Source organism: Nyctereutes procyonoides, unplaced genomic scaffold, assembly GCF_905146905.1.
Source record: "Nyctereutes procyonoides isolate TBG_1078 unplaced genomic scaffold, NYPRO_anot_genome, whole genome shotgun sequence".
Classification (NCBI taxonomy): domain Eukaryota; kingdom Metazoa; phylum Chordata; class Mammalia; order Carnivora; family Canidae; genus Nyctereutes; species Nyctereutes procyonoides.
This window is the reverse complement of record NW_026575131.1, coordinates 55,972,191-56,108,916: the sequence shown is the minus strand read 5'-3', so window position 1 is coordinate 56,108,916 and position 136,726 is coordinate 55,972,191. Positions and strand designations below refer to the sequence as shown.

At 62.1% G+C, this 136,726-nt stretch overlaps 5 protein-coding genes across 10 annotated transcripts in view; 3 read left to right on the top strand and 2 right to left on the bottom strand.

Moving 5' to 3' along the window:
• The window catches only part of CELF5 (CUGBP Elav-like family member 5), a 48,971-nt gene extending 48,915 nt beyond the window's left edge, over nucleotides 1-56 (top strand). For all 3 annotated transcript variants that reach the window (XM_055344790.1, XM_055344792.1, XM_055344791.1), the window contains exon 13: nucleotides 1-56. This exon is cut by the window's left edge and continues 1,808 nt beyond it. The gene's annotated coding sequence lies outside the window, so the exon portion shown is untranslated.
• Nucleotides 57-40,253: 40,197 nt separating this feature from the next.
• On the top strand, nucleotides 40,254-104,888 carry NFIC (nuclear factor I C). Of its 4 annotated transcripts, none has more exons than XM_055342652.1 (11): nucleotides 40,254-40,411; nucleotides 56,140-56,671; nucleotides 80,011-80,082; nucleotides 83,455-83,529; nucleotides 84,201-84,324; nucleotides 84,889-85,013; nucleotides 89,920-90,045; nucleotides 91,746-91,930; nucleotides 92,524-92,671; nucleotides 94,536-94,621; nucleotides 98,587-104,888. In XM_055342652.1, the coding sequence occupies exons 1-11, from the start codon at nucleotides 40,409-40,411 to the stop codon at nucleotides 98,602-98,604; spliced, it is 1,494 nt and encodes a 497-aa protein (XP_055198627.1). In that variant the 5' UTR covers nucleotides 40,254-40,408; the 3' UTR covers nucleotides 98,605-104,888. The 4 variants fall into 4 exon arrangements, with proteins under 4 accessions (XP_055198627.1, XP_055198626.1, XP_055198628.1 ...); XM_055342651.1 differs by lacking the exon at nucleotides 40,254-40,411 and adding an exon at nucleotides 46,486-46,639; XM_055342653.1 differs by lacking the exons at nucleotides 40,254-40,411; nucleotides 92,524-92,671 and adding an exon at nucleotides 46,486-46,639.
• Nucleotides 104,889-111,352: 6,464 nt separating this feature from the next.
• On the bottom strand, nucleotides 111,353-115,084 carry SMIM24 (small integral membrane protein 24). Its single transcript, XM_055344231.1, has 4 exons — nucleotides 114,932-115,084; nucleotides 114,415-114,526; nucleotides 114,078-114,143; nucleotides 111,353-111,948 (listed from the first exon to the last, which is right to left on the bottom strand). Exons 1-4 carry the CDS (start codon nucleotides 114,996-114,998, stop codon nucleotides 111,801-111,803), a joined length of 393 nt encoding a protein of 130 aa, XP_055200206.1. The 5' UTR covers nucleotides 114,999-115,084; the 3' UTR covers nucleotides 111,353-111,800.
• Nucleotides 115,085-116,423: 1,339 nt separating this feature from the next.
• Nucleotides 116,424-117,300, bottom strand: SMIM44 (small integral membrane protein 44). Its single transcript, XM_055344734.1, has 2 exons — nucleotides 117,099-117,300; nucleotides 116,424-116,942 (listed from the first exon to the last, which is right to left on the bottom strand). Exons 1-2 carry the CDS (start codon nucleotides 117,298-117,300, stop codon nucleotides 116,704-116,706), a joined length of 441 nt encoding a protein of 146 aa, XP_055200709.1. The 3' UTR covers nucleotides 116,424-116,703.
• Nucleotides 117,301-119,362: 2,062 nt separating this feature from the next.
• Nucleotides 119,363-128,492, top strand: DOHH (deoxyhypusine hydroxylase). The gene is made up of 5 exons (XM_055344640.1): nucleotides 119,363-119,499; nucleotides 123,305-123,656; nucleotides 125,387-125,463; nucleotides 126,623-126,866; nucleotides 127,717-128,492. The coding sequence occupies exons 2-5, from the start codon at nucleotides 123,383-123,385 to the stop codon at nucleotides 128,031-128,033; spliced, it is 912 nt and encodes a 303-aa protein (XP_055200615.1). The 5' UTR covers nucleotides 119,363-119,499; nucleotides 123,305-123,382; the 3' UTR covers nucleotides 128,034-128,492.
• The last annotated feature ends 8,234 nt before the right edge of the window (nucleotides 128,493-136,726 follow it).

Genomic DNA, 136,726 nt, shown 5'->3' with positions numbered 1-136,726 from the left:
TCATCTTAATGTCCAAACGCCTCTCTTTGGTCTGGAGAAACTGAAAGTTTATTTAATAAAAGTTTTACTTGCTAAAGGACCGGGTCCTCTCTTATTTGCCCTCTCTCGTCGATGAAAGACCCAGCGTCGCAGAACATCCCCGCGACCGGGCTTCTGGCTGACGCGTGCGGAAGTTGCCCAGATGGGACCGTTTCTTCTGCAGAAGAGCAGGTGGCTGTGCCGGTGGAGCCACACGCGTCCACAATGCAGACGCCGGCCGTGCGCCCGCCCCCGTGCTGGCCGCCGTGACCGGGGGGCTCCAACGTGCGTCTCCTCTAAATCGAGGTCAAATTCACGTAACGTAAAATTCTCCATTTTTTGCCATTTTAAAGTGTACGATCCAGTGGCATTAGGTAGGTTCACAAGGTTGTGCCTAATTCCAGGACATTCTTACCCGCGAAAGCAGCCCCGTCCCCATGAACACTCACCCCTTCTTCCCCCACCCCGCCCAGTCCCCTCCCTGTCCGTGGACCAGCCTGTCCTGCATGTGTCACACACGTGGACTCACCCCACGGGGCCTCCTGTGTCTGCTTCCCTCCCTGAGCGTCGGGAGCTCGGGGTCCGACCCCGGGGTGGCGTGTGGGCACCTCACTCCTGTCCGCAGCTGAGGGACGTGCCCTTGGGAGCACGGACCACGTTTTGTGCATTCGTTCATCTATCTGCGGACACTTTGGGTGTCACCTCCTTTCGGCCGTTGCACGTGGTGCCACTCTAGATATTCGGGTGTGTGTGTGTGAACACCTGCCTGGGTTCCTGGGTGCAGGGAGTGGGGCCGCGGGGCCGCCGGGTGGGGTGCCGTGAGCTCTTGGAGGGGCACCCACCTGGTGACCGGAGACAGAGATGCGCCGTCAGACCTGAAACAGCTGAGGACTCAGCAGTGTCTCAAAGAGGTGAGGCCCAGAGGAGGTGACCCTGGGGAGGTGACAGAGCTGTGGCTGAAGGAGAACCAAAACGAAACTGCATGCCGCTCCTGGCCGTGCTCCTGGGAGGCCTAGAAGTCCCTAAAAAAAATAAATAATTGAGACCTGGGGTTAGAGACACCGGCTCGGGGCAGGGTCTGGCTGGGCAGGGGTGCGAATAGTGGGGACGGCCACAGCCACACTCATACTGACCACTCATCAGTGAGCCACTTAACACCCCGCCAGCCACTTGCCACTAGCCACGTCTTTCCATCTTATCAATGACTCATCCCATTTTCTGGTTCAGGAAACTGAGGCCCAGAAATGGCAAGCGCCTTGCTCCAGCACAGGAGGGGCCAGTTAGGGAGGGGCCAGTCAGACAGGGCGGGGCCAGTTAGGGAGGAGGCTGGGAAGCTGAGTCCGCCTGGCAGGGTTTGTGGGTGGAAGGAACAGCCTGGGCAAAGGCTCAGAGGCTGAGATGTTGTGGAGGTTGCACGGTCGGCTCAGACGCAGCACTGGTGGCAGAAGCAGCTGCGGAGGCGGCGGGGCCTCAGCTACACGGGCCCCTCGTGATTCAGCAGCTGCCAGGTGCCGGGCCTTGTCCCCACGCTCCCACGGCGCCGGTCAAGGGGGAAGATGGCAAACAAAAACCCAAAAAACCCAGAAGTGCCCATCCCGGCAAGAAAGAGTAACTGCAGAGTGTGCTAAGAGTTGTAACCACAGCGACACGAACAAATCTGGGCTATTATCTCGAGGGCAGTGAGGCGCCCCAGCAGGGCTTTTTTTTTTTTTTTTTAAAGATTTTTATTTATTTATTCATGAGAGACACAGAGAGAGAGAGGCAGAGGCAGAGACACAGGCAGAGGGAGAAGCAGGCTCCACGCAGGGAGCCCGACACGGGACTCGATCTCAGGTCTCCAGGATCAGGCCCTGGACTGAAGGTGACGCTAAACCACTGAGCCACCCGGGCTGCCCTCCCAGGGCTTTGAGCGGGGATCCGACTGGTGAATGAGAAGGACACGGGGGGGGGGGGGGACATCCTGCTGCTGGGAAGTAACTCAACGCTCTGGATGATAACGTGGCGGGATGGCGGCACGGTAGTTCCACCAAGCATTTATTAAGCACTTACTATTTGCCAAGCATTGTTTCAAGCCTGAGTCACACACGATAGTAGCCGCTCATCACGCACGGCTATTTAAAAGTTAAATCGATTTACCAAAATTATAAATTCACTTCCTTGGCCAAACCAAGCTGCGTTTCAAGGACTCAGCAGCTCTATGTCCATCGCCGCACAGCGTTCCCGCGGACAGCCCTGGGCCGAGCGTCTGTACGATGTCACTCACGTAACCTGCCACCACCCTGTGAGGTATGTCCTGATGACAGCCCCATTCTAGGAGTGAGTAAACTGAGGCCCAGAGACAGCAAGTGCCTGCCTGAGGCAGCCCAGCAGGAAGGGGATCCCGGCCCTCTGGCTGGCCTCTTAACCACCGTGCCAGTGCCATAGTGGCTAAAATGCAAATGTATTAGATTGTCATTCGAGTTATTTATAAGACTCCAACAGAAGCTTTTAACTGTAACTCAAAGTTGCCAAACGTTTGAAACGTGCATCCTCACAATACAGCAGTTCGGGCGTGTGCTTGAGACACCGAGGCCTGCTGTGATGTCGGGGTCCACCCAGTGGGAGGGGCTCAGTGAGGTCCAGGGTGTATCAGTTAGCGATCACCGCCTGACAACCACACCCCCTCCCGGCAGTGTAGGAGCTCAAAACAACACGAATTTATTTTCTGATGGTTCCTGTGGTCAGGAATCTCGGAGCTGACTTAGCTGGGTGGTCCTGGCGCAGGGGTCTCTCCCGTCAGCACAGAGGCCAGCACATAGGAAGGCTGGACGGGGGCGAGAGGAGCCGGTCATGCTGGTGCCCTTGCAGGGCTGCTGGCGGGAGGGAGGCCTCAGCTCCTTACTGCGTCGGCCTCTCTGTGGGGCTGCTCATGACCTGGCAGCCGGCTTCCCTGTGACCCAAAAGAGGAGCGGGGGAGGGACGGAGAGAGTGGATGCTGCCTTTTATGGTCTGTGTCCAGGTCACACATCACCACCCGCACCTCGTCCATGTGGCTGTCAGAGGACACAACCCTCTCCAGGCCACGTCATCTGATGAAAACGAGAGAGTTGCAGGGAATCCCGTGCGTGTACGTAAAGCATGCATTCTGTCCAGGGACGTGTGTGTGATCGCAAGGGTGTTATGATCACACACGCTGGAGGTGTGTTCACCAGGATGGGGAAGCAGGTGGCTTTGGGGAGTGGGGAACGGAGGGTCTAGAGGAAGCACAGTGGAGCCTCCCCTGCAATCTTTACAAGGTGGGTATATTCATTGCTTAGGAAATTAAGAATTCATCTTAAATACATTTTGTGAAGATGCAAGAATGGAAAAGGCAGGGATGGGAGGCACTTTGGGAAGAGCGCCGGCATCTCCCACGACTGCCCCACCGCCCTGTGGAGAGGCCCGTGTGGCAAAGGCCAGCTGTCAGAGAGGGACGGAGTCCTGCCAGCAGCCACACAAGTTTGGAAGTGGGTCTTTCCCCCATCGAGCCTTCAGATGAGAACCCTCCCTGGCCATGCCCTTGAGCACAGCCCATCGCAGGCCGGGAAGCAGACGAGAGAACCCAGCTGAGCACCCTCAGGCTCCCGAGCCTCGGAAACTCAGACAATGAACGGTTTAGGCCACTAAGGTCAAGACTCCCAATCTTGAAGAGAACTTCGGCACAGTTCAGATCGCCAGGATAGAACTGGACCAACCGATCCTCACAGTCATGCAGGTAACTGAATTGCAAGGGAAGCCGGGCCGGAATGCGCCAAAACGAATGTCTGGTTACTGTGCGCATACGACGTGCCTGACACGCTGGGCTCGGTTCCCTAAATCAGCCTGCGGGTTTTATCTACTTCCCTATTGCCGGGGCCTGGCTCGGAGCAGCTGTTTGCTGAGCGTCCTAAAAGCATAGTCCTGAAGTCTGGAGGCCTTGCGCCCAGGGTTGGAATCGCAGTCATGACACTGTCAGAACGGTGGCCTATCCCTCGGCTCAGACCTCTCAGTGTCCCCTCTCTGCAGAGTAGGCTCACCGGGCACCCCGTTTTGAGGGTTCTTGTAGGAACCAACGCGTTAAAATATTTAGAAAGCGCGAAGGAGTGAGCGGGCTACACAAGCGCCAAAATAAATCAATCCCCTTTCCAACTTTCCAAAGACTTCCTCCCAGGACACCAGCAGGGGGCAGCAGAGACCAGTATTGGCGTCACCATTTTGAAAGGCCACGAGCATTTATTGAGCACCCACTGTGTGCCACGCACTGCTCTGGAGCCTGCGGGAGGTGGCAAGGGGACCCGGGGGTTCTCTGCGGGGACACTAAAGGAATACCTTGTCCAAATGTCTCAGCCCGTGCCTTAAGGCGGGTGGGGTCAGCCCCATCCCCTGCACGGCTGCCAGGCCTTGGCTCTCCTTCCCACTCCGGATGCTGAGATGCTCGGCTGGGACGCAGGCACACGTAACTCCTGAGCAGAGGGGACAGCACTGACCACGGTGGAGGGGAAGGGGTCAACCGGGCCCCAGTGGCGGAGCAGGGGACGCCAGCGGGGTGCGTGGTGGTCAAACCGAGGGTAAGGTGGGGCGCCCCCCCCCCCCGCCCCGCCCCAGGATGCGGACTGCATGCTCACGTCTGAGTTCTCAGGACCTGCTGGGTAGAGTCGCGGTCGGCCCGCCCTGGGGCAGCCTCTTTCTCTGTCCAAACCTCAGTTTCCTCATCTGTAAAATGGGACTCGCGACAGCATGCCCCGTCCAGGACTGCGGAGCTCTCATCAGGGAGATTAATTAATGCACCTAAGTTGCGACAGCCGGCGTCATTTTAATGCAGTCCGATGAGGCAAAACAGAACCTGCTCCCAAGTGGGAGCAGTGAACCCTCAGACATCACTCCTAGTGGGTCCGGGCGTCGGCAGCATCTATCGAGCACCTGCTGTGTGCACCCCGGCAGGTCCCACCAGACGGGAAAGCCCAAAGCTCCCAGAGGGCGCGTGCAGTACGGCGCCCCGCCCCCGGCCCCGCCTTCTCCCCGCCCCCTCTCTGTCCCGAGCCTACCAGAGTGCGGCGGGGGTGGGGACTATCTACATATTCATGAGCCCATCAGCCAATCCCCGGCCGGGACTCGGGCGGGTCTTTAGAGCCCGGTGAGTGACGGCTTAGGTGACCCTTAAAGGTACAGCACCGGCCTGCAGCGAAGGGAGCCTTGCACCTCCCGGCCCGCCTTTGGAGGTGCGTCCAGCCTTGGAGGTCTGTCCAGACCCCGCAGGTTGGGGGGCGCCCAGCAGAGAAGCCGGCTCAGGCCAACGGCGCCGGAGCAGGGGGTAGGTAGGCCTCGAGCGCTCGCTCCCCAGCGAGCCCGGGTTCGCCGCAGGCAGCTTAGCTTCAGCACCGGGGGGGGGGGGGGGGGGGGGGGGCGCGGACAGGGGCAGGGTCCGCGCCGGCGGGGGGCCGCGTGGACGGGGCCGGGGCAGGATCCGGAAAGGAGCCCAGGCCGCCAGCCAGCCCAGCAGGGGCCGGGGCCTGCCCTTGTCCGTCTGTCCACCCCACCAAAGCCTCCAATGAGCCAAGAATCCACCTGACACCCTCCCCCAGCGGCTGTCCCTCCGGACCCCCACGGCCTGGTCCCGAATCCCGTGTTGTCCCCAGCTCAGCACAGGCAGCGCCGTCCTCCCCGGGGCTGCGGCCAAATATCTGCGCCTTACCTCTGACTTCTTGCTGGCTTGCTCACTCCACATCCGGCCTAGTAAGCGACTCCGGGCACCTAGTCTGTCCACTTCTCTCCCTTTCTCTGCCTCCACTTGGTCCAGCCTCCATCATCTCCCGCCTGGACCCCCAGCCCCAGCTTCTGCCCCCGCCTGGACCCCCCCAACCCAGTCCATCCTCCCCACGGCGGCCACCAACGCGCACCCGTGAGCACCTGAGTCGGTACGGCCCTCCTCTGCCCACAGCCCTCCAGGGCTCCCACCTCCCTGGGAGGAAGAGCCCCAGACCTCCCCGAGGCCCCCCCAAGACCCTGCAGGACCTGCTCCCATCCCCTCCCATCCTCACTCAGTCTGTTCCAGCCACACGGCCTCTTCGTTGTTCCTCCAATGCTCCAGGCAGGTCTTGCCCCAGGACCTTTGAATAGGCCCTGTCCTCTACCTGGAACCCTCTTCCTCCAGCTTCTCACCCACAAATTATTCTCACTTTCTTTCCACACACAGGGGTAGCCTTGGGGGATTGGAGGTGGGAGATGTTAGCAGAGGGCTGACTAAAGCGGTCACAGTCTCTGGAGACCTGGTGACAATGCTGGTCTTTATTCAAAAAAATATATTTTTCATATATATATAAATATTTTTATATATATAAAATAATCTAATGTTCACCCCCCACCCCGGCATACTGTGAGCTGCCTGACGGCAGGATTGGGGTCTGCCTTGGTCTTGTTATGTTCCCCAGGGCTTGGTACAGGACGTAGCATACAGCAGGTGCTTAATAAAAGTCTGATGAATCAACAAATAAAAGTCTCATGCCCGGAGCCCTAGCTAGGAGGCATCTGACATTGCACTGGCTCTCGCAACAAAGCTGCAAGGAAAAACGTCACTGGACCCATTTCACAGATGGGGAAATTAAGACCCAAGGAAGGAAAGTGGTTGGCCCGAGCAAACCCAGGCAGACACGAAAGAGGCTTCTGGTGGTCGTGAAAGGTCTCATTCCTCAGAAGGCAGCATGGGGGGGGGTGCCAAGTGCCGGAATAAGGGTCCTGGCTGCAGGAAGGCATGGGCAACAGTGGAGCCACGTGGTTGCAGAGGATGGAATCACCTGGCAACTCAATGGCAAGATAGCGTGCGGCCCAGTCAGGGAACGGGTCCGGAGCCAGAAAGTCCGACCCGTGCAGACAAGAGCACTGTGGTCAAGGGATCACGCCACCCCCAAGTGATGGCAGCACCTGCCACTTGCTCTAACCAAGGGCGATGGTGTCAACTCCCATGGTTGGGTTACTTTTCTCCCTCTTGTGTTTTTTTCTTCAATTTATGCGTGTAACGTAAAATATGTGTAAAACTGTGCACGTAACGTAAACTTTATCATTTGAACCATTTTCAGGCACACAGCGTAATGGCACCAAGCGCATTCATACAATCTATAACATAAGCCTTCAACGCTGTAATTTTTTCACCTAAGTGCCGTTTAACTGCAGCTCATACATTCTGATGTGTCGAATTTTCAGTTTCATTGAATTAGAAGTATTTTCTCACATTTCACGTGTTCCTCTCTGATCTGGATTCTTTTTTTTTTAAGATTTTATTTATTCATGAGAGACACACAGAGAGAGGCAGAGACATGGCAGAGGGAGAAGCAGGCTCCATGCTGGGAGCCTGATGTGGGATTCGATCCCAGGATTCCAGGATCGTGCCCTGGGCCAAAGGCAGGCGCCAAACCGCTGAGCCACCCAGGGATTCCCCTGTTTCTTATATTTTAATTGTCTGTTGTTAGACAGTTTGCTGATAGGATGTGCTTAGATGCACACACATTCCGGATTCAGGGACTGAGCCCACCATCAGTATACACACCTTGCTAAGTGTCTGCTTTGTCTGTGTTTAATATATTCACCCCAGTGTATTTTAACTGTTCCCTCATACATTTCCTCCTTTATCTTTATATTTTTCCTTTATCTTTATATTTAAAGTGAGTGTCGGGGATCCCTGGGTGGCTCAGCGGTTTGGCGCCTGCCTTTGGTCCAGGGCATGATCCTGGAGTCCCGGGATTGAGTCCCGCATCAGGCTTCCGGCATGGAACCTGCTTCTCCCTCTGCCTGTGTCTCTGCGTCTCTCTCTCTCTCTCTCTCTCTCTCTCTCTGTCTATGTCTATCAGAATAAATAAATAAAATCTTTAAAAAATAAAAAATAAAGTGAGTGTCTTGGTCATCATAAATCCCCCCCCAGTAGTATTCGTTTGCTAAAAAATCCTTCCTTTCTCCTTCATTTTATTTATTTATTTATTTATTTATTTATTTATTTATTTATTTATTTATGATAGGCACACAGTGAGAGAGAGAGAGAGGCAGAGACACAGGCGGAGGGAGAAGCAGGCTCCATGCACCGGGAGCCCGATGTGGGATTCGATCCCGGGTCTCCAGGATCGTGCCCTGGGCCAAAGGCAGGCGCCAAACCGCTGCGCCACCCAGGGATCCCTCTCCTTCATTTTCAAGTGATACTTTCATTGGGTATAAAATTCTGGGTTGACAGTCTTTTCCTGTCCGCAGATATCACTCCACTGCCATCTGGCCTGTACATGTTCAGATGAGACTTCTGTGGTGACTCTTACTGTGGATCTCCTGTATGTGATGCATCTCTTTGTCTCGTCAGCCCCCTTCAAAAATGTTCTCTGTAGCTTTAATTTTATGTACTTTTAAAAAGATTTTATTTATGGGGACCCCTGGGTGGCTCACTGGTTGAGCATCTGCCTTCAGCTCAGGGAGTGATCCCAGGGTCCTGGGATCGAGTCCCACATCAGGCTCCCTGCATGGAGTCTGCTTCTCCCTCTGCCTGTGTCTCTGCTTCTCTCTGTGTGTCTCTCATGGATAAATAAATAAATAATGTTTTTTAAAAGATTTTATTTATTTATTTGAGAGAGAGCAAGAAGAAGAGGGAGAAGCAGACTCCCTGCTGACCAAGGAGCCTGACATGGGGCTCGATCCCAGGACCCCGAGATCGTGGTCTGAGCCAAAGGCAGGTGCTTTGCTGACTGAGTCATCCAGGTGCCCCTAATTGTATTCTTTTTGCATATGACTTACCTAAGTAGGTGTTGAGTGGGGCGGGGGGGATATTTATTCTGTTTGCTAGTTTCTCAGCTTTTGGGATCTGTGATTTAATGTCTTTAATTTTTGAAACTTATTGGCCAGTCCCTCTTAAAATATTCAGCCTCTTTTTTTCTTCTGGGGATTCCGATGACACGTGTGTTAGATCATCTGATCCCGTCCCACAGCCCTTGGATGCTCCTAAGCTGTCAATCTGTCCGTTACGCCTCTGTAACATTTGGTTACCTTTTCAACAGAGAGAGAGCAGACTTTAGGCTTCATCTCTGGCCAGAGGTGGATAAGACTGAGGCGTTTCCTGCATGCATCTTTACCGCTGGCCTTGACTCATGGCAGCCTGAGGGGCGAGTTATATTTTTCTCTTTAAATACACCTCGGTCTTTTTATATGGATAGTTTGATTGAAAGAAAAACATTGGGCAATGACTGTGGACAGAATGGAGAGGGCGAGTAGCAGAAGGCTGAACAGGCCTCATCTAGCCTGCTTGTTCGGGCGCTGGGGAAACCAAGGCACAGTGTGGGCAAAGATCTGTGCACCTGGGCCCTCTGCCCTTGGTATTGGAGGATAGGAAGGGGGGGGCATCACAGAGACCCAGGCCCTGGCCCAGCTCAGCCGCTGCTGAGGCTTTGGGCTGTTTTCTCAGGGGGTCTCGGTTTCCCCAAGTGGAAACGGTAGCTCGTCAGCCAGGCCCGCGGGGCTGGGAGTGCAGGGTGTGTGACCCAGCGGCCTGTCGCAGGGGGGTGGCCGGTCCCCTGGCCCTCCTCCTGGCCCTCCCCGCTCTGCCTCTGTGTTGTGTTTCTCTGTTCCAGTTTGTTTCTGTGCCTCTGCTCGCTGGTCTCAATCTGTCTCCGTCCCCCACCTCTCCCTCTGTCTCCCCGTGTGTGTGTGTGTGTGTGTGTGTGTGTGTGTGTGTGTGTCTCCCTCCCTCTCTCCCTTCTTGTTTGAAGACTGCCTCCCACATCTGCCTTCCGCCGGGCCCGGGCTCTGACCCGCCGTCTGAATGCCTTACTCCGACCGCACATCTGTGGGGTAATTGTCTCCTACGACCACAAGGTACTGAGGCAAATTATAGTTACGGGCGGGGGCCTCCATGTGGGCGAACCGCGTCCGCCGGGCCTGGGCTGTACCGGCCTCGCGGGGTGAGGCGGCTGAGGCGGGGCCTCCCTGGGCCTGGGCCTGAGAGCCAGTGCTGGCTCCTGGCCCCTCCCTGCCCCTCTTGCCAGACCTGCATCTTTTGTGGCAAGATGAAAATGCCTTTTGTGAAAGTCAGCAGGAAATGCCATTGTTTTGCAAAACCCTGGCCCATTATTTATTCACTCACTGGTCCATTCAACAAATATATTACTGAGCGTCCACTCTGTGCCAGGCGCTGTTCCAGGCACTGAGGCCAACGCCATGAACACGACCCAGGGAAGTCCTTGCCCTCCTGGAGCTCACGGTCCACTAGGGGATGCAGATGAGAAATAATCGTGATAAAGAATGACAAAGCTGGGAAGGGAGCCACGTTAAACTGAGGGGGGGGTCGGGGGGGTCAGAGGGAGGTGAGGGCAGTGAGGGGGTGGATTCGCAGCCCTCCCACATCGCAGGAGGAGACCTCCTTGCCGTGTGTCCCTGGGCTTCCGACCCACTTCTCTGAGCCTCAGTTTTCCCGTCTGTAAAAGAGGAACACTCAAAGTACCGACCCCCCATGGCTCTGGAGGGCTTGCGTGTGGTCGTGCACCTGGCCCGTGTAAGTGGTCCCTAAATGGCTGCCGTGAATAATGAGGTGCAAGTAATTGGGTCTAGTCCACGTGCTTGCCCTCCGCCAGCAATCGCCGAGCCTGCTGCGTGCACAGCTCTGAGCCGGGTGAGGAGGGAGTCCCAGGGACGTGGGGAATGTCGGGCTGGGTTTTGAGGGATGCGCAAGAGTCCTCGGGTGATACAAGAATGAAGGGTGTACCAGGCAGAGGGGATGCCGGGAAGTCAGGCACAGTGCTTGGGCCTTCACGAGGGGACCTGGGAGCATGGAGGGTTGCAGGCAGCAGAGAGGAGCACTCAGAGCCCCCCTGAGGAAGAACTGTCCAGGTGGTTCGGGGACAGAGCAGGGAGGGAGAGCCCGCGCAGCCAGGACCCCCTGTGCCGCCCTGCTTCACTCAGCCTTGGTCTCCATCCACGAGCAGCACGTGCTGCTCCACAACTCCTGCCTCCCCTGCCCGCTCCCGGCCGGCAGCCTGCAAGGCCACCTGGAAACCCGGAGCAAGTGCTTTCCAGCCAGACGAGCACGTGGGCAGCCCTCACGCGGCAGTCCTTCCTGCTGTCTATCTTCTGCCCCTCCTGCTACCAATGCCGGGCCCGGACAGCCAACCCACACAGAGCAGGCACCCGCGTACTGAGATGAGGCATACACCCGGCGCTCCATAAAGGCACAGCAATTATTAGATTACAAAATGCAAAGAGCCTCCCCGGCTTGCCCCTTCTCAGAGGTGGGGAGAAGGAAGGGAGGACGGGAAGTCACAGGGCGGTAAGAGCCCCTGCTCTGGGCTTTGGTGTTTTGTCTCCGACCCCCAACTACCCGGGTGCCCACCTGGGCCCCACCTGGTCCTCATCCTCAGCGATTCTGCACCCTTTTCCAGACAGGGCGCGGGGGCCCGCGGAGGGCCAGCCACTTGGAGGTGGCACCAGCCCCAGCTCAGCACCCACCTCCTCCCAGACGCGGGCCCCTGCGGCGCAGCCTCTTCCCGCACGCCGCACCCAACCTCTCCAAAGGCCCTCCACCGCCCCGGCCTCAGGCCGTTCCCAGGGCGCCCGGGGCGCGGGAGGTGGGAGGTGGGCCGGCCTCGGGCGCGACCCCGACCCGCTGCGCCCCAGCGCCCCTCCCCGACGGAGCCGACGGGAGGCAGGGAGGCGGGGGGCCGCCCGGCTGAGCCACACTCCTTCCGGGGGTGGGCGGGGGGATATTCCCGAGCAGAGGCTCATTCACAAACCCACGGGCCGGGCGCCGCCGCACGCGCACTCGGGGCGGTGGGTGGCCCTCGCGGGATGGCCCGGCGGGTCTCAGACTAGCGCGTCCCGCCCGCCCCGCCGCTCCCCGCAGCCGGCCGCTGAGCCGGGCAGGGGACCCCTCCTCCGCGCCCCGGAGCCCCGGGCCATGGGCGCCCGCTCCCCCGACCCGCACCCCCGGCCCGCCCGGCCCGCCCGGCCAGCGCTGCGCTCCCAGTAGGCGCCGGCCGCCCGCGCCCCCGCGAGCATGGAGGTGCCCGGGCCCCCCGTGGCCAGCAAGCCCGGAGAGACCTCGGTCAAATGGCAGCTGTGCTACGACGTGACGGCCAAGATGTGGTGGATGGTGAGTGGGGCGCCCCGCGGGACCTCGGGGGACCCCTGGGCGCCGGGGCCAGGTGGGGCTGCGCACGCGCCGCCCTTCCCCGGGTGTTTGCAAAATGGGGAGAGGTGGGCACAAGGGGGGAAACCGAGGCCAGAGATGGACGATCAGTGCCCCAGAGTCTTCCACCTGGAAGTGGGTCCGAGGCTGCCCCCGGGGGCACATGTCCTGGTCCCGGAGGGCAGTGGCGGTGGCATCCCCCTGGCAGGTCTGCAGGGAAGTAGCCAGGCTGGAGACCTTGCAGGGCCCTGTCCGGGACTCCCATCAACCCCCAGGCATCTTGGGGGACTGGGGGCAGGGGACCCCCCAGGCGAGCTGGCCGGGACTCTGCACCACCCGGGCTGCGCCTCTGCCTGTTTCTGTGCCCCCTGACCCGGGGAGGGAGTGGACGCCCTGCAGCATCCACCCTTAAGACTGAGCACCCTTCTAGACGCTTCCAGGGAGAGTGACCAAGGCCCCCGAGCCAGGGTTCAGCGACGGGGCAGGGTGGGCCGTGGAGGCTGAGGCTCTCAGAGCCAGCACGAGGCCACTAGGCCAACACTCCATTGTCTGCCCGACTGTCCCCCGTCCCTGCGTCCCTCCGGGAGCTGGCCTGTCAGCCACAGCCAGGCTCTGGAAGCTTCTCTCAACAGTTCTAGACCATACAGACTGGGTTTGGAGCTGGGTATGCCATGTGACTGGGGTCAGCGGCGAGGGGCGTGGGGGTGCGGGGAGGCATCTCATGACCTGCCACGACCGCCGGTCCCTGCCGCCTCTCAGGTTCCTCTGACTTGGGGGGACTGGGGGCAGTGGGAGCTGCTTCCTCAAGTGTCGCCGTCTTGGGATCCACGGGGACAGGTCTCCCCTCGTTTCTGGGGAGGCTCACGCGCTGCTTTCATGTGTCATCGTTCCTCATCCAGCCAACATTTACTGAACACCTACCGTGTCTCCAGCCCTGTTCGCAGGCCCGGGACACAGCAGTGACTCAGACAGAGATCCCTGTCCTCTTGGGGCTGATGTGTCGGTGGGGGAGACAGAAAATAAAAATACCAGTGCCCAGAGTCAGACAACCATGAACGTGGAAAGGATTATATGGACCTGGGGGGAGAGGGGGCTTTGAATAAGGCTGGGCGATCTAGGAGGGCTTCCCTGAGGAGGTGACATGTGCTCTGAGGCCTGAATGAGACAGAATTCATTAGAAGGGAAAGAGCAACAGCGTTCCAGGCAGCAGGAACAGGCCATGCAAAGGTCCTGGGGCAGCAGCGGGCCTGGCCCACTGGAGGGACAGCGAGGAGGCCTGTGTGGCTGGAGCAGCGTGAATGAAGGGGAGAGAAGGAGGACGGGAGGGCAGTGAGGGGAGAGGGCAGGCCGTGGGGGGGGCCCTGGGGGCCGCAGGGAGGACTTGGCCCCCCCCAGGGAGCTGGGTGCCCTGAGGGCTGTGGGCAGAGGAGGGCTGTTTTACATTTTTTAAGCTCCCTTGGGCTGCTGTGGGGAGAAGGGCTGGTCCGGGGCTGACGTGGCAGCCGGAGGCCAGGGGGAGCCTGGGGCGGTGTCCGGGCGAGCGCTGATGGGGGCCTGGGGGTGGGAGGAAGAACGGCGGGAACTTGACAATTAACGTGAAAACTCGAATCGTGGAGCGACTTGCTCAGAGGCCCGCAGCCAAGTGGGGGGTGCCGAGCTGATGGGGGCAGAAGGGGCGCGGGGCAGGAGGTCAGCAGCGAGGGCATGAGGCCCCGGGGCCCACCTCCACGGTCCTGGGGCAGCCGCAGGACCTGGCAGCAGGAGGCGCGTTTCCATGCAAACTTGAGGTCTTATCAATGGAGGTAGTAGCCCCGACACTGGGGGAGGTTTGGAGCCAGTACTCAGCCAAGGCAGGTGGCCCCTGAAGAGGAAGAGGCTGGCGCGCGTGGGCACGGGGGCTGCGAGGGGCTGGCAGGAGGGACAGGGTCTGCACAGGCCCTGGAGGGCGGAGCTTGGCGTCCGCGGCCTCAGCTGCACTTGGCTAACCACTTTCTCCTAAGTGGGTGTCAGGTGATGAGGCCTCTGGTGCAGGAGGCAACCAAGCCCCAAGTGGTGGGAATTCGACCCTCTGAGGCAGGGTGGACTCCACGATTCTGAACATCAAAGACCCCAACATGGCTGGGAGTGGGGGGCAGGCGGTGTTGAGAATGTGGGAGGGGAGCGGGGAGGGACCCCAGCCTCGGCCCGGAGTCCCTGTGCCTGCACATGGCTGTGCAGGAAATCCAGTCAGCGGGGGCAGGGGGCCGAGACAGGGGGGCGGGGGGGGGCAGGGGCGGTCTTACAAACTGTGAAGCGCTGCGCCCAGGTGGGGAACTGGCTAATACTCACGCAGCTACCGCAGGAGGGATTGTGGTCAGACCCCAAGAAGACTTCCGTGGCCACGCCGCCTGTTCAGGGAGTGCCCGCTCCAGCCACGCTGCCCTGGGATCCCGCGACCCCCCCATGCCCCCCACCCCCGGGCCCCTCCTTCCTGGGCTCTCAGTCCAGCACAGGAAACAGAGAGAAAAGGAATCAATGCATGAGATTATTTCAAACTGGGAGGAGGCCGTAGGGCTTTGGAAGCGGGTCATAGAAGCCAGGTGGGCCGGGTGGGCCGGGTGGGCCTCCCCGAGGAGGCGGCAGTGCAGTCTGAGGGATCTCAATGGACCAGAGCTCTATGGGCAGAGAGCACAGCATGTGCAAAGGCCCTGGGGCACGACCCGGTCTGGCGTGCTGGGGGGGATGGAGAGGAGGCCCGTGTGTGGCTGGAGCAGAGTGGAGAGGGGAGGGCAAGGAGGGGTCAGGGGAGGTCGCGCAGGCCTTGTGGGCCCGGCAGGGGGTGGTGTGCAGAGGGCACCAGGGAGCCCCGGGAGGGCTCTAAGCAGGGGAGGGCCTCCGCCACCCGGCTGTAAGTGCAGCCCGCCACCTCCCCCGCCGTGTGCCGGGCGCTGGGGTGGGGGTCGGGGTGCGCAGTCTCCCCAGTCCCCAGCCCGCGCCCGCCCGGCCGCCGCCCACTCTGCCCACATCTGAGGCGCCGAGGAGCCGGACAGTCTGCTGCAAACCACGGAATGTTTCCCGGAGCGCCCGGGCCGGGAATGTCGGCGGCGGGGAGGAGAGGGCGGGGAGCCCCGGAGAAGAGAGTCGGGGAGACACAGGAGGCAGGACCGGGGTGGGGGGCGGACCCAGCACCGCTGGGCGCCGGTGCTGGGGCTGCTGTCAACCAACGATGGGCCACCACGAGGCCCCCTGTCTTCAAGGACGGGGAAACTGAGGCAGGCCCACAGAGGCGCAGGCCCACAGAGCTGCGGAGAGGCGGACTCGAACCCAGCCCACCTGGCTGCAGAGCTGGGGCTCGACGGGCAGCCTCTAGGGATGGAGCCAGGGCAGCCTTTCCTGGTGAATGAATGAAGGCGAATGAATGAATGAGGGCCGCAGGCACCACCCAGCCGGCCCGGCGCCCGTCAGCCCCCGTCCCCACGTCCCAGCGCTGCCCTACCCTCCACACGTCCCTCCGCGGACGCTCCCTGGACCCTACTCGCCCCTTTCTCCTCCAGGGCAGACAAACACAGTGTCCACACCCTCCCCTGGGGGCACCTGCCCCCCCAGGAGGGATACGGAGGGGCCACCGCTCGTTCTAGAGGAGTCATCAGAGAAGGGACCGCCTCGGCCCAGAGAGGGTCGGCACCTGCCCCGCGGCCACAGACCAAAGGGCCCTGAACCAACAACACCTCAAGAGAGCGGCCGGGCGGCCCCCACGTGCCACGTCCTTCCAGCCACGCCGCAAGCCCACGGGGAAGGAGCCACCACGATGATCACCCGATCACCGTCTCACGGGCGGGGAAACCGAGTTGCGGACGGGGCAGGCAGTGCGCGGGGTTGGGGCGGGTGAGCAGGGTGCCGTGGCGGCCCCGGGGGAGCGAGCGGAGAAGGCTCGTCCACGTTCGCGGGTGGGTGATGTTCTGGGAGGCCGCGCTGCCAGGTGGGGGTGCTTTACGCTTCCAGGCGCCTTTGCGCTTGGTGGCCCTGCAAGTCTCCACGGGCCTGGGAGCCTGGGGGGGGGGGCATCTGGTCCTTGGATGGAAACGCAGGGAGCCAGGAGTGGCCCCCAGAGAAGGCAGCATCGGAGCCCGGCCTGGAGGGGTCACACCGAGATGGCAGGCCGGGCTCCCACACAGGTGTGGTGGCGGGACTGTGCTGGGTGACCGGGTGACCAGGTGACCGTGGGCGGGGTGAGAACCTGTGCACCTCGAATGCTGGGGAGCGCAGGAGGGAGCTGGTGGGGGGCATCAGAGCAGGGAGCACCATGGCCACACCTAAGGCAGGTGCGGGGTGTGCAGTGGGGACTAGGAGAGGGTGGAAGAGCCCTGATCCAGGTGGGAGAAAAGAAGACCCGAGCCCAGGCCAGGACCGCGGGCGGACGGGGGAGACCCCAGGATGCAGGGACCCCAGCCGGGGGGACGCACAGCACATGGCAGGGAAGGGGCCAGGCCAGTGTGCCGGTTCTCGCCTCAGGTACGGGAGCGACGGGGAAACTGTCCTTGAGGTGGGGACACTCAGAGGCAGCAGGTTCAGGAGGTCTAGGGACTCTGGGGGATGCTCAGGTGCGGGGGGGGGGGGGGGATGCTGAGTGAGGTGTGCGGAAGTCTCCTGGGGCCTCAGAGCACCTGGTCCATCTTTTGTGACCCAGAATCACTTGTCAATGGCAGGGAGGGAGGGAGGGATGAATCCAGGGAGGGATGATGGATGGATGGATGGATAAGTGGGTGGATGGGTGGGTGGATGGATAGAGAGAGGGATGGGTGGGTGGGTGGACAGGGAGAGGCCGGGTGGGTGGGTGGGTGGAAGCTAGAGACAAGTGCTTGTCCTGAGTGTGTGGCCAAGGCCTCCGCGCGGCCCCGGGAAGCCCCTCCAGTTCAGGCAGGGGAGGGGAGACGGGGTCCCCGTAACCATCGTCTCTCGGCGAGGCCCTCCCACCCACGCCCTCTCCTCTGCCCTCACCCCCCCCACACACATGGCTCGGCTCTGGGGGGCCCACCGCAGGCAAATCAGTGGAAAATTAAAATAGTGCCTGTGCGCCCGAGATCGGGGCCTCGGCTGGGCCACTTAATGAGACCTTTCTGGGGATTGTTACCAGCTGGAGGTGCCGGGGGAGGGGGTCAGGGCCCAGCCGCCCCACGTGCCGGGACAGGAGGGTGGTCCCTGGAGGGGGAGGTCGTAGTTGGGGGAAGATGCCCCCAGGCTCCAGGCGGACTCACCTACCCCCTGCCCCCCTGCAGCACCGTGGGTCCCTCTCACGGTCTGTCCCTGCAGCACCTCCTGCCAGCCCACTCTTCCTCCGCTCTGCCTGGGTAGCTCCAGCTCATCTTTTAGGTCCCTGGTCCATGTCACCACCTCCGGGGAGCCCTCCCAGACCAGGCCAGCTCCTCCCGTGGTTTCCTCTATGTCTTACCCTCCAGCCATGCAGGGGTGAGGAGCAGGGCCTGCGCTTTGCCCCTCCCCTGCGGTGTGTCCTCGGGCAGGCTACTTCCCTCTCTGGGCCTCACGTTCCTCGTTCCTCGTCTGGAAACCGGGATGCGACGTGCTGGTCCCTCCTCAGGGCGGGCAGGCCACTCAGAGCCCACAGTACGTGTTGAGCGAGTACTCTGTGCCGCGTGGGGCCTGGGTCTGGTCCCCAGGCCCTGACAGTCCCATCTTACGGGGTGGGGACACTGAGGCCGGGAGCATCATCGGGGCTGTGACCAGCCCAAAGTCCTCTGCTGTGGACGACCCCCCCCAGCCCCCCACCTGGGGCTGCGGTCTTGTCCCCACCATCCGCCTCCCAGCAGCGACTACTGGAGGGCGCCCGTGAGCACCCCCACCCCTACCCCCTGAATCGGCTCCCACCTCACTCTGGGTAAAAACTCGAATCCTCCCTGAGGCCTCCCCCAGGTCCTGCATGACGCAACCGGCCCCCTCCCCTCCCCTCTTCCCTGTCACCTCACCCACCCTGCTCCAGCTGCACAGTCCTCCTTGCTGCACCTGCAACGGTCGGGTCAGGTCCTGCCCCAGGACCTTTGCACAGGCCGTGCCCCTCTGTTCCATATCCCGTTGGCCAAGTTGATTTTGTCACATTCCTCTGTCCTGAGCTCAGATGGCACCTAGGAAATCCCCCCACCTGCTCAGCTGAAGCAGGTCCTCCTGCCAGTCTGTCTCTGGCCCCTCCTGCATTATGCTCTCTCTCTCATTTAAAAAAATTATTTATTTATTCATGAGAGAGAGAGAGAGAGAGAGAGAGAGAGAGAGAGACAGGAGGAGGGAGAAGCAGGCTGCATGCCAGGAGCCCGACGCGAGACTTGATCCTGGGACTCCAGGATCGCACCCTGGGCCAAAGGCAGGCGCCAAACTGCTGAGCCACCCAGGGATCCCCTCTCTCATTTTGAAAAGATTTTATTTATTGATATGACAGAGAGAGCTCGGTTACTGGAGCTCCCACCTCCCCAAGCTCAGGACCCTTTCCCCTGCCCCGGGCCGACTTCATGATGATTTTTTTAAGAGTACATCATGGATTCCATTCTGCTTATTTTAATTTTCTGGCTTAAGAATCAGTTATATATGGAAAAAGGCAGATCCAAAGGGCGGAAATAGGCCCCCGACACATTGGGGGGGTGCTTATTCCAATTAGCAGAGAAGTGACAGGTTCTTCAGTGAATTTTGATAAGACAGCATTAAGGGCAGGGGAGGGGGGAGGCCCGTATGTTTTATTTTAGAATAATTTTGGATTTAGAGAAAAGTGGCAAAGACAGCTCGGAGAGTTCCCTCCAGCCTGGTTTCCCTGATGAGAATACCTTTCTTAATGCTCTGCTTTAGTGTACTATCTGCTACCGAATTATGATTTTTTTTTGCTTTGACTTCTCTGGTTCTGCCACTGGGGCGGTTCCACAAGGCTCCCGTGAGGAGGACAACTCTTTAGCCACTGGAGAAAATATGAACTTGTTTCCCTTATATGGTAGACATCAGTCCCCAATATGCATCACATGTGGGTTAAAGATTTAGCTATTAGAAAACTAAAATGTAAAATACTAGAAGAAAATTCCAGGAGAAACTGTTTATAGGGTCAACGTGTGAAGGCCTTTCTAAGTGAGAACAAAGCCCCAGAGACCATGAAAGAAAGACTTAAAGGTTTCCTTGCATAGGATTTAAAATTCTACGCGTGGCAGAAAGTCCAGGAAACCAAACATGCTTGCAGAAGATTTTTACCGGATCACGAATATGTCAAGAGTGTCTACAAATCAATAAGAAAAGATTAACAACAACAACGACAGAAATACAAAGGATGTGAACAGGTCATGACAGAAAAGACTTACAATGGATAAAAACGGACAAAATCTATGAAAAGATGTATAATGTTGTTCCTACGAGGAGACATTCCCGTTAAAGCTACGACAGGACAGCTACTGTTCAAATTTCGAAGAGTGAAAGTCTTCTCGCACGTGACCTTGTTATAGGCTTGGGGCACTGACTGTCAACCGGGACTGATTTCGACCCCAGGGGATGCTCGGTGACGTCTGGAGACATTATTTTAGTGGTTATAACTCAGGGGAGGAGACGGCTGGCGTCTAGTGGGAGGAGGTTAGGGATGCTCCTCAACACGCTACGATGCACAGAAGGCCGCCCCCGTAGCAGGGAATGATCCAGCCCAAAGCATCAACGAGAAAGCAAGCTCTTCCGTGGACCACTTGTGAGACCATACGTCTTTCAGGGGTGGCTTGGTGACATCTGCCAAAATGCTCAGTGAGAACACCTCATACCGCCCTACCAGTTCTCGTAATACGTCTTAAATGTCTGCAGCGATATGCACGTAAGGGGGTTCACCCCATCGCGACCAGAGTCCCCGAAGACCGGAAATCGCCAAAATGAGCCGCAAGCAGAGACTAGCTTGAACCATGCTCTGTGGGAAGCAGTGTGGCTGGTCCTCAAATCCTTAAAAAAGGAATTACTGTCCGACCCGGCTATTTCACTGTTGGGTCTTTATTCCCCCCAAAATCGGAAGCGAGGATTGGAAGAGACACTTACACACCCACGTTCACAGCAGCGTTACGTACAACCTCCAAAGCTGGAGGCTACGCAAGTGTCCACTGGTGGGTAAATGGATAAAGAAAGTGCGACCCCTCCATACCATGGAATCCGGCCTCGGGGAGGAAGGGGACCTGACACCTGCCCCCACGTGGACGGACCCGAGGACACCGGGCTCAGGAAGGGGACCCAGACCCAGAAGGACACCTCCTGCAGGACCCCACTCCCAGGACGTCCCAGAGGAGGCCCGTGCACAGAGACAGAGGAGGTGGTGGGAGCCGGGGGTGGGGAGGGGGCGGGGGTCAGTGCTTCCTGGGGACAGGGCCTCCATGTGGGGAGATGGAAGGTTCTGGAGGTGGTGGTCGGGGAGGGTGTGCTTCATGCTCTGAGCTGCGCACTTAGAAATGGTCAATACGGTAAATTACAGATTATGTGTATTTAACCACAATTTCTGTGACTGCCGGGCATCCACGCCAAGGCCCGCTGCACCTGCCAGCAATCCCGAGTCTTGGCTGTTTCCCTTTGCGGAGCAACCAGGGCCGAGGAGAGCTAAGTAATAAGGCTGCGGTGCTCACCGTCCCCGCGAGAGGGCAGCGCAGGACCGGGACACCCGCCTTCGTGCCGCCTCTGCCCTTTGCAATTTTGGTGGTTTTCTCCTCTTCCTCCTTTTTTGTTGGTTCCTCTACCTAAGTCTCTCTGTCGGCTTTTCCCTTCGCCTCCTTTTGATCCCTTAGCCCGTTCCCTGCCCACCTCCAGTGTTCAACGTCTTTTTTTAAAATTATTATTTCTATGTGTCCTTGAAAAATGCGTTTTGTTGCCATAGGTTGCACACACAGGTGATTTGCTTCCGAAGGGGATACCTAAGCGAATGGGTGTGGCCACGTGCCAATAAAATTTTATTTATAAAAACCAGCAGCGGAGTGGGGGGAGCCTGGGGGGCTCAGCAGTTGAGCATCTCCCTTTGGCTCAGAGCATGATCCCGGGGTCCTGGGATCGAGTCCCCTGTCGGACTCCCTGCATGGAGCCTGCTTCTCCCTCTGCCTGTGTCTCTGCCTCTCTATCTGTGTCTAATGAATAAATAAATAAAATCTTTTAAAAAACGACCAAAAAAAAAAAAAAAAGCAGTGGTGGGCTGTGTTCTCTGGAACCCTGAACCCTGTGGCCAGGGTTCTCCAGAGAAACGGGACCCGCAGGGTGGGTGGGTGTGTGTGCACAGGTACCACGTGGATGGTTAGGCATAGACAGACAGACATGGAGATAGGGATATGCATAGATAAGGATGTTTATTTTTTTAATTTCATTTATTTATTCATGAAGAAACAGAGAGAGAGAGAGAGAGAGAGAGAGAGAGAGAGAGGCAGAGACCCAGGCAGAGGGAGAAGCAGGCTCCATGCAGGGAGCCCGACACGGGACTCGATCCCAGGACCCCGGGTCATGCCCTGAGCCAAAGGCAGACGCTCAACCGCTGAGCCCCCAGGGCTCCCCCTAAAGACGTTTATTTTAAGAAACTGTCCCATGTGCTGTAGGAGCTGGCAAGGCCAACATGTGTAGGACAGGCCAGCACGCTGGAAATTGGGGTAAGAGCAGATGTCGTGGTCTCGAGCCTGAAACGTGGGAGCTGGAAAGTCAGGCAAGCTTTCTGTCATGGCCCATGAAGCAGAACTCCTTCCTCCCCCGGACGCCTCAGTGTTGGCTCTTAAGTCCTGCAACTGATTAGATGAGGCCCACCCTCCTCGCAGCCGTCTGCCTCCTTCACTTAAAGTCAGCGGGTTGTACATGCGTGTAAACGCGATCGCATCTGCAAAACAGGTGCGCGGGGCCGTCTGGACCGGAGTCTGAGCGAGCGGCGGGGCGCCACGGCCGAGCCGGGTGGACACATAAACTTTAAACTTTAACCATCACAGGCTGGCTCGGGTCCAGGGGCCACACCTGGCCAAGTCCCGTGTGTGCTTCTTTCCTGGCGCTGCCGTGACTGAAGTACCAAGAACTGGGCGGCTAAAGGAGCAGGAACGGCCGGTGACCCCGAGGCCACAGGTCTGCCGTCGAGGCGGCGGCGGGGTGGGTGCTGTGAGGGCGGCGAGAAAGGCTCCGCTCCTGCCTGTCTGCTTGGCTCGCCCCGTCCCAGACCCCGGGTGTCCCCGTGTTGCGCAGCCCTGTCCTCGTTCGGGTTACCAGGAGCCCCGGCCTGTGGGACTGGGCCGCCCTAACCCATGTCCCTTATGGTCCCAAAAGAGGAGTCGGGGGGGGGGACACGGCTGATGCATCACAACACTGGGGTATAAATGGAGAGGGCTGGCTCTCCGCGGCGCAGCCCTCCCCACTGCCCTCTGCCGCCCTTCGCCCTTCTCGTCTGTTCTGGGGGCGGTGCTCGGAGGCTGTTTGCAGACCCGCTGCCCGGGGTGTCCCTGCGGGTGCGCGCCTGTGGGTGTGACCGGGTGGCGGCAGACGGCCTCCCCGGGCCGCTGCTGCCCAAACTCACACACATGTGTGCACATGTACACACTCACATGTGTGCGCTCATACACGTGTGCCTGCACACATGCTCGCATGCACACCCTCCGGCACACATGCACACACTTGTGCTCACGTTTGTGCAGTGCTCAGATGCACACACTCACATGCGTGTGCGTGCTCAAACTCGTGCGTGCACAGGTGCGTGCTCACATGTACACCCTCATGCACATGCCTGCGCTCATACTAGTGCGCCTGCACACGTGCTCACACGCGCACGCGCGGGCTCTGCGAGCCTGGGCAGCTCCTGCCCTTCTCATCTCTGCCCCCTCCTGGGCGCGGGTGGCGGGGTTCCGGAAGCGGCCCTGCCACCCCACGCCCTGCTCCGTTCCGAGTGCCCTTCGTGGGGCAGAAATCCTTCCAGTTATTGTCAAATCCACGTGCAGGTTGCACACCAGCGCGTGCGCTGGAAGTTCTGCTTAAGAAACCCCTTCCCGCCGCCCAGTCGTGAAGCTCTCCCCTCCCCGGTTTCCCATGTGCGGACTGAATCCAGGTGGCTCCCCACCTCGGGGGCTCATCAGGCGGGGAGCCAGCCTCCCACACTCCGCAGGCGACAGGCGGGGAAACTGAGGCTCAGGAAGGCAAGTGCTCCCAGAGTCGTGCTGGCTGCTGGGGACGTAGAGGCAGCGTTGGAAGCCGGCACAGGGTCGGGTGACTCCATCGGTGTGATTTCTCGCCGTTAATCTAAAGCAGGAGGCGCGAAGCTTCTCCGTAAAGGGCTGGACGCTCAGTCGGTGGGGGTCTGTGCGCTGGGCGGTCTCGGCTGGGACTAGTCAGCTCTGTCCAGCGACGCAAGAGCGGCCACAGATGCCACGTGAACACGTGCGTGTGGCCCAGGACCGATAAAACTTTATTTGTGAAATCAAGGGGTTGGCCCACCTTGGCGTCTGGCCTATGGTTTGCTGACCACTCGCCTAAATGTTTATCAAGCTCCTACAGGGTACTGAGCCCTGTTCCCCAGGCCTGGAGGTCCAGCAGTGATCAGGACAGGTGTGCAGACAACTGAACAGATAGGGTGACATCAGATGAGTGTGAGGCTGTGGGATAAAACAGGATGGGAGGACGGGGGAGCGGGAGAGGAGACAGGAGGGCAGGAGAGAATGTTCCCGAAAGATGAGAAGAAGGCAGCATTGGGCACAGCCTGTGCAAAGGTCCTGGGGCAGCACCGGGCCTGGTGCATTGGAGGAACAGCCAGGAGGCCCGAGCGGCTGCAGCAGAGTGGGCTACAGGGAGAGAGTGAGGAGGGGATGGCAGGGAGGGGTGGGGCAGGTGGTGTGGGCCCTGGGGGCCACGGGAAGAGAAGGCTCGATTTTACCTAAAGGGGAATGAGGAGCCAGAGAGAATTCAAAAGGAATGTTTTAGGGACAGGACGGGGTGGGGGCAGGAGTGAAACCCAGGAGGCCAGGGAGGGGCCGGAGCAGCCTGCACTGAGCAAGCGGCTTCACGTCCCGGCTCCTCTGTGAAGCGGGATCCACGGCACCCACTTACTCACACAGCAGAGCAAGGGCCCGTGGCGGGGTGTCCACGGGTGCAGGTCCCGGAGTCGGACGCGGACTGAGCTGGGGGTCAAGCGGTCGTGGCCTGGGCTGTGGCCGGACTCGGGCGGCGGCCCCTCGGAGCAGAGCACGACCTGGGGACGGAAGGGGCCAGGGCAGGAACCTCTCCCGCCTCCTGCCACGCCTGCTGTGTGGGTTGTGCAGGCCCCGGTGGGGTGGGGTGGGCAAAGACGCTGCCCCCAGACTCCGCTACTATCGGGGTGGGGGGCTTCTCAAGTCTTGAAGAAGGTGGCCAAGCTGGGGCCAAAGGGATGCTGGGATCAGGGAGCCCCTGGGTCCCCCCTGCCTCCAGGGACGCCGGACACCTCCCCGGGCCGGTCCGGCTCCCGTGGCGCGCACAGGGGAGGCCGCGACCTTCCTCCCAGATTCCAGAGCTGAGTAACGGTGACTGGAAAAATAACCCCACCAGCCGGGTGGCTGCCCTGTGCCCTCGGGAAGGGGGGCCAGGTCCCCGGCCGGGCCGCAGGAGGCGGGGGGCCATGTGACCGGGCTGAGGGTCCCCCTCCTCGCACACCCTCCACTCCCCGCGCTGCACCCGGGGAGGCCTGAAGGGAGGTGCGGGAAGAGCCCCCGGGCCCTGGCTGTCCCCGTGTCTCCCCAGGCCTTGCTCCCACAGAGCCTGTGTCGGGGAGGAGGGATTATGCGACGTGGCCGGGAGCCCGGACATCGGGGCCCTTCAACCTGAGCACCGTTGCTTTCTGGCGGGGTGACCTTGCGCAGGTGACTCCCCTTCCTGAGGCTTGGTTTTCTCCTCTGGACAATGGGAGCTAAGAGACCCCCCCACCCCGGCTCCGAGAGGCTGGGGTGCAGTAGGGTGGCCCGGGGCACCGCGTGGTCCTGAGCCGCTCCTGTTCAGCAGCGAGCAGAAGGCACCTGCCCCCGTGCAGGCGACATTCTGGGGGGAGGGGGAGGACACCAGCGTGTGACGTCCAGGAGCCGAGAGATCACGGTGCTCATGGGACCTACCTCGCAGTTGTTACCGTGGCCACTGTGGCTGGTGATGCTCCATGAATGCACCCCACTGTCCGCAGCCTTCCAAGGCATGTGATTATTTAGCGCTGACTGTGTACGGCGCTCCGGATGCATGACCCCACACGCCCATTCCCCGAGGACAAAGTGAGGCCCGCGGCCTGTGCGAGGGCCCACGCTGGTTGTGCAGACAAGGGCCTGGGAGCAGAGCTGCCCTGGGGTGGGAGGGGGCATGCTTCGGGGACCCCGCTGCCTCCCCGGGCAGAGCTGGCACCCTGTGCCCTGAGCCTCCCCAAGCCGGGGTTGATGTGGGCAGTGGCCGGGGCGGCGCAGGAGTGGGGTGCCCGCTGCCCACCCCCCACCCCCAGGGCTGCCTGGGGAACGCCAACGCCTAATCCTGGCTCAAGAGGACACGTTGTACTAGAGATTATATAAACCGCCTCTCCCTTTGTTTGTTTAACGCTTTCAGGCTCCCCCCAACCCCATCTGTCACGCTCCCATCGTCCTGTCAGCGGGGCCGGGGTGGGTGGGATACTTTGGGCCTGGCCTCTTGGAGGAGGAGGGTCTGCAGCCCGTTGCGCGCTCCCCCTGCGCCCCGGCCACCCCATTCCCTCTTCCTGGCCAGAGATCCAAGTGGGGTCTCTGCCCCCCCCCAAGACCAGGTCCACCCAGCATGCAGGGTGGGGCGCTGGGCGTGCTGATGGAGCGTGACTGAGAAACGGGAGCCTAAGGGCCCAGAGCAAGGGCTCCGAGGTCAGGCTCTCACCCACTCTGACTCTGGCTGTGTCTCTGCACCTCGGTTTTTCCCTCCTCCAGAAAATGGGGGTCCGAAAGGCCCCGACCTCTGGGTGGTTGAAAAGGCCGTGCAAGGAGCTTGCGTAGTATACAGTAGGTGCTCACTTAGCGCTGGCTGTTCACTCTCATCGTGCACCCTGAGAAGCGTTGATGCCACCCCTGCCCAGCCTGGGGGCACCCGACCCTGGGCGCCCTCGCTAAGATGTGGGGTTCCCATCCGTGGAACGGGGAAGCCAACATGGAGCTCCCCTAGTCCGAGCTGCAGGGCAGACCTCCACAGGGAGGTCTGGGTTCAAATCTCAGTGGGGATCCACTGAGTGAGAGCACCCCCTCCTGCCCCGGGGTCCCCGAGAGGGTTAAAAGCACTCGTCCACAGAAGGTGCTTAGCTCGGGCGCTGTACGCGTGTGTGTACGCGTGTGTGCTAAGAAGGGGAAAGTTAGAACCGAAGCGTAAGGTCGTGAAAATGCCAGGCCCACGGGACAGATGGGCCAACAGGGGCTGGGGTTTGCGCGGCAGGTCCAGGGTAGGCCTGGGACTTGGGAAACCAAGTTGGCTGCCCTCACCCCCCGCGCCCACGGTGCCCGCGCCCGGATGGAGGGCGTCCAGCCCCGGCGGCAGGATTCAAACCCCAGGCGGCCTCCAGGCAGTAGCCGGCCCCGCGCGAACCTGCATTTCCCGCCTCCTTCGGATGGGACCTGGGTGGGTGGCAACATCAGGGTGCCCGCCTCCCCGCCTGCTGCCCCGCCCCTTGGCAGCCCGGCCGCCGGCCGGAAATCACAGTGCCAACGACTCTCTCCCTCTGTAACCCACTTCCTGCCGTTACCAACCCACCTCGGGTGCCCGCGGGGTCCCCCCCTCCCCGGCCCGCCGTGGCAGAGAGGTGTAGCCCTTCGCCCTGAGGCTCCCACCCCGGGGGCACCCCCCCACTCCTCGACGGCCCGTGGGCTGGCCAGGCTCCCTTCTGCCACTCGGCTGGGAGGTGGCTTGCTGGCCACCCTGTTCCTGCAGTGGCAGGATAAGGGGCAACGAACGGGCCAGGAGCCCCCTTTGCGGACGGAGAGGAGCAGGAGGGAAGCAGGCCTCGGGGTGGCAGGGCTTCCCAGGGCAGCTGGCAGGGGCGGGTGGGGGCTGCCCTTGCAGTACAAAGAGGACACCCGGCCCTGCCCTCGAGGGACCGTGGGGGCCACGAGGCCAGTCCTGCCGAGAGGGACAGCTGCATGCTTCATGCGCTGGGCCCATTTACAGGGTGAGCGGGCTACCTGCCCACCGGCCCACCTGCCCACCTGCCCACCTGCCCACCTGCCCCAGCCGCGAGGTCTGTAAGCAGCAGAGCTGGTCTCTGAGCGCCCAGAGGCCTGATTGCGTGGGCGCGGGGCGGCCTTGATGGGCTCTGGGGGCCCAGGAACCACAGCCGCAACCCCCACCCCACATTTCTGCCCGGAGGCGGATCCTCGTCTCTTCCCTGCGGCGACCCTGCCTGGCTTGTTAGCAGACAAGATGGGGACACTGAGGCCGGGAATACAGAAGCGACGCGTGCCAGTTCCCACACGACAGTGGGGATGCCTCATCGGGTCCCTGGGCCCCTCCCACCCGTGAGGTCCTGGCACACTTGGGACTCAGTTTCTCCACCCAAAGGGGGAGAGGCCAGAGAGGTGTGAGCGGGACTCGGGAGACGGGCCCGGGGCGGGCGTGTGCGGGCAGGCTCCGCGCTGCCAGGCGGTGCCCGAGCCCACACCCAGGTGCCCACGCCCGGGTGCGAAGGGGCTGGGCGGAGTCCGTTCCCCGTGTCCTCCGCGGAGGCCTGGCCTTGACTCCGGCTGCACGCTCCACGGCCTCGTGGCTGTCCCCAAGCCTGCCAAGCTCCGTCCCACCTTGGGACCTTTGTTCAAAGTCACGCAGCAAACAAGCGCAAACCCAGCTCAGCCGAACTCAAAAAGCTACAACATGTGGGGAATTTCAGAGGATTCCGGGCGCCAGCTCCCGGGCCAGCCGGAGTCCCACCACCCAGGGGCAAGCGGCCACACCTGCCTGAGCCGTGACATCCCTATTTCTTACAAAAGTGGCACCATTCACCCGCTCTTTGCTCCTCTCCCGAGGGTGTGAAGTGTGTCCAAAGGGGGAGAAACCATGGGTAGATTCCCTGCTCCACCGACCTCCAGACCCGGGAAGTGCTGCCAGGTGTCTAGCTGTAGTGTGTCTGGCTGCTTGACTCCCCCTTCCAGCTGTTTGGACACCCCCCCCGGGGGGTGCAGGCAGTGGGGGCTGCGACCCAGGGCAGCCGAGGAGGTGGGTACAGTGGTCACCAGGCAGGAGAGGAGACCTGGAGGTGGACGGAGCCTCAGTTGGCTTCAGGCTCAGCGTGGGACCCCCCGGGGCAGGCGGCACAGTTTGCACAACCCTGAAATGGGTGAGAAGTGGCTGCAGCCGAGGGTGTAGAGGAGGCGGGGAGGGGGGCGCCCAGCACACAGTAGGTGCGGAGAAAAGCGTGGCCACCCCCCACTGCAGCCGCCCGTAAAGGCTCCCCGGGGAGACTGAGGCAGCCCCTTTCCTGCAGGCGATGCTTTCCAGTTTCCAAAATGGCTAGGCCTCGGGGGCGCGGGTCCACCCGGCGGGGCAGGGGCGCTGCGGGCAGTTGTGGGGGCGCAGCAGCACCCCGGCCCCCTCCCGCTGCCGCCCGGGGCACCCTGTTGTGACAACCACGGTGGCCCGTGGAGGGGCGGCGCCAGCGCCTGCGGGCACCTGGGGGGGTCGGGGGCTGGGCGGCCTGCACCCCGGGTTCCAGGAACTGGCACGAGGAGCCCAGGGCGTGCACGGCTGCAACATCTGAGGGCGGCAGGCCGGCGTGCCCGGGCAGGGCCCCCCCTCGGCAGCTCGGAACCGGGCACCAGCACCCCCCGCGGGAGCGCGGGCTCGGGCGGCGGCGCGGGGGCGGGAGGGGGCGGCCCAGGTGGGGCCTGCGCCCTGCGCCCTGCGCCTCGCCCTGCGCCCCGGCCTATCCGGGGAAGCTGGGTGCGTGCTGGCCAATGGGGAGGCCCCAGCGAGGACGGCCACACCCCCGCGGAGGCCCATTGGCGCAGGGCAGCGCGAGGGGTGGTCCCCCCGCCCCCCGGGCCAGCGCCGCGGCGAGCTGCGGGTGCTTCCTGATACGGGGGCGCTGGGGGGGGCCTCCGCACCCTGAGCGCCGCTCGCAGGCGGGACCCTGGCTGTGCTCGCCGTCCCTGAGCCAGCATGAGGCCTGACGGTTCAGGAAGGCGTTCGTACGCCGCGTGTAGGGGGAGCGCGGGACCGCGCGGCGGGCGCAGCCCGTGCAAAGATCCTGGGGCAGCACGGGGCCCGGCGCGTTGCAGGGACGGCCAGGAGGCCGGTGCGGCTGGGCGGCCGGAGCGGAGTGAACGGAGGGGGAGAGGGAGGAGGGAGGGCAGGGAGGGGACGGGGCGGGCCCTGCAGGGCCTCTTGGCTGCGGGGAGGACTTTGTCATCCTGACGACCACGGGAAGCCGTGGAGGGCTTCAGGCGGCGGAGCGATGCGATGTGCCCCCCAGAGACAGTGGGGTTTGGGGCAAAGGGCTTTGCGTGCGCGGGCCAGCAGCCCCTCGTCCATCAGCCGGGGGATCATAGCACCTCCTGGGGGGCCGCCGTGGAGAGAGGCTCGAGTGGGGGGGCTGGCGCATAGCAGGTGCACAGCCGTCACCGCTCCGGCCCAGCGTCACCCACTCGGAGCACTGCAGGACCTCCCCCACGCCCCGCGGGTCCCGGGGCTCCCGCCCTCGCCCCCCACAATCCGTCCTCCCGGAAGCGGCCACCAGAGGGCGCCCGTGAGCACCCGAGCTGCGTCCCGCCCTTCCTTGCCCCCAGAGCCCTCCGGGGCTCCCACCCTCTCCGCGGGTCCCCAGGTCCTGCACCACCTGCCCCCCGCCCTACCCCGTCCCCCTCACTCACTCCACTCCGGTCACACCGGCTTCCTGGCTGTTCCTCTAACACGCCGGGCCCAGTTGTGCCCCAGGACCTTTGCATGGACTGTTCCCTGTGGAACCCCCTCCCCCGAGACACCCACATGCCTCCTCCTCCACCCCCCTCCTGTCTCAGCTCCTTAAAATCCCACCCCCAGGCCCGACACCCCCAACTCTCCCTCCCCCGCCCCCCAGCATGGCTTTTCTCAGAGATACCACCACGCAGTGCGCAGTACACTCCACGTCTGCCTCTTGCTCACCATCTGTCTCCCCCACTGGATCGTCAGCTCCATGAGGGCAGAAATTTTGACTTTTTGTTCTCTGCTGCATCCTCCGTGCCCAGAACAGCCCTTGGCACATAGCAAGTGCTCAGCAAATGTTGATGAATGAATTCATGAACGATGACTATTATTATCCTCCTCCCCACACCTCAAGTTCCAGTCAGTGCTCCCCTTCCTGGCCTGCCCCGCAGCTCCCCCAGCCCTACGGGAACCCCAGGGGTTCATGGGGCCGCAAGAGGGAGGAGTGGGCATGGCCAGGAGGACCAGGGGGGGGGCATGTGCCAGCAAAACAGCCACCTGCAGCTGCCTTTGGCCCCCTGGTCACGCCGATGCCCCGGGCAGGTCCCCGCGATTTCTGTTTGGAGGAGAGGCGGGGGAGCAACCGAGGCGGCTCCGGGCTCGTGTGTGGGAAGGTTCTGCGGCCTGGCAGGGCCTCGTTCTGGCCGGTGTCAGAAGTCATCCGGCCCGGTTCCCGGGAACAGAGGAGACGGGGCCACGTGGGTGTGAGCCGACGAGTGGAGGGGGTCCCGAGACCCACCCGCCCAGAAGCCCGCGCCGACCAGGGGGGTTGGGTGGCCGCGGCCTGGCCGGCCCTCTCCTCTGCTCTGGGCCCCGAGCGCCTGCCCCTCGGCTCCAGGATCTCTCCGCCAGTGGAACCCCGGTGCCGAGGTTCTCAACGATGAACAGATGGTTTAGGTCGGGGGGTGGGGTGCAGGGGCAGGGAGCTGAGCCCTGGAGGGGACCGGGGGTCCCTGGAGCAGCCCTGCAGCCCTCCTGGAGGGAAACTGAGCCAGGGAGCTCCTCCGAGCTTCTGTAACCCAGGGTGGGGGGTACCATCCGCAGAGGGTCCCCTGGTTTGGCCACGTTGCACTTGGCAGAGGACAGCTTGGGGAGGGCGGAGACCCGGGCCCTCTGCCAGGTCAGATTCCTCCCGGCAGCGGTTGGGGGGGAGGGAGAGGGTGTTTTTTTTTTTTCCACCAGAATCAAAAGGAGGAGAGAGAGCTGTTGGCAGGAAGAAGGGATTGGAACGGAGCCTAGGCTGGGCTCACCCTGAAAATCACACTCCTGGCCTCGCGCTTGGCGGCTGGGAGTGGGGGTGGCGGGAAGGGGAGTTTGGAGGCTCTCAGCATCCACCGCACCCCTGCATTTTGCAGAAAAGGAGGCAGCCTCCTCGAAGGGCACTGGATGTGGCCTTCAAGGCCCCCCCGACTGCCTCAGCCCCTCTCCCACTGGTTACTCAACCGACTTTGCTGCCTCCACACCTTTGCTCCGGCTGTTCCCTCTGCCTGGGATGTCCTTCCCATCCGGGCCCCCGTGGATCTGGGCTTCCATCCCCCTGGACCTCCAGGGCTGGAGTGGGGGTGCCAGGTGCTAGCCCGAGGCTGAAACACCCCAAATCTGTAATGCTGACCTTGCCTTTTCCGAAACATGGTTACTCTGTTAGCTGTGGGTTGTCTGCGTTCAGTTTGATTCTTCACAAGATTGTGATAAGAGGTGAGCTGCCTCGGGGACCGAGAGCAGCCCTGGCGCAGCACCCCAATAAGTGCCTCACCCTCCTTTCGGCTCTGGGGGTCTAGCTTGTCCTGTAACAAGGCCAGAAATGCGCAGATCCCAAGCCCAGCCCTCGCCCCTGGAGACAGACATGGGGAGGTGAGACCCTGATAAAGGGACCCAGGCAGCACTGGGGGTGGGGGTCCCCGTGGGCACATGGGACCCGCGCTCTGCCCTCTGGTCCTGGAGCCTGTCCCGGCGAGCAGGCGCCCGGCAGACCTGGTCACACCAGTGTCCCCACGTGTGACCCTGGGCAAGTCATTTCCTTCTTCTGGCCTCAGTAATGCCTCTTCCACCAAACTTGTTCATCGGGGCTCCCCTGCCTGCCTCCAGGGCTGTTTGTGCACCCGATGGGATAATAGCTGGAAATGGCTGCCTACACAATGAGAGCTGTTATTAGGGCTTCCTGACCACCTGCGGGCCTCAATTTCCTCATCTATAAAATGGGCGTAATGATACCCGCTACAGCTAACCTCTAGGGTTCCAGAGGTTTCTAGGTGGGGGGCGGGGGAGATGAGACTTGGCAGAGGGAACATCTGAGGGCCGAGAATGTTCTGTGCAGGTAGGGACCGTGGCCAAGTCTGAACACATACCCCCGCCCCCCGCATTAGAGTAACACCTCCTACAGCAACACTGTCAAGGAGAAAAAGGTTAGCAAAAAAAAAAAAAAAATTCAGCTAACACCATTGTTGCAAATGTGACCTCTTTCCTTCTGGTCCATTCCCCGCTCCACCTTTCTGTTTTCCTCCCCTTTTCACAGCTCAGAGCTAGAAGGTAAGTGGAGGGGGCGGTTAGGCAGTGGCCCTTGTGAGCCAGACAGCCCGCCAAGTTTTATTTATTTTAAAGCTTTTATTTATTTATTCATGAGAGACACAGAGAGAGAGGCAGAGACACAGGCAGAGGGAGAAGCAGGCTCCCTATGGGGAGCCTGACACGGGGCTCGATCCCAGGACTCCAGGATCGCGCCCTGGGCCAAAGGCAGGTGCTAAACCGCTGCGCCACCCAGGGATTCCCCCGGCCCAGCTTTAAATCCCAGGCTTACCACGTATTGGCTGTGTGGCCTGGGGCAACCCTCTCCACCTCTCTGGGTCTCGGTTTCCTCATCTGTACAATGAGAATGACGCTAGTATCTGTCGCGTGGAGCTGCAGTGATCAGTTAATGCGAGGATCTGCAAACCACATGCCAGGGGCCAGATTTTTTTTGTGCTCGGCCCATGAGCTAAGAAATGTTTTATGTGACATCGTAAGTGGGTGGAAAACTCAAAAGAATCATGAAAATCACGTGAAATTTACACCTTGGCGTTCGTGAATAAAGTTTTATTGGTACACGGCCCATCGGTTGACACACCGTCATCCCTAATGGCTTTTGGCTTTTTGGCTTTTGGCTCAGTAGGTGCTGAGTAGGTGCATCAGAGACCATCTGGTTGGCAAAGCTGAAAATATTTACCCTCTGGCTCATCCCAGAAGTTTCTCACCCCTGAGTAACTTTCAACAGTGCTGGGCACATAATGAGCTTGGTATCCTCGTACTGGCCATTGTTATGAAATATGTGGTTTGTATAAAAATCACATGCTATTTCTTCCCCTTAAAATGTCATATTTTTCCCACACCACTGAGGATTCTGGGAAGCTGACCTCACTCCCCCCATCCTGTGAAAGTTCCTCCCTGATCCCCTCCTGTTGGGTGCTCAGGTTATTCCCTCTTGCTAAGGTAGAGCTGCGGAGGCCAACGCCCCCACACCTCCAGCTGGGTTTGTGTTCACGTATCGGACACCTCGCTGTCGTTTGCTGCGTGCCGGGTCCTGTCCTAGGCCGTTTGCAAATGTGAACCTGTTTAGTCCTTGCGACAGCTCCCGTGATGCCCCCGTTTTCCAGATGGGCACGCAGAGGCTCAGATGGCTGGCATGACTGGCCCAGGGGACACGGCCAGCATTGAAACCCAGGCTGGGTGGCCCCTGTCTGTGTCTCGGCTGCGGTCCTCGTTTCCGAGGAAGAGAGACCCAGAAGCCAAATCCTGGTATCAAAGCGGGACAGGAGTAAAAGATTCTGGCAAACTGCCCCTGCTGTATACATATGGAGGTCACTTAGGGCTAATGCGAGGTTTGATGCTCAAAACCTGACTACGGCCTCCCAGGGGCAGGTCCTAGAATCTGAGTGTTGCCAGGAGAACTGGCCGTCCCTGCCAGGTAGGGAAGCAGCAGTCCCTTGGTTACAATCCAGGTGCAGTGGCTGGGCCCCAAACCTGCAGCTGCTTCGCTCACCTGGGCCTGGGGGCGTGGCCAGCCAGGTTCTGCACAAATCTAGGCCTTCATCTTGCCCACGACCTAACCCCCCCCCCAGCTACCTCTTTCCCCTTCACCCACCCTGTCTGAAAGGATGCCTAGGCTCTTCCCTTCGTTCAGGCTCAGCCACCAGAGGTGGGGCAGCTCGGACTCCCCATCCCTCCTGGCAGGTATGTCAAATGGTGCAACCGCCTCGGAGGACAGTTTGGCAAGTTCCGGAAAAGTTAGATACACACCCACTGCCACAGGACCCAGCGTTTTACCCCCTGGGTGTCTTCACCCAAGAGCAACGAAGGCTGATGGCGGTGCACGCACTTCTACGTAGACGCCCCCCGCCTGTCACCCATTCCAGTCCCAGACATTCACCAGGAGGAATGAAAGGGCACGTCCATAAGGCGTCGTGCCACCCGCAAGTCCCAGCCACTTTCTTTGTGACAGTCTGAGGAAACACCGCAGGTGCCCATCGGCAGGCGAGCCAGAGAAGCATGCTGCGACCTATCTGGCCCATAGCACGCTAGCCGCCAATAAGGAGGCGTGAGCCCTGGGTGTACATGGCAGATGGATGAACCCCAAAATAATTAAGCTGAGCGTGAGGATCCAGACACGTGGCCATGCCTGTGGGTTGACTTATTGTCCAGGGTGGCTTCCGTGCTACTGGGGCAGAGTTGAGTAGAGAGGAGCTCTGGGTAATCAGTAACTGTCTGGGTCTCAGGTCCCGCAGCTACGGAAGGGGCCTAGGCATGGCCCCTGACCCCACAGCCGTGGGTGCCCCCTGCTGCGGTGCCGTGTGGCTCCGGCTGTGCTCTGGCCTAGATGCCGGAAGGAAGTCTCCTTCATCCAGCGATTTGGGTTTTCTCTTTGCTTTGCCTCCGTGACAAAGCATCGTGGACATCGGTTCACGCCAGTGATTGAGTAACCCTGGGAGGGGGGGTGGGGTATGTGCGTGATTCTTTTAAATATGTGTATTTACGTGTCTCGTCATCTAATAAACATATTTAATATATTTATACACGTGGTAACATACAATTATGCATTATACAGTGTGTAACAATACCTGGAGCCTTCGAGTGCATGTACATTGGATGTGACACGTTACACACGTGTGTATATATACTATATGTTATGTGATGTCCGTAGCATATTTAAAGCATAGACGTTTTATATAAATACACTAGATAAATAATAAATACATATACTACATATACGCTGTGTGTTACACGTTTCATATGCACATATATTCTACATATCAATACAATATATACATAAACATATGAGATGTGGGTTTTTTTCTTCCTTTTTTTTTTTTTAGAGCGGGAGGCGGGAGGGGCAGAGGGAGAGGGAGAGAGAGAACCTTAAGCAGGTTCCATGCCCAGTGTGGAGCCCAACATGGGACTTGATCTCAGCACCCTGAGATCGTGACCCTGAGATCATGACCCTGAGCTGAAATCAAGAGTCAGACGCTTGGGGCTCCTGGGTGGCTCAGTCTGTTGAAGCATCTGCCTTCGACTCAGGTCATGATCTCAAGGTCCTGGGATTGAGTCCCACAGTTGGGCCCCCTGCTCAGCCTCTGCTGCTCCCCCTGCTTGTGCTCTCTCACTCTCACTGTCAAACAAATATATATGTATGAAGAGTCAGATGCTTAACCGACTGAGCCACCCAGGCACCCCTGTGATTTGTTCTTAAAATAGGATTTTTACAAGGCCTTTGGTCCCTCAGACTTGCATTCATTCAATCAATATTTATTGAGCACCTACTTCGTACCAGGAGCTGTTCTCGGTGTCAGGATGCAGCTGTGAACTCACCAGATGGGTACCCCCTACCCTCGCGGCGTGGAGCTGACAGTTTACTCTCACACGTTATTCTGAGCTGGTGGTTTCGGCAGTTTGTTTGGGCTTTAGATGCTGAAATGAGTTCAGTCCCAGGCTGACTCATGACTTACTCTCATCACTGTTCCATTTATCAGTAAGTTTTAAATTTTGCTAATAGGATAAATACCCACCAACTCAACACCACCTGGATAAAGAGAATTTTAGCAATGACCCCATCCTGCTGCCTGGGTTCTCCCTTAGAAAGCAACCACACTCCCTGATCTGGGTAAAGGATCATTTATCCTTTCCCTCCCTCCCCACCCCCCTCAAAAATAAGCATATCTCAAATTGTTATTCCCCCGTAAAATGTCGTTTCAAGTACTCTAACTTCATAAGGAGGCTATCACGCCATGTGTAACTTCTGGGGGCTCTCTGCCCCCTCGATGTTGCGTTGCTCCGTCCCTCCATACTGTTGGCCTGTGGCTGGGGACACCCCCTGGCCGGGCTGCTGATTGATACTCCAGTAGGTGAATTCTCCACAATGCATCTCTCCATTCTCTCAGCAATGGGCATTCGGGTCGTTTCTGGGTTTTTGGCTTCTTTACGTTGCAGTGATGACTGTTGGGGGGCGCATCTCCCAGAAGCAACGAGCAAAGCCTTCTGGTGGGTGTGTATCCGGGAGCGGAAAGGCCATGTTATGCGGCCCATGGATGTTCAGGGTTGCGATTCAGGCCAGTCTGTTTCCCGGAGTGTTTGCAGTGTGCAAGAGCCCTGTGCACGCACAACGTCTGTGACATTTCATATTGCTGGACATTTTAAATGTAGGGCTATGAGGAAAATGGGGCCTTGCCACGGCCTTCCCGTGCATTCCCTTGATCTTTTAAAAAAATTATTTATTTATTCATGAGAGACACAGAGAGGGAGAGACAGAGACACAGGCAGAGGGAGAAACAGGCTCCCTGCGGGGAACCTGATGTGGGACTCGATCCTGGGACCCCAGGATCACGCCCTGGGCCGAAGGCCAATGCTCAACCGCTGAGCACCCAGGCATCCCTCCCTTGGCCCTTAAAGAGGCTGGACATCTCGTCATGAACTTGTTGGCCACTCCTGTCTCATCATTCATCGTACACCTGTTCATGCTTTCTACCTATTTTCCTTTTGAGTGGTTGTCTTGTTCTTACTAGAACCTCACTCCTTTTCACATTTCATCAGAAGTCTGCGCCATTATTTGTAGCATGCATTCTCGACAAGGGCAAAGATTGGTCCGGTGGCGGGAGGGTTGTAAATAAAATCTTACTCTTCTGATGTACAAAACACAGACATACATTAAATATAAACACAAGCACGCAGTATACCCGTGGTATTAAAATTTCACGAGAGGTGATCAGGAAAGAAAAAGTCTCAAGCAGGGGCGTCTGGGTGGCTCAGCGGTTAAGCATCTGCCTTCAGCTCAGATGGTGATCCTGGGGCCCAGGGATCGAGTCCTGCAGGGAGCCTGCTTCTCCCTCTGCCTGTGTGTCTGCCTCCCTATGTGTCTCTCATGAATAAATAAATAAAATCTTAAAAAATATATCTCAAACAGTTCAAGAGGGACTCTAGTGGGAAAAAAAAAAGGCTGAGAAACATTGTTTTGTAGCAATTCTCACAAGCATAGGGCAAGGAACATCTTCAGGGGCATTCATAGGTTATGGGAGTTCGAGACAGACTCCCAGAAGTTGGGCCGCGAGGCCTGAACGTGCCTTCACCCCCTGCCATGCCTGCCAACTGCTTTCCCAACTCATACACATTCACCTCCGAGCACTTTGTGAAAATGCCTGTTTCACCACATCCTCACCAGCACTAGCTTTTTATCAATTTAACAATCTTTACCTACTTTGATGAGTGCCAGAGCATGGTATTTTTCTTACTGTTTGTTCTCCTTTCTTTGGCCTCTGTAACGCTGGACACTTTTCATGTGTTTACTAATCAGTCTGCCTCCCAGGAATGTAACAGAGCAGAAGCACTGCAGGCCAACGCATCTGGAGGAAAAGGGGGGCTCCTCGGTCTGTGGTGGCAGAGACTCAGCTGAGCTGTGTCCTACAGTTATACAGGAAACAGGAGTTGATGATGTGAGAGATTCTCAGCCTATTCAGATCACAAAAGAAGCTAAAATGAGAGGAGGTTAAGTCAGGAAGGCGTCCTCCAGGCCAGCTGGGTGACCTTGGGCACATGTCTAAACCTGTCTGAGCCTCAGTTTCTCCACTCATGCAATGGGGATGGAATTAATAGCACCCACCTCATAGGGTTGCTGGGAAAGGTAACAGAGCAGGCTCACATGAGCTCCGTTCCTGCAGCCCAGGGGTGGCCTCTGGGGAAAATGATGGGTGGGGGCTGCTTCTGTGCCCTCCTGACTGTCCGCCGGACCCCAATCCCTGGGGTCTGGCAGCTATCAACTCAGGCCCCGCCCCTCCTCTCAGGTACCTAAGAGGGAGGGGCAGAGGATTCATGCTGGGGATTAACAGGGGAAGATTAGAGATGGGGGGGGGGAGGGGGGAGAGAGGCAGAGGGTGGGGGAAGGGGTCTCTATCCACTTAACCCTTCCCCTGCCAGCGCCAGAGTAGCCACCCCTACTTCCTTTGGCCTCAGGTTTGTGAGAGGGCAGGCCACCTGCAGAACCTTCCCCTCCCACCACCGCAGAACCCTGGAGGAGGCATTAGGGTTGGGGTCCTCAGGCTTCCCACATGCTGGTTGACCTGGGGAAGATGGGGTTCCTCTCTGGGCCTCAGTTTTCTCTCCTGAAAAACTGGGGGAGCGTGCAGAGGCGATGAGACCTCGGCTGGCAGGGCGGGAGCTCCGGGCCTGGTGGAGATCTGCTGGGGCGGCCCAGACTTACTGAGCACCTACTATGCAGGCAGGGCTGCTGTCACATCTCATTTGTCCGAGATTTCCCAGCCTCTGGGATGCCCAGCAGCGCGCACAGAGCCGCAGAATCAACTTCCAGAAGCCCCCAGAGTCCGCCACGGCAGCGGAAGGGCGGTCCGGGGCCTGATTCCCGTCCTGAGCCCCCGCCTGCCCCCTCCCTAAACCCCGGCGTCCTCCCTGGGAGAGCTGGGAACCACTTCTCCAAAGGGGCCCTTGAATCCCGGCGCCCCAGGGCGGGGACCTGGGGGCGCAGGCTGAGGGGAGCCCAGGCAGCAGGACGCTCGCAGGCTCTCCTCCGCCCACCGGGCCGGGCAAGACCCCTCCCGTCGTCCCCCAGCTGCGCCAGACGCAGAGCCCGGGAGGGGGGAAGGGGGCGGCGCCTGCTCTGCGGCTGCCGGAGGAGGGGGACTGCGGGAGAGCGCTGGGGGTGGGGGGGCGCTGCGGCACCGCGGCCCGGCTCTCGGCGGCCGGCGCGGCAGGGGCGGGGGGCTGACCCTCCTCGCCCGCCCCTCCCCCCGCTGCGGACGCTCCACCATTAACCGTGACCCGGGGAGGGGGCGCCCGCTCACCCCCACCTGCGAGGCCGCCGCGCGCGCTCCCCGCCCCCCGCCCCGCTGGAGCCCCTGCGGGACCCCCAGGGGACCCCCGCCCCCCAGGTCTGTCGCCCTCGGTGTCCGAGTCTGTCTGTGTCCCCATCCGTCCCGTCTCCCCGCTTTGCGTGCTTGTTGTGACTGCGTGTATCCGGGACACCTGCACTCACGGGCCCGGGGTGGGGGGGGCGGGCGCGATCGCCTGGGGGCGGCCTCCCGGGGTCGCTGTGCGGGTCAGCCCGAGGTCTGCAGTGTCTTTCCACGGCCGTCAATCTGTGTGAGTGTCCAGGGGACACCCCGCGGGCTGTGAGTGTGTATGTGACAGCGTGGAGGCTGTGGCTGTCCGCGTGACACCCCGCAGGCTGCGAGTAGGTGCGAGTCCCCGGGGTGTCTGTCTGGGCGACAGCCGCAGGCCGTGCGCGTGTGCGTCCGAGGCAGCCCCCTCGGCTGCGAGCGTGGGCCCCGCGCCCCGGGTGACGCCGCAGGCTGCGTGTGGTCCACGCTGCGGGCGAGCCTGTGCGGGTCTGCGCGCGTCGCTGCGCGTTGTGTGTCCGCGTCGGGGTCGGAGGCCCGGGCCGCGAGTGTCCCCGAGCCCTGTGCGCGCGTGTGAGTGTGCGAGTGTGTGTGCGAGTGTGTGTGCGAGCGCGCGCGCGCCGCGGCGAAGGTGGATCCGCTTCCTCCGCAGCCAGCCCGACCTGGGCCCCGCGACCCGCCGCGGCCGCCGCTCGCTCGGCCTCCCCTCGCGCGGGCCGCGCCGGGGATGGAGCCGCGGCCGGGGCCGCCGCAGCCGGGGCCGGGGCGCGGAGCGGCCTGAGGCGCGGGCGGCGCGCGGGGCCGGGGGGAGGGCGGGCCGAGGGGAGGGTCCTGCGGGCCGGGGGGGCGGGCGCGGCGCGCCCCCTCCCTCGCGCGCTCGCTCCCTCCCCCGCGCGCCCTCCCTCGCCGCCTCCTCCCGCCGCCTCCGGCCCCCCCTCGCCGGGGACCGAGCGCGCTCGCTCCGGCGCCGGCCTCGCCTCCTCGCAGCAGCGCCATGGTACGTCGCCGCCCCCACTTTCGTTTTCGCCCGGGGAGTTTTTGGGGTGGTGCGTGGGCTCCCGGCGAAAGTTGCGAGGTCTGGGGGGGCGGGGGGCGGGGGCCGCCCAGGGGAGGGGCTCGAGGCGGGGACCCCCCCGCGCCGCCCGCGGCCTCGGGACCCCCGCCCGCCGATCCCCCCACCCCCCCCCGCGCGCGGCTGGAGGCGGAGCCGGCGCGCGGGGCTCAGCGGGGGACCCCGAGTGGGGGGCCGCGGAGTTGGCGGGGAGGGCGGGGCTCCCCGGAGAGGGCCCCCCCGGACCCGGCTCCCGCCTCCCCGCCCCCCCGCCCCCCCGCCCCCCCCCCCCGGCCCGGCCGGACGCGGGAGGGCGCGGCCCGGAGCGCACGACCCCCGAGCGCGCAGCCCGCGGGGGCGCGGGGCCGAGGAGGGGGCGCCCGGCGGGCCGGGGAGGGGGGGCGGGCCCCGCGGGGTGCCCCGGGCCGGGCGAGCGCCGCGCCAGCTAGCGGAAAATGGCCGCTGCGGAGAGGGGCGGAGAGCGCGCCGCGGCCGCCGCCGGGCGCCTTGAACTTGGAGCGGGGCGGGCGGCTGCGCTCGGGGGCCGCACCCCGCCCGCGCCAGGCCGCAGCCCCGCCCCCGGGCCGCCCCCGGGCCGCCCCCGGGCCGACCCCGGCCCTCCGCCGCGCGCGCCGGCCGCCGCCGGGGGGGGGGGGGGTCCCCGGGTCTCGGCCCCGCGCGCCCCGGGCCCGCTCGGCGTCGGCGGCTGCGCCCGAGGGTTCCGGCCCGGCCCGCGGGCGTCGGCGGCATCCGGCGCTCGGGGGGCGCGTGGGGGGCGCGTGGGGGGCGCCTGTGCCCCGGCGGGTCCGCGCGGGAGGCCCGGGCGCGGCGGCGGCGGCGGCGGCGGCTCTGCACGGCCGGGGGCCCCGTCTGGGGCCGCGGGCCGCGGGTCTCGAGGCGTCGAGCCCCCTCCTTTATGGGTCTGCGTGTGTCCGCGCACCCACGTGGCCGAGTGTGTTGCGTTGCGCGTGTGTCCGAGCATTGTGCGGCTCGGGGACGGCGGGAGTGCCGGTGGCCGCGCGCCCCGCTGGGGAGATGTTGTGAAGCTGCGAGGAGGGCCGCGGTGTCCCGGGGTGACCCGCGGGGTCCGCACGGGGACGTGTGGCCGCCGGGGGCTGTGTCAGCGGCCGCGTCCCAGGGGACGGCTGGGTGTCGCCGTGTGCGTGTCTTTCGCGCCCAGGGACTCTTCCTGGGGATGGGTCTGCAGCTCCCCGGGCCCCCCCCCCAGTTCCTTTTTCCTGCACCCGGGGTTCCTGAGTGAGGGACGGGTGCTTCCAAACTCTGACCCCTCATCTCACCCCACACCACCCCCTCCACTCGGGGTGCCCCATCCGCGGGGGCCCAGGTGGTCCCGGCTTGAGGCTCGGGCGCGAGGTGGCGCCGGGACACGACCGCTCGGCGGCGGCGCCTGCTCCCGCCCGGGGCTGCGCGTGCGCGGGGACCTGCCCCAGAGGGAGGCGGGGCGGCGGGTGTCCCCCCACTCCGCGGCGGAGGAGGTCCCGAGGGACGGCTGGCTACAGAAGCGCGGGGGCCAGGTCGGGGCCCGGGAGGGTGGCCGAGGAAACCCCCTCACCCCCGAAGCGGGGAGCCACCCCCAGGCCTGCCTCCGAGCGCTGCCCCCTCCTAGGCCAGAGGGGCGGGCACAGAGTGTTGTTTGCTCCCCTGCGGGGGAATCCCCGCCGCACCCCCACCCCCACACCGGGGCGCTTGATATAATTTTCTAAATATAAAAGCGCCAAGGCCAGGCCGGAGGAGCAGCTTTTTTTCCTTTAAACCTGCAACCCATTTTAGGGGGCTGTTGGGGAAAGGGAAAGAGGGGTCCTACACTGACACCGGGATGTGTAGGCGCCCCACCCTCAAGGTCGGGAGGTCTGGTAAACTGCCCCCCTCTCTCTGCCAGTGTGCCCCCTCCCCTGCGCTCCCCGCCACTGCGGAGACACAACAGTCCGGCCACCCTCCCGCCCAGTGGGACACCTGGTCCGCCTGCCCTTCCCAGCTCGAGCCTCTCCCGCCGGGCGCCTGGTGCAGTGGGACACATCTGTGCAGGAACATTGACAAGCACACACCCAGGACACAGGTGTACAGCACTGCACACCCGCACCACCGCACACAGACCCACACTGACACTCCCAGCCGCAAACAGGCACCTGCATTTGGGGTGGGGAGACAGGCCCTGCCGCCACCACCAACCACCCCTGCAGCCGACTGGGGAGAGCACTGAGCCTGGGCCTGGCTCTGGGGGGCACGGGTGGGGGAGGAGCAGGGATGTGGTGCGCACGTGCACGCACCTGTGTAGGGATCCTGGGAGGGCTGCTGCTTGTGGGCGTGTGCATGGTTGTGTTTGGGTGTGAGGGTGTGATGGTGAAGGAGCATATATGTGTTATGTTCCCGGTTGTGTGTGCACTGGAGTGGATCTGTGTGTCTCCCCAAGTCTGCTGAAGGTGTGTGTGTGTGAGCGTGTGCCGTGTGTGAGTCTGTGGGAGTCCGGGTGTCCCTGGGTGCCCCTCTGAGGAGATGTTTGAGGCCAGGTGTGGGGAAGTCTGAGTTCATGGGAGTCTCTGTGTTTGTGTCACGTGTGTGTGACTGTATGTGTCATATGAGGACTGTGTGTCTGCATTTTTGTGACGTGAGTGTCTGTGGGGCATGGTGTGTGTGTCTGTGCGTGTATCTGTACCAGCCTTGTGCCCCATCCTACCTTTACTTGTGGAGACCAAAGACCTTAACATCGCCTTCTAGAACCTCAGTTTCTCCTCTGTAAAATGGGAACACAAGGGCAGAGGAGGGGGTAACACTGTCACATTCCCAGGGCCTGGACGGTGCTGTGTCCTCTGTTCTCTGGGTGTGGTGGCTGTGGACTTACTGTGTGGACACCTGTGGTCCCTGCCTCAGCTGCCCTGTGAATGGCACTCACTTTTTTTAAAAAGTTGGTTGTTAATGACACAAACCGTCCAGGAGCATCTAAGGAAGATATAAAAGTCCCCAAAGTGAAAAGCCGCCTTCCTCACCACCCCTCCCCGGGCGGGACCCCACTCCGGGGCAGCTCTCTTTCCATCAGCTTTGTCTGAACCATTGCACACATAACAGGTACATATTCTTACAAATATGCTTGCTTTTTTTTTTTCTAACAAAAGAATCCCAGATGAGGGCTTGAGTCTCCTTGCAGCATTTCCAGTGGGCGGGGTACGGTGGGGTGGGGGGTGTCACCCAGGGACTGTTCTGCCCCAGGAGACACTGGGTAATGTCTGGGGACATCTGTCTGGACTGGGGGGTGCTCCTGGCATCCAGTGGGAAGGAGCCAGGGATGCTGCTCAGCACCCCTCCCCCACGGTGTCCAGGATCCCCCCCCCCCCCCCCCCGCAGAGAATGATCCAGAGCACCCTGCAGGGAGAAGCCCTGCCTACAGCTTGCTTGTGCTTTTATGGAGCTGCATCGTAGTCTCCCCGAACTGCCCTCCCCCCATGGACGCAGTGGCTCGTTCCCAAATTGTTGCCGTTGGTGTTAGAGAGTGGTAGTCAACACACTTGTGCGTCTGTCCCAGGGACAGTTAGAGAGGAGAAGACAGGATGAGCTATAAAGGAGCGAGCGTGTTTTATTTAATTTTTTTAAACCAACGAGCTATATGGTGCTCCATCCAGGGTGCCAGAGGCTAAATCGTGCCCCCACCCTCGCCTCCTGGGCCCTGGCACAAACAGGTCCTGATCCACCAATTGCTTTGGTAAGACACTGCCAGGTGCAAGGCAGTGTCCTAACGTCAGTCCAGTCACTGGTTCACCCACGACATCCCAAGGGGTTGGAACTACCTTTGCCCTTTCTCACAGGGGGGGGGGGGAGGTGAGGGGAAGCTGAGGCACCTGGAGTTTAGCTGCTGCTGGAGGAGGCACAGACCTGGCCGCAGCCCTGCGCTAGCGCTGGCCCGCTGTGTGCTCGCAGGGCCCCTCCTGCCCAGACTAGAGCACATACGTCCGCACTGTCCCACTCGTGGTGTCCAGGGTGTCCACACAGGTAACCCCAGGACTCCCAACTCACCAGCCCTCCTCCAGGCGGGTCCTAGCACCTTTGCCATTTTACAGATGTGGAGACTGACGCTCCCAGGGGGTTAGTCTGTACTCTCCAAACCTCACTTTGCCAACAGAAGCCAGGGGGTTGGGGGGCAGGCTGGCCTCAGAGGGCCAAAGCCGGGACAACCCTCTGAAGCCAAGGGTAACTTTTAAATGTCTGTGAATTCGGGATCTTGTACTCTCTGTGCTCCTTGCACTTTTAAAATAATAAAATACTGCCTGACGTTATGTTGGCATTTGGATTCCTAGACACCTGCCTGCCCCGTTCATCCTGGGGTTTTGAAATGCACCCCTCCCCACACTCCCCGCCCGACAGGGGTTTTCAGACATTCCTGAGAAGTGCTCCCGACGTGCTAAGCACCATTTGTTTGAATAACAGACACCCACATGCAGTGGGGGGTCACCGTGGCCCTGAACGTGTGTTCTGTGGGAACCCTGCTCCCGCCTGGTCCATCCCCGGGGCCCTGGGCGAGCGGCTCCCTTTCTCTGGGCCTGTTTCCTCCCTGTAATGCGGGAGAATAGCAGGGTTCCTGGCACCTTCCTTTACCCTGGGCATGGGGCAGCTGCCCCAAGTTGGCAAGAGGGTATCATTTGGCGTCAGGATACTGGGAGAGAACAAATCAAAATCACCAGGCTTTCTAAGAACGCCTCGGTGCACATCTGACAGAAGGTCAAGGCTCTGCTAAGTGTCATTATCCTCATGCCCATGGATCCCATGGGTGGGCACCGTCAGTGCACTTGACAGGGGACGACACCAAGGGGCAGAGGGACACATCGCCCTGGTCTGTGGGGTGGGAGTGGGAGCTTCCGTGATGGAGGCTGGGAATGGGAGGATTCCGGGAGTGAATGGGGAAGGGTTGAGGTCATGGTCCTCAGGCACCCTGGGGGCTCAGATGAGGGGGGGTGTCAGGTCTATGCCCCGTTTCTCTAGAGGGAGAACAGTGGAGCTTTAGGAATGTGGGTTCTGGGGCCAGGTGGCCCGGCTCCAAGCCACTCGCTGTGCCTCAGTTTCCAGATCCGTGAAATGGGCACACTGCTGGGGCCAGTAGGAATTACTGGCCGCCCAGGGAAGAGGCTGCAAGGGTTCACCTGGCCAGCCTGAGGTTCTGGACACATCCTCCTGGCATGTTGGGGAGACTCGTGGGGGATGCACAGCAACCCCTCTCCCTGCACACCCAGGTCCCCTCGGGTGCTAACGGAAGAGGCGAGAGCAGAGTGCTGGCGGCTCTGGGGTCAGCTGGGACCTTTGGGGCTGGTGGGCTGGTGGAGGAGTGCACTTGGAGCCAACCCCTGCGCCCAGGGAACCGCAGCCCATGTGTGGCTCTGGGGGAGCAGAGGGAGACGATGCCCCCGGAGCCCCCTCTCCTGCCCTGCACCCCGGGTTGTACATCTTTAAGGGGAAAGACGCGCGCTGGCGCCGGGCCTCTGCACACGTCACTTCTTCATTCTTTCCCTCCCCCCCCCCCAACTTGGCTCTTTTCTCCAACTTCCCGGCCAGCGCGGGGAGGGTAAGGGGGGGGGTCTTAAAAATCCACCTCCGGCCCCAAAGCGTCCAGCACCAGCCCAGCACCCCCTCCCCACTTGACTCGGGTGGGCGGGCGGTCCTGGGGGACCCGCGGTGACCCGGGTCGCGCGGCCAGTCGGTCCCCGTCCGGTGCCCGGGACCAGGCGGCTCCTAATTCGTAATAATAGCGATGATAGGGGTTCGCGGGGCATGGGGGGGAGCGGCTTTGCTTCCCCGCTCGCGCTCTTTTTTCCCTCGTTTCTTTGAAAGTTGGATGTTGAGAAGTGGGAGGTTCGGGTGGGAGGGGAGGGGAATTGGGGGGAGGGAGGGAGGGGGAGGCTGCCGGAGGGAGGAGAGACAGAGACACGGAGAGACAGAGACGGAGGAGGAGGAGAGAGGGAGGGGGGACAGGAAAGGAAGAGAGAGGGAGAGCGAGCGAGCGCGGGAGGGAGGGAGGAGGGAGATCCAGGGAGGAGGCGGCGAGGAGCGCGCCGGCCGCGGCCGCGGGGGGGGTTTGGAAAAATGACTCAGTAAGTTCAGCGCGCCCGCTCCGGCCGCCCTGCGCCTCCCGCCGCGCCCGGGATGTATTCGTCCCCGCTCTGCCTGACCCAGGTACGCCCCGCGCCCCCCGCGCCCCCGCGCCCCCGCGCCCCCGCGCCCCCGCGCCCCCGCGCCAGGGCCCCGCGCCGGGAAGCCCGAGGAGGCGGGACGGGAAGGGCGCGCGTCCCTCCCGCCGCCCCGCAGGGTGCCCCCGCCGAGGCCCGGGGGGCGGTGGGGGATGGGCCAGCCCGGGGACCCCCCCCCGCGAGAGCCGTCCCCGGGACCCCCGCCCCGCCCCCGGCGCCCCGGCCGCTCCCCTGCGCGGGCGCGGGGCTCGGGGTGCGGGCCGGGCGCTCGCCCCCACCCGGGAAGGTCCGGGGAGCGCCCCCCCAGCGGCGAGGGCGGGCCTCTGCGGGGACCCCCCCACCCCGGGCGCAATCGAGGGGTCCTGGCCGCCCCCCCACCCCGGGCACTGCCGAGGACAGGATCCCTCGGACGAGCTCCCCAGACAGCGCCCCCCCACCCGGCCCCGGGACGCCGTCCCCCCGCGCTGGCCCACGTGTGCGGGGAGGGGGAGGGGGAGGGGGCGCGCGGAGTTGGAGGCGCCAGGGGCGGGGGGAGGGGGGAGGGGGCGCTGACACCGCGGCTCGGCCTCCGCCCCCCGACACCGACACCGAGCTGATATTTTCACCGCATCGATCCTGGATTGTTGCGCCGCCGCCGCCGGGAGGAGCCGGGAGGCCGGGCGTTCCGGGGTCTGGCCGGGCACTGCGGCGCTGCGGACGCCTCGCCAGCCCGGCACCTGCCCTGCCCCTGCCCCCTCCCGTAGCCTCTCACCCCTGGCCGCGCTCCCAGACCGCTCCGGGCTGAGCCCTTGTGCAACGGGCCCGGGGGTGCGTGGGGAGGGGGCGGCCGGCCCGGCCCGGCCTCCCCTAGTTCTCCCTGGGACACCCCCAGGTCTACTTCCAGCTCCCCCCACACCCTCGTGTCTCTTTAGGCCACGGGGGTTCCGGCCTCAGTTTCTCCTGAGGACTAAGGCAGGTTCTGGAGACAGGGCCGGGTGGCCTCCAGCTTGCAAAGTGCAGGACTCTGGGAGTCCTCTGAGTGGGGGGGGGCTGCGTGTCCGGTGTCCCTCCTCCCTCCCTTGTGGGGAGCACGTGGATGCCTGGCTAGGCCTCAGGGACCACCAGCCTTTGTGGGGAGGGTCCCCAATCCAGGATCTTGGGGTCCCCATCATTGGTGGTGGACTCTTTCCTGCTGGGGTAGGGAGTAGGGAGTTCCTGGTTCCCCCTAGCAAATGGGTGGACGGGTGCCCCCCCCCCCGGGGGGTCTCAGAGCTTGTCTTACCCATAATCCCCCGAGTGACCTTGGGCCAGTCCCTGCCCCAGTGCAGGCCTCAGTTTCCCCTTCTGAACAACTTTGGAGGGGGGGGGTCTCCCCCGGAAGCTGTCAGTGCTGCCCCTCCTCTGCCTCCCCACTGTCCTGCAGCTCCCGGGAGCAACTGGGAGCTACTGGGGTTTTCGTCTAGGTTGCCGTATGACCTTGGGCCTCCCAGCCTCTGGGCTCTCGGGGTGGCCTGGGTGGCTGTGGGTGCCCCCGCCCCCTCCGCCCTCCTTGCGCTTGCCAGCTCCCGCCAGCCACACAGGGGGGCTGAGCCAGGGAGGCTATTCCAGGGGAGGAGGTTGGAAGGCCGCCTTTTGTCACCGAGCCCTGGAATTCCCCCATCAGGACTCCTCGGGAGACAGGCCTTCATCCACGTTGCCGCGAGAGGCGGTGACGGTGAGGAGCCGAGCCCTGGGGTGAGCGTGTGTGCTCACGGGGCCTGGCGGGGCTGTGCTCCTGCTGGACGCGGCCCTGACGCCTCCCTGAGCCTGCCCCGGGCTGGGGACAGGGAGACAGAGACAGGGAGCCCCCCTCGCCGCCAGGCCAGAGTGCAGAGAGAGTGGCCCACGTGCAGGGGGGTCCCCTCCCTCCCCTATCTCCTGTGTCCCCACCCCCCAGGATGGGAGTCCTGGGACCCCCTGTCAGGCAGCCTGAAGGCAACCCCAGAGCTCCTGGGAGAGCCAGCCTGGCCTGGGGCCTCTGGCGGGGTTCCCCGGAGCACCCCGACTGACCCCCCCATGCAGGACCTCTGCTCCTGGCTGCCGGCTCAGGTCCCTAAGCACGCCACCACCCCCTTCTCTGTGACTGCCCCCAGCTCCATCTCCCTGTCTCTCCGTCTCTCCCCGTCTCTGCCTGCGTCTGCGTCTGTGTCTCCATCCGGCTCCGTGTGTCTCTCCCCCGGCCCCCCAGTCCGTCGTCTCTCCAGTGTGTCTCCCTGTCTCTGGGCCTCCGTCTCCCCCCTTTTCCCAACTCATTTTACAACCTGAGCCCATCCTAAAATAGCTCGCTTTTAGCTGATCCGACCCGGATCCTTGTCGGAGCCGGAGCCGAGGGGGGAGGCAGCGCCCCGGTGCCCGCGCCCGGTGCCCCCCGGGCCTGCCCGCCAAGGGGGGGGGCGGCGGCGGCCGCGGCCCTGGAGGATTCTGGGAGCCCCGTCCCTGTTTCAGTGGTGACTCAAGCGCTTTTTCACTTTTACTCTTAAGAGGAACTGTGTGGAGCAGCCGTTACTTCCATAAATCCTGGCGGCGGGAAGGCGGCCTCCCCGCGCTGGCCCTGCTCCGGGCCTCCCTCCCTGCCTCCCTCCGCCCGGCACCGCCACGTTAGTTATTCCGGGTTTGGGGCCAAATCCCTCTTGGCTGCAGTGCCCAGGATTCCCCGGGGCCGAGGCCGCGGCCGCGGCGGCCGCCAGGGCCCCTCCCTCATTCATTCATTCCTCCCTTCATTTCTGCCCCGGCTCCCCCTGGGCCTGGCGCCCCGGCACTGCCGATTCTCCAGGGGGGAGGCCGAGGCCAGAGGGCGCCCCGCCGCTGAGGTGCCTGGGGGGGCGGGGGAGGCAGTGAGCTCTAGGCCTGGCCTGGGCTGTGGGGCGGTCGGGGTACCCCAGCACCTGAGGACTGGGAGCCCCCGAGCCCAGAGAGGGCCAGGGCCTGCCCGGGCGGCACAGCACGGCCTGCGGGGCGGGTTGGGGACACTCCCGCTTGGCTGTCTAGCCGGGCCTGGGCAGGTGGGCGCTCCCCGGGTGATCCCCCGCAACCACCCCACCACCCCGCAGGGTCTGCTGGCCTCTGCTCGGCTCCTGCAAAAAGCACAACCTCCCTGTCGCTGTCTCTGCGTCTGTCTCTCCCTCCTCCCTTCTCTGCGGCGCGGAGGTGCCTCAGCGAGCGCCAGGGCCAGGCGCCTTGTAAATCACGAAGCTGGGATTCTGGCCGCGTCAGCGTTCCCTCTCTCTCTCTCTCCCTCTCTCTCTCTCTCCCTCTCTCTCTCCCTCTCTCTCTCTCTCTCCTCCCTCTCTCCCTTCTCTCTCTCTCTCCCTCTCTCTCTCCCTTTCTCTCTCTCTCCCTCTCTCTCCCCCTCTCTCTCTCCCTCTCTCTCTCCCTCTCCTCTCTCTCTCCCTCTCTCTCTCTCCCTCTCTCTCTCCCTTTCTCTCTCTCTCCCTCTCTCCCTTCTCTCTCTCTCTCCCTCTCTCTCTCCCTTCTCTCTCTCTCTCCCTCTCTCTCTCTCCCTCTGCCTCCCTCTCTCTCTCTCCCTCTCTCTCTCTCTCTCTCTCCCTCCCTCTCTCTCCCTCCCTCTCTCTCTCTACCTCTCTCCCTCCCTCTCTCCCTCTCTCTCTCTCCCTCTCTCTCTCCCTCTCTCTCTCTCCCTCTCTCTCCCTCCCTCTCTCTCTGTCTCTCTCTCCCTCTCTCTCTCTCTCTCTCCTCCCTCTCTCTCTCTCTCCCTCTCTCCCTCCTCCTCCCCCCTCCTTCTCTCATCCTCTCTTCCTCTATCTCAGTCTCTCTCCCCCCAACTCTCTCTCCTCTCCCCATCTCTCTCTCCCCCCACCTCTCTGTCTCTCTCTTTCGCCACCTCTCTCCCCCTCCCCTACCTCTGTCTCTCTCCCCCTCCCCATCTCTCCCTCCCTGCACCTCTGTTCCTGTCTCTCTCCCCCCACCTTTGTCTCTCTCTCCCCCCACTTCTCTCTCCCCCTCCCCCATCTCTCTCCCCCACCTCTGTCTCTCCCCCTCCCCCATCTCTGTCTCCCCATCTCTCTCCCCCTACTCTGTCTCTCCTCCTCCCCCATCTCTGTGTCTCCCCCATCTCTCTCCCCGCACCTCTGTCTCTGTCTCTCTCTCCCCCCATCTCTGCCTCTCCCCCCACCTCTGTCTCTGTCTCTTTCTCTCAGCCTGAACCCTCCTCCCTCCGTCCTCACATCACAGGGATGGGAACTGCTCAGGACGTCCGGGTCCTCCTGTCACCCTCACGCGTGGATGCACTGTTCACACCCCCCTGCACACACGTGTGCTGCCCACTCGCCCAGGGGCGTGCACGCAGACGGGCTGCTCGCTGACGGCACCGGCGAAGACGCAGCCCGGCCCGGCCGGCCCCACAGGTGCTCCAACGAGGGTCACCGAGGCGCAGGCCTGGGGCCCCCAGAGCCCATGCAGACCGTGCTCAGGAGGGAGTTCTCGGCTTCGGGGCCACGTGGCCCGTCCGTGTCCCCTTGTCCCCACTGTGATGGTCAGCGGTCATCTCCAGCTGCAGATTCGGGAGGTGGGACCCCTGTGAGGTGCTCAGCGCAGGGCCTGGCATGCAGTAGGCGCTCACGGGTACCTGCCGCGCGAAGGGATGGACGGTCCGGCCGAGAGCGGCCGCTCTGTGAGCCTCAGTTCCCGCCCGCATGAGACCCTGGGGGAGACAGTCCTGCTGTCCTCAGAGGCTACCCCCAACATAGTGCCTGGTATACAGTGGGTGCCAAATCAAGGTGGCTGTGATTCGGGCTGTCGCTATACTTCTCGGGGCGCTTTGGACACGGCCTCCCTCCACCCTGTCACAGTTGGCTCAGCGGGAGCCAGGCCCTGGGCTGGGTGACAGGGTCAGCTGGGACCCCGGAGGGTTCTGTCCAGGGTCATTCCTCCCCGCGCAGCCTTCTCCGGGGTCCTGCTGAGTCTGGCCAACCCCACGGGGGTGCCGGCATCTGCTGACGCGTAGGGGGTTTGGACAGGGTGACATAGGGATTGCTCCTGGGGGATCCGGGTGCTGGGGGCCCAGCCGGGGACGGGGATGATACATCCGTGTCCTGGAGGGGCCGCGGTCCGGGCACTGGGCAGGGGAAGGAGGCCCTGGGGAGCAGACAGAGCCTACGGGGTGCAGGGTGGTCCTCTCTGGGGAGTCCCAGCAGTGGGGCTGAGGTGTCAGGAGGCCCGCGGTCACGGGGACTCGGGGTCGATCCCAGCGGGGCTCCTTCTGGCTGGGTGGCTTCCGTGCCCAGTGCCTCGGTCTCTCCCTGCGAAAAGCGGGTACGAGGTCGGCCCTGTGTTGTGGGGTTGATTGCTTGAGACGCGTGCAGCCTGTAGCCGGGTGGCCCCGCTCCCGGGCTCTCTCCGCACCTGGCCGCCTGGCTCAGCCCCCGCCGTGTCCCTGGCACAGAAGGCACAGAGAGGGAAGGCAGGAGATCCAGGGTTCAGACTCCCCGGTCACTGGAGCAGGAAGTTTCCACCCCCACTACTCGGGGTGCCCAGATTCCTCCCAGAGGCCCCCAAGACCCTGCACAGGCAGCCCCCGGCACCTCCCTGCCCTCCCCCACCCCCCTCCTCATTCGTTCCGTTTCAGCCACACCGACCTCTTCACTCTTATCACAAACCTGAGCTATGGTGCTGCCTCCGGGCCTTGGCACATGCTGTCCTCACTCTCTGGAAAGCTCCAACGCTGGCCTGGCATTTTTTTAGATCTTTTTTTCAAATGTCCTCTCCCACGAAAGACCCCACCCCACCTCCACCGCCGCCGGGACCACTGTCAGCTAAGAAACAACCCCCTGGGCATTTCCCTGGCCCTCCCCAAATGCCTTGAAATTTTTTCAGGGCACTTTGTTCAGATTGACATTTTATTATGCATTGTGCCGGCTTGTTTAACGTCCATCCCTGCCCCAGGTTAGGATCCACGCGGGGACTGAGCCCGGGTCACTGCTGGATCCATAGCACCATGCACGGGGCTGGCATACAGCAGGCACTCCATATATGTTTGTTGAACGATCACACGGATCTCGCCCTCGTGACCTGGGGTCATGCCTACGCTGTGCTGCTCTGAGCGTGAGGGGAGGGATGATCTGAGCTTGGGGACACCCCCTCTGGTGCCAGGTGGACCCGGCTTTGACCAGGAGCTCTGCCCTTCGCCCCTTAATGCTGGCCTTAATGTAGAGGAAAAGACGTCGGAACCAGGGCTTTGCAGGATGCGTAAGAGTTCGGGATCCGCATTTAGGTGGTTCAGGCAGTGCCCGGTAACGCTTGGCGAGCTGCTGAGTGACTGAGGGAGAGAGACTCCTTCCTGGAAATCTTGTGGTTGGTGGACGGGAGCGTCGTGGCCCCAGCCAGCCACCAGCCAGGGCTTGGACCCAGGTGTCCACCTCCCAGCTGCTGACCTCCTGGGCCAGGAAATCCCAGCGGGCCGAGCGGAGTTTCTGGGAAAGGCCTGGCCTTGCTTGGCCTGCCCCCGACATTGCCTCCCCGGTTACCAGGAACAGACAACCCCACCCCCCCGCCCCGGGACACACCCGACAGCTGCAGGATCCCATCCCGCCGGGTGTACAGGATGAGAAACCGAGGCCCAAAGCAGAGCCTCGGTTTGTTCTGAGGCCAGATGGAAGGTGAAAATGGAGGCCCTTTGCCACCCAGCCTCATCCCCTTGTAGAGTCTGCTTGGCAAACGCGTGCTTCGGCCCCCGGTCTCAGTCTCGGGGTTGGGGGTTGGGGGGTAGCAGTAGAGCTGGACTCAGAAGCCCGGCCTGTGTGGTCCAGGCGAGGTCTGCGGGAATCCCTAAGGAGAGCACGGAAGGCTGCCCGAAGGAGAAGGAATGTGGGGACAGGGCTTTGAGGGATGTGTAGGAGTTCGGGAGGAATCTCCGCCTCTGGCCCGCCTGGACTGCCTCCTTCGCCTGTCAAGTGGGGGTGGGGCGAGGTGCCTGGGAAAGATGCCTCGGATGTTGCAGGTCCCGTGGGACAAAGAGTAACAGGCCTGCCTCTCACCTGACCTGACCCCCTGGGGAGGACGAGGGAGGATAGGGCAGCAGGTCCGTGACCCAGTTACAGACTGTTTGTCTTCCTTCCTCCCGGACCAGCTGGGGTCACTGGTGACGTGGGCTCCCGCCCCTGTCCGCCTCCCTGGCACCTCTCTGGAGAGTGGGCCCCCCGGGGGTGTGTAGGGCCCCCAGAAAGGGGAGGCGCGCGGGGATCCGTCAGCCTGCCCCACCGGCCCGCATTCCAGCTGCCCCTTCCCAGCTCCCTCTTATCGCTACCCCAGTAAGCGCCGGTTTGGGTGGCAGCCACGGCTCTATGTCAACACCACTGCTTGGCCTCCTGCCACCCTGGCCTCCCCTCTGCTGGGGGCAGCGACCTGGGCCTCTATCGATTCCCTACCCCTGGTCCTCCGGCCGGGCAGCCTGGGCTCTGGTCCCAGCTCTGCTGAGCGGCCGTGTGACCCTGGGTGAGTCACTCCCTGACTCTGGGGCCGTCAGGTGGGCCTCAGGCGCAGAAGCCCCGCCAACGACCATGACCACAACCATGAGCACGGGCGACAGGGAGCGACAGGGAGCGGGACCGGGATGCACCCCCCGCCTCTCCCCCTGCCTCAGTGGGTCAGCCGGGGTGGGGGTGGGGAGTGGGCCGCGGAAGAGAGCCCTGAGGTCCAGCCCCTGCCGCAGCTGTTCTGGTGACTCACGCTTTGGGGGACATCAGAGTGGGGAGCGGGCTGGCATGAGCCGAGCCCCATCCGCCCCACCCGGGCGAGGGCGGGAGGCTATTTTCAGAGCCTCAGTAATAGGTGAAATCTGAGGTCATCTCCCTCCCCCCCCAGCGCCCCAGGGCCCGGCCAGGGGTGTACAGAGCAGGGAGGGCACATGCTGGGGGCTCCGGGGACAGTCCTGGCCTGGTGGTGGGCCCGAGCCGGGCCACGTCCAACCTGAAGGCAAACGGAGAGCCCGGAGCAGCCGCCTCCCCGGGACCCCAGGCTGTTCTGGGAAAGTGGCGGCGGCCTCCGCACGGGGCTTGGGGGCCTGGGCTGGGGTCCTCACGAGGCCCTGAGACCCTGGGGGACCCAGGGCGGGTGTCCGCTCCTCTCCGGGCCTCAGGTCCCCTCGCTCGATGGGTAGCTGCGGCCTGTGGAGGGGCTCACGTCCCTGGAAGCCCACGGCCCAGGCCACAGGTGGAGTCCCGGAGCCTCAGGGTTTCTCCTCTCTGCCTCCTTTCTCCTGGACGCTGAGAAGCCAGGCCCCAGGGGTTCTGCAGACTCAGTTTCCCTTGATGAAACCTGGAGAGGGTGGGACCGCCATCCCACCGGACAGAAGGGGTCAGGGGCCTCCCACGACCCAGCCAGCGCTGCTGTTGTTTTCACGGGAACGGTCCATGCCCCCCATGAGTAGGGCGCCTCTTGGGGCCTTGGTTTCTTCATCCGTAAAACAGGTGTTGGTGTCTCCCAGCAACGCTGGTTAGGCAAGATGTGTGGGGGGTGTTGAAGTCACAGGTCTGGTCAGGCCTCGCTTTCTCCATCTGAATGGGTCTGTGGGGGGCAGGGTCATGGGGTGAATGGGCGCTTCCGGGGGCCCCTCTCTCCAGCTCTGAACCTCCGTGGCCCAGCTCCCCTTCTCTTGCTCTCTCAGCCCCTACGGTGGGTCCATGCAGGAGCCCTCCCACCCCGGCTGCCCTAGTGTCGCCCCATGGACCTCCGCCGGTCTGTCTCTACAGCTGGTCTCTACGAATGACCCCTAGACCTCATTGTTTTGTTTTGTTTTTTAATTTAAGGGGCCAGTAGAGGCAGCCCTGAGGACGCCCCCCCCCCCCGCCCCCGAATCCAGTGTCAGCTTTCTTTGCTGATGGTGACACTGTCTGAGCCTGGTTTCTGCTGCAGTCGTTGAGCACCTGCTGTATGCTTGGCCCTGCTCTGGACATTGGAGCTCAGACTGCAGTTCAGGAGTTTGCAGACAACAGGACTGGGGCCCAGCACCCGCCACCACCTGTTTTTGTAAATAAAGTTTTATCGGCACTCAGCCATGCCCATGGCTTGCGCGTCACGTCTAGGGCTAACTGGGGGCCACCGTGCACAGTTGGGTAGCTGCAAGGGACTAGGATGCTCGCTGTCTCCTTCTTTAGGGCACTTGCAGACTGGGGTTTGCAGACCCCCGTCCTGGTGGACAAACAGTAGGTCCGTAACCTCTCCATTCTCCCGACCTCAGTTTTCCCCGACTGTACAGCGGGTCAGCTCCCATAGGACCTCTGGGGACCCTCCGCTTGCCCTGTGTGTTGGGGTTCAGGACGGTCCTTCAGGCACTTCTGCTGGGTCCCCTCTGGCCTTGAGTTTTCCCCAGGAGGTGACCAGGTCAGCAGCGGCCCCCATGCGCCTGGCCCTCCCCGCGGGTCTTCCTGGAGCCCCCCTGCCTCAGTCTCCCGGCGGGGCAGAGGGCCCACGGTCCCCCGGCGCCTCCTGACCTCTGGCCTCTCGTGCCCACAGGATGAGTTCCACCCGTTCATCGAGGCGCTGCTGCCTCACGTCCGCGCCTTCGCCTACACCTGGTTCAACCTGCAGGCGCGGAAGCGCAAATACTTCAAGAAGCATGAGAAGCGGATGTCGAAGGACGAGGAGCGCGCGGTGAAGGACGAGCTGCTGGGCGAGAAGGCCGAGGTGAAGCAGAAGTGGGCATCCCGGCTGCTGGCCAAGCTGCGCAAAGACATCCGGCCCGAGTGCCGCGAGGACTTCGTGCTGGCCATCACCGGCAAGAAGGCGCCGGGCTGCGTGCTCTCCAACCCCGACCAGAAGGGCAAGATGCGCCGCATCGACTGCCTGCGCCAGGCCGACAAGGTGTGGCGGCTGGACCTGGTCATGGTCATCCTCTTCAAGGGCATCCCGCTGGAGAGCACCGACGGCGAGCGCCTGGTCAAGGCGGCGCAGTGCGGCCACCCGGTGCTCTGCGTGCAGCCGCATCACATCGGCGTGGCGGTCAAGGAGCTCGACCTCTACCTGGCCTACTTCGTGCGCGAGCGAGGTGAGGGTGCGGCGGTGGGCGCCCAGGGGCGGGGGGCAGGTGTGTGCTGAGGGAGGCTGCCCACTGGCGTCGTCCCCTGGGGAGGCCTGTGCACGGAGGGACAGCAGGTGCCGTGGGAGGCGGCGTGTCCAGGGCCGTGGAGGGTGAGAGACAGGCCCATGAGATCTCGGGAGATGAGACCCTGTCCCAGAACGTCTAAGGGGCAGCATAAGTCCTTGTTGGGACAGTGGTGAGGACAGGACGGTGACCAACTGAGAGGCAGCCCTATGGCACCAGGGAAAGCTGGCAGAGTGCCCGCGTTGCACGCTGTGGATGCTAGTTGATTGACTCTCAGACCTTCAGCAGAGGCCTGACAGGTCCCACGTTTGTGCCGCGGGGGAGGCTGCCTGCTGTGTGACTTTGGCTAGGTTTCCACCCGCCCTGGTCCCCTGTGTCCCCGGCTCTGGCCGTCCTAGAGGGTGTTTGCTGGCTGCCTGGTCAGATGCCCCCCTGGGGACCAGCAGGGTCTGGGGGACGGGGAGCCCTGGCCGCTTCCTGGAGGGAGTGCTATGGCAGACGTGAGCTCTGCGGGGTGACTGTGGGGGCGGCGGGGGTGTCCCAGAGGGTCAGCAGCCTGGGCAAAGATGTGGAGGCTGGATGTCAGCAGGGCTGGTGGCCAAGGGCAGGGCCTGGCCGGGAGGGTGGTGGGATCTGTCACCCTGCTGCCCCTGGCTGTGTGGCCAGCCTGGGCCTCAGTTTCCCCCATCTGTCAAGTGGCGGCCACCTGAGTCTGAAGCTGGAGTAGGCCACAGGGGATTGGCCGGATCACGCATGTGGCGTGTGAACCCTGGCCTGCCACGTGGCAGGTGTCAGCTGGGAAGGTCTTCATGCGGACACAGTCAAGTGTGCTCGTGGAACCCAAGGGTCACGCGTGCCCCAGGTCTCCGGAAGGGCGGAGTCTAGTTCACACCTGGGTAGCTCAGGCTGCAAACCAGCCCCAGAGACCCCGCAGGAACACGACCCCACGGGAGCATGCGCCTGGGTTGCGGAGGAGGTGGCACCACCAGAGACAGACGGGAGGCGGCCGGGGGAGAGGTGGGGGCATGAAGCGGGGACAGATGGGGGGCCACTGCCCTTTGTGGGCTGTGTGACTTTGGACGCATCACTGCCCCGTGCCTGTCCCCTCTGGAAGGCGTGGAAACGACCGCGCTGCCCTGGCCAGGCCAGGCTGGAAGGATCAGACCAGCTTGTGCGGGGCTCCCGGTCCCTGGGGTGTGTGGGAGGGAGACTGCAGGGCAGTTTCCCAGTCTCGACCTTGACTCCTTGACCTTGACCCCTCCTGCCCCCGCCCCCACCCTCGGAGGCCCAGGATGCCAGAGGGGTGGACGCCACCGGGGTGACGGCCTGTCCCCGGCGGGGGGCGGGGGTGGCCTTGGGGCTGAGGGCGCATTGCCATGCGGGGCCAGGCCTCTCCCACCACATCCATCCTCCGAGCCTGGCCCTGCCCCCACCTCCTCCGCGCTGAGCTGATAAAATTTTGAAGCGAGTTTTCTGCCAGTGTCAGCACAATCTGCAGGCGCCTCCCCTCCCCCAGCCGCCCCCTCCCCCCTGGGCTCAGCAGGCAGGCCCGGCCTCCAGGCTTCCCCAGACACCTTCGTGTCCGGCCCGCCCTGCCTTCCCCACCGATGGGCGATGGGCCTCGGGGCTGGGGCAGATCAGAGCGGTCCGGCCGGCCGTGCTCCCAGTGCCCCTCATGCCCTGCTCCAGCTGCCCCCCCCCCCAGCCGCAGCTGCAGCCCCCGGGAGTGAGGCTAAGGCTCCGTCCAAGGCCAGCTCAGCGCTTGCCCGCAGGGCCACCCCAGACAAGTCACCTAACCTCTCTGTGCCTCCTTTCCTTGTCCTTAAGGCGGGAAGCTCAGGATAGCCACCTGGTTGGGTCCTCGTGGTGAGTGCTCCGCAGACAGCCCCCCTGTAGGGGGACGTGGGGGGACCGGCTGGCGGGGAGGGCTCCGCTGGCCGCTGTTCTTACCACCCCCCCATCCATACCATCCTCATCCTGCTTAGTTACCATTTACCAATTCCACGCCTTTGCCTTGCTGCGCCCCGGGGAGCACACGGAAAGCTCCTGCGTAGGCTTCAGCACCCCAGCTCCTAAGTCCCCTTTCTCTCTGCCGGGCACTTTTCCTGAGCGCCTCGAAGTTCTTTCCGGTTCTCTCAGCAGCCCTACAAGGGCGGGGTCACTGTCGTACTCCTCCCGCCGCAGATGAGCAAACAGGCCCAGCGCAGGGCCCTGGCTGCCCAAGGCCCCACTGCCGGGGAGGGTGGGGGGCAGAGGGGGATGTGGGTGCAGGGAGCTGCTGTGGAGGACGGCCCCCAGCCCTCCGCCCCGGACGGTGGGAGAGGATGGAGGTAAATCGTGCGCTCCAAAGCCACTACCCGGGCAGCGTGTTTGGCACGTCGGGGTTGGGGCCGGGTTCTAGGCTCCCGAGGCCCCGGGGCCGCCCTCCAGGACCCCCAACCTTGTTCCAGGCCCAGTGAAGTCTCTGTTCTTGGTGAGGCAGGTCTCGGTACGACAGTGGAGAGAGCTGGCCGCCCCCTGACCACAGCACGGCGCCCCCTTCACCCAGCCCTGCCGGGAGCCATGGACTGGATGGGGAGGCAGGGGACAGGCCTCTGGGAGTGGGTGCAGGTGGATGTTGGGGTGGGGCCCCCCTGCAGCTGCAAGGGCACCACCTCCGACCTGGCAGCCCCAGCCCGTGCGTCTCTGCTGGACAGGGGTGCCCCCGCCCTCCATCCTCAGGTTTATTTGAGCGGGGGAGGGGGGTGAGCTCTGAGAAGGTGCCCTCACCACTGCGGCTGCACTGCGGCCCGGTCAGAGCCGGGGGTGCCTCCTGGGACTAAATCTGGTGCTTCTGGGTGTCCCTCTGGGACCAGAGGGCCCTGATTCCAGGGGCAGCACTCGGTGTTGCCCTGGGGGCCGCCTAGGGCACAGCTGGGGGGACCGTGAGGAGGGGGCAATGCGAGCTCTACTTTGGGGCTATCGGGGGACTGTCTGCTGAAAGGCTGTGTTGGGTGGGGTGCAACTGAGGGGGGGACCCGGAAACCACCAGGTCACAGTTCAGTGAATAAGAACAAGGGCAGGAAAAGAAAGCAGGGGCAGGGTGTGGGGCACTCCAGACCCAGGAGTTGGGGGGGGGGGCGCCCAGGGATGCGCCTGAAGGAAGTTTGGGAGCCACAGAGGGATTTGTGTGAGTGCACGGTGGGGGGGGGCACAGCCAGTGCAAAGGCCCAGAGGCCAGCACCCCGGAGCCTGAGAAGCAGGGCAGGAAGGCCCCGGGGGACTGTGGCGGGGAGGCCAGGCCCACTGCGCCGCATGGCTTCCGGGGAGGCCCGGAGCGGGGAGCCCGCCACTCCTCCACCTGCCCGGCACTTGGGAGGGAGCCTGCAGGAACCGGGGCCCAGAGAGGGAAGCCGCCGGCCCAGCCCTGAAGCCCGGCCAGGCCTCCCTGCCCCCTCTGGCGGCCCGAGAAACCTGAGGCGCGGGCGGGCGCCGTGCCAGGGCCGGGCGGGGGAGGGGTGCCAGGCCCGCCCACCCCGGCAGCTGCCAGCCCGCCCCGAGCCGCCAGCCCAGATGGTGCCCATCTGCTGACGCTGCCGCGGGCCGGCCTCCCGTTCCCGCCTTGTGCGGTGCCAACCTCCCGGGGTGGCGCTGCGGGCCGGGGCCAGGCTTGGGAGGCTTGCAGCTGCTGGAGGGGCTCCCAGGGCGCCCCCGGAGGGTCCCCCCCCCACGGGAGCGGGAAGCGGCAGTAGCGACGGGTATTAGTAACGGCGAACACGTGTCATGTGGGCCCAACACCGGGTGCCTGCTCCTGGGCTCACCCCATGTTCTCGCTCGTGGACCCCTCTCCACCACCCCGAAAGCGGGGGACTGCTACCTTGTCCCCGGGTTCGGGTAAGGAAAGGGCCCAGAGAGCGCCAGCCGCCTGCCCAGGGCCACACAGCCCCAGAGAGGCAGAGCAGAGTTAGAAGCCGCAGGATCCTGAGTCCTCCGAAGCTGGAAAAGGCAAAAAACTGGAAAGCACTTTGGAGGTTATCCCCTCCCGGTTTGTGCAGCCGATAAAAAGAGGAGGTGCTGGGTACAGGGCGAATAAATGAATGAGTAGCGGTGAGCCGCGTTGAAGAGCCCAGTGTGACCAAGCCTGGGGGCTGGGGTCACCATAAAGCACACCCTGGGTTCGGGTGCAGGAGAAGGGGCCTCAGTGTGGAGCAAGGGGGCCCGGGTCAGCTGTGTGACCGAGGGCAGAGCCCTGCCCTCTCTGGCCTGTGGGGGAGGCGGGCGGAGCTGAGGGCAGGAAGGTAGGGCCTTGTGGGGCACAGAGAGGAGCAAGCGGGCTCGTGACTGAGGGTCCCCCTGCCTCCAACCCCGTTAATCTCCATCCCAGCACTGGGCCCTTGGGAGACAAGGGGTGGGCAGGAGGGTGTGAGGTCACCCATTTATCTGCGTGACGGACAGAGTGTGTCCGTGAGATGCATTCCCCTGTGAAGCCTTGGTTTTCCCATCTGTAAATGGGGAGCGTGAGAACTGTGTCCACCGCACTGAGGACCAGAGTCAGCGATCCCCAGAACGCATACAGGAAGCGCAAAATAAATGCCCAGTCCCTTCCTGGATGCTCTCCCCAGCCCGAGGCGACAGTGGGAGGGCGCCTCAGTGGCGCTCTGAGACCACGGGCCTTCTTCCCGCCCAGTGAGCCCACAGGGACACCTGTGACCCGGGACGGGCTTGTCCACTGGCAGCCGGCCGGCCGCCCTCTCCAGGTGTCTGGCGGTGGAGGGGTGAGGGGCTGCTGGCGGCCGGAGCGCCCCCAGGGCCGGGCAGCCAGGTGTACGCCGTCTGTCTGTGCAGGGAAGGTGGCTGCACGGCTGTGAGGCCCAGACGCCAGCTGACGGTGTATTTATAGCGATGGCAGGCCTCCAGGCTCACGGTCAGCGGCAAAGACAGAGCGACAGGTGAGGGTTGTGCTCACGGAGCAGAGGCCAGGAGCCGGGGGCGGGGGTGCTGGCCATGTTTTGGGGAGAGTTGGGGCACAATCTGTGGCCAGACCACCCTGGCTCAAATCTCACGGCTCCTGAGATTCGTGGCCTTTGGTAAGTGACGTCACTGCCTGCATCTCGGTTTCCTTCCGTCTCACCCGTCTCACGTGGGCAGGGTGAGAACACCTGTGCGCACCTCGCCGCGCCCCGTAGGGTGAAAGTAGGGAGCACGTGGGGAGTGTAGAATGCGGGGTACAGGGTAAGCCAGCACTTGAAAGCCACTTGTCATCCCAGGAAGGAAGGGGCCCTGCCACCTGCCCTGCGTGGATGGACCCCGAGGACACCGGGCTCAGGGAGGGGACCCAGACCCAGAAGGACGCCTCCTGCAGGACCCCACTCCCAGGAGGTCCCCAGAGGAGGCCCGTGCACAGAGACAGAGGAGGTGGTGGGAGCCAAGGGTGGGGCAGGGGGTGGGGGGTCAGTGCTTCCTGGGGATGGGGTCTCCGTGAGGGGAGATGGAAGGTTCTGGAGACTGTGGTCGGGGAGGGTGCGCGGCGGGGTGAGGGTGCTCGGTGCCGAGCTGCAGGGGGTTACGGCGGTGAATCTACGTTGTGTGTATCTTACTCCCACTGATGCGATTGTTGCTGTCCGCGTTGATCGTACCGTGTTCTGTAGGTATCGGTGCTGATGAATAATTCGTAGAGATATCGGCTCTGGGGACGCAGTGAGAGAGCGTCACCCTCAAGGCGCCGGGGGCTCTGGTCGGCTCTGCCCTCTGGCCCGCTGGGCGCTCTTGGGCAGCGCAGCGCCCATCTCTGTGCTGCTGTGTCTGCAGAACGAGCAGAGGGCGCGGCCAGCGAGTCCGCAAGTAGGTGCTACGCTGCGGCCCTCTGCACCCCTGCAGCCGTGATGCCGCCATGGCAGGGGTGCGGGGGCTCCGGGGGCCGCCCCCAGGGTGAGGGAGGGCAGGGCCGGGCCGGGCTCTCCCAGGAGCCGGCAGGAGGGGGAGACGGCCTGCTGCACCTGTGGCAGCCACCCCGGCGTGGGGGGGGCTGCACTTGCCACCTTGGCCCTCTGCCCAGGGAGCTGAGGGGACGCCGAGGGCAGCTAGGGACATCTCTGGCACCCCCCGCCCCCCCTGCCAGCTGCCAGGCCAGCCCCTCTTCCTCCAGCTGGGTGTGGACAGGAAGTCACAGATGGTCAGATGTGGCGAAGGGTGAGGGAGGGGGCACACGGGGACACTGCATGTCTGGTCCAGACGGGGAGACCGAGGCCCAGGGAGGGGTGGGGTGTTGTCCTGGGCCGCCCAGGGAGGGCCCTGCCTCTGGTCCCTTCTGCACTATCTTGGCCTCCAGGCCGGCTTGCAGGGGTGTTGGGAGGCGCAGGTGGACGGGGACCCTGGCGCCTCAGGGAAGATGACATGCGTGTGGCGGGCAGGGGCTCCAAGCCTGGGGCGGGGAGTGGGGGGATGATTCTAGAGCGCCAGAAGCTGAGGAGGCTTCCAAATCCTGCAGGAGGCAGGTTCTGGATCTCCCCAGGCCTGAGTTCGGGAACCCTCCCCGTCCTCACCGTCCACGCGGCTCTGCAGTTCTCCCAGGCGGGGGGCGCCGGGGTGGCTCCGAGGCTTCGGCCTCTGATGCTCCATCACAGCCCAGGGTCCTGAGTTCAAGCCCCGCGATGGGCTCCGCGTGGATCTCCCCGGCGGGCTTGGGTGCGATACCCGGCGAGCCACATAGACAGTTGAACGTTGTTGTCTTTCAGGTGTCCGCACTCTGAAGCGCGTACATACGTACCCAGGGGAAGTTGGGTTAATTAACAACGTGGTGCTTCACCCGGGACGTCCGCAGTCTCGTCCTTTTGATGTGTCGTCAGCCTGGACGGGTTATTGGGGTGTTTTATGTTATTTTATTTGTTCTCAGTCTCTGACGTCAGTGTGTGTTTTACACTCACCCCCCTCCCCAATTCTGAGCAGCCACATTGCGGGGCACAGAGCCACATGGGGACCCGGGCAGCTCCGCGCTGGAGCATGTGAAGTCCAGATGATTTCAAGGCCCCGTCTCAGGTCGGCCCCCGGCTGGATCACAGAGAACGTGAGGAGGGGGTCCTAGAATTCCCCACTTGGCTTCTTGGAAATCCAGGGAGTAGTTTCTAGAAGGCCTCACCTTGGCGCTTTTGAATGTAGAAAGACAGGTCTCTCCCCTTTGGCACCGCTGACCTCGGGGCTCGGCCAATGTCTGGTTGGCATCCAGGGCGCTGAGGAGGGCTGAGCAGCATCCTCGGCCTGCACCCCCCTGGGATGCAGGAGCACCCCAATTGTGCGGCCACAGATGTACCCAGACATGGCCCTAGTGTCCCCTGAGGGCAGAAGCCCCATGCTGAGCCCCCCTGAGTCCCCCGGGGAGACTGCGTTCTGACCCCTCGGGCATCTACCCTGGTGCCTACTGTGACCCCCACCCACTTAACTGTGACCACCAGAAATGTCTCCAAACGTCGACAGGTGTCCCCGGGGACGGAGTCACCCCGGTTGAGAGCCGCTGTGCTCAGGGCAGCCTTAGAATTCTTTGAGGTTGGCAGATTTAAGGATCCAGGTAACAGCTCTAGGGCCTTGCTCTGGAACCTGGATCGGCAAGCCGGTCCCTCGATCTAGAATTCCTCGAGGGTACTCTGGACCACCCGGGAGTTGAACCAAGAATTTCCCCAGCTGGGTCCCCGAGGGTCTCGACGCAGCGTCCAGGATGCTTTACGAAAACGTGTCACCCTGGGTTTTTGCTCCACTGAGGGCCGAGCTCCAGAGACCCGCGGGTTGGGTTCTAGAACACGCAGGTCCTTGGCTTCTTCGAGGTGGGTTTCTTTTCAGCAGCTGGGGACAGATCTCACATATCCCACGCAGGTTCTCAGGAGGCAGGGGCTGCCTTCTTGGGGATGGGGGGGCGGGCAGCTGGCTGGACTGGGACCCCAGTTTTGGGGTGAGATGTCTGGGGGCATTTCATGGGGGTTACGTGACTGCGAGAACCTGCAACCAGGTAGTCCTGGGAACAAGAATCGAGACTTTGTTGGATCTGACGCTTACTGGATGTGGGGACGCAGAACCCCAGGGTGGGGAGTGGTTCCAGAGGCTGCTGTGAGGCCCAGGGACACCAGGAGGGGTGTTTAGTAGGTCCTCAGTTGAAGGCAGTGGCTGTCCTGGAGACTCTGACACCTGGAGGGAGGCAGAGTGCACGCGAGTGTGTCTGGGCGTTGGCGTGCGTGTACGGGGGGCGCTTGCGGGCATCCCAGGGACGCCCCCAGCTGGACCCTCAGTAGATGTCAGGTCCTGTTAGCACCATTTCATTTTATCCTCATGCCAGCAAGGTAGGGATGGGCGTGACCTGCATGTCAGAGTCGAGGAAATGGAGGCCCCGAGAAGAGAAGCCACTGGCCCGAGGCCAGGTAGCTAAGAGGCAGTGTCAGGACTGGAACCCAGGCCCACAGGGGTCCCCTGGGAAGGGGCAGTTGGAGATGTGTCAGGGACCTCCCCAGAATGGCCCAGGACCACCACACCACCTCCTTGGGCCTACAGGACGTCGGTGCTAGCCGGTGGGCACCAGATTTGGCTGGATCAAGGGGCCTCTTGGGGGGCTGCACCCCAGCTGGGGGTTGGGCCAGCCTCACACTCTCAGTTCAGGGGACCCAGGGGAGCAGGAGGTGCTGCCGAGAGGCCGGGTGTGTCTCTCCGTGTCTCTCTGTCCGTCTCTGTGTCTCTGCCTCCCTCCCAGCGCCCGTCTCTGCCTCTGCTCGCCCCTCACTGTCCCTGCCTTTGCCAGCCTCCTCCCTGCCTCCTACCCAGGCCAGCCCGTGGGCTGCCCGGAGGTGGCAGCAGCAGCTGAATGGGCCCCTTGTTCCCGGACCACACCCGCCCCTTGGGGTAACCCCGGGACAAGCCCTGGCCGCCTGCTGCCTTAAAGGGCTAGTGCCCACAGAGAAGGGGAGGGAGGGGGCCGCCTCCCCTCCCGAGCCACACCCCTGTCAAAGATGGGGAATGGACGGGGGTGGGGGGCTGCCATCCCCAGACACCCCCAAGCTCCCCGGGGGGCAGACGGAGGGTCGGGAGACCCGCTGGGGCTGGGGAGACCCGCTGGGGACGGAGACGGTGCACGCAGGGTAGGGCTTGGATTGCGCCTTGGACAAATCCGGGCTCTCCGTGCCTCGGTTGGTTTCCCGGTCTGTCTCTCGGGCTCCCAAGTCCACCCCGGGCTCGGCTTGTTGTCGGGACAGTATCTGGGCCAGAGGGCGGTATACAGTCGGCACTCTTCCCGGCTGGGGGGAGGGGGTCACCCTCACGCATTCCCCTCTGTCCCTGCGGCTTCAGGGTAGCACAGAGCAGTGGCCCGCGAGCCGCCGAGCCGCCCGGGGGCAAGCGGGTTGATAGAATTAAAAGGAGTTGAGTGCTGCTGTATTTATTGAGTGCCAGCTGTACACTAGGCGCGGCGAGAAAGCTGCTGCCGCAGCCCCGCTGTGCGGAGGGGTGGGGACGTGGGGGCTCCGCTGAGGCCGCACAGGCCACGTCTGCGCTGCGCTCGGGGCTGGGCCGCGCTGGGCTGCTCGCTCGCCCTCTCTGGCTCAGTCTCACCTTCGGAGCAATGGGAGCGGCCCGTCCACCCGCGGACCCGAAGCCCGCCGCCTCCCCGCCGAGGATGCCCTGTGCGTGCCCCCCGCGGGAGCCGACCCCGAGGCCCGTGGCCGGGGCTGCACCCGGTGGCCACTCTGGGTGGCCCGGCGCTCCTGCGCCCCAGGCCGGCCCCGCAGACGGCCCGGGACAGGTTGCTGCCGGATGGACAAGCCTGTTCCCTGCTTCCTTATGTAACCAGGTTATGCAAGGGCGGCTGGGCTGCTTACATAAGGAGAGGCCGGGCCAGCGCCCAGCTGGGGAGGGGGAAGCTCTTAAAGGGGCCGGCGGCCCCCCGGGTCTTCCCCCCGCCCCTCCGCCCCCACCCACACTGGGGAACTGGATCCACGGGCCGATTCTGTGCGGGTCAGTGCCTCCTCGGTGTCGTTACTATTACTGTCGTTGACGTTGTTGACGATCAACTGTGTTGTTTCGCAGCAGCCGCAGGTCAGCCGCTGGGGCGCAGTGATCCCTGGCTTGGGTCTGCTCGGCTTCTGACCCTAGCCTCAGTTTCCCCACCTGTAAAATATGCTCGCCCCGTGGGGTTGCCGGGGTGGTGGTGGGGGGAAGTGTGTGAGCACCAGCGAGTGGTCTGGGGCGGCGTAGAGTGCGCCCACCCAGCACCCACCCAGCTAGAACCATGGTGTAGTCAGTGGATGACTCAGGAATAGAGATGGGGGCTACGGGGGGCACTGTTTGAGCTGGGACCTGAGGGTTGAGGAGCCGGCTGTGCAAACAAATGGCAGGAGAGCATTGCAGGTGGGAGGAACAGCCTGTGCAAAGGCCCTGGGGCAGCCCTGGGCCTGGCAGTTTGGAGGAGCAGCAGGGAGGCTCGTGCGGCTAGAGCGGAGTGGGTGAAGGCGAGAGAGGGAGGAGGGGACAGGGCAGGTGTGCAGGGCCTTGGGGGCTCTGCTGGAAGCACTTGGGCCTTGACCCCTGGGAGATGGGGGCCCTGGAGGGCTCACAGGCGCCCTCTGGCCACCGTGTGGAGCACAGACGTAGGCAGGAAGGGGGCTGGAGGGAGTCGAGGGGCCCAGGCCGCAGTGGGGGTTCAGGAGAGGGACGGGGGACCCTCTCCCGGTCGGTTCCTTTGTCGGTGTGGAGCCTGCAGGCTGACCGCCTGGATTGTGTGCCCCCTCCTGACACTGGCCTCCTGGGCATAGGCAGGGGAGGGGTGCTGAAGTCAAGGCAGGGCGCCCCAGACCTGCCCAGAGACACCCTCCAGGAATGGGGCGCTGCTGTCAGGCTAGCTGGGTGCAAACCCGGGAGGCCCCTGGGGCCTGGGGGGTCCCCGTGGGCTGCTGCACGGCAGCGTCTTGCCCATTTTATCCCTGATCTCACCAGGGGAGCTTTATAGGCCAGCGCCTGCCCTGCTCTGTGCCTCGGTTTCCTCGTCTGTGAAATGGGAGCGATAATCCGTGAGTGTCAGTGGGTTCCAGGAGCACCTAGCACGCAGTAGGCGCCTTCTCAGGGATGGGCCTCAAGGAGGCCAGAGGCCGGCACGGGAGGGAGCCCGCTGGCACGGGAGGTGTGCAGGGGGAAGCGCGCATGCTCACCGGGACGGCCCCAGACGGGGAGCCCACCTGCCACCTCGGAGGCCCTGCGTTGTTCTGGGAAAATGGGAGCGCGGACACGGAAGGCACCAGGTGCCTGCACAGGTTCCAGCACAAGGTGCAGAGGCTGGTGTCCTGCTGCCCATCTGGGGGCGAGGCTGGGGGGGGTGGCGGTCACCTCACGCCATAGCTCTGATGCCCCGGGAACACGAAGATGCCTCTGGAACAGGGGTCCTGACTCCGGGCCACTCGCCGTGCCTCAGTTTCCAGATCTGTGAAATGGGCACACTGCTGGGGCCAGTAGGAATTACTGGATGCCTGGGGAAGAGGCTGCAGGGGTTCACCTGGCCAGCCTGAGGTTCTGGGCACGTCCTCCTGGGATGTTGGGGAGACTCATGGGGGATGCACAGCAACCCCCCCTGCACACCCAGGTCCCCTCGGGTGCTAACTGGAGAGGTGAGAGCAGAGTGCTGGTGGCTCTGGGGTCAGCTCGGGGTTCCTGGCTGACGGAGGGGGTGCAGCTGTAGCTGAGCCCCCTGACCCAGGCCCCGCAGCCCCTGCCGTACGAGCACGCGATGTGTGGAAGTGGTGGTTATTACTTTCGTGCACGATTCTCACCACCCCCCACGAGCCCCTTCGGTGCCTGGCAAACTCCTACTCACACATCAAAGCCCCAGGTCTGATATTCCCTCCCCCAGGAAGCCGTCCTGGGCCCCCAGGACAGACTCTAGTTACTTCCTCGGGCTTCTCTACTCTCTAAGACATTCAGGACCTGGAGCCATCGGGGGGACCTTCTAAAGAGAGGATTTCTGCTGATCCTCGAGGGCCCGCGGGGACCGGGGTGGGCAGTGTTGGGGTGACGTTCCACACTCTGCCCTGGGCCTGCTCTCAGAACCCCCTGCGTCACCAGTGACTGGAGTCTATCGCCCTCGGCCAGGTCTTTCCCTTGGAATATTCCCCGATTTTCCCACCATTCCTCCAGTTCCTTGCACAAGCGTTTATTGTGCACCTGTTGTGTGCCAGGCCCCATCAGGATCATGCCAGCCAGTCGCTCAACAAGCATGTATATATTGGGCGCCTACTGCCTGCGGCCCCCAGTGGGATCGTCATCACCTGCCTACAAGCATCCATCCAGTGCCGGCTACATGTGAGCATTTATTGAGCACCGACTGTGCGCAGTCTCCCCGAAGAGAGGTTCTCAGGAAGGCCGGGGAGCAGCAAAGTCTCCCGCGGCCTCCTCCTCCGGCGCCGAGGCGGTGGGTTTAGAGTAACTGGGCTCCGGCCTGCTGGCCCACTCGCTGCTGCTGGGACCCGGCCCCCGCCCGCCCGCGGCCCTCGCTTTGCCCCCCCACGAAACGGGCTGCCCAGCACCCGAAGGGTGTGCACGTCGACACCTGCTCTGTGCAGAGAGGGAGACAAGCGTGAGGGGGGCCTGGGGCTCCTGTGTCCCCGCAAGCAGGGCTGGGTGGGGGGGGACCATTCTACTGACCCCACTGCAGGGCTAGGGGTGACCCCCCCCAAGGCCCGAGGCCACACAACTCCTGGCAGGCCCGAGGCCTGGGGCCTCCTCGGTGTCCGCCTCCCTTGGCGGCCGAGCGGGGGCCAGAGGGGGGGCGGAGGGGTTGGGGGGCGGCCCTAGAGACCTCAGAAAGCAGGGGTGGGCTGGGGGGTCGTGGCCCCCGCCCCCCCGCCTCTTGCCTGCCTTGGGCAGCCGGTGTCCTCACGCGCTCCTGCTGGGCTCCGTCCGCCGCGCGGCCTCGTGGGGTCGGGGGCCGCCGTCCCCTCCCGAGCCGCCCACGTGTGCTCAGCCCGGGGACATGTGGCCCCCGCACCCCCGGTCCCCCCCCCCCCGCGGCCGCCGCCGGGCCTGCCAGGGAGGCGGGAGGAGGCCCTGGCTCGGCTGCCGGAGAAGCCAAGAATTTGCTCCAAATGTAAACAGCAAGTTATTTTAAGTCTGCCCCCTCCCCGGGTGGCGTTGACACATTTGACATTGGAGGGGACCGCGGGGGGGGGGGACGCGCGTGTGGGTATTTTTAACCTGTTTTTCGCGGCCCTGGTGGCACCCGGAGCGGAGCTGCCGGCAGCCCCGAGCCCGCGAGCCCCCCGCGCCCCGCCCGCGCCCCAGCCCCGTGCCAGCCTCGCCTCCTGCGCCGACAAAATGGCCGCCCGGGCCCGCAGAAGCATCTGGAAGGCGGCGGGGAGAGGGGAGAAAATGGCCGCCGCAGCACTGATGTCATCGGGCGGCCTGGCCGCCAGCAGCGGGGCCGGGCCGGGACCCTGCCTGCAGGCCCGGGGGGAGGCGGGGGCCTCGGAGCGGCGGCGGAGCCGGGCCGGCGGGAGGGAAACAGAAACTTTTCTTTGAAAGTGACTCCGGAGCAGGTTGGCTCGGGCCCAGCGGCCGGCGGCAGAGGAAGAGGGAAAGTGTGGGCCAGACTCGAGGAGCACGCGGGCCAGGAAGCGCCCGAGGCCGCCGCGCGGGTCACCGGCCACCGCCTGTGGCCTCCGGCGGCTCCCGCCCGACCCGGCCCGCACCCCGGCCCCCGGGAGCAGAGCGGCTCTGCGGGCGGCGCCACTCGGCGGGGCCAGGCGGGCTGGCTGCGGCCCCTGCCCCCGAGCCGCCGCCCGACGTCGCCGTAGCCCGCAGGCCTCCTCCCGCGGCTGCCATGGCGGGGGCAAGCCCGGGCCGGACCGCGTGGGGCGGGACGAGAGCCACGGCCTGGCCTATGCGGGCACCTGCGCAGACACCGGCAGCCGGCTGCAGGGGCGAGGCTCAGGGACGCGGAGCGGGTCGGCCGTAACCCGACGGCCGCGGGAGTGTGTTGTCGCACTTCTCGGGAGAGCCGCGAGCAGGTGAGGTCCCCAACCTACCCGGCCCAGAGCCTGGATCCTGCGCCCAGGGCTGTGAACGCATAAACCGCATTTGAGCAGAGACTTGATACAAAGTGAGGGCTTGAGCCAGGCAGGCATTGACAGGAAAGGCATTCCGCAGCTGGCACAGCCTGTGCAAAGGCCCTGGGGCGGGCCCCGGCCTGGCGTGTGTTGGAGGAACAGCGGGGAGGCGTGTGAGGCTGCAGTGGAGCGAGCAGGGGGGGCGGAGGGCAGGAAGGGGCACGGCGGCAGCGCGGAGGTCATAGGCCAGGGTCGCGGGTACAGCACGGCCCTTCCAGGACACGGAAAGTTGAACCTCGGCTGGCTAATGTTTAAAAATGGCTGGTGACACCCGGGAGCTGGGAATTCCAGGGCCTGGCTTTGGTTTCCTCTCTGGCTGGCGGCGGCGGGAGGCAGACGTGGCAGCCCGTGGAGCCAGCTGCACTTGGACGCCGCAGAGGTTGGAACGTGGACCCGGAGATAGGTCCCCGTGCAGGCGCGGCGGGTCCCGCAGACGTGCCGCGGCCCAGGCCCCCCGCCTCCCGCCGGGTTTCAAGGAAGGGGCACGACGACGATGCCATCAAGTCCTGTCCGTTCTGCATCCCGAGGATCCGCAAAGGAAGACCCTCTGTCCGCGCCCTGGCCGTCTGCGGGGACACCTGGCCCCAGGATCCTGGAATTCCCTGAGACGTGTGTGTGTGTGTGTGTGTGTGTGTGTGTGTGTGTTATTGTGGTTGAAAAACATGGAATATAAAATTCACCATTTTAACCATTTCTGAGCACACAGCTCAGGGCACAAGGCACCCTCACCCGCCGCACACCTGCTCCCACCACTGTCTCCAGAACCTTCCGTCTCCCCACTCAGAGACCCCGGCCCCAGGAAGCACTGACCCCCGCCCCCGCCCCACCCCTGGCTCCCACCACCTCCTCTGTCTCTGTGGACGGGCCTCCTCTGGAGACCTCCTGGGAGTGGGGTCCTGCAGGAGGCGTCCTTCTGGGTCTGGGTCCCCTCCCTGAGCCCGGTGTCCTCAGGGCCCATCCACGTAGAGGCAGGTGTCAGGCCCCTTCCTTCCTGGGGCTGGGTCGTGTTCCAGGTGTGGATGGGCCATGTCACGCTGATGGGCACCAGGACGGCCTCCCTCTGTGGTGACCGTTGACCCCGCTGCTGTGCGGGTGGGGTGCATCTGTGGGGAGCCTCTGCTTTCGCCTCTTTGGGGAAGATCCACAGGCCTGGAGTTGTTGGGTCATGTGGGAACCCCACGTTTAAGTTCCCGTGGAAGCGGAAGTGCCGGGCCGGCCTCCACCACCACGCACCACACTTCCAGGTCCTGCACAGCCTCGAGGCCAGCCACGCGGTTGAGTCCCCCAGAGCTGGAGTCGCGGTGCCCCATGTGGCACTTGAGGGTCCGGGCCGAGCTTCCCTCTGCGGTCACGTGGCCCAGGGGCTCAGTCCTGTCCCCTTGTCTCAGCACGCGGTGCCGCGTGGCCCAGCCCTCAGACGTCCCCACTTTATTCCTGCCCCAGGGCTTTGGCCCTGGTCGCGCCTCCGCCCAGCTCCCCCGACCCCGTTGCACAGGCCTCTGTGCCCACGTGGCCTCCTCCGCCACCTGACGGCACCCCCAGACCCAATCTCTGTCCCCTCACCCAGGTTCATGGCCTCGCAGGAACGTAGAGCCGTGCACAATGGTCTGGGGTCTGGGATGTGGGCTCACGTCCTGCCGTCTCTCCCCCGCCCCAGGGTGTCCCCTGCCCCCGATGCCTGGCGGGCCTCCGTGATCGCTAACTGCTAACCGCCTGCGGGACGGTGGGACGGGCGACTGTGGACTGTCTGGTGGTGCGTGGTCTCCCAGGGAGCTGTCACTGCACGGGGGTGGGAGCTCCCATGCGGGAGGGGCAGGAAGGGCGGGACCGGAGGCCCGACGGCGCCTTTGTCGTGGGCTGGGACGAACCAAATTTGGGCTCGTGGCCACGGACAGGAAAGAACAGTTTGTACGCTCGTCAGTGGGATCCAGTTTACATTTCTATTGTCACCACGGTCATGTGCTCGTTTGAGCAAACGGCCACAGGAGGTGGTGACGTCCCTGCTGTGCATAAACACCCCAGGGACCTGCAAAGTCGAGGGAGCTGGGCCCGTGCCAGGGCAGGGAGTCACCTGCAGGGCAGCTGCTGTCGGGCCGGGGTCTCTCTGATCCTCGCGCGAGCGTGGGTGACTGTGCGCTGCGCGGGTGCTGAAGGGCCTTCTGTGTGTGTCAGAGAAGGAGACGTGTGAGGGGGGCCCCGGGTGACGGGGGGCAGGGTCAGCCGTGCAGATGCTGGGGGAACAGCGTTCCAGGCGGAAGGCACAGCCGGTGCAAAGGTCCTGGGGGCAGTAGCTGCCTGGCGTGTTGGAGGAGCAGCCCGAGGCCCGTGAGGCTGGGGTGGGGGTACGGCAGGTCTCGCGGGGGCCGCGGGAGAGGGGAGCCCTGCAGGGCACTTGGCAGAGGAAGGATGGCGAGTTCAACTAAAATCAGAGTTTGGAAGAACGCCGTCACCGAGGCTGTATTTGTCCCCTTATCTGCCATTGGCCCTTCCTGTTCCGGAGCTCCTGCGATTTCTGCCTGACCCGGAAAGGGAGGCAGCGATTGAGAACGTTCACTTGACGGATGGGGAAACCGAGTCTGGGAGCAGGGCGGGGACTCAAGGTCAGGGCTGGCAGATGGATGGGTGGACGGAGGGATGGACAAGGCTGGGAGCTGCTGCCCCTTCGAGACCCCAGGGCATTTTAAAGGCCCTACAGGGGCGCCTGGGCGGCTCAGGGCGTGACCCCGGGGTCCTGGGATCGAGTCCCGCATCGTCTCCCCGCAGGGAGCCTGCTTCTCCCTCTGCCTGTGTCTCTGCCTCTCTCTCTGTGTCTCTCATGAATAAATAAATGGAATCTTTAAAAAAATTTTTTTTAATTAAAAATAAATAAATAAAGGCCCTGGAAAGTCCCGCAGCTGCGAGGACTGGCGCGGCTCGGTCGCGTCTGGAACCACACGCCCGGCTCCCCAGCGGCCACGTCCGGCAGCTTTTCCACGGGAGACACGTCCGTGTTTTCCTCGTGGGGAGCCCAGCGGCCGGTGGCACGCCCATCCCGTGGGGGCTGCGTGTTCAGGGCCGGGGAATGTGCGCCGCCGCCCGCCGGGTCACGGAGAGCTCACAAGCAAGCAACGTCGCAAGGCTGGCGGCGGTCGTGGGACCACGTCCAATGGGGTGTTCGCTTACGCGTGTTCTTTTTTAAGAGGGGAGTGGAGAAACCCGGTGGGCCCATCGGCCGGCTGCTGTGTGGCCGCGGGTAGCCCGCTCTCCCTCTCTGGGTAACCCGGGAGCTGCGGCCTCCATCAGGTGCACGGCCGCCGGCCGGCCCAGGTGCAGCGCGCCATGGGTGCGTGGCAGGTGTCGTTGGCCCACGCGGTGGGCTCAGGGGGGCCCTGTCGCCCTGGGGTGTTTGCCGCTCTGCGTGGGGCCGGGGGCGGCCGGGCCTCACCTGGTCAGGAGCGCAGGAAACAGAAGTGCGGCCTCCACTCCGGGCCTGTGGCCTCCGGCCGGTGCTGCACACCTTTAAATCTGCTGCTGCCTATCTGGTGCCTCAGTTTCCCCATCTAGTAAATGGGAACGAAAATGGCAATGTTCCTCCTGGGGGAGTTTTTTAATTTTTTTTGTTTGTTTGTTGTCTTAATCAGGGTTGATTTTTTTAAAATAAATTTTTAATCTTAATTCCTATCTAGTTACTGTCCCGTGTCACACGAGTCTCAGGCGTGGGATACGGGGATTCCGCAGTCCTACCTGGGAGCGCGCTCCCTAATCCCCTCCACCCGCCTGACCGCCACCCGCCTCCCCTCTGGGGACCACCTGTTTGTTCTGTGGTTGTTGTCAAGAGTCTGATTTCTGGTTCATTGCTCTTCCCTTCCCCGCCCCCCTTTGCTTGTTTGTTTCTTCAATTCCGCATTTGGGTGACACCGTGCGGTGCTGGTCTTTCTCTGACCGACTTACTTCGCTCGGCCTTACACTCTCCGTCTCCAACCGTGTTGTCTGTCCTCCTGGGGACAGTTTTCGAAGATCAAAGAAGTCAGTGGAGGTGAAAGTTGCAGCCCAGTCAAAGAAGTGACTCACTAAGTATTAACTCTTGGAATGTACCATTCCGCACACAGCGGCCTTATCCACCCTCCCGGAGGCTCCGGCCGGAGCCCCTCTCCCTCCAGGGGCTGCCACCCGCATCTCCTGCTTGGTTTGGCCTCCCTGGCACTTGGCACAGCCTGAGGCTCTCTCTCCTCCTCGTTTATTTGCTTACCCGTTGGTTGGTTGCCTGTCGCTCCCCCGTTAGGACAGCAGGGCCACGAGGGCAGGGACTTCTGTGCATCCTGGTCGCTGCTGTGTCCCCCTGGGGCAGCTGACACCTAGGAGGTGCTCAGCAAGCAATTCCTTTCAAAAGAACAAGGTGACGTTAGTGCGGTTCACATCTGGTTTATGGATGACGGAAGGGTACCCAGAGACGTCAGAGGACGTGCCCGGTGACACGCAACCGGGAGGCCGCACTCACGGTAAAGGGCCCAGAGGGCGAATATTTAAGACCTGGCAGGTCTCATATAGTTTCTGCCTCATGGTCTCCTTTCTCCTTTTACAATCCCTTAAAAAAATGTACTAGGGTACAACACGTACCGCTCTTTTTTATTATTGCTTCCCCGACATGCTCCTTTTTAGACATTTTTCTATAATCTCTCCACTCCATGAAGCTGGGTTTGTTTGTTTGTTTTTTTTTCCTAAGATTTTTATTTATTTGTTCATGAGAGACCGAGAGAGAGGCAGAGACACTGGCAGAGGGAGAAGCAGGCTCCCTGCGGGGAGACGAGACGATACGGGACTGGATCCCGGGACCCCGGGGTCACGCCCTGAGCCCAAGGCAGATGCTCAACCGCTGAGCCCCCCAGGCGCCCCCTCCGTGATGTTTTCTTTTTTTTTTTCCGTGAAGTTTTCATATCACAGGAATATTACACATCTATTCACGTGCCGCGTCTAGATGGACGTATCAATGTTTTACACGCAAAAGAGCAAAACCCCTCAGCTCCTCCATCCCCGCACGAACCGGTTTTCACCCCCACTGAAAATGGATGGATCCAGACCAGGGTCTCCCCACTTGGCACTGCAGACACTGGGCCAGGTCGTGCCTGTGGGGGCGTCCCTGCACCCCTGCCCCCCATGCCAGGAGCACCCCCCGTCGTGATGACCACAGATGTCCCCAGATACCGTCCCGAGGGGCAGGCTCCCCCCAGCGGAGGTGCTTCTGTGCTAGGCACACAACTTCTTTGACTTGACATCGGTTTTGGGAAATAGGCTCTCTGAGGCTGGCCTCAGTTTACCAAACTCATCAATTGGGTGGGTTGAATCAGATGGTGCCGTGAAGCTCGTTGCACAGTGAAACTCAGCAAATGAGAGCTGCTGGCTCGGGGCCTGGGGCATCCTGGGGCATCGGACGGTAGCCGTCCCTGAGACGTTATCCACTCCAGGTACCTGTTTGGGCCAGAGAAAGGTGTGTTTTAGGGCCGCTGGAGTAGATGCAAGGAGGAGGGATTATCTGTGCCCCTTTGCTCCTGAGTTTTCATGGAAACATCCACAGGCCCTCAGCCCCTTCTGTGGTGATGGTGATATTTGGCACCGTCCAGTTCAGTCCCCATCAGTCTTGTGGGCTATTGAGTATGGAAAAGTGGCCAGTGCCACTGAGGCCCTGAAATTCTGACTTAATTTCGATTTAGCAGATTTAAATTTAAAGTCTCACGTGCGGCAGCCAGGGTGGCTCAGCGGTTTAGCGGCGCCTTCAACCCAGGGCGTGATCCTGGAGACCCAGGATCGAGTCCCGCGTCCGGGTCCCTGCATGGAGCCTGCTTCTCCCTCTGCCTGTGTCTTTGCCTCTCTCTCTGTGTCTCTCATGTATAAATAAATAAAATCCTAAAAAATAAAAATAAAGTCTCACGTGGCGAGTGGCTCCCATAGGGGACAGCTCTAGAAGGCGGGGTTTTCAGGAGCCAAATGACAGGCAAATGGTTGGCAGATGGATGAGAAATATTTCAAGGTTGAGAGATAATTAAAAATACGACGGCATAATTAAAAGGAAGGACATCCTACACCTATGTCCCCACGTGGACGGACCCCGAGGACACGACTCAGGGAGGGGACCCAGACCCAGAAGGACACCTCCTGCAGGACCCCACTCCCAGGAGGTCCCCAGAGGAGGCCTGTCCACAGAGACAGAGAGGAGATGGTGGGAGCCAGGGGTGGGGCGGGGGCAGGGGTCAGTGTGGGGAGATGGAAGGTTCTGGAGACAATGGTGGGGGTGGGGGTGCGGCGGGGTAGGTGCTTCGTGCTGCTGTGCTTTGCAGTTAGAGATGGCTAAACGGTAAATTTTATGATATGTTATGTATATTTAAGCACATTCTAGAAACTAAATTTAAAAAATTTGATAAGATAGCATATAATTACAGTATCATTTTTGAGAAACTACAGTTATTTAATTTTACAAAAATGCTCCCGGGACCATTGGAAGAGAAGAGAAGCCCTTCCACGAGCATTGCAGGGGTCAGCAGAGAGCCAGCCACGTGACCACCCACCGAGGAGGTGAGATCCTGAGTGACTCCGCCCCAAGAGCCGAAGCGAGAAGGGACACTCGCTCTCCGCACTGGTGCTCAGCATTGTGCCGGAGGTCCTCGCCAGAGCGATAAGGCAAGAAAAGGGAATCCGCGGCATACAGACGAGAGGTCAGGATGGTCTGCTGAGGAAATTCCAAGGAGTCTGCAAACGCGAACATCTGGAACCATCAGGGGAGCTCCGGAGGGCTCGCCGAGTAGGAGATCGACCCACGAAGACCGGCCGTAGTTCCCCGTGCTGGCAACGAACAATCAGAAACCGAAATTGAGAGCACAGTGTCACTTTCGGCCGCTCCCCAAGCCTGCCATTTCTGTGAATGTCAGCCGGCGGGTGCCAACCCTCTCACACGTATTATTAGCGGCCTTGGCGCCCTAACAACGCCTGGAGGCGGCTCTGACCATCTTCCCCGTGGGACTCTCAGGAAGCGAAGGCTCAGAGAGGTGGGGTGGCCGGCCGGCCCGGTCACAGAGTGAATGAGCAAGGGGACGAGGGCTCCCGGCTGGAGCCTGCCGCCGCCCAGGGTCATCACTCTCGGCTGGTGCCAAGGCACACGAAGGACCAGCACCCAGGACGGAAACGAGGGACATTGCACTAACAGCAGTAAAGCCCCCTGTCCGATTGATGACGGGCTTCCCGTGAGCCCCCCACCCGGTGGGGTACTGGGGTGCATTCACTCTCCCCCTATTGGTCCGGAACGGCGTGTGCGAGGCGTGCTGTAGTTGTGCCCACTTCCCGGATGAGGAGAGCGAGGTACAGGGGAGGGGAGGCCCACAGCCCCGCTGCCCTGATCCCCAAGCCAGCAGGCGGCCGGTGTTCAGGCACTACTCCCCCCCCCCGGGGCAGCACCCGGGTGCCAGCCGGGCACTGCTGCCTGCTGAGTCCGTGTGGGCGCCGGTTCCTCGGGAGGGTCCTGTGCCCGAGGCCCGCAGCCCGACGGCCGGCTTCCCGGGCTGGGCTCTTCCCAACGCAGGGGCCACCCGTGCCCAGCCGCCTGGTCGTCCAAGCAGAAGTGGCCCGCGCCAAGGGGCCGCTGGCTGCCCAGCCTGGGAGCGACCGCAGGGCACGGGGCCGAGCCGGGCACAGTCCCCTCGGCTGCTGCCCAGCCGTGCCCAGCCCAGTGGGTCACGCCTGGGGCTGCTCCCGTCTGCGCCTGTCGGAGGTGGGGAAACTGAGGCACAGGTTCCGGCTCCGGTGTGGTTTCGGGCATCCTCAATCTTGGCAGGCAGGAGGTGCCCCACAAATGGAGTGGGTGAGGCCACAGGGCAAAGGGTGAGGGCCCGTGGCTGTTTTGGGGCGGCACCCACATGTCACATCCATGGCACTCCGGGGTTGCTGAGGCTCCCGGGGCTGGGGTGGCACTCGGGCGTCTGAGCACAGCGCTGGGTGCCTGGACGCACCCGTGCAAACGAATGCAGCATATCACCCTCGTAAGGGAGGAGCACTTGTTCGCGGTGTCAGCCTCAGTTGTCCTCGCCTATAAAAGGGGTGCGCTAACGCTGTGGCTCTCCCGAGGATTCAGGGGAACGTCTACAATGGGAACTTCAAGTGAAGCGCCCCATTTACGGTCGTCTTAGGGGTTCAAACATAACCCCACCGCCAGGGACACCGGGATGGACGTCACCGGGTATCCGGTCCTTGGCGTGCCCTGGGTGCTTCGTCGGCATCGTCTCTCCACCACTTCTCGGTGATGCTTACACGCACCTGAAAGAGAGAACGGCCGCTCAGAACAGCTCAGCCGCTGGCCCGAGGTCACACAGCGAGGATGCCTGGCTTCGGGGGGTGGCAGGTGGAAGGGGCTGATGCTCTTTCGTTGGCCTCTGATGGTGATGCCTCTCGCCACCTTGGTCTTTGACCTGACGGACAGCCGGGTAGGGCTGGGGGTTCCGTCTGGCTGGGCTTGGCCGCGTGCGCCCCCCACCGCCCGCCCCAGCATCGGTCCTGGGTGGACGTGGTGGGGGCTTCCGCGGGGGGTTGGCGCTACTCGCCCTCCATCCAGGCCGCCAGAGCTGATAATGCTGAGCTCAGCGTCTGTCTGCCTCGCCCGTCTGCCAAGGAGCCTGATTATTTTTAGATAAGATGGAGAGGCGGGCGCCGGGGTGGGAGGGAGCCCCCAAGCCAGGCGGGTGGGTGGCGGTGTAGCAGCTGCAGGGGGACGCCCCTCCGCCCCCTCCTGGGGGCTGCGAGCGACAACCCAAGGACCAAGGGCTGGACCCCTAGGATGTCAGGGGCAGAGGCTGAGCGGAGGGGGCCTGAGGGCTCAATGACTCATCTCTTTGGCCATCAGTTTCCCCATCTGTAAAATGGGCATAACGAGAGCTCCCGCCGCACAGGGTTGAGCCAGTTAGTGAATAAACGGGCTCGAGGAGGGGAAGATCTCCAGCCTGCGACTGAGCTGGCGCCTGTACACGGGTTCTGGCAAGTGGGTGCCCTGTCAGGCCCCCGTGACCCTGTGGGGCAGCAGCCAAGGGAGGGGGCGAAGCGGAGACCGTGGGGCCTGGGCACCTTCGGGACCACCTCTCCACGGCACTGCACAGGGGTGGGGGTCTCCTCTCTCCCTGGGGTGGGGTTCCCTGCAATGTCACCACCTCTTCCTCCTTCTCTCTGCAGACGCAGAGCAGAGCGGCAGTCCCCGGGCAGGGATGGGCTCGGACCAGGAGGACAGCAAGCCCATCACACTGGGTGAGTCTGGGGATGGCGACGGGGGAGGGTGCCCGGCCCCACTGCCAGCTCCTATTTAAGAATCTGAGCCACTCTGTGTGCTCTGCATGGCCCCACGCGGGCATCTCTCAGACACTGATAGATTTGTTCATCACAGCCGTGGCGTGGGCAGGTGCTGCTGTGGGAGAACACCAAGGCTCAGAGAGGTTACGGGCCCTCCCAGGGGCACCCAGGAAGCTTCTGCCCTGGTCTGCTCCCGTAATTGCCCTCCTGACCAGAGGAGTCCCCTGCACCCTGGTCCCCTGGCTTCTGCCCTCACCCTTCCCAGTGTGTCCTCCCTAATGTCGCCAGGGGGGGCGCCTGTGAGCACCTGAGTCAGGTCCTGCCTTCCTCTGCTCGCAGCCCTCCATGATTCCCACCTCCCTTGGGGTAAAAATCCTCCCCTGACCCCCAAGGCCCTGCACAACCTGTCCCTGTGTCCTCCCTGCCTTCCCCTCCTGTCTCCTCCTCACTCTCTCTGCTCCAGCCACATGGGCCTCCTAACTATTCCTCCAACAGTCGAGATCCAGTCACTGCCTCAGGGCCTTTGCATGTGCTTTGCTCTCTATTTGGATAGCTAACTGCTCTCTCTCTCTCTCTCTCTCTGTCTCTCTCTCTCTGCCCTCCTCTCTCCGGATCACTCAGGTCTCAGGTGACATGCTCCCCTCTCAGAGAGATCTGTTCTCAAGCAGCCTTAGCCACTCTCGATGGCTGCCTTCTGTTTTATTTCCTTGTGAGGAAGTTAGTGATTGCATATGTATTTGCTTAGTTGCTTAGTGACTGCACACACATTTGCTTATCTCCCCTAATGCAGCATCACCTCCTTGAGAGCAGAGGCTTTTGTCTGTCCTGATTGCTATTGTGTCCTCAGTGCCTAGAATAGGATACACGATAGGTGCTCAATAAATATTTGCAGAAAGGAGAAGAAAAAAAAGAGAGAGGGAGGGATGGAGCAGAGAGAAAAAGAGAAACTAGAGAGCTGGTGTACCAGGGGTGAGGAGGGAGGAGAGATGAAAAGGAAGGAAGAATGGACGGAAAAGCAAATGGGTGAGGATATCCCCGTTGGAAGGACCAGCACGGGGAGGCTGGTTCCAGGAGGTTCAAGGCCCCCAGGCTGCTCACCACTGGCCGTCTGTGACCTGAGTCCTCCTTGGCCTCCTGTGATCTCCAGGCGCCTGCCTCCGAGCCAGATGTTCGAGGCAGGCGGGGGCAGCGGCGCTTGGCCTGGTCCCATGGGGAGCTCCAGTGTCTGGCGGAGGAAAGCACTTCCTCCCACCCGCCAGGGAGTCCCCTGGAGATGGAGCTGGGCGAGTGCTGCACAAACAGGAAACCCCGGTGGGGGGAAGGCGGAGGGGCGTGCTGACACCAGCTGGCCAGCCGGGTGGCAGGAAACGGCCGTGGCCACTTCCCCTGGATGCTGGGAGGCCATCGCCTGGTCCTCCCAGGGATGTTGTGGCCCTGGGCCTCCCAGCACGGGGCTGGGCATATAATAATTGCTCAATAAATGGTGTTCACAAAGCTTGTAACCGGGGAGGCTGGAGTCTCTGGACTGGCGGTGGGGGCCTGGGTGTCCCACAGCTGGGGAACTGGGCTCGAGGTCAGCTCCCCGTGGCCCGTGCTGCCCCCTGGGGGCCTGGAGAAGAACTGCTCTCGCTGCCCCAGGAAGCCCAGAGCTGCCCACCTGCTGGTCCTGTCCTCCCTGGCTCCCGTCACTCCAGCCCTGGTGGCCTCCGACCCCAGGGTCGCTGGGAACATGCATGGGCCATCGCTGGGAACATCGAGGCCCTCGGGGAGGCGGCAAAACACCACATTTGAGATCACCCCGGAAAGCGGCAGCCAACGCTCGCTGGCGTGGCGGTCACCCAGCGCCAGGTGCTGTCCTTGCCGTTTCCCAAATTTTAACGTGTCTGCTCCTCTGGTCCACCCGCACCTTGAGGTCTTGGTAGAATGTCGCCCACTGCAAGGCCTTCTGAGAGTCCCTTGTGTACACTAGGTCCCCTCACCAGCGGGCTCCCCTCACCCTGCCCGCCGGCCGCCGTCCAACACACGGCGCCTTTGACTTCATGAGCTTAATTTTTTAATTGCGGTTAAATTCACAGAACATCAAATGTACAGTTAGTGGCATTAAGTACGTTCACTCTGTTGTGCAAACTATCCGTCTAGAACATTTCTGTTGCTCTAAAAAGAAGCCCCATCACCATTAGTGGTCACCTCCACCCCTCCCCCGGCCCCCAGCCCCTTTCAGGTCCGTGGACGAGCCCGTTCTGGACATGTCACCCGCGTGGACTCACACCCTGTGGGGCCTCCTGTGTCTGGTCCCCTCCCTGAGCATCATGGGCTCGGGGTCCGTCCCCGGGGCGGTGCATGTGGGCACCTTGCACCTGCTCGCGGCCGAGGGACGTGCCCGCGTGTGGATGGACGGCCTTTTGGGTATCGGCTCATCTGCTGATGGGCTGTTCCCAGTTTGGGCTGTTGTAGACCAGGACCAAGCCACCATGCACATTCACGCACAAGAGTTTTTTTTGTTTTTGTTTTTGTTTTTTTGCCTTATTCATGTCACATGGTGCCCACTGCCCACATGGACCGTGCGTCCCAGGAGGGCAGCCACTTGCGTCTGTCTCGTTCCCACGGTGTCCGCAGGGCCCAGCTCAGAACTAGACACTGGAGGCCCTTGGTTAATGATTGTTGAGTAAGTGAATCGTGCCTGTGGGGGCCTCAGGCGACACAAGAGGCCTGCTCCCGGCTGTCTGAGGTCAGCCAGGGCTCCCGCCCTCTGGGAGCCAACCCACGTCCACATCCACAAAACGGGTCCCAGCCACCTCAGGCCAGAGAGGAGGGTCCGTCTTCCTTTGCATTATAGGCAGGAGCGGTTCTAGGGACCCTGGGGACTTTAACGGCTGCAGGTGGACCCTCCCTTCAGCCCCCCCTGTCGGGCCAGGCTCCGGGCTGGGCACTAGGGGACACCGTGGGACCTGGGCACGCAGAACCCCAGCCTCACGGAGCTCCCCATCTGGAGGGGGATGGATAACAGGCTGCACTGCTGCATGGCATACTAAGTGACGGGAAGCAGGCAAGCCAGCCCCTCCTGGGCTGTAGGCTCTTATCTCCCAGCTGCCCAGGTGGCATTTCCAAGATGAGGGAGCACGAGGCTCAGGGATGAGAAGGGACTTGCCCAAGATCATATCCCCAGTGGCAGCGGAGGCAAGATTCGCACCCGGGTCCGGCCTCTTCCTCCATCTCGCTGCAGGGCTGCAGAGGGTGGACAGGGTGACCCCCAAGCCCCCGGAGTCTGGGTAGCCCATGGTGTCAAGGAAGGAAACAGACCCGGTGACCCCCGTTTTCTCCCTGTTGCAGACACCACCGACTTCCAGGAGAGCTTTGTCACCTCCGGTGTGTTCAGTGTCACCGAGCTCATCCAAGTGTCCCGGAGTGAGTGTCCCTGCGGGCCCTGTGCTGGGATGGGAAGAGGGGAGGGACTCACGCAGGGGAGGGGAGCCGGAGGGGGAGGGGGACTTAGAGAGAAGCCCCCCCCCCCCGGGGAGAGGGGAGGAGCCCCTGCCCATCCCCCTGCCCCACTCCCCTCTGTCACCAAGCCAAGGTTCCTAGCAAGGGCAGCATCCAGGCCCTCCCTAGAGCCCAAGGTCAGGGCAGCACACTCCTCCCCAGGAAACAGACTCCACATGCTGCCTGGAGGGTGCTGGAAAACCCTCTGCCCCTGTATCCCCTCCCGGGGCCTCCCCCACACCCCCAGGAGGAGACCCCAAAGGGCCCCCCTCCTGTCTCTGCCTCCTGTCCCCTTACCTTCCTAATAGGCCCTGACACCCCCGTCCAAGCTCCACCCCAGGGAGTTGTGGGCACCGTCCTGCCTCAACCCCGACCGTCAGCCTCCCAGTCTGCATCAGCAGAGCGGGCCTCTCTGGCTGCCTTCGGTCTCCTGATCCATAGACTAAGGACAGTTTCAGCCAAATTAGGAACCAGGCCAGTTAGGGAAGGGGTTCCCTTTCGGACTGGCCAGCCCCGGATGGCTCTCCCCACCGTCCGGGGCAGAGTGCAGCCCTGGGCCTTGCGCCCTGCTCACCCTGCTCTCTCGCCCCCGGCAGCACCCGTGGTGACTGGAACAGGACCCAACTTCTCCCTGGGCGAGCTGCAGGGACACCTGGCCTACGATCTGAATCCAGCCAGCACAGGCATGAGAAGAACGCTGCCCAGCACTTCCTCCAGCGGGTACGTGGCCTGGTCGCCCTGTGAGCATTTACCGCCCCCACCCCCCACCCTCGGCCGTCCCAGCCGCCTGGTCCATTCCCCTCCTTGCCTGCTTGCAAGGCCCACATGGTAAACTCCTACTTATCCTTCAAAACCCAGCCCCGAGGCCTGCTTTCCCCCGACCCGACACCCCGGTCAGAGTCCCCGTCCACGGCCCCTCGAGACCCCAAGGGAACGCGGACACTGGTTCCCGCGGAGATGCGCAGCGCTGGCGTGGGCTTCCCCATCTGTGAAATGGGACCGTGGGCCTGAGGTTGACGGTGGGCCCGGTGATTAGCCAGGCCCCCAGCGTTATAGTCCGCAGCCCGCTGACGCTGGGCCCCCCGCTGCCTCGGGCCTCACGCGTCCCATCCGAGCAATGGGCAGGTGGAGGCAGGCGCTCACGCCTCCCGCTGGAAGCTCGCGGCTCCCGCGACGTCTCGCGATAGCGCCCTGCCCTCTAGGGACCGGAAGTTAGCGCAGCCTGCCCCACGCCCTCGCGTCTCCGTGGTAACCGGCCCGCGCTCTCCCTCCCCCTCCCTTCAGGAGCAAGCGGCACAAATCGGGCTCGATGGAGGAAGACGTGGACACGAGCCCCGGCGGCGATTACTACACCTCGCCCAGCTCTCCCACGAGTAGCAGCCGCAACTGGACTGAGGACATGGAAGGAGGTGGGGCTGGCGGGGGGCGGGGGGCGGAGCCGGGTGACCGCGGCGGGGACTACGTGTTCCGGCAGGCACTGCGCGGGCGCCGGGGAGCCGGAAGCCCGGGGGCTGGAGCCGCGGAGCCTCCTGGGAGTTGTAGTCGCGCGGGCAGCTCCCTGCTGCAAGGGCGAGCTAGGGTTCCCGAGCGTTCGGGTTTGGCTGCGTGCAGGGAGGGCGCACAGTCGTCCCGGTGTGGTTCGTCTCCGCGGGCTGCAGCGCGGACTCGGGTGGCCTCGGGTCAGCAGGGCGCTGAGCCCCGGGGTCGGCCCAGACCCTCCTGTAGCGGGTCCCCTCTGCCTGCGTGCTCGTGTTCCTGCGGGTTCCCATCTCCCGGCCGAGCCCCGTCGCTTCTCTGTCGGCGCCCTTCCCGGGAAAGTTGCGTCCTCCCGCGGCCGATCGGGGCCCTACCCGTTTCCGTGGGCTCTCTTGGGGCAGCGCTGGCTCCCCAGGAACACCCCCCCCCCGCCCCAGAGACTTCCCTCCCGTGGGGGCCCGTCTCCACCGCGCGTGTCCTCCAAGAGCCTCTGCAGCGGGGCGGCCTCAGGGATGCTCGGGACCTGGTGCACGGGGCGCGCCCCTCAGCCCCCCGCCCCCGGCCTGACCCAGGGCACGGAGTCCCTGGCGACGCCCAGATCCTCAGCGGGACCCGTCCCCACATTTCAGAAGCATCACTGTGTGCAGATGACCCCTTGTCAAGGGGTCGCCCTACTGATGGGCCAGGGGTTGCCAACCTGGACTCCGGGGTGCACGCCCACTGCTCTGAGCCTGTTTCCTCTCAGTACCTGCAGGACCCACCTAAGGTCGTGGGGACTAAACGAGTTAGTGCATTTGGTGTCCCTAAAACAGGTCTGGCACATGATACATACCCAGTAAACCTTAGGATTTGTTTACTTGTTCCCTCCCCCTTTGTCCTCTCTCCATATCCCCCAAGAGCCAGCTTTCTTATAAAGCTGTCTATACAGAGTGCCCTGCCTACAGGATTCCTGGAAAGCAGTGTAAGATTACAGTTAAGAAGGCAGGTTTGGACGCCAGAGAGATGTGGGTTCGAAATCCAGCGCTGCCATTGGCTCGCTGTGTGGGCTGCGAAACTTTGGGTAGTGGCTCCACTTTTCTGGGGCTCAATTTCCTTATGTCCAGGGTGGGATGGGTGAGCTGACTCTCCTGTCCCGGAGCTGGAAGGAGGAAATGGTACAACGTGCCTAAAGCAACTCTCTGGCTCATGATACGTGCCCAGGACACAGGAGAGTTCATTGTTTGTGTCTTTATAAAATTACCGTCTCTATGAGTTGGTCTCTAAGACATCTGGTTGTGACATTCAAGCCCGAGGGGCCCTCCTCCTTCCATTGTGTTGGCGTCCAGAGCAGGTACCCAACTTTGGGAGGATCTGTCTATTATAGGCTCTAATTTATGAGTCAGAGTGTCTCTGTGGGTTCCCCGTTTGTCAGGTTTGCCTGTGTAAAGATCCTATGTTTAATAAGCTTTACGCTTAATTGTGAGAAACAGAAAACCCAAAAGGACAGGGCATTTCTCTCAAAAGTAAATGTTCCACCATCAGCAACCCTGGGCGTGTGTGGTGTGCGGGACTTAGGCTCCTGGCTTAGGCTCCAGTGAATGTGGTTTTCGTACCCATCTTGTGGTCCAAGAAAACTGTTGGAGCTCCAGCCATCACGTCTGCTTTCCAGCCAGCGGGAAAGAAGGGTCAAGTCTGAGCATGTCCTCGCCCTTTAAGTATAGAATAATTCTCGGAAGGTGCACCGCTTACCTCTTCTGCTTATCTCTGTGCCCACCGCTCCCTGCCCCCAAGTTGGTCATATGGCCGCACTCTGCCACAAGGGACTCTGGGAAATGTGGCCTTATTTTCGGGAAGTGTGTGCCCAGCTCAAGGGGAAAGGCTCTGTGACTAAGGAGGAAGGGTAGAGCAGATGTTGGGAGACCGTTACCTTCTGCCCCGGCGTTTACCGTCGGGGACCCCAAAAGCATGTGTCCTCAGCTCTGTGATCGATGGGGCTACGTCTACGTGTAGAGCGGATGCTCTTTGGAGGTGGGGGACAGCCCCGGTGAGGTGGCCACAGCAGCCCCGAGAGGAAAAGTTATAGCCCTGGGTCTGCGGATTAGAAAAAGAGGAGGGAGGGGTGGAAGTAAAAAACCTAGCTTTCAATGCAGGAAGCTCAGAAAGAAAAAAAATTAAAAGGAAGGAAATGTTCGAGAGAGTCAGCGGAGCTCCGTCTGAACTTCCTGCCTCGAGCATGAAGTGGCAGCAGCCTGGGGGGGTGGGGGGGGGAGGACGAGGAGGAAGCCCACACCCCGCTTCTGGTGCGCCATGGGGAACCACCCAGCCTCCTCGGGAGGGAACTTCAGGGGGGATCTGTCCCCTCTCCCGTCCATTGGTTGCCTCTGGCGATGGCAGGCTCGCTCCCGTCGGCGTCGGCGGGGGCCCTCCGCCTGCACCCCAGCCCTGTGTCTGTCTAAGCCCTGCAGGTGCTCGCAGCCTGGGGGAAGATGGACGTGGATGCTCCCCCTCCTCTTCCTTTCCCTCCTCCCTCCCCTCCCCCTCCGGTCTCCTCCTCCCTCCCCCACTTTCCCCTCCTCCTGGCTCCCTCCAGCTTCCTGTCTAGACAGCCCCCAATTAGCTGCTCATTAATGGGGTTAAGCTGATTAGAGCACTCTCTCCCTTCCTCTGCTCTGGCCACAAGGGCAGTGCTCAGCTAACCACCCCCCTCAGCATCCACACTCCCCTCCCTGGGAAGGGCGGAGGCCTGGGGGTGGGGGTCGTGGGAGGGCACCCCCCCAGGCAGCATCCCGCAGCCACGCCTCTCAGGCCCTGGCCCTCTGTGCCCCATGAGGAGCGCCTTTTCTCCTGCTGGCCACCCCCTCCCGAAGGCTTCCCTGATTACCCCCCACGGGAGCCAGGGAGAGGGCACCCTCTGCTCAGCCGCCAGAGTGCTTGGTTCTTGCTGCTTCTGTGCCCCCCACCCTCCCATGCAGGTATATCTGGGCTGAAGCAGGCAGCTCCCTTCTCTCACCCGGGGGCTTCTGGTAGAACTCGGGGCGCGGGAGGGGGCCCAAGCGTGGGGTGTCTGCTCCACCATCCTGGGCTGGTGACCTCCCATCAGGCCCCACTGCCCCCATCTGTGAAGTGGGGTGGCTCCTGTAAGCCCAGCTCGGGGCAGCTGTGAGCAGGACGGGGCAGCTGTGAGCAGGACGGCCTTCCGGGGCCAGGCCAACGTCAGGACATCTGCGTGTCACAGCTCAGGGGAGGGGTGGGGCTGGGGATGCTGCTCAGCCCCCACCGTGCCCTGGGCGCCCCTGTGGACAGTGACCAGGTCCCACGTCCCCAGGGCCACGGGGGCATCACGTGTGCTCCATGCACTTGCACGCGCCACAGCAGGCTGCGTGCTCAGGCGGGGGGTGGGGGTATCCTCACATGGGGGGCAGGCCTGGTGCTCGGATGGGGACATGAGGGCATGTGTGTCGAGCAGAACCATGGCTGCTCGGATCCAGGGTGGAGGATACGTGGACGTCATCCTAACCCGATGGCAGCTGCTCACACGGGTGTGTGGTAGGCACGTGGGTCGAACCAGCAAGGGGTGTGCAGGTGCGGGGCTCACACCCAGGGACTCCGAGGGCCTGCGGGGCTGTTCTTTCTTGCGGGGGCCAGGCTCCCCGCTCCCTCCCCCAGGCCCCGTCTCAGGAAGCTCTAGAACACCTGTAGAGAGGCAGCGGGCCAGGGTCCAGCCAGGCTGTTTCCATCTAGGACAGGCTGTTCTAGGAAATCCTCCGAAGTGAGCGTCCGCCAGCCCTAACCTCCTTCCCACCACAGCCCCATGGGAGCAAGGAGCCTGTGGCCCCCCCACATGTGCCCACGGCCCCCAGGGCTGGCCTCCTTCCCTGCCCGCCCCGCCCCACCCCCCGGCCCACCAGCTCCCTGTTCCTGGAGAGCTTGGCCGCTGGGCCTGTTGGGCCTGCTGACCCTGTTGACCCTGCTGACCCAGGTCCCCACACACACTCACCCACAGCGCGTGATCGGGGCCACCAACCAGGGTTCGTAGTAGCAAAACCAGCCGACTGCCCCAGGGGCCACTGGGGGGCACAGGGCTCCCGGGTCTGGCTCACCACCAGTGCGGCTTGGGAGGGACCCCGAGAGGCAGGACCCAGCAGGGTGGTTGGGGGAACATGGTGCAGGACTGCGCTGGGGGGGCTCGCGCCACGGGAGACCCCAGCCTCAGAGGACGGCAGCCGCTCTCAGCAGGGCGACTCTGCCCCAGGACACCCGCGGTTGTCACCCTGGGGGGCTCCTGGGATGGGGAGGGGATGCGGGCAAGATGCTTCCCGGCCTGCACAGGACATTCCCCCACACACAGGGATGACCCGCCCTGATGTCAGTGGTGCCAGTAGGAAGGAAGCACACCCCTCCTCATGTTCCTCTGTGGGTCTCAGTGGGTGCGTTTCTCCCTAAGATATATATTATTTTTATTTAAATAATCTCTAAGCACGTCCACCTGCAGGCGCCACAGCCCTGAGATCCCGCTCCTGGGCTCTGCACTAGCCATCCTCCGCCCTCACATCTGGGGCTCAGCAGGGGTGGGGTGCAGGGGGCTCGCCTGTGTGTGGAGGGTCCCCATGTGGCCAGCCGCGGCGTGATCTGTCCCCGTCCGTGCCACGGTGTCTGCTGCGTCCGTGCGCACCCATTTCACAGCGTGCATTCGTGGGGGAAGGTGCCAGGGGCTGGGCTGGAGGCCCCTCTGCAGGGCATCCCCGCGCCCTGGTCTCAGGGCCCCAGGGCTCTATCTCCCCTCGTGCCCACGGTGGCTGGGGAGAGGGGAAGGCGAGGCCCTGCCTGCAGCCTGGTGACCCTCTGGTTCCTCCCACGCAGGTATCTCGTCCCCGGTGAAGAAGACAGAGATGGACAAGTCACCTTTCCACAGCCCGTCTCCCCAGGACTCACCTCGCCTCTCCAGCTTCACGCAGCACCACCGGCCTGTCATTGCCGTGCACAGCGGTGAGCCCTGGGCCCCAGGCAGGGAGGCAGGCCGGGCCCTCTCAGCAGGCCCCCCTCGGCCGGGGAAGCCCCATTCGCCATCCATCCGACCGACAGTCCTTGCTGTCGCCCCCTGCCAGGCAGCAAAACCTGGAGGTGTCCCTGTGCAGAGCACCTGGCCCTGACTCAGTCTCTTGGGCCTCGGTTTCCCCTTCTGTACAGGAAGGAGGTACAGTCTGGGCTTGTCCCCAACCAGCTCCCTTTATCTCACACTCCACCTCCCACGGGGTTGGGAGGCCCCAGAAGGAGGGCGACACTCCCAACGCAGGGCTGGGGACACACACAAGGCCACACAGGGCTGCCATGTGGACAGGAGGCTGCATACGTAGCTGGGGGGGGGCGGAGGGGTGCGTCTCCAGCAACCGCAGGGCATGCGCTGAGCTGATCACGGTGCCCCTGGCGCTCCGTTTGTTCACATGTTGGTTGGGGTACATAGACGTGTCCCCCCCACACACACCACCCCCAGGACTGACTTCAGGACCGCATGAGCTAAATCCAGGGAACGTCGCTGGTCACCCCATTGTTACGGCGATAACGGTTTAGTCCCGCACGAGGGCAGACACACGTACCGGAGGCCGGCAAAAATCAGAGCAATGCAGAGGTTTGGACCAGCCCGTGGCGCCCCTTGTTATAAATAAGGTGTCGCGGGTGCGTGGCCGTGTCCACCCATTTACGCATCGCCTGTGAGGCTTTGAGGCTGCGGTGGCAAAGTCAGGTGCTTGCAAGAGACCCTGGGGCCTGAAAAGCCAAAAATACTATTTGGCCAGGAGCTAGAGAGAGGGGGAGGGGAGTGAGCGGGAGAGTAGAACAGAAGCAGGGCTGTCTTTGGGGGTGATGGAAATGTTCTAGAATTACAAAGCGAATATATTAAAAGTCACTAGATTGTTTAGAGAAAAGAAGAAAAGCAAATAGTACCCGGGCAGGTCACTCACCTGCAAACTGGGGCGAGGCGCCCGCACTCCTCCCCCTGGGGATGGATGCCGAGCCCACGACGCTCAGGGGGGAGCCAGACACAGGACACCCCATGGGGTGTGAGTCCACGTGTGTGACACATGCAGGATAGGCTCATCCATGGGCAGGAAGGGGGCTCGGGGTGGGGGGTGACAGCTGCTGGGGATGGGGTTGCTCTTCGGGATGATAAGAATGTCCTAAAAGAAACTAGTGGTGGTTGCACAGTCCCAAGAATGTGCTAGAATTGCCTATGGGACGTGTGCATTGTCTCTGGAAAGAGAGCCAGCCGAGCCCCGGGTTGGGGTTGGGCTGTGGGGCCAGACTGTCCCCAGGTCTGCCACCACCTCGCTGTGTGGCCTGGGGCGGGGGACGACGAGTCACCCTGTTTTCAAAACCAAAAACAAAACCCTGGTCCCCCTGGTGGCTCATCCGTTGAGCGTCTGATTCTTGATCTCAGCTCAGGTCTCCATCTCGGGGCCGTGAGTTCAAGCCCCTCGTTGGGCTCCACGCTGGGTGTGGAGCCTACTTAAGAAACAACAAAAAAATAAGAGGATGCTACGGGACCCCGGTGGGCTCGTGGTGCAGGTCAGCCCGCTCAGCGTACGGGGGACAGCCGGGCCCCGGTGACGGGGCTGCTGGGTCTCACTGTGCCATCGGACTAAGCCCGGCCACAGCCCGAGCCACCGCTCACGCCGCTCCCGTCTCCGCAGGGATTGCCCGGAGCCCTCACCCCTCCTCGGCGCTGCACTTCCCCACCACGTCCATCCTGCCCCAGACGGCCTCCACCTACTTCCCGCACACGGCCATCCGCTACCCGCCTCACCTCAACCCCCAGGACCCGCTCAAAGATCTCGTGTCGCTGGCCTGTGACCCTGCCAGCCAGCAGCCTGGACCGGTGAGTCTGGGGGGCTGGGGCCTCCCCTCTTGGCCCGCGCGGCTCCGGGTAACCTCGCGGGGGCCCCGGCGCGTCCCTCAGCCGTCCCCGGGCGGCGCTCCGCCAGGCAGCCTCCGTCTCGTGCGGTTTCTAGACGGCAGGTCCGCGCCCCGCGCCCCGAGTGCTCGGAGCCGGGTCAGAAGTCAGGCCCTTCCGGGCATCGGAATTGACAGCACACGTCTTCCCCCGCATCAGACGTGGCCCTGTGGCCGCAGCTTGGCCCTCTGGGTGCGAGGAGCTTGTTGTGTCTTGGAGCCGCGGCCGAGGCGGTGGACGCCGCGTCCCCGTCGCGAGTGAGGGGGGTGCAGACCCGCCCCGGGGTCGGCTGCGGTTTCGGATGAGGTGACGGCTCTGGAAGGAAAGCAGACGGGTAGAGAGTGGCCTCAGGAGGAAACGCAGGGTCCCCGGGATGCTGCCACAGGCGGGCGGGCGTCAGCGGCCCCACCGACTCGCCCTGGTCCCGCCAAGCCCGCCGTCCCCCGCAGGACGCGGACGGCAGCCCGAGGCAGAGGGGCGCCCGCCGCCTTAACCACCTGTCTCTCTGTTCCTCCCAGTTAAATGGAAGTGGTCAGCTCAAAATGTCCAGTCACTGCCTTTCCGCTCAGATGCTGGCACCCCCGCCCCCTGGGCTGCCGCGGCTGGCGCTCCCCCCTGCCACCAAACCCACCTCCGAGGGAGGAAGCACGTCGCCGACCTCGCCCTGTAAGCACTCGGGAAGCGGTGCCCGTGGCAGGGCGGGCGTCCCTGAGGGGCCCCCTCCCCTCCCCTCCCCGACTGCTGGGGTCAGGGGCTCAGGCCTGGCCTGCCTGGTACCGGTGAGTTTGGTGGGTCCCCAGACAGAAGCCTGGGGGGCCACGTGGTCGGGCCCACGTGGGGCCAAGGCAGCCTTAGGGAGTGGCAGGCGAGGGCCAGGGGGGCGTCTGGGGTCCCCGTGCGTCTGCTCCCGGCCTCTGAGCCTCCTCTGTGCAAAGGGCAGGTGGAGTAGGTCAAGACCTCAAACTGGTGGCTGTGGGGGCAGGCGCAGCCCCCAGATGCCTTTTGTCTGTAGAACATGAGAATCTGTTGTCTTAGAGTCAGGACAGGTCACATGAAAATCCCGGGGTTCTGGGTTCTTGGCAAAAAGGCAAGCACGACGTCTGTGTTCCTGCTGGTGAGCCCGGCTGGGCCACGCCTCTCAATGGGACAGTCCCCACCTGCCCACCTGACCCTAGAAGGCCTTGAGTTGACTGCCTCGCCTTCTAGAACTTTCCACCCGCTGGATACATGGTTTCCAGAGGACAGCTCGCGGGCCCCCCGCAGTCTGGGACTTGGCTCCCAGGTGCTCCAGCCTTTCCCTGGACCCGGTGCAGGCTCGGGTGGGCCGTCCCCGCTCCTCCAGGCCGCCTCACTCCTGGCTGCCGGCCTCCAGGTGTCCCCAAGGCTGTCTCAGTTGGTGCCTCCCCAAGTGGATGATCTCAGGGACACCCCCCCCCCACCCTGGGCTCTCAGTCTGCCCCTCACACGCTGGGTATCCTTCTCCCTTTGTCCCAAATGCGGTTCCTCACCGCACCTGAGCAGGGGTGCTGGCAGCCTGCCCCCGGCCCGCAGGCGCACCCCCTGCCCCCCGCATCTGGGGCCAGCCAGGACGCAGGGCGGCAGCTGCACGAGCACACGAGCTTTCTCTGCGGCGCGAGGCACTGGGTTTGAATCCTGTCCCTGCGGATTCTCAGCTGTATAATGGGACGGTCGCAGGTCCCCGAGCGCCAGGTGGTGGGGAGCAGGCGAGGAGCTAGATCGGGGTGGGGGGGACACGGGCACCACACCAGGCACAGGGTAGGGAGCCAAGACGCTGGACGGGGCACGGCCACTGCTCGCTGGGCTGTAAAATGGGAAGAGTCATCACGTCTGCTAGATGGGGGCCTGTGCAGGCTGGTGGGGTCGGGGCCCGTGAACCCCCCCACGCCCGGGTTATGACAGCACGTACTGCCCGCCCCTACCAGGGCCTCCGCGCCCCCCACGCACCCCTCCCCCGGCTGATGCCGCCCCCGGCCGGCCTGAGGCCTCCCCACCACCCCCGGCAGCCCCGGGCCGCGGATCCCTCGCTGGCCCACAAGACGGAACTGGCGGGACGACGACCTAACCGTAAACGTAAACATAAAGATGAATGCGTGTGTGCCTGCGCGTGCGTGTCTGCGAACACCCGGCCCTCCCGTGCAGCTGCAAGAGGAAAATTAATAAATAAAGCGCCCTCAATAATTCATGGCGCCCCGCGCGGGATGCGGGCCGCGGAGCAGGACGGAGCAGGCAGTGGAGCTTCCTGAATAATTCACAGGCGGTTTCTGGTTATGAATCTTTCATCTCGTGCCTTCCCTCTCAGCAGATGCCCCGCCTGTGTGACCCCAGGGCCCGGCACTGTGGGCTTTCCGGGGTGCCCGGATCGGCGGGGGGCGGGGGGGCGCAACAAGCTTGGAGGCGTCGGGCGCTGGGTGCGAAGGCCCGGCTGTGTGACCCTGGGCAGCGGCCACCCTCTCTGGGTGCTCCCGCGCACCCCTCGCTAACGGGCTCTCGGTCTCTCTCGTCCCTGCAGCCTACTCTACGCCCGGCACGTCCCCTGCAAACCGTTCCTTTGTGGGATTAGGACCAAGGGATCCAGCGGGCATTTATCAGGCACAGGTAGGGGCCGAGAGGCCGGCTGGGGGGGAGGGGGGCAGGGCAGAGGGGCCCGCCTGGGTGCGCAGGGAGAGGCCGGCCTGCCGGTCCCGTGCCACCCCTCCAGCCGCACCCCTGGACAGGGGCCGCTGAGCGTGGCAGGGGGGCCAGCTTCCCATACCCTTCCAGGGCCTCGAGCCCGCACCAGGGAGGTGGTACGGCCGCCAACCCTGCCTGCTGCTTCCCAACGGGAGGCGCTCCCGGCAGAGCGGCTGCCAGGCCGGGCCTGTTACCACGCCAGGCCCATTTGTACCGATGGGAAGACTGAGGCCCGCCGAGGCGAGGGGGTTTGCCCAGGATCACACAGCACGTCAGCCCGAGCTTACAGCCCCCAGCCTTCGTCCCCAGAAAGGGGGCAGAGGGTAGCGGTGGACTCTAGGACTCCAGGGGCAGGTGGGGAAACTGAGGCAGCCCCTGGCCCCGCCCCCCAGGGTGGGAGGGGCCTCCCAGTGGAGCATGTGCATCCCCCCCATGCTGGAGAGCAGAGCAGCAGAGGCATTGCTGGGGAACTGCAGCTGAGCACCGGGGTGGGGGGGAGCGGCCGAGGACAAGAGCAGGAGGCCCAGAGAGGAGGAGCGGGTTGCCTGAGGTCGCACAGCAGCGGAGGGCAGAGCCCTGATGGTCCAGAACTAAGACTCGTGGCTGCCAGCTTCCCGCAGGGTCGGGGTCTGAGTCCAGGCCGCATGCTGGCCCTGGGAGCGTGTTGGCAGCCGGGGGCTGGGGCCTGGAGCCCCCGCTCCCCACTGCGGTGCGTGTTGGGGAGGGGGGTTGTAGTGCAGGTTTGTGGGACCCATGGGCTGCAGCCCCCCCCCCCCCCGTAGCTGCGTGCAGGTTTTTTGCAGCCGAGGCCGTGGGCAGGGATGGGGAGGAGCTGGGGAGCTAGCCACCTCCCCCATCGTCCCCCATCGTCCCCCATTGTCAGGTAAAACCCAGTCAGCTGTGGGCCCTCCGGGGTCCAGCTTGCTGCTGGCAGCTCACGGGGCTGCGGGCTCTGGGGAGGCCTGGCCTTTACCGGCTGCTTCACCCACGGAACGCCCGTCTCGTCTTCTGGCCTTGGACGCCTCCCGGGGGTGCTCCTGCAGGGACCAGTTTAGCTGAAAGGCACCAAAAGGCAGAGCGGCTGCCCATGTGCCCTTGCAAACCCCGGGGAGGAGGTGTGCGTGGTCGTGCTCCGGCCGGGGCCCAGACGGGAGTCGCTTGGTCAGGCTCCCCCAGCAAGCTGGGGTGACTCCAGGACTGCCCATTCTGGGTCTGGGGTACCCCACGGCACCCTCTGTGGGTCCCAGCGTGGATGCGCCCACTGCCCAGTGCTCTGGAGCCATCCATTGCTTCTCCTGCGCCCGCCCCCCAACCCACCCCCAGTGGGAGGCTGGGAATGCCCTCACTGCTCCAGAACCTAGAGGTGACACGCAGTGACCTGGAGGAGGCCCTGCCCCCGCCTCACCTCCCCATTATTGACCCCTCCATGGGGCCCCCTCCCCCCACAGCAGGTGTCCTGGGAGCGGAAGGAAACTGAGGCAGGCCAGGGCAGGACTTTGATTCTGCACGCTTCTCATGCCCCCTCTTGGCCAGCGAGCCCCAGGCGGGTGTGGAGGCAGCTCAGGGAGGGGCACCGAGCCCCCTGCCCCGGTCGGGAGAGGCTGGAGCTGGTACAGAGGCTGCCCGACAGAGGAGCAGGGTAAGGGTGCCCAGGCAGGGGGCTCGGCCCTGACAGAGGCTGGAAATGCTAGAGAAACAGCTGGAATGTGGGCTGTGTCCTGAGGGCCATGGGGAGCCATGGACGGCTTCGACGTGAGGGAGGGGCACAGCCAGATCTAGAAACGAGAAAGAACTTTCTGGGCCTGGTGTTGGTGGGGGACATGGATGTGGAAGGGAGATGGCTGGGTTGCGGGAGTGGGGAAGCCCCAGCCTGCGTGAACGGGGAGGGCGGCTCTCGGGGATGCCCCTGGCGGTGCTGCGGTCGGCTGGGCTAAGGCACCCCGGTTCCCTTGTGGGGTCAGAGCCCCCTGCAGATTCTAAAGGGAAGGAAGGACACTATGAGACCCCTGCCCCCCCCTCCTGGAGCCCCTCAGCCTCCATTATTCCTGGGAGGTTTGCCTTCCTCTGGCCCCCCACCCCTCAACTGCCCCCCAGCGTACAGCTGCTTTCCCTCCCCACACCCTCCACTTGCTGCACCTCATGTCAGTGCCCCTCCCCCACCACTATCTCCTCCCCCAGGGACACCTGGGTGGCTCAGCAGTTGAGCATCTGCCTTCAACTCAGGGCGTGACCGGAGGGTCCTGGGATCGAGTCCCACTTCGGGCTCCCTGCATGGAGCCTGCTTCTCCCTCTGCCTGTGTCTCTGCCTCTCTCTCTCTCTCTGTGTCTCTCATGAATAAATAAATAAAATCTTAAAAAAACCCTCCCCCATCAATACCCCCCCCCCCCGTTCCCCAGCAGCGCCCCTCCCCACCAACATCCTCTCCATCATCCCTCCCCACCATCAGTGCCCTGCCCCGCCCCACTCCATGCCCATCCCCCCTCCGTGCCCCTCCCCCATCCATTACCCACCTCCATCTCCCCCTGCACCCCCCCAGTCCTCAGCCACCCATCGCTTTGGCCCCCAGTGTGGGCTCCGAGGGCGCTGACACCTCTGCCCCGTCCCATGTGATGGGAGCCCCCCAGCTGAGCATTTTACACCAGGATCCTTTCTGCCCGAGGCGCGTGACCCCCATCCAGCAGATGAGTCACTCGAGCTAAGGACCAGAGGGGTTAAGCGGCCTGCCACCGCCACACTGGTGGCTCCAGCCAGGCCAGGGGGAGTCCAGAGCCCTGACCTTGTGCCCCACCCCCACCCCAGCGCCTCAGGCTCCCCCTCAGCCAAAGGGGAGGATGTTAAGTCACTGGGACCAGAGGCCTGGGAGGGAGGAGGGAGGAAGGGCCAAGGGGAGGCCACCATGGGGGAGGGTCACGCCCAGAGTCTGTCTGGTTGCCAACAGAAACCAGACATGAGGTAATGGCCAAGATGAACTTGAACTTGGCTGGAGGTGGGGGGCTGGGAGGCAGGGCGCCAGTCCGTGGGGATGGCCCGTGGGATGGCCCACCCGGCGGCCTGGGTGGAGGCACAACTGACCTACGACGGGGGGGGGGGGTCCCCAGGCCGGCCCCACACAGGTGGACTGTTACCCCGGGACTCCCGGGTGAAGTGGAGGTCGCGACCCCTGGAGGGCCAGGCCGGGGTCAGACCCCGGCGGCGGGGAGCAAGGGCTGGGCTGCCGAGCTGGGAATCCACCGTGGTGCCCCTTCGCTGGTGGACTCAGGCCAATTACTTGACTTCTCTGGGCCCATGTTTTCTTCGCTTTGAAACGGGGTGGTGGGGGCGTCGTCCCCCCTTTATGGAGAATTGGGGGGGGTCATTAAATGGGAAAACATTTGTTTGAAGAATGACAGCAGACAGCCCTGGTCACCCTGTGACCCTGGTCACAGTGCCTGGCCGAGGCGGCGCTCCCTAGAGCTTCAGCACGTGGAGGGAAGCCCAGGGCGGAGCCACATCCTCTCCCCCTTTTTAGACTCAGGGCACCGAGAGCTGGTCGTAAACAAAGGATGCTCAACCAGATTTAAGTTCCAGATAAATGAGAGATAAAAATAAGTCTGAAAAATACCTGTTTTAGCATAAGTATATACCGGAAGTTGCACGGTATACGGGTTTCCCCGCGGCTTCTCCAGAACTCGGGTGTCCGTGGGCACCCCGAGTTTCATCCAGGGCAGCCTGGGCCAGGGGCCTCTCGCAGGTCCCGACACGCCTGGGGCTGGGGGGACGGGGGAGACGGGTCCCAGGGAGGCGGGTGTGGGCAGTGGCCAGCGCGGTCAGTGGTGGAGCCTGACCCCCGTGTGTCTCTCTCTCTCTCCCCCCCCCCGCCCCGCTCCGTGTGTCCCCGTCGGGCACCCAGTCCTGGTATCTGGGATAAGAAAGATTTCGTCCCACGCCCTGCTCCTTCGTCGCGGGAATCCCAGGGGGTCGCCCAGCCGGCCCCCGGCCCACGTTTTCGGTGGAAAGTTAGAGCGAGCAAGAACACCCCGCCGACTCCCAGCCTGGCCGAAAAGACAAAACAGACACATACACACAGGAGGGAAACAAGCAAAAAGAGAAAAGAAAAAAAAAAGGCAAAAAAAAAAGAAAAAAAAAAGACAAACGGAAAAAAAAAAAAAAACCACCATAAAAACAAACCCACCCAACCAAGAAGACAAAAGGTAAAGACGGCAGCCCCCAGTCTGTGGGGTCGCCGGCCGGACCAGAGGCCAGGCCCCGCCACCGCTCCGAGGCCGCGCGAGGGTCAGGGCGCCGTCCTGTTACTCATCTCTGGCTGCTGCTCTGGAAGGGCAGGCGCCCGCTCCCCGCCTCCACCCAGGACCAGGTGAGCGCGGCCCGGTGCCCCTGCCCGGGCCTCACGGGGCAGGACGCCCAGCACGGCCACCTCTCCCTGGGTCCCCACTGCCGGGATGTCAGCCAGGCCTCCGCCACGGTGTCCACCGTGCGGGGAGGCAGGTGCCGTGGGGACGGTGGGGGGGCCTGGCGAGGACAGCCAAGGCCGCCGCCGCTGGAGGCCCGAGTGGGCAGGGAAGCGACGAGGGCAGAAGAGGGTTGTGGGGAGACCCTGGGTGTCGCCAGGGGGACTGGGACGCGTGGCAGGAACTTTCTCAGGAGCGTCCTGCGGTCGCGGGACCTCCGCCTGCCCCAAAGCGTGCGCGCTCGGCTGGGCTTGCTCGGGACTCGGTCTTTCCGCCCCATGCCTGCCCTGTTTGGGAGGAGAAGTCTCTATGCAATTGACCCCCCAGCTCCACCCCGCGGCACAGGAGGCCACCCCACACCGCACCCCGCTGGCCCTGCTCCACACCCCACCCCGGGGAGGGACCCACGTTGCACACACTGTAAGAAATGCACTTTCCGAGGAAGGGGCTTGGGGGGTGGAGAGACTCGGAGCTCCCCAGGTGGGGACAGCTGCCCGAGCCTCCGTCCCGCGCCCTGGGAGGGGAGGACCCCCCCCGCTGAAGCCCACGGAGGTGGGAGGTGAGAGCGAGTGGTTTAAGTGCCTGATTCCCACCGCCCGCCCCCCTTTGTCCAGCTGGAATGGGAAGTGGCCGCGGGCCCCTTCCATTCCCTCCCACAACCCGGCCACCTCCAGTCGCCGACCCTCATTGCTGTGCTCCCCTCAGAGCTAGAGAGATGGGAACACCCCCCCACCTGCAGTTGGCCCAAGGGGCAGAGCTGGGCTCCCTCGGACCCTGCTGCGCTCGGGCACAGGGGTGGGATCTGGGGAAGCCAGCAGGCCCTCCCTCGTCTCCTCTGCCAGTGCCTTACATCCTGGAGCGGCACCCCCTCCCTGGTGCTTCCCAGCCCAAAGGGGGACCACGGTTTGCACTTTCATCTTCCCCCGCCGAAGTGGGGCGCAGCCAGGGAGGTGCATCGCAGCTGGGCCCCCACCAGGAAAGAAGGCCGGGCGGCCGTGTCCGTGCACTCCCGGATGAGGGCTGGGGGGGGGTTCTGGCCGGGGGAGGGGGGGGTTGGCGCCTTGGGGTGTCCCCTGTGGCCATGTGGGGGACCTCCCGTCTGCTAAATGTTTTCCGTTGAGCCGCTCCAAAAACACTAAGCTGGGGACACCGGGTGCCCCCCAACCCCGGCTCCCTGGCCCCATCCCCACCCCCACCCCAGGATGGCCATCTTGGGTGGGGGCCCTGGGAGGGGGTGTTAGGTGTTCTAGGGTCACCAGGCCCGAACACAAGGACTCCTCCCATCCCATCCATCTGAGTCCCAACTGGCCTCCTCCACGCCTGGCCCTGGGGAAGACCTTCCCCACCGCGACCCCCCAACCCCCAGCCTGGGCCAAAGCCATCGCCCTGGGCTGGGCCTCCGCCTCATCTGCTCTCAGCCTGGCCCTCCTGACCCTCTCCCGGTGCCCCAGGCCTGGCCAGCCTCCTCCCATCTCCCCAGAAACTGGACTTTCCTCCCAAACCAGCCCCAGAGAGGGTTGGCAAACCCACTCAACCGTATAGAGAAAGACCCTTCCCCACCAACCCCCCTCCCACTGTCCAGAGGCATTCAAGAACCCTTGGTCCGTCCGTCTGTCCCCAAGGCCCCCCTCCACTGGGTGGCCGTTGGGGAGCAAAGCCTGGGCCGCTCTCCGGGAGGGCAGGAGGGGGGTGGATCGTGCAGGTGGGGTATCCGGAAGCTTCTCAGCCATGGAACCTTAGGGTGTGGGTAGGCGGGGTAGGGGAGGGGCACCTGGCAGCCCCCAGCTACCTAACTTTGCATGGTGCTTAGTCGGGGATTCCTGTGACCTGGCTCCTGTTGTCAGCTCGCCGCGGCTGATACTGCATGGCAAATTATACCTGGCTCTATCCCCCTCTCCCAGCCCTCCCCGAACCCTCCGACACTACCCCCTCCTCTTTAAAAAAAAAAAAAAAAAGATACAAAAAAAAAACCCTTAAAAAAACTCCATGTTTCCTAATTTGCACGAAATTTTCTACCACATGATGTGCCTTGCCTTCCGAAAATAAGTATTACCTTTAAACAATATCAGCGCACACAGTTAGCTGCATGCACTGCTCGTGTAGTTAAAAAAAAAAAAAACAAAAAGACAAAACAATGACATGAAATAAAAAATAAAAATTGAAGAGGGATGTATTTCTATTTGTAAAAAAAAAAGAAAAGAAAAAAAAAGAATTAAAAAAAAAAGAAAAATCCCACGCTAGAAAAAGCAATCCACAGAACAATCGCCCCATGGTCTGCCCCACGCCCACCCCCTGGCTCTGTCTCCACCTCCTGCTGCAGTGGGGGTGCGCCCTGGTGCTCTGCTGCCCCCAGCCCCACCCCTGCACTCCAGAAGGGTCACTTCCGAGGCCCCTGCCCACAGCGGCGGACAGACCTCAGGGGTGAGCCCTGCCCCCAGTGCAGGGGTTTGTCCTGCCACCAGGCCAGTGGTGTCCCCACGGGGTGGCCATCCTGCCTACAGCCAGACCCCCACCCCACCTTTCCTGCAGGCTGGCGTCCCTCTGGCTCAGGATCACATTGCCGCTCCCCCCTCCCCAGGTTCCCCTCCAACCCTCCCCCAGGCCCCCCTTCCTTCTTGCCAAAGGATTCGCCTCCACCCCCCCATTCCCTGGAGACCGGCCTGGGACGGCACTCCCCTCCTGCCCCCTCTGTGCCGCCAGCACCCACTTCTGTCTTCCAGCTGTGACTGGGGGGGGGGTGTTATCTGGGATGAAACAAACAGAAAACAAGCCAAACCCAATATATGCAATATCTGTCTGTCTGTCCCTGGAGACTGAGCACAGCCGCCGTAGGCCCAGCCGGCGCCCATGGGCACAGGGACGGCCCAGGACGGGGACCCCTGGGCACAGGCCTCCATCTGGTGGCTGCTCTCGCTGTTGTCTTGTCCTTGATTTCATGTTCCCTTTCTGTTTTTTTCTTTCTTTGTTGTTGGTTTGTTTTTGTTTTGTTTTGTTTTGTTTTTCCCAATTTCCTTTGCTTTTGACTCGACCAAAGCTGAGACAGTAGCAGCCGGTTAGCGGGGTGTCAGAGGGCTGGATTCTTCAAGCTCGGCCTCCCACTCATCTCCTGTGGGGACAGGGCAGACAGGGCAGACGGTTGCCCCCCAGAGCAGGGAGGAACCTCACAGGCCACCCGGCTTCCATCCACATCCCACGCTCATCCCATGTCTTTTAAAAAGATGCCTCAGCACGTCCCAGGGGGCAGGTCGCTGCCCCTGAGAACTGTCCGAGAGCCCAAGGCCCTGCCTGTCAGTTTCCATGGGGCAGATTTCTGGGTTTTATTCTCTTCCCCCCAGAATTGGGGAGCAGCCTACCCGGGACCCCTCCCCGAGGGCTTGGGGGGACCACGTGGTCTGCCCACAGCCCGCCGCCCCCAGCTGTGCGCTGCTGCTGCTGAGTAGGTAGTGCCATCCTAGGCTCGTCCACTCCCCCTGGAGGAAAGGCCACAGGCAGAATTTGGCGGAAACAGCAGGATCCAGACCCCTTCCCCACGTCTGCGGTTTGGGCTCCAGGTGGGGCACAGGGTGTCCCGTTGTTTTTTACTGGCATGAAACTAACTTGTTCTCAAACCCCCTCCCCTCCCGCCTGCTGCCACCCGCCATCCATCATTGTCCTTCCCCATGGGAGGCCCCCCTCCCATCCTGAGCCTGGGTGCCCCCACCCCCACCCCATGCTGTAGAAGAGAACGGGGAGGCTTCCCAGATATATGCAAGTTGCCCTCCCTCCTCTCTTGGACGAGGGCGTGGGATGACTAGGGTGGAAAAGGAGGTGCAGAGGGGCAGGAAGACCTGGCCCTGTCCACCGAGAAGGGGGTCAGGGATCCCCAGGCCTGGATTCGCAGCTCAGCCTCCTGCCAAGTTCCGAGCTCAGACCCATCCCCGCCCTGAGCTAGACAATCAGACCCAAGAGGAACCCCGAAGGCGACCTGGGGGGTGGCTGCACCCCCCAAGCAGCAGACAATTCCAGCCTCAGCCCCACACGTCCCCCATCTCTGCTCTGGAACCTGCTGTCTGTCCCCAGGGACAGCAGCCAGTGAGGAGCCTGGGCTAGGAGGAACTCCAGCCCCCCTGCAAGATGCAGCTTGAGGACCCTCTCCCCACTCTGACTTCTCCCACGGTACTTTGACCTCCAACGTAGGGCTATACTATATACACACAGACACACACACACACATACATATATACACACATATATATATATATAATTTTGGAGTTTTTCTCATAATACAGGTTATACAGTGGCTACTTTTTTATTTTGACCTGGATTCCCTCTCTGAGACCCTGGTTTCTACTTTCTTTTTGGAGGGTGTTGGCAGAGAGGTTCCAGAGATCCATCCTCAAATCCGGCTTCCTCCGCATCCTCCCATCTTTCCCCGTTTCTGCCCCTTTGGACACCTGAGAGTCCCACCTTAAACTGACAGCCTCCCCCATTCATCCATCCATCCCTAAGTGTTTCAGAGTGCATGGGGCCCCCGGCGCTGGCCCACCCCCCAACACACCCCCCTCCAGGTGAGGCAGGGAGACAGACCCAAAGCTGTACCAGCGGGACTTGTTGCCAGCGATACCAAAACAGACTTTTCCCAAGCAGTGCCTCCACACGTCTGCTGGTGTGGCTTTGGGGTTCTCCTCCCCTATTCCCCAGGCCCCCCCCAGGCCTCAGGAAAGAGAAGGTGGGATCTAACAGGAGTCAGGGCTCAGAGAGGAAGTCATGCACCCCCAAGCTGCTGCCCTCCCCACGGCCCTCCATTCACACCTCCTGGCCAGAAGGGAACCCACGGAAGGGGAATGGGAGCTATCCCAGCCCCCTCCTGTTGGAAACCCCAAAAGTCCATTCCCCAAATGCATCAACACCCCGTCCTCCCATCTTGGGTCCCAGCCAGGCCTCCAAAACCAAAGTCCCTTCAAATCCGGGGGTCCTGGCCTCTGCCCCCAGCTTCCTGCCCTCCTACCCCCAGGACCCTACATGGGGGAAGAGGAGAGAGTCTGAGGGATGGAGCCCAGTGCAGGGGGCAGCCAGGAGGAAGGAGAGAGACCCACTTGACTCTTGAGTTTCTTTTCTCTTTCCTTTTTTCCTTCCTTCCTTCCTTCCTTCCTTCCTTCCTTCCTTCCTTCCTTCCTTCCTTCCTTCCTTCCTTCCAAAAACTTTTTGGTGATGTTGCTCTTCATTTTCTTTTCCCTCCAAGATATTTTTTGAGGTCCCCCTCTATTTTGTATTTTACTAATATTACCAGAATAGTTTACTCTGTCTCTTGCTTCCTGCTTGCCACGCACACCGGATCACACACACATACACACACATACACCCATGCTCATGAACCCAGGTTGGGAGAAGGCCTAGGCTGGGTCTGCTGCCCACGCCCTCCCCCTTCCCCCTCCGGGACAGGGACAGGGGACATGTGGTAGACCAGCCGGACTCCTCCCTTGCCCGGCTCGCCCGCCTACCCCCCTCACAGCATACTCTGGTCATAACCTTGTATATTATGCAGTCATTTCGGTTTTTGCAGATGCGCCTACCATTTACAGAAAAGTGACTCTGGCTGTTATTATTTTGTTTGTTTGTTTCCCTATGCAAAAAAAGAAAAAAAGAAAAAAATGAAACAAGGGGGGGTTCCATACAAGATTCAATAAAAAGCAAAAAAAAAAAAAAAAGACAAAAGAAGGAAGAAAAAATGTATAAAAATTAAACAAGCTATGCTTCGACTCTCGCTGACTGTCCTGGGTCCTCCTTTCTGTGCTGTTTGGGTGGTTCTGTGCCTGAGTGAAGGGGAGGGGCGGCTGCTGGGCGAGCAGGCAGGTGGTCTGAGATTCTGGGGTCCCCGGGAGACATCTGTTGGCGGGGTGCTCCTGGCATTGAGGGCTGGGGCCAGGGGTGCTGCGTAGCCCCCCATGGCACTCAGGAAACCCACACACATAGCGGTCTGGCCCCATGTCCACATCCACTGAGCCCACGGGAGGGACCTGCTTTACACACTGACCTCGGTGAGCTCTGGGTCCCGCCTGGTCCCACCTGCAGTGCCCCTGGTGGCTCCAGTGCTCTGCCCACCCCACGAGGAGTTGTTTCACGCCCCTGAGCCTTGGCTCCTGCTATTCTGCTGCTCATCGCTGGCTCCCCAATCTCCGCAAACCCTTGAGGCCCCACAACAACATCTTCTTCCTCCAGGTGGCCACCCCACCTTTCCCCAGTAGCTTCCACCCCCACCAGCCACTTAGGATCTCTGCAGGGACTTCAATCAACAAACCCCATGGTAACTTCCACCTCTCCCGCCACGCCCCACCCCTGGCTCCAAGGACAGAGCCTGGCACACAGTCAGTGACCCATAAATGTACAGAATGCTCTCCCTCTCCTTTTCCACCTAGCAAACTCCGATTCAGCAAAGATTTCCTGAGCATCTGCACAGTACCAAGTACTGGGGACCCAGCGAGGAACATAAAACACCCCAGATAACCAGCGTTCATAGCGCTTACAGTCCCGAGTTGGGGAGATGCATAGTCAATGGTAGAAATAACTAAAATATATATCAGGGGCGCCTGGGTGGCTCAGCGGCTGAGCATCTGCCATTGACTCAGGCCGTGATCCCAGGGTCCTTGGATCGAGTCCTGTATCAGGCTCCCTGTGAGGAGCCTGCTTCTCCTTCTGCCTGTGTCTCTGCCTCTCTCCCTGTGTCTCTCAGGAATAAATACAATATTTTCTTTTTAAAAAAAGTGTAAAATAGGGCAGCCCGGGTGGCTCAGCGGTTTAGCACCTGCCTTCGGCCCAGGGCATGATCCTGCAGTCCGGGAATCGAGTCCCGCATCAGGCTCCCTGCATGGAGCCTGCTTCTCCCTCTGCCTGTGTCTCTGCCTCTCTCTCTGTCTCTCATTAATAAATAAATAAAATCTTTTTAAAAAATAAAATAGGGATCCCTGGGTGGCGCAGCGGTTTGGCGCCTGCCTTTGGCCCAGGGCGCGATCCTGAAGACCCGGGATCGAATCCCACGTCGGGCTCCCTACATGGAGCCTGCTTCTCCCTCTGCCTGTGTCTCTGCCTCTCTCTCTCTCTCTCTGTGACTATCATAAATAAAATAAATAAATAAAAATATTATAAAAAGATAAAATAAAATAAAATAAAATTTCAAAATTGTAAAATATGTATCAGAGGAGGTAAGTGCCAAAGAAGTGAAGCAAAGGATAAGAGAGTGGGTCTCCCAGGAGGAGGTAACACTTAACCAGAGACGAATAGAAGGAGGGAAACATCTGAAAGATGAGTGTTTCAGGCAGGGGCATGGTCTGTGCAAAGGCCCTGGGGTTAGGCCCCGGCCTGGCATGTTGAAGGAACAGCCAGGAGGCCCGTGTGGCTGGAGAAGAGTGAGGGACCAGGGGAGGAGGGGAGGGCAGGGAGGGGATGGGGCAGGTCCTGCAGGGTTTCTCGGGCTTTCACCCCAGGAGCTGGGAGTCCTGGAGGGCTGTGGGCAGAGGGGGGACCTGACTTCATTCTAAACACCACTCGTCCAGGAGGCCTTCCCCACTTGTCTGGGCAGAGCCCCTATTCCTGCCCCAGCTCCCGGCCCTGAACCCCTCCCACCCGAGCCCTGATGACACACAGGGGTGTCCAGCAGGGGTGTCAAGCGCCGCGTCCAGTTCTTCCCCCCACCCCACCCACCCCCGGCAGCCGTGGGGCTTCTCAGCCACTGGAGTCCAATGGGAGGGACGCTGTGGCGCTCGGGAGCATCACAGGAGTGAGGGGCTGTCACTTCCCCTTCTCGGGGGGCCAGGATCCTTGAGCCCTTGCCCGTCACCCTGCCCTGGCATCTCGAGCCCCTCCGGGGGGAACCCCACAATGGGCAAGCAAAGCTCTGGGCTGCGCAGGTTCCTGCAGTCGTACAACAGACCCACCCAGGAGGGACCATTACAGCCGGCTCACTGATGGGGACACCGAGGCACAACGACAGGCGCACACAGGGACCCAGGCACAGTGCCCTGCAGTGCACACAGGTGTGCGGCCCTACGCCCCACCCAGCCGGGAACAGACCACAGTCGGAGGTGGGGGTCCGAGGCCCTCCCCAGACCACACGTTCCCTCCCCGCGCATCCCCAGCGGGGTTGGGTGCTTCTGCCCCCACCAGCGAGGTTCCGGCGCCCCCTTGTGGGCAGGACGAGATCTGGACCCAGAATCTGGGTTTTGGGGGGCCCCCAGCCAGCTGCACCCGAACCCCCATGGTCCTGCCCCTCCCCGCAGCGGGAAACAGGGCACTTGTAGGAGCTTCTTTTGTAGGGTGAAGACTCAGCAGGGGGAGGGGCTCAGGCTGGATGGGGGCTCAGCCCCTGGTTGAGGGGTTCAGTAGGGGTGAGTGGTCAGCCAGCCCTGAGGGGCTCAACCTGGGGTGCGGGTGGGGGGGGCTTGGCTGGAGTGGGGGTAGGGTCAGCCAGGCCTGGGGTTCAACCAAAGTGGCCTGGAGGTGTCAGGGTTGACGGGCTCCGCCAGTGTGGGGGTGTCAGCCCGGGTTGGGGTCCTCACACTGGAGGTCGGGGCTCTGCTGGGCCAGGATGAGGGCAATCTGGCCCTGGATCCCACTATGGACGCCTGAAGTGATGCAGTTGTTGGATTTGGGGGGCTGTCCCAAGACTGCGGGCTGGGCCTCCGCATAAAAGGGGGCAGGGCTTGTCACAGCCCCAAAGCCCCCCCCCACACCAATTTCCAGACACCCTGGGGGGAGAAGTCCATCCCCTTCGGAAAAGGAGGAGTCCACACAACAGGGATGCTCTGGGAGCCCCCCTGCACCTCCTTCACCCCCCGACCTGGCACGACCTGGAGGCAGAGGACGCCAGCCAGAGCCAGAGCCGCAGTGTGAACGCTCACTCTGGACCCTTCTAAATCCCCCGAACCTGCGGGGGGACGCCCATGCCCCTGGCCCCCGCCCACATCATTTCAGCATAACCAACAGCTGATGTTTATTAGACAGCTTTTAGGTTCCGGGTCCGGTGCTCGCAATTTTTGTGGACGTTATTTCATCGAATCCTCATGACAACCTAAGGATCAAGTTATCTTCCTCCCCCTCCTCCCCCTCTGACAGGACGGGACACAGGCACAGACGTTAAGGTACTTAAGGTACGTGCTTAGGGCCACACGGCAAGGAGGCACCGGGGGTTCAGCCCTCCCGAGGGGACCAGCGGGAGGGCAGCACAGGACGGGGCGTGATGACCGTCTCCTCCCGCCCCCGCCACTGGCGCAGCTTGCAGACAGTGACGGGGAAACTCGGCTCACGGCGGGGGGGGGGGGGGGGGGGCAGTCTCCCAGGAAAGGGCCATGTGTGCCGCTGAGTCCGCTCAAAGCTCGGGCCCAGGAGCCACAAAGGCAAGGTGGCTGGGGGGCTGGACCTGCTCTGGGGCCGCAACCGCAGGGCCTTTGCACGGGTTCCCCCTCCACCGTGGCTCTTACCCTTCAGCGGGGCCTGCGCAGGGTGTGCTTGGGAAGGAGGTGTATGAACACCCAGGGAAATAAAAGCAAAGGGGGGATGGGGGGCGGGTCCCGAGGGCTCCTCATCTGAACCCCACATGGGATAATTTCGCTGGCCCCAGGACCAGGTCTGCACTAGTCAGTGCAGAGTGGGCACGGGGTGTCCCTGGGGGCCTGCCTGGAGGCGGCAGGCGGGAAGCCTTCATTCAGAGGAGCTCGCCCCTCTTTCGTGGCTTGGAGGCCCCTCCTTCTCCTCCAGGGCCAGCTCACAGTCGCCCTCTCCTTTCTCCTCTCTCACGGGCCCCACTTCCTCCTCCTTATGGCTGTGGAGACAAGAAAGATCCAGAAAACCTCACTTAATTAAGGAATTACGGGGCCCAGGCTTGTGCGATTCTCCCAGAACCTCTGCGCCCCGCGCTCTCGTTGTCCCCACCCCGACAGAAGCGGTCCTGAGGCCCAGACAGGTTAGGACACTTGCCCCGTGTGAACCTGACGGGAGGGCCGGCGCCTGGCCTGCCCACTCCCTGGGTCTCGGGACTGTGGGTGAGTGAACGGGCAGGGGGACGGGGCGACGGACCCATGGATGGTGGTAGGTTAACGAGCGGATGTGGACAGACGCCTCGACGGACATGGGGACGGGTAGTGGGAAGGTGGACAGAGCCACAGACAGCGGGACTGTTACGCACAGAGGACTTGGGGGGGTGCGAGAGGGATGGATAGATGCGTGGGGCCCAGGGGAGTGGTAAAGACCTCACAGATCCCCCCCGGGACTCGTCTTAGGGTTGGGGTCTCAGGGCCCAGGGAAGGTGATAAAGACATCACAGAATCCCCCCTGGGACGTGTCTTAGGGTTGGGGTCTCAGGGAAGCCATCTCATTTTTCAAGTTTGTAGCAAGGCGGGGGAAGGGGGGTGCGTGTTGCATGAGGTCCCAGCGGTTCTGAATCAAAGAATTACCCCCTGGCCTGTGGAGGCTCAGAGAGGAGACGGGAGGGGAGGGATTCTGAGCACCAGTGGTGCTGCGGGGGGCGGGGGGAGCTCACGCAGGACGGGGGGTGGGGGGTGCCCACCTGTCGCGGGACTGGCTGCACCAGATGGCGTAGAGCAGGGTGAGGACGAAGAGGAGGAAGAGGGCGGCCAGCAGGGCCCCCAGCCCCACCAGCCACGGCTTCCTCTGGGCCACTGCGGGCGAGGCGGGGCGGGGTCAGCGGCTGGGCCACCAGGTGGGGGCTCCCTTCCCCCTCCTGTCCCTCCCGAGGCCTTACGGGGTTGGGCCCAAACCGGCCCCAGGACCAGAGCTGCCAGAAGGGAGGCCCGGCCAGTGGTCGTCCAGAATCGGTCCATCCCTGTCCGTCTGTCTTCACGTCCCTCCAGCAGGTTCTGGGGTGCCACCCCATCAGAGGAGGAAGTGGCCACCCCGGACACCCCAGCGCAGGGTGTGGCCAGCACCCTACAGGAAGTGAGGAGTTGGGGCCCCCTTCCCTGGATCCCGGGTGTGCCAGGGAGGGGGTCCAGAGGCCCAGGCGTCCCAGCACCCTGTCCCCCTGAGGCCCTGTGCCCTCCGCTCCCCACAGCCACAGCCACAGGAGAGAGAGGCCAGGAAAGGTGCGGAACGCGTTTCCTGAGCACCTACTATGCGCCGGGCCATACAATGGTTCTTTTTTTTTTTTTTAATTTTTATTTTTTTATGATAGTCACACACAGAGAGAGAGAGGCAGAGACACAGGCAGAGGGAGAAGCAGGCTCCGTGCACCGGGAGCCCGATGTGGGATTCGATCCCGGGTCTCCAGGATCACGTCCTGGGCTAAAAGGCAGGCACTAAACCGCTGCGCCACCCAGGGATCCCCCCTGCAATGGTTCTTAAGCCCTGGCACCTGTTTCAAGCCTCGTAACTCTGGTCCTCAGGTTGCAGATGAGGGGTTACCGCCCCCTGGGGCGGGGGGGGGGCACACGGCATCCCAGAGGGACACAGCTCTTGCCACCAGGAACCGCAGCCGGGAATGAACACCCCCCACCCCGACCCTCTCCGATCATCCTACAAACCCCCTCAGCGTTCGGGCAGCCTGGGCTTCCACGCGGGCTCTGCCAACAGCCACCGGCGAGACCGGCCCGTGACGTCTCTCCTGCCAGGCCTCAGTGTTTCCAGCTGGAAAACGGGGCTAACCGTGTACTGACCAGACGCCAGGGCGCTCACCGGGAGCATCCGTGAGGGCGCTTATTAGCTTCATTTCCTTTATGTTTTTTCCACCCTCTGGCGGAGGATCCTGGAAGTCCCGCACAGCCGCTCCCTGCCTCTGGGTCTCATTCCCCCCCCCCCCCCCCCCCCCCCCCCCGGGCCTGAATGCCGACCTTTATCAGGGTCCTTATTAAGAAATAGTTAACATTCAGGGCAAGGGCCAGGGCCCGGAGAAAGCGAGGTGAAAGGGGAGGCTGGAAACTGGGAGGAGAAAGCACTCGTCCCTTCCCAGGGGAGCACAGAGCCCTGGGACACAGCCTCCCAGACCCAGGTCCCTGGAACAGTCACGTGGCCCCAGACGAGGGGTGGGGTAGCAAGGATTTCCCAGGATACGGGGCTCAAAGTCCAGAGCTCCGCAGCAGGATCAAGATTGCCGGGGGCATCTGGGCACTGGGCAGCCTGCCCTCCCATCCCTGCTCGGGCATCGGCCCCAACCACTGCCTCCCCCAGGGGGAAACTGAGTCCCAAGAGACAACAGGAGCTCTTCTGAAGGGCTCTTATTAATTCTTTTTTAAATTTTTTATTTATTCTTATTAATTCTTTAATGCAGGTCTTCGAAAGGAAGCCCCTGCCCCACGTTGGTCCCAAGGCTGAGTAGGACGGAGGAGCTTCTGGCCAACAGATACTAGGGAGAGGGAAGAGAAATCAGGCGTGGGTAGAAGTGGGGGAGCCGTGACACAGCGAGAGCTCGGGGTTTCTCCATAACCCAGAATGCGCTCCAAGTGCGAGAGGAATCACTAGGCAGACAAATCGGGAAGGAGGGTGCACAAAGCAGCACACAGAGAGCCCCCCCGCCCCGAGGGGCAGGGCAAGTCCCAGGCCTCTTCATTCGGGGGCCAGTATTCTCCACTCTGCATGGAGTTACTATGGTGGCTTCACGTCCAGGTCATCGCTTACACGGTGTGGAGGGGGCATCTCTGGGTGGCTGCCTGGAGGAAGCGGTGTCGCGTCTTCACATGGCTGTGTTCGTGACTTTCCCTTCAACTCTGGGCTCCTCTTGCTCCTCCAGCTCCAGCCCCAAGTTCCTCTCTCCTTCTTTCTCAGCCTTCCTGCCCTTCATGTCCTTTATCTCCTCTATCTTCTCCCTCTTGCCTTCTTCACTGTAGGGATACAAAGGCCCCAGACACAATGAGAAACAGTCGCTCCCATTGGACAGACATGGGCCTGTGCCAGGCCTTGTGACAGGTGTTTTACAAAAAGTTTCTTTGTTGAATCCTCAAAACAGTCCTTGGGAGGAAACCTTGCTATTTCCATTTCACAAAGGCAGAAAGTATGACTCAACTGTCCCATGGATGGACAGGTGGACGGAGAATGGATGGCTGTGTGGATGTATGGAAGGATGGACGCGTGGGAGGACGGATGAATAGGAAGATGAGTAGAGAAGTGAATGGAAGGTTGCATGGAGGGATGAACAGACAGCGTGATAGGTGAGTAGATTAATTACAGAAAGGAAAGACTGATGGGTCAATGGATGGATGGGTAGGAGTGAAGATGGGTGGAGAGATCACTGGGCTGATGAGTGGGAGAAATGGGTGGGTGGGTGGATGGGTGGGTGAGTAGATAGATGGGTAGGTTAGGGGAATGAATGGATGAATGGATAGATGGAGAGGTGGGTGGGTGGGTGGGTGGATCGATAGGTGATGGGCAGGTAAGTGGTTAGGTGAATGGATAGCTGCATGGAGAGATGAATAAGCAAATAGGAAGATGAAGGACGCCCGGGTGGTTCAGTGGTTAAGTGTCTGCCTTCGGCTTGGGTCATGATCCTGAGGTCCTGGGATCGAGTTCCACACCGGGCTCCCTTCATGGAGCCTGCTTCTCTCTCTACCTCTGTCTCTGCCTCTCTCTGTGTGTCTCTCATAAACAAACAAACAAATAAATAAACAAAACCTTAAAAAAAAAGAATAGGAAGATGAGTGAATGACTAGGCCAAAGAAGAGCATGACACATCAATGGATGAGAGTATAAATGGGTGGAGAGATGGCAGTGTAGACATGTGGATGGATGAATGGATCAATGGCTTACTGGGTAGGGAGTCCAATGGATGAATGATGGATGGTTGGAAAGGGAAGTGTGGGTAGGAGAATGGATGGATGGATGGATGGATCCGGGGATGGATGGGGGGATGGGTCGGTGGGTGGATGGGTGTAGATGGGTGGATAGATGGATGTGGGGGGATGGATGGATGGATGGTTGAATGGTTGGATGGATGGCTGGGTGGATGGGTGGGTGGATGGACGGATGGACGGACAGATGGATGGATTGGAGGATGGATGAGTAGGGGAATAGGGAGGTGGATGGATGGGTGGGTGGATGGATGGATGGAGGATGGATGGGGGATGGATGGGTAGATGGGTGGATGGATGGATGGGAGGTAGGAGGATGGGGGATGGGGGATGCATGGAGGAATGAACAAGGAGAAAACTACCAACACAGGAGCTCAGGTGGGTTCGAGAACCTCCAGCACACCCTGGGAGCGGGAATCACACTTTGCTGGAGCAGCACTGAGTCTCAGACAAAGCAAACAATGAGGCCTACAGCTCTCTCCCTCACATACGTCTCGAGCTCGACTGAGAATGTTCCAGTCAGGCTGGCCTCCTCCTATCTCCTACTCTCGCCTCCCAACTTTGGCCAAGTGGGGACACTGCCCTGGAAGAGCCCCCACCCCTGCCACATCCCTGAGCCTCCCCCAGAATCTCGTCTCAAGCAGTCAGGACCACAGCAGAGTCACCCGCGCCAGTACCCATGCTCGTGTGCAGACACCTACACGACCCCACAGCACAGTGTCGTTCAACAGGGATCTGCTCAGTGCCCACTGTGCGCCAGGCCCCCCGGGGACACAGCCGGGCCAGAGCTCAGCTCCTTCCATCTACTGGGAGCCACCGTCCAGCGACGACAGAGCGGTAAATGGCTAAGATAATTTCGGCTGCCGGGCAGGGCAAAGAACGCAGAGCTGTGGGACGCAGCGTGTCGGAGGCCTGGTGGCCGGGGTGGGCTTCCGGGAGGAGGAACTATCTGAGCAGCGACTGGAGGACGAGGCAGCTCAAAGATACAGGAAAGAGCGTCCCAGTCAGAGAGAAGACTAAGTGCAAAGGTCCCGGCTGGAATGTGCTTGACGTGTTCAAGAGTAGAAAGAGGTCACTGGTGCACACTCGGCGCTCCCCACCCCCAGAGGGGCTCACACAAACCCCCCGACCCCGCACCAGCCACGCACGCTCACAGGCAGTAGTACCTCACGCCCACGTCCTGATAGGGGTTGGGCCGCATTCTGAACCCGGTGTCCTCCTCGTCCTGGGCTCTGTAGGAGAGAGAGAGAGAGAGACAGAGACAGAGGGTGAGGGCGGGTGACGGGCGAGTCGTCGCCTCCACGGCGTCCCACGGCTGCACAGAGCAAGGTGCACGGCCGCATGGGGGGGCCATGACGCGGGGGGTGTGAGCAGGAGCAGGGAGACGGGAGACAGGGGAAGCGGCCAGAGAGAGGCAGCAGGCGGGAGGGGTGCCCAGCACTCTGGGGGAGAGGAGGACAGGGACAGCGGTGCGGGGCGGGGCGTGGGGAGAGGGGCTCCCACCTCACTTTGGAGCACCAGACGCGGTTGGCCAGCATGAGGACGAAGACGATGAACAGGAATCCCACGACGGCAGCCAGGCCCACCAGCCAGGGCTTCAGGTGGTACTGCGTGGCTGTCCGAAGGCGGGGCAGGTGGGAGTCAGAGATGGCGGGGAGCGGGGCACGCCCCCGAAAGGGGAGACGGCAAGGGTCGGGGGGGGGGGGGGGGGGGGGGAGGGGATGCTGGAGCAGGTGGGATCTCAGAAAGGGCTGGTCAGACACCAGTTCTAGAGAAGGGAGGGGGCTGGGGCCTGGGGGCTGTCCCCAGGGATGAACAGGGAGGCCCCGGGGGAGCGTGGGGGCTGGGGGGCTCCAAGAGGGGCCCGGCCCCATTCCTCCTCTGCCCACCTACTCTTCTCAGAGGGGTTCCTCACCATGAAAAATGGGGAGATGTTGAGCCTTCGAAGGAGCCCCTGCCATGACCCCTCCCGACCACTGCACCGTGCACCCCGCCCCCCAGCCCGGGTGGGGCGCCCTACCCTGCTGGGCCTCTGCAGGTGACAGGAGCAGGGCGCTGAGCAGGAGAAGGGCCTCCAGGGTCCCCATGGTCGTGGAAGAGCCAGCGGCGCGCACAGTCAGGGGCGGCTGGGTGAGGCCGTGCCCAGGCCCTGATATGCAGGCGGGCGGGCCTAGGGGCGGACCCGCAGCTCAGACTCTGGACCTGGTATAACAATTAACGCGGGGAGTCCAGCCCTCGCCCTGTGCCCTGCCCCAGGCCCCCGCCTCCAGGTCCCCAGGCCCCGCGCCGCAGCGGCCAGGCTGACACGGCCGGGTCAGGGCTTCCAGGCATCGTGGGCTCCCTCTCCGGACACCGCACGCAGGGCTCCCGCTCCCTTCCGCAGAGAAGCCCAAGGAGGCTGGGACATGGAGGTCACCCAGAAACAGCTGGAGCTGGGACCCGAACCCAGATCTCCCTCACCCCCGGCTTCAACTTCCACGTCCTGGCTCCCGGACCCCCGCGGGCCCACAGCCAGTATGGGATGAGCACACGGGCGAGAGGTGATGGGCCACGTGCCCGCCGCCCATCTCGGGGCCCAGCCCCGCCCTTGCGGCCAGAGAACGGGATGCGCAGCAGCGGGTGACTCAGGCTCCGGGCTCTCCTGTCCATCAACCTTGGTCCCTGGCTGATTAGATAGGGGGCCCTGCCCAGGAGAAGGAGCGTCCGTGCCACCCCTGCTGCCACTGGGCAGCCACGGCCCAGGCACGTGGCAGGAAGCCCAGACTGGGGGGGCCTCTGTAGGGCCCTCAGGGGTTGGGGGGATGCCAGCGTCACTGCACACACCTTTATGGGGCACCTGTGCATACCCGGGGCCTCCTGCCTCCTGAGGAGAGCGAAGGTGCTCAGGCCCTGGCCGGCGCGAGCCCACGTCAGCCACCGGGCCATGCCTGTGACACTCCTACTGTGTGCCTGTCCTTGCAAAGCTTGGAAGGGAGGGGGAAGCCTCATGCAGTGCCCTCCGGGGGCTCCTGGGTTAGTTGGGAAGTCAGGACCCCCAGAGGCGGTGGATCCTGCAGGGGCCACAGAGCTGGGAAGGAGCCAGGGAGGTGGGGGTGCAGCAGATTCGGGCTTAAGAGCAGGAGCAGAACCCAGCCTGGGGGCTCCTGCTTTTTCCAAGGCAGGTCACCCAACTGGCCTCTTTCTGCAAAAAGTTCTCTGAGCTCCAAGCACATCATTTCTGGGCGTTGTGCCTCCATGTTCCCATCTGTTACGGGGGGTCGGGGGGAGTTGGCCTGTGAGCATCCAATGAAATAATTCGAGGAGAAGGCTCCCGAGCACGCTAGCAGGCACACACTAAGTACCAGGCAACGGCCAGCACCTGGTTACTATTTTAAGACATCTTCTTGGGGCAGCCCGGGTGGCTCAGTGGTTTAGTGCCACCTTCAGCCCGGGGTGCGATCCTGGAGTCCCGGGGTCGAGTCCCACGTCGGGCTCCCTGCACGGAGCCTGCTTCTCCCTCTGCCTGTGTCTCTGCCTCTTTCTCTCTCTCTCTGTCTCTCATGAATAAATAAATAAAATCTTTAAAAAATAAAACATCTTCTTGGTGGTGGACGTTGGCTCCGGGGGCCACCGGGGAAAGGAGTGCGGAAAGCACCGGTGACCAACCACGGGAATCTGTCAGCCAAGAAACAGAATGTCCTCCGCCACGATGGGGCAACTCAGTGGAGCAAGGGGTCCAGTGTGCACGAGTCGTCTATACAGCTGCCAAAGGGGTTCAGAGCCAGGGCCCGGGGCCAGAGGGCAGGGCCCGGCTCAGGCCAGCCTCCAGAAGGAGCTCCGACCGGGTGGGTCCTTGAAGGCGATGGAAGGGCGGCGGGGAGCCTGGGCGGGGGCTTCTGCAGGGGCTGCGTCACCAGCCCTGCCAAGGTCCTCATCACCCCGCCAGGCCAGGGCCAGCTGCAGGTCCAGCTCCTCCAGATCCTCACCCTCCAGGCTCGAGCGCAGCTCCCGGGGGGCGTCCTCCTGGTCCGGCTTCGGGCCAAAGGCCCAGTCTGCAGGAGGATGTGGATGAGGAGCCTCCCAGGGCCTCACCCACCCTCAGTCCCCTCCCTGGCCAGGACGGGCCCTCACATCACCACCACCACCACCACCCCCAAGTGGCCCAGTGCCACCCCAAGCAGGGCCCACAGTTGAGGGGAGCAGCTCACCGGCCAGGTCGTGGGCGAGGTCCTTGATGAGGTGTCCAACGATGGCATAGGCCACAGCCACCACCAGGAGCGCTGCCAGCAGCAGGTACAGCGCGTACCTGGGCAGGCGGATGGCATCGAGAGGCGGCGGGCGGTACTCCTCATACAGCGGCGGGGTTGGGCTCCAGCCCTCCATCCCCTCCTCGACCGCCAGCCCCGGCATGACGGCCACCGGGAGCAGGAGAGGCCCGGAGGTGACCCTCGTGGCGGAAGTATTTAGGGGCTTTGGGTAAGAGGATTGGGAATCCTCCAAGGCCACCATCTGCCAGGATGAATCACAGCGCAAATCACTTCCGCCCAGTGGGCCCCCCCACCGCCCCTCATTCAGCTCCAGCCAGCCCAGCTGGCACTCTGCACATCCATCCCCACCTCAGGGCCTTTGCTCGAGCTGTTCCCTCTCCTGGGAAAATCCCTGAGCTGACACTCAAAATAGGAGGATGGACTCTGAGAAGAACACAACCCTAGAGGAAGTGACGTTTTGGGTTAGGAAGCAAAGAGCGGTATTTGGGGTGGTTCAGTCGGTTGAGCAACTGACTCTTTTTTTTTTTTTAATTTTTATTTATTTTATGATAGTCACATACACACACAGAGAGAGAGAGAGAGAGAGAGGCAGAGAGAGAAGCAGGCTCCATGCACCGGGAGCCTGACGTGGGATTCGATCCGGAATCTCCAGATCGCGCCCTGGGCCAAAGGCAGGCGCCAAACCGCTGCGCCACCCAGGGATCCCGAGCAACTGACTCTTAATTTCGGCTCAGGTCATGATCGTGGGTCGTAGGGTGGGGCTGGAAGTTGGGTTCCATGCTCAGTGGGGAGTCCACTTCTCTCCTCCTGCCCCTCTCTCCCTCATGCACATGCATGTGAGTGCACGTGAGCAAGCACGCCCTTTTTCTAACGTAAATAAAACCTAAAAAGAAAAAGTGGCATTGGGGCGGAGGTACCACGGTCTAAGGGGTTGGGACTACTAGGAGGGAGAGTTAAAGCTTAAAATAGGATAGCCACTGCCCTCTGGAGATGCACGGGAGCAGAGACCCAGGGGAGGAAGGGAACCAGGCAGGGGAGTACCAGGGGGAAGAGCGGTCCAGGCAGAGGGCAGAGCACATGCAAAGGCCCGGAGGAAGGACTGGGTCTGGCCTGTTGGAAAAAAGCAAGGAGGCCCCGTGTGGCTGGAGCAGAGTGAGCAACGGGGTGACAGGGAGGAGGGAAGGGTAGGGACGGGCCCGGTGCAGGTCATGCGGGGCCTTGGGGGTCAGGGGAGAACTTGAGCTTTTACCCTGGGGGAGGTGGGAGCCCTGGAGGGCTGTGGGCAGAGGAGGGCCGGAGCTGGTGCCCACAGGTGGCCTCTGGTGGCCACTGCGGAGAGGACAGACCTCGGGGGCCAGGAAGACAGGTGGGGAGGGGCTGTGGTGGCCCAGGTGAGCGATGATGTTTTTTCCCAAATCATTTTTTCCTCGCCGTTACACATAATAACGTGGCCACCCATGCTTCTTTCCCACATTGCAAAGTGGAAACACTTTTCGCACGTGTTGCCCTGATTAGAACCCGCCGCGCTTCTCAGTGCGGCGGAGTAAAGCCAAGTCGGTCCCAGGCCGGGGCGCTCCTTCCCGCACCTGCCGCGGGCTCCGGCCCCGCCCCCCGGGACCACGCGCCCCGCCCGCGCCCTACACTCCTTAACCTGGGTCACCGCCTCGCGTGCATTTCACTCGCTTATTTCCCGTCTGTCTGCCCCAGGCCACCAAGCTGTCTAGCCCTCGCCCCCCACTATTTGTTAAGTAAACGACGAACTCGGACTCGCTCGGGTCCGAAAAAAAGCACGAGATGCGCCCCGCCCCCGCCTGCCCAGAGCTCGAGTCCGGCCACCTGCAGCCATTGGCCACGCCCCCTTGAAGCCATTGGCCACGCCCCAGGCCTTGGCCACGCCCCCAGGCTTTGGGCACGCCCAGGAACGCGGCGCATGCTCCGTCACTAGCCGGCCCCGCGTCGCTGAATCGGCACAAACCATTTCCACCCACCGAAGTGGGTGGGGAGCCGGAGAGCATGTCTTCCACGGAAACAGTGGGCGTTGCCCTTCCCTCCCCTGAGGGATGCCTTTAGACTCCTCTGGTGTGGCAGTGTGGGCTATGGCACCGATGCAGACTCAGGCTTCCAGACTGGTCTCGTGCCGCGGAGGCTTTGACGGGAACTCCCCCCCCGCTGCTGCGTTGGTACCGTCCGGCCCGGTCACGTGGGCGGGAAGATGGCGGCCCCCAGAGAGTGCCGCGAGCGTCGCGGTTGGTGAGACGCTGGTGGCCGCGGAGGGGGCGGGTGAGCTCGGAGACCTCGACTTCCGGGAGCTCGTTTGGGCGTCTCGGCGGCAGGGAGCGCGGTGCGTGGCCCGGGCCTGGCGGGCTGGCACGGGGAGGACGCCTCGGGGGGAGGTCCCGTCTCTAGGATTCGTGGCGTGGGGGTGGGGGTGGGGGGGGGGTCGAGGGCCTCCTGATGGGTTCTGAGGACCCTGTCGCCGGGGGTCTCTTCGCTGGCGGCGGCGCGTGTTGCTTACCGGGCCACCCGTTTCTCGAGTTCCCGGGAGAACCAACGGAGTGAAGCACCCGGTACTTGGGGATCCGCGTAGACGGGTCTTGAAGCATCCGGTTCCTCGGGGTGTCCTCCAGGGGGAGGGATCCCGTATTGGGACGACCCCTTTCTGGGGGGCCGTCGGTTACCAGACATGTGGTTGGGAATTCTTGGTTTGGGTGAGTCTCGGGGGTGGGGGGATCCCTGGGGGGCTCAGCGGTTCGGCGCCTGCCTTTGGCCCAGGGCGTGACCCCGGGGTCACGGGATCGAGTCCCGCGTCGGGCTCCCTGCATGGAGCCTGCCTCTCCCTCTGCCTGTGTCTCTGCCTCTCCCTCTCTCTATGTCTATCATGAATAAGTAAAAAAAAAAAAAAAAAAAAACTTAAAAATAGATGAGTCACGGCTGGGGACGGGAGGCCGAGGACCCTGGTCTCCTCTCTCCATTGCTGACCACCCATCAAGAGGCTTTCACAGGGGCCAGCGGATCCCCAGATTCGGCTTGGGTGGGGGCTGCTCCCCTGCACCCCACGCCCACCCCCTCGCGCGGCCTCCCCCTGGAAAACGGGCGAAGGCTTGAATTGTGGGCTTCCAGGAGGTGTGCCCTCCTGAGCCCAGGGAGGTGGGTTCGGGGCTCCCCACGGGAGCATTTGATGCCGCGTACTAGGTGCCAGCAGTTGTACGAGGCGCTCCGTGAGCGCTCCTCCTCCTCCTTTTTTAAGATTTTTTTTTTTTTTATGATAGTCACACAGAGAGAGAGAGAGAGAGGCAGAGACACAGGCAGAGGGAGAAGCAGGCTCCATGCACCGGGAGCCCGATGTGGGATTCGATCCCGGGTCTCCAGGATCAGGCCCTGGGCCAAAGGCAGGCTCCAAACCGCTGCGCCAACCAGGGATCCCCTTTTTTAAGATTTTTTTTTAGGATTTTATTTACTCATGAGACACAGAGAGAGAGAGGCAGAGACACGGGCAGAGGGAGAAGCAGGCTCCATGCAGGGAGCCCCATGCAGGACTTGATCCCAGGACCCCCGGGGGTCACGCCCTGGGCTGAAGGCAGATGCTCAGCCCCTGAGCCACCCAGGTGCCCACCCCGCGATACAGATTTATTTTTATTTACGTGAACAAGTGTGCAGGTATGTATATGTATGATATGAAGTCCTGTCTTCGGGGCACTAAGTTGTCTGGTAAAAACCTGATCTGTGATGCACACTGGACACCAGGTGCCGTTAGGTGCTGTGGGGGACCCTGAAGCCCCGGCAGGTGAGGAGTGCAGAGCAGGGAGGGTTTGCGTCGCTAACCTCGGGTGCTCCGAGAGTTCCTTCCTGCCTGCATAACTCAATATCTGAACAGAGCCTGGAAGGAAACCTGACTTGTGAGCTGTTACTAGTCTTTATTCCAAATGTAGAGACTTTTGCCGCAGTTCAGGCCTTGCCCTAGAGCCCTGCGGTGTATTTCCGCCTCCCCCTCCTCTCCCACAGCTGGAGCTGCCTTGTTGGCCACATTCCCCCTCATTCCTGGGTATCTAAGGACTCCGGGGGATGTGTGGGCGATGAAGGGCCTTTTCCACGTGCCTCAGGGTAACCTCCGCACAGCTGGGAGTCAGGAGTCTTGGGTCCTGTTTGCCCTTGGCTTGCTGTGTGACCCCCACACCAGTCTCATGGCCCCTGATGCCTTGGCAGCTCGCTCACTCCTGGCTTCTCTGGTTTCTTTTTCTTTTTGTTTTTAGATTTTTTTTAAAAATTTATTCATTTGAGAAAGAGAAAGAGCAGAGCAGGGGGAGGGTGTCAGAGGGGAGGGAGAAGCAGACTGCCCGCTGAGCGGCGAGCCCAGTGCGATGCGGGGCTCCATCCCAGGACCCTGGGATCATGACCTGAGCTGAAGGCAGACGCTCAACCAGCTGAGCCACCCAGGCGCCCTTGGCTTCTGTGGCTTCTGCTGGTCCCTCTTTCAAGGTGTCCCCTCCTCTGATGGTCACCCGCGCTCGGGCAGCTGTACCCCCCTCATCAAGCCCAGTCAGCCGTGCTGACGCTGCCGGGAGCCAGAGGCTGCGACGTGCCACTGCTCGCTTTATGAAGCGTCGACCAGGTCTTCATTGGTCTGGAGGACAGAGGTGGAGCCCCTCCTCCCAGCCCGGCTGTGTCATTCCATCGCAGTCCACCCACTCGACACGGCATCTGTGGTTTAGAGTGACTCTAGAGCCCAGCTACCCGGATTTATAGTCTCAACACTATTCCTGAGCAAGTTATTAAGCTCCCTGTGTGTCTGCTTTCTCACCTGTGAAAGGGCGACGAGCCTAGCACCGCTCTCATAGGTTATGGGGACAGGTAGATGAGTTCATGAGTGTGAGGGGCCTCGAAGAGGTGCCTGGCACATAGCAGGTCTCAGTAAATATCAGCTGCTGTTGCTGGTAGGGCTGGTGTTTTTATCGAGGGCCTACCGAGTGCTGGGAGTCCAGTGGTGATTAGCATAGGCTCGGTCCCTGCCTTCAGGGTTCTGGTGAGGGGTAAGACCAACCATAGGTAGCTAAACTGATAACCATCCTGTGTGAGATCTCGTGGTGGTAAGTGCTCGGAAGAAAAGTAGAACAAGGGAAGAGAGTAACAGTGAAGAGTGTGATCAGGGAGGGCTTCCGTGAGGAGGTGACATTTGAGACCCAAGGAAGTGAGAGGGTGGCCATGGGGGGCATTTGGGGAAGAACGTTCCTGGGGAGGAGAAGAGCCCATGCAAAGGTCCTGGGGCAGGACCGGGCCAGGTGTGTTGGAGGAACAGCCAGGAGGCCTGTGTGGCTGGAACAGAGTGTGCAAGGGGTGGAGGATGGGGAGGAGGAGGGGAGCGCTGGCAGGGGTTGGGCAAGTCACGCGGGGCCTTTGGGATCGTGAAGGAGTTTGGAAGAACGAGGGGCCATGGAAGGATTGTGCAAGGGCCCAGTGAGCACGCCGGGAGCACCCGCAGCCCAGTTACCCGTCATGGAACGGACAGCCCCACGCTTGGCAGCTTTGAGCAGCGGCACATGCTCTCCCGGCCGCCCCGACCGGGATCTGGTGCCTCCGGCTCAGAGCCGCCGTGAGGTGGCGTTTGGGCCAGCGGCGGTGGGTGGTGGCTTCGGCCGAAGGCGCAGGGGCTGCGGGAGCTGCTGCCGGCCTCCCGCGCTCCCTGGCAGCGGCCCGGAGGCCTCAGTTCCCCGGCCAGTGGGCCGCTCTAGGGCCGGGGGAGCCTCCTCGTAGTCCCGGAGCGGTGAGGAGGAAGCCCCGGCATCTCTTAGGACCTGCCCTTGGTGTTGTTCCTTCCACATCCTGCTGCTCACACTGCTCGATGGAGGCTACTCAGTGTGGGAGGGCCGCACGCACAGTGGGGGTCCCCGGGGACCGGTCGGCCCCTCTGGCTTCCGTGCGGAGGGGACCAGCAGAAGTCACTGCTGATGTACAGGCGAGAGGTCAGGGAGGGCAGGTAACGTAGATGACCCTGCGGGTACACGGGGCCGACCCTGGCCTTCCCCCCCATGCCCGGCAGGGGAGCAGGTAGGAGGACCCCCCACACCCCCCAGGTCCTGATACTTCAGGGAACTAATCCCCGGATGGATGAGAAGCGCCTCTCACCTGGGCTCTGGGTTTTCCACCTGTAGGTCCTCGTGCCCAGGAGCCCCCCCCCCCCGCCCCGCCCCGTTTCAGCCCAGGTGGGCCCGACGACAGCGGGCGGCATCATGGTGACGGAGCAGGAGGTGGAGGCGATTGGGCGGACGCTGGTGGACGCCCGGCAGCCCCTGCAGGCCCGCTTCCGGGCGCTCTTCACGCTGCGCGGCCTCGGCGGCCCCGGGGCCATCGCCTGGATCAGCCGGGCCTTCGGCGACGACTCCGCCCTGCTCAAGCACGAGCTGGCCTACTGCCTGGGCCAGATGCAGGACTCCCGGGCCATCCCGGTGCTGGTGGACGTGCTGCGTGACGCCCGCCAGGAGCCCATGGTGCGCCACGAGGCGGGTGAGTGGCCAGGGCGCCGGCCCTCCACCCCGCCGTCACCCCTCCTCGGCCTCCTCCCCGCGCGACCCCGGGCAGGCCTCATCTGTACAGGGCAGGCCGTCGAACGGTCAGCCCCGTGGGCCCGGCAGCCTCGTGGGCCCGGACTCCGCCTGTCCTTGTGCTCGAGAGGCGTGGCCCGGGCCCGGGCCCCTTGAGGGTGTTCAGATTGGGAGTCCACCTGAGTTTCACACGTCGGGAAACGTCACCCTTTGATTTAAAAATAATAATGTTAATTGTTTTTTAAAAGACTATCTTTTTAAAAGATTTTATTATTTATTCACGAGAGACAGAGGCAGAGACACAGGCAGAGGGACAAGCAGGCTCCCTGCGGGGCGCCCGATGTGGGACTTGATCCCAGGACCCCAGAGTCACAACCCGAGCCAAAGGCAGACGCTCAACCGCTGAGCCATCCAGGCGTCGTCAAAGACTCAATTTTTAAGTTATCTCCGTACCCAGTGTGGGCTCAAACCTTTCAACCCCGAGATCCAGAGTCATGCGCTCTACTGATGGAGCCGGCCAGGGGCCTCTAAAAAAAAAAAAAAAAAGACATGTGAAAACTAAAAACCATTCTTGTTCACACAAAACCAGGCGGCGAGCTCGCCAACCCCTGACGTCTCCTCTTCCGTTCGTTCGTGTAATGTGCTGGGCCAGTGTTTACTGAGCACCTGCCGTGTACCAGGCCCTGTTATCTCGAGGGACACCGGAAAGGAGAAATGCGTAAAACCCGTGGCCAGCCCGGGCTGCTGAGGCTGTGCCTCTCACCACCACCTCCCCGCTGGGAGGGGAAGCTGGTGTCCATCCTGCTCTGTGTCTCATGTTCCCCGATGTCCAGCCCCACGAGCCGCCCTCACCCCAGGCTGCCCCAGTAACTCTGAGCGTGCCAGTCACTGGTTTTGTCAGAGCTCTCCTTACGGAGAACGTTCTCCCTAACCTCACCTCTCCGGAAGTTCTGCTATTTTGAGCGTTGTGTGATCACAGAACGCCTACTGAACGCCTACTGAGATGGTGGGAACGCGTAAATGTTGAGGAGAAACGAGGCAGGGCGTAGGACGAGGGTGCCAGAGGTGTTGCCTTTTGTAATCAGTGGACAGAGATGTGGGTGAAGGCAGTTACCTGGAGGAAGGTACTTCAGGCAGAGGATGCAGCCCGTGCAAAGGTCCTGGGGCAGTTCCCTGCGAGCTCCTTGGAGGAGTGGCAAGGAAGCCCCTCTGGCTGGAGCGGAGTGAGTGACCGCGAGAGAGGGAGGAGGGCAGGGGCAGGTCCTGGCCCGGACTCCCTTCCATTAGGATGTTGTTGATGGTGGGCAGCACCGTACCCTGCCAGCCTGCGAGGCAGAGGAGTGGTTGAGTGGGGAGCGAGTGCGTGCCAGCTGCGGTCTGCCCGCTCAGCGCCTGTGTGGCCTGGGGCAGCCTAGGCCCCTCCATCAGGCCCTGCCTTCCTCTGCTGACCCTCCTCCCTCACATCGTGGCAGAAAACCTCCTCCTCTGGGGCTCACCCCGATGGGCTCTACTCATCCGGGTGCCCTGGGAAGCTCCGTGCTCACCGAGGGCCCCACGTTGTGATGTGTCCCCATCCAGACCATGAGCTGCGGGGGGAGCAGAGCACAGGAGGGGGTGGTGCAGGTGGGCGCCCCCCGCCCGGTGTCCGTGGTGTTCCCTAACCACACTGAGCCTTCTGCGCGGTTCTTCCAGGGGAGGCCCTGGGGGCCATCGGGAACCCGGAAGTTCTGGACATCCTGAAGCAGTACTGCACTGACCCCGTCATCGAGGTACCGTGGCCTGACCCCCTCCCCGCCCCCCAGCCTGGGCCAGCGTCCCCTGTGTCTGGGTGCTGCCCCGTCGGCAAAACCCGACTGACTCCCCCACTAAACCCCGCCTGGCTGACCCGCCTCACCTCTCCCCTCCCACCCAGCCTGTCCCCTCCAGCCCCGTCCAGCCCTTGCGCCAGGATCCCCTGGAGCCCACCCGCCCCAGGCCGCCTGACCTCCTCCAGGCTCTCCCAGCACCTGCCTGTCTCCGTTCTTCAGGGAACAGCTTTATTGAGATGTTAGTCACATACCACAGGGTTCAACACTTCAGGGGTTTCTAGAGCATCCACAGATGGGTGCGACATTCTCCTAATTCCAGAACATTCCATCATCCCAGAAGGAGCCCCGCCTCATCAGTAGTCAGCCCTCGGCCCCCACGAGCCCCTCCCCATGCATGGACAAGCCCGTCCTGGACGTGTCACACACGTGGACTCACACCCCATGGGGCCTCCTGTCTCTGGTTCCCTCCCTGAGCGTCGTGGGCTTAGGGTCCATCCCTGGGGTGGTGCATGTGGGCTCCTTGCTCCTGTCCATGACCAGGGGACGTGCCTGCACGTGGGGGACATGCTGTATTTATCCACTCCTCTGTCCCTGGACACGTGGGCCGCTTCCACTTTGGCCACCGGAGCCCCTGCAGGTGTCCACATGGACGTGTGTTTCTCACCTGCTGCTTCTCACCTCCGGAAGCTCCGCCCCAGCCCCTCTCGGCAGCTGGAGGTCAAGGCAGAGCTAGGTCTCCTAACCTCTTGTGGCGAAAGCTCTCCTGTGCTTGTGACATTGACCTTTAGGATGGAACCCCAACTTCTTGCTGCAGCTCCAAGCCCTGCGTGAGGGAGGGCTCCGCACTGTCACCCCTCCGCATGAGCTCTGGCGCCTGTGCCCCCTCATCCCCAGCCCCTCCGGGCACTCCTCCTCCCTCTCCCTCCTCCCCTCTCCTTCCTCCTTTTCCTCCTCCTTCCTCTTCCCCCTCCCTCCTTAACCACTCAAGCCTCCGCCTGGCTGTTTCCACCTAGCATGACTGGTTAGCTCCGAGTCCCTCGAGCCCCAGGGGGTAGGGCAGGGGGTCCATCGTGTCCACTGTCAGGTCCTCAGTGGCCGCCCATGCGCCCTGTCCCCGCAGGTGGCAGAGACGTGCCAGCTGGCCGTCAGGCGGCTGGAGTGGCTGCAGGAGCACAGCAGGGAGCCGGTGGTGGCGGCAGGGCCCTACCTGTCCGTGGACCCGGCCCCTCCAGCCGAGGAGCGGGACGTGGGGCGGCTGCGGGAGGTGCTCCTGGACGAAGCCCAGCCGCTCTTCGACCGCTACCGAGCCATGTTCGCCCTGCGCGATGCGGGCGGCGAAGAGGCGGCCTTGGCGCTGGCGGAGGGTGAGTGGGGGTCGGGGTCACGGTCGGTGCGCCTCGCTCAGGCTCCGTGGCCGCACCCGGAAATGGAGGAACAGAGTGACCAGGGAACGTGCGTCCTGCCCCGGTGCCCGGACTCCCCCACGGGCTTTCCCGAAGGCGGGCGGGCACACTTGCCCCCACTTCCCGTGGGGAAGTCGAGGCCAGAAAGGCAGAGAGAGTTGCCTGAGCGGACAGCGGTTGGCAGCCGCAGAGCTGGGATCCGGTCCCTGGGAGTGTGGCTCTGTGACTTGAGTCACTCCCGCCCCGGCCCCCAGGGCGCTCTCTGCAGGCCTCTCCCCCAGCGGCCTGTGGTCCCTGCTGCCCTCCGGCACTTCCTGTCTGGCCATCACTGGGACCTGGGCCACAGGGTGGGGGTCCCAGGCGATGCCGGGCAGGAGCACAGGGCTGGGTGGCCTTGAGTCCTGGCTTGGCCTTGGGGGCCTCTGGTCCTGGGCGGTCACCGCACCTCTCCCGGCTGTGGTTGCGCCGTCAGTATAAAGCCCAACCTGTGTGTGGAGTGGGGGCCAGGTGCCCGTGACTGTCCCTTATTAATCACTGCGGAGGGGCGGGAGCAGCTGGAAGGGGACCCTGGGTGCAGGAGGGCCACACCTGCCCTGTCTGGCCTTTGGGAGGGCAGAGCTGTGACCCCAGGGCCCCCCCAGTGCTCCCCCCCCCCCCCCGCCGGCTGCAGACCCCTCCCTCTGAGCAGTGCTGACCACTGGGGCTGGGGCGGCTGTCCTTGAAACAAGGAGCCCCCTTTCCACCTCTCCTGGTCCCCCGCCTGCCCCGATGGCACCGCCCAGCCAGTGACCAGTCGCCCTCCCGCCTGCAGGCTTGCGCTGTGGCAGTGCCCTCTTCCGCCACGAGATCGGCTACGTCCTGGGCCAGCTGCAGCACGAGGCGGCCGTGCCCCAGCTGGCAGCCACCCTGGCCCAGCGGGCCGAGAGCCCCATGGTGCGGCACGAGTGCGCGGAGGCCCTGGGAGCCATCGCCCGGCCCGCCTGCCTGGCCGCCCTGCGGGCCCACGCGGCCGACCCCGAGCGCGTGGTGCGGGAGAGCTGCGAGGTGGCCCTGGACATGTACGAGTACGAGACGGGGCCGGCCTTCCAGTACGCCGACGGGCTGGAGCAGCTGCACGCCCCCTCCTAGAGCCGCCCGCGGCCTCCCCGGCGGGGCCCAGCGCACAAGCTGCCCATACACCGAGCGTGCGGGTGGGATCTGACCTCGCGGGGCTGACCGCTTGGCCCGATCTGGCCGCTTTTGCATCTTGCCTCCCCCAGGGCCAGGCTGAGGTGTCCTGTGACCCCTACCCAGTGGCATGGCGCGGGGCTGTAGCTCCCGGGTTTCGTGTCACAGGGGTGGGCTTGGGGGTCTGAGCAGGCCAGGGCTGTGCTCAGGGGAGCGGGGTTGCCTTGGCCCAGCTTCTGGAGGAACTAGGGGTGCCCGGAAAGGCGCTGCGGGCAAACCTGCCCCCCTCGGTCCTGGGCAGGGGCTGGGGCTGCCAAGGGCTGTTCCTGGGGCCTCTGGCTCTCCAGCCTGGGACTGGCTGGGTGGGTGGGCATGGAGACCCCAGTGTCCAAATGGATTATTAAATTATTTTTGCCAAGCCATGAGTCTCAGAGTGTGTTGGGGGCTCCACAGGGCTGCTTTCTAGGAACATCGGGGTGGGGCCCAGGGGCCACAGGGGGCTGGGGTGTTGGAGGAGCTCAGCTCTGAGATCTGCCCCCAGCCACAGGTGCCCTGGTTTCATCTCCAGCCAGCCCTCTCCAAGGGGCTTGGGGGAGTCAGCCCTCCGGCCTGGCCCTCCCCAGGCCCTCGTTCTCCCCTGCTCTACTGGGGGCAGTGGGGCAGGGGTTTAGTGGTATGGCTAAGAGCCCAGGCCATGGCTTCTCATCCCTCACGTTCTTCAAGTCCAGCCTGAACAACCTGCTTTACAGCCATAAAGTGGGCGTAACCCTAGAACCTAATCTCACGTGGAACACGTTCCACCTGCTGATCTCTGCCAGCCAGCAGCGACCCTGACACAGGTGGAGGGGTCACATGAGGCCGGGGATGCCCAGACGGGGGTCTTGAGCTGGTTCTCCCGTGCACATGCCTTCTGTCCCCAGCCCTTCTGACACCTGGCACAGCAGGCGTGTGGGGTCTCTGTCCCAAGCAAGTCATTTGTCCGCAGGTGTCCTACGACTCGATCCAATTCTGAGGCTCACTGCCCAAATGCACACAGACCCCTGGGTCCCCCACTCAGGGTTCCCACCCCCTCCTCACTTGTGATGTATTGCTAGCAGAGCTCACCGAATTCCAGAAAGCGCTCGACCTGCCGGTGTCTTGTAAACTGTGTCAGGAGCTGCCGGACAAGGGGTCCCGGGTGCAGGGGCTGCTTCCTGGTGGAGTTTGGGGCACAACCCCCTCCCATACCTGGATGCATTCACCTGCCCAGGAGCTCAGTGCCCTTCGGTTGGGGTCTTGTGGAAGCTCTGGGTGCAGGCGAGGTTGGGGACTCTCCCCAGGGGGCAGGGGTGTGGCCGAAAGTCCTTCCCCCCACCCCCACGCGGCCCCCAGCCCAATCCAGCAGCCACCCCGGAGCCCGAGTGTGGGAGGGCCTTCCTCTGGCCCTTGGCTGTCAGGAAGTTACAGGCTTTTGTTTTATTTTAAGATTTATTTACTTGAGAGAGACAGAGCCACGGAGCAGCGGGAGGGACAGAGGGAGAGCAAGTCCCAAGCTGACTGCTCACTAGGTGTGCGGCCTGACGTGGGGCTCCATCCCACGACCCCGGGATCATGACCTGAGTCTAAGAGTCTGTCATCCAGCCCAGTGAGCCACCCGGGCGCCCCGGGAAGTTACAGACTTTTCAAAGGGCCCAGGCCCCAGACACACGTTCCTTGAAAACAAGGGGAAAAAAAACCCTCAGCCTTCGTGGGGTCACGGCACCCCCAGGTTCTGTCTCCCGCCCACTTTCTGCCGCTCTTTCCAGCAACAGCCCTGGGAAGAGCCAAACCCTGACCGCCTCCCGTGACTCGCCTGTCCCTCCTGTGCCGGCGGCTCAGCCTCTCCTGTCCCCAGATCCGTCAGTGTGTCTTCCCCCTCCCCGCAGGGTCTGACAGCCCAGTCCGTTCTGGGAACTCCTCAGAGACCCGGCTCCCCCCCATCCCATGCCCAGGCAGGCTGGTCCCAGCTGCAGACTCGGGGTCCGGCTGCCCCACCCCATCTCCACTTAGACACTGGTGAGGTGCCCCAAACTTAGCGGGGGAACTCTCGTTCCAGGAGCTCAGCCTAAAAACGTCAGGGTTGAATCAGTTTAAAGTCTCTCCCAGGTCTGTGACCCCCCCCCCGCCCCCCGCCGCCCCCCCCCATCATCTGCCTGGACTTGCTCCAGCTCCTCCCCGTCCTCCCGTGGCAGCCACTGGAGGGCGCCCCTGAGCACCCGCGTCAGGTCCTGGGGGGGGTGGGGGGTGGGGGGGTAAAGCCCAAGTCCTTGGCCTGCAAGGCCCTGCACGACCTTCCCCTGCCCCCTCCTCTCTGCCACCCTCTCTGCTCCAGCCAATCACGACTCAATGTGCTTCTGACAGGCCAGGCCAGGCCCAGTCCTGCCCCAGGACTTTTGCACACGCTGTTTACCTGGAACCTCTCTCCCTCAGATGTCTGTTTACTCCCTCACTGAAATGTTTGCTCCTTTGTTCTAAGAGCACGTTAAAATCACGTGCTCCTCCTCCCGTTAAAGTCATAACCTCACTCTAAATATTCCTTTAAAAAAATAAAAAATAGGGGATCCCTGGGTGGCGCAGCAGTTTAGCGCCTGCCTTTGGCCCAGGGCACGATCCTGGAGACCCGGGATCGAATCCCACATCGGGCTCCCGGTGCATGGAGCCTGCTTCTCCCTCTGCCTGAGTCTCTGCCTCTCTCTCTCTCTCTCTCTCTCTCTCTCTGTGTGTGTGTGTGTGTGACTATCATAAATAAATAAAAAAATAAAATAAAAAAATAAAAAATAAAAAAAATAAATGTTCCTTTTATCCTGTCCGGTGTCTTATTTTTCTCCAGGGCATCGATATTGTCCTGTTCGCTTTTGTAATTATTTTGCTTATTGCCCGTTTTCTGCATTAGAATAAGCACCACGGGAGCAGGGATTTTGTCTGCTTTGTTTTCTGTGACGTGACAGCGGTGTAGTGGTTAAGCAGCCACCTGGAAAATAAAAATAAAGCCCTAGTTTGTAGCGGATGAGGGTTCTCGTAGTTTAAATATTCCCACCGTGGGGCTCCTGGGCGGCTCAGTGCTTGAGCATCTGCATTCGGCTCAGGGCGTGATCTCGGGGTCCCGGGATCGAGTCCCGCATCGGGGTCCCCGCAGGGAGCCTGCTTCTTCCTCGGCCTGTGTCTCTGCCTCTCTCTGTGTGACTCTCATGAATAAATAAATAAAATCTTTTTAAAATAAATATTCCCACCATGGTGCGCGCATGCAGTTCCCGATCATGACTTCTGTAGTCAACACCCACGGGCTCCAGCACATCACTAAGTGGATCCCTAGCACCCATGACATGCGTGGCTTGTAGTAGGTGCCAGGTCAGTATTGAGGACTACTCACCCACAGCGGTGCCGGTTACACGGTGGTGCACGTGAACGTTAAGGATCAGACCTTCTGAAGGAGGCCAGGATCCCCGTGTGACAGGAAAAGCAGTCGTCCCAGCAGCAGCATCCTGCCATCTCATTTGCATAAGTGGAATTATATGTGTTATATGTTATAAGAGTCATATGTGTGAATTACATATCGATAACATTTTTGAAAAATACCCAAGCATTTGCCCGAAGTACTTTAAATCTTTTTTGTTGTTGTTCCCAAAGATTTTATTTCTTTGAGAAAGAAAATGAGCACAAGCAGGGGGAGGGGCAGAGGGAGGGGGAGAAGCCGACTCCCCGCTGAGCAGGGAGCTGGACCTGGGACACGGGGGCTCGATCCCAGGACCCTGGGGTCACGCCCTGAGCCTAAGGCCGACGCTCAACTGACTGAGCCACCCGGGCGCCCCAAGCCACGGAGGTGCCCCTAAATCCTGTAGCTCCCTGTGCTACTCGAAATTTTTTTACTGTGATATTTACTTTGACATTTGTCAGGAAGGATTGGCGGTGGGCCCTTCGGAGTGAGCAAACAGCCAGCACTAGGCGGCTGCTTTCCCCTGGGGCCAGAATCGTCTGATCACTGAGGTTCTGTTCTTGGCTTTCTCTCGCTTCCTCTCTCAAATAAATCTTCAAAAAAAAAAAAAAATGTGGGCAGTTAATTAAAAACACCAAAATGCCATGCATAACAAAAAAAGGCACTTTGACAAGCTCACTTTTGGTTTAAAACATCCAGGCATTCATTTCACAAATATTTATTGAACACCTACCGTGCAGCAGGCAGTCCAGGCACGGGGTGCGGGGTGGGGGGTACAGAACGAGATGGTCTCTGGCCTCATGGAGCTGACATCCTGATACTATTTTTTTTAAGTGATTTCCACACCAAATGTGGGGCTTGCACTCACAACCTCAAGCTCAAGCATCACGGGCTCTGCTCTACAGACCAGGCCAGCGGGCGCCCCCTATATTCTTAGGTATTGTCTTCCCTGCCTTTGAAGGCTGACTCCAGGTTGAGGTGGTCGCGGGGCCCTTGGCTGCCTTGCAGGGACACCGTCTCGACCGTGTTGTGTGGCTCAGGCCGATGTTCACGCGGGGCTTCCCCGGGGGGCCAGGCGCTGTGCTGGCTCTGGAAGGCTCCGAGGCAGCGCGCCAGGTGTGATTGGGAGGAGGTAGGCCCAGGGGTGCAGGAAGCAGATATGGGACGCCACACCCCAACGCAAGACCTGTGTGCGTCAGAGAACTTGGAATCTTGAACCTGCAGACCCGCGACACCCCGATAGCAAGAGACATCTGTGCTAACCAGACATCCCCCGCCTTCCGGTCTGCGGCTCCTTCGCACCCAAGCAAGTCCAAGCTCAAAGCGTCAGCAACGCCGGCCCGGCCTGGGCCTTCCTTGGCCTGGGGACACAGCTCTCCGGCCTGTGCCTCGGCCCCTCTCTCTGTGTCCAGATTCCCCTCTTCTTGTAAGCACGCCACCCGCGGGATGTGGGGCCCACCCCGCTCTGGTCTAACCTCGCCCTAACTCACTGCAGAGACCCTATAAAGAAGGGTCCTTTCCCAGGTACTGGGGGGGTTAGGACCTCAGCCCGCCTTTCTGGGGGACACAGTGAAACCATCACCTTTCGTTATGCTTCTGAGGTCGGGTCAGGTGTCGGCCCGGCCCCTGCCCCAACCCAGGCCGGGTGAGGGAATTCATCTGGGCTCCTGCACCGCCGGTTCCCTCTCAGCGCCCAGGCCAGAGCTCAGGGGTGACTTCTGGAATGTTTACCGGGCTGCGTCACCCCTCTGGACTTTTTTTTTTTAATTTATTTATTTACGATAAACCCACAGAGAGAGAGAGAGAGAGAGAGAGAGAGGCAGACACATAGGCAGAGGGAGAAGCAGGCTCCACGCCAGGAGCCCCATGTGGGACTCGATCCGGGGTCTCCAGGATGGCACCCTGGGCCAAAGGCAGGCGCCAAACCGCTGAGCCACCCAGGGATCCCCGCCCCTCTGGACTTCTAATTTGTCCAAAACCAGAACCTCTGCTTTAAAAAAAAAAAAAAAAAAAAAACGAGTTAAGTAGGAATTCAGCGATGCCCTCTAGGAGCAGAACGAGAGAGAGGAGAGGGTTTGTTCAGCACTGTGGCGGGTGAGCCCCAGATGGAAGGGGTGCCAAAATCTCAGTAAGTAAATCAGTAATATCTCAATGCTTTTTTTTTTTTTCTTTTTAAAAGTTGACACGTAGGGACGGCTGGGGTCTCGGGCGTCTGCCTTCGGTTCAGGTCGTGATCCTGGGGGCCTGAGGTGGAGCCCTATGTCCAGCTCCCTGCTCAGTGGGGAGTCTGCTTCTCCCTCTGCCTCTCCCCCTCCCACTTATGTGCACCTGCTCTCTGTCTCAAATAAATAAAATTGTTTTAAATAAATAAATAAATGAAATGGACGTGTATGTTGAGATCACTAGATCACATTGCAGTTCTAAGAAATAATCCAGAAGGGGGCAGCCCCGGTGGCACAGCGGTTTAGTGCCGCCTGCAGCCCAGGGTGTGATCCTGGAGACCCGGGATCGAGTCCCATGTCAGGCTCTCTGTGTGGTGCCTGCTTCTCCCTCTGCCTGTGTCTCTGCCTCTCTCTATCTCTATGAATAAATAAAACAAAATCTTAAAAAAAAAATTATTCCCAAAAAAATCCTTTAAAAAAAAAAAAAAGAGGGATCCCTGGGTGGCGCAGTGGTTTAGCGCCTGCCTTTGGCCCAGGGTGCGATCCTGGAGACCCCGGATCGAATCCCACGTCGGGCTCCCGGTGCATGGAGCCTGCTTCTCCCTCTGCCTGTGTCTCTGCCTCTCTCTCTCTGTGACTATCATAAATAAATAAAAATAAAAAATAAAAAAATAATAAAAAAATAAAAAAATAAATAATCCAGAAGGCCCAGTGCAACCTTCACCTAGTGACACAGAACGGGGCGCACAGCACAAGTGATGACCTGCCCCCAAAAACACTGCTCCTGACCCCCAGAACCGGTGACTGTGCGCTATGAAAGGAACTCTACAGATAGCAGTAAGTTATGAATCTTGAGGTGGGGGTGACCCTGGGTTCCCAGGGGGCCCCAGCATCCTCACCAGGTCCTCCCGAGAAGGAGGCAAAGGGTGGGCATCCCAGAGATGTGTAGACCCCGTGCTGCTGGCAGTGAGGACGGAGGAAGGATGGGGAGGGGGCGCCTCTGGAAGTGGGAGAAGGCTGGAGCCGGGACTCCCTGGGGCCCTGGAGGGGTGCAGGGGGACCAGGCCTGCCCACGCCTGGGTTTTACCCTGGGACGCTCGTGCCAGATTTCTGACCTCCAGCATGGCAAAATAACAGTTATGCTGTGCTCAGCTCACAGTAAGTTTGGGGCGACTCGTTGCAACAGCAGTGGGAAACCACACTGGGTGACCTACCCTGCTGTCCTTTTATAAACCCCCACATTCTTCCCTCATTGATGAGATTTTTTTTAAAGATTTTATTTATTCATGAGAGACACACAGAGAGAGAGAGAGAGAGAGGCAGAAACAGGCAGAGAGAAAAGCAGGCCCCATGCACGAAGCCTGATGTGGGACTGGATCCCGGGACTCCAGGATCACGCCCTGGGCCAAAGGCAGGTGCTAAACCGCTGAGCCACCCAGGGAATCCCCCGATGAGATATTTTTAAAAATCAAAATTAATGTGCAAAAAAAACCCAAGCCTTTTTTTTTTTAAGATTTTATTTACTGATTCATGAAAGACACACAGAGAGAGGCAGAGACACAGGCAGAGGGAGAAGCAGGCTCCCTGTGGGCAGCCTGATGCGAGACTCGATCCCAGGACCCCGGGATCACGCCCTGAGCCTAAGGCAGACGCTCCACCGCTGAGCCCCCCAGGTGTCCCTCTTTGTATTTTTTAAATGTGGCTAGAAGAAAATTTGCAATTACTCATGTGGCTCATGTTTCTACTAGATCCTGCCGCTCTGGATCCTATGGTGTTTGCCGAGTCACTGAAATCAGATAAAGGCGCACACGTGTGACATACATCATTTCACACGAAATAAAACAAACCGACAGAAACCGCGTGCCGTGGTATATTCTTTTCCTTCAAACCTTTGCCTGAATATCCCTCATCCACCGTGTTTGAGACTCCAGCCCCTCACCCTTTCCCCCCTTGTTTCATTCATTATTATTCATCCTTCAGCTCCCGGCCCACAGGAATCTTTTTATGGTGACTTTATTGAGATAACAATCCTCATAGTATAAAATTCACTCAAAGCGTATGATTCATCTGGTTTTAGTGTATTCACAGTGATGCAACTGTCATCACATTCAATTTTATTTTATTTTATTTTTACATTCAATTTTAGAACATTCCATCACCCCAGCAAGAAAGTTCCTAGCAGTCACTTCCAAGTCCCCTCCGCCCCTCCACCCGAAGCCCCTGGGGACCACCAATTTACTTTCTGTATCTATAGAAACAATACAGTGGCCTTTTGTGTCTGGCCTCTGTCCCAGGGGCTCATCCACATGGTAGCTTCAGCGTTTCGCTGCTTTTTACCGCCAAACGATACACCTGCACGTGGTTGTGCCACATTTTGTCCACCCAATCATCCTTATAGGCATCTGGGTGGCTTGTGTTTTTCATTTATTGTGAATGGCGCTAAGAACATCCAGGTAGACATGTTTACGTGGACACATCTTCAATCCTCCTGGGTTCCTAGGAGAGGAATCAATCGCCGGGTCATCTGGTAATTCAACCTGCATCGCGGAGGAGCTGCCCGACCGCCTTCCAGGTGACTGCCCCAATTTCCACCCCACGGGCAATGCGGGGAGGGTTCATTTGCTCTGCAGCTTCACCCACACTTGTTATTTTTCCTGGTGTTGTCTTTTTATCAGAGCTGCCCTGTCAGGAGTGAGACTGTGGTTGTCTTCTTTACTTTTTAAATATTTTATTAGTGAGGGACACACAGAGCGAAGCAGAGAGACACAGGCAGAAGGAGAAGCAGGCTCCCTGCGGGGGAGCCCTAGGCGGGGTCAGGACCTGGGCCTAGGGCAGATGCTCAACCACTGCAAGATGCTCAACCACTGATCCAACCACCCAGGTGCCTGTTTTTTTGTTTTGTTTTGTTTTTTATTTATTTACTTGAGAAAGCGCGCAGGTTGGGGGGGGGGGGCAGAGGGAAAGGGAGAAGCAGGCCGATGACCCTTAACCCACTGAGCCACCCAGGCGCCCCGCCTGTGATTTTGATTGCATGTCCCTGA

Excerpts from the sequence above, each read along its gene's own strand:
- NFIC (XM_055342651.1), top strand. The coding sequence starts at position 46,610 with ATGTATTCGTCCCCGCTCTGCCTGACCCAG. Across the intron at positions 56,672-80,010 it reads CTACTTCGTGCGCGAGCGAG|ACGCAGAGCAGAGCGGCAGT; the intron begins GTGAGGGTGCGG and ends TTCTCTCTGCAG. Across the intron at positions 83,530-84,200 it reads GCTCATCCAAGTGTCCCGGA|CACCCGTGGTGACTGGAACA; the intron begins GTGAGTGTCCCT and ends CGCCCCCGGCAG.
- SMIM44 (XM_055344734.1), bottom strand. The coding sequence starts at position 117,300 with ATGCCGGGGCTGGCGGTCGAGGAGGGGATGGAGGGCTGGAGCCCAACC. Across the intron at positions 116,943-117,098 it reads CCTCGCCCACGACCTGGCCG|ACTGGGCCTTTGGCCCGAAG; the intron begins GTGAGCTGCTCC and ends ATCCTCCTGCAG.
- SMIM24 (XM_055344231.1), bottom strand. The coding sequence starts at position 114,998 with ATGGGGACCCTGGAGGCCCTTCTCCTGCTCAGCGCCCTGCTCCTGTCA. Across the intron at positions 114,527-114,931 it reads ACCTGCAGAGGCCCAGCAGG|CCACGCAGTACCACCTGAAG; the intron begins GTAGGGCGCCCC and ends GCCTTCGGACAG. Across the intron at positions 111,949-114,077 it reads TATCAGGACGTGGGCGTGAG|TGAAGAAGGCAAGAGGGAGA; the intron begins GTACTACTGCCT and ends GTATCCCTACAG.
- DOHH (XM_055344640.1), top strand. The coding sequence starts at position 123,383 with ATGGTGACGGAGCAGGAGGTGGAGGCGATTGGGCGGACGCTGGTGGAC. Across the intron at positions 123,657-125,386 it reads CATGGTGCGCCACGAGGCGG|GGGAGGCCCTGGGGGCCATC; the intron begins GTGAGTGGCCAG and ends CGGTTCTTCCAG. Across the intron at positions 126,867-127,716 it reads GGCCTTGGCGCTGGCGGAGG|GCTTGCGCTGTGGCAGTGCC; the intron begins GTGAGTGGGGGT and ends TCCCGCCTGCAG.